The sequence below is a fragment of the Staurois parvus genome, unplaced genomic scaffold (genome assembly GCF_062004578.1).
Source record: "Staurois parvus isolate SC_StPar_1 unplaced genomic scaffold, SC_StPar_1.0 ptg000282l, whole genome shotgun sequence".
NCBI lineage: Eukaryota > Metazoa > Chordata > Amphibia > Anura > Ranidae > Staurois > Staurois parvus.
Genome location: NW_028318078.1, coordinates 8,719,568 through 8,823,849, shown reverse-complemented (window position 1 = coordinate 8,823,849; position 104,282 = coordinate 8,719,568). Strand labels below are relative to the sequence as shown.

The following is a 104,282-nucleotide window of genomic DNA, read 5'->3' as shown; positions in this document are numbered from 1 at the left end:
TCAAAATTCGACCGCTTTTGCATCTGAAAATCGGACCTAAGAATAATTGGCCGATTTATTCTCTGTTATTGGGTCAATGGCACTGGCTGATTTTCATGGTTCCTCCCCTTTTCAGTGATAGGGCATGTGGAAAATTTGTGAAAAACGACAGATTTTTGACTCGATGGTCAAATTATATGATCCTTTTTCCAAAAAGAATATGCGCATGAGCCATGAGCTGGAAGGAAAAGACATTTCGCCTGTTATATGGGGTGAACATTATGACTTGGATTTTCAAAATCATTGATGGTACCATCGGATTACCAAGCGAACGTTTTCGATTTTTGGACGAGAAATCGAGCCATGTATGGGCTGCATTAGTGGCTGTCAACATGTAGTTCTCAATGAACTACCACAGTGCTGTGGAGTCCATTGATTCTTCCTCTCAGTATATGTTTGTTCGTACATGCAAGCGGATATACCGACAGGTCAGCAGGAGACTTGCATGGCACCAGTGATCTGCTAACCACTGCTGCAATGCTTTACAGACTCCTGCAACAAAATATAATAGATGCACATTTTTTTACCTGCAAAATGTGCATTATTCGTTACCAAAAGGTAAACGTATCCTTTAAAAGGATGAGGTGGCAACCCTAAAACCCATGACAAGTGGGTCCCCTACATAATCTGGCAAAAGCAGGAAGTACTTGGCAAAGAAGTGTGGTATTTATCTAGAGTAGTATTGATATCACTTGCTCTATGTACTCTTTAGAATGTTGTGTTTCTCTACCCACTTCCTCCCAATCACTGACATCACTTCCCTCCCCCATCCTCTACCATCTTCTTTTGTCTGTCCATGGGATCAGAGCGCATGTCAAGGATGCTGGCTCCGCCCTCAGGAACGCGCGGACGGTGGCGGATGTGACGGTGAATCGGGAGCGAGCACGGCCTGTTCACACGTGGTGTTGCTGCTGAGATCACACCGGAGAAATGAGGCGGCCAAGTGAGTGCGGAGTTGTAGAGAATGTCAGGGATTCACAAGTCATAGCGGGGCAGGACTGATAGGGGCACTTATGGGTCGCGGGTGACTGAAGAGAACATTTAAAATCGGCTGTAGATAATCTGGTTTCTGACCTGTCAGGTTGTCTGTATTGTAACATGGAGGTTTCCTGACAGGAATAAGTACAAACAATGGAAGTGTATGAGGGCGGCCATGAAGGAGCTCTCTCCTGAGCCATGAGGTGGGCCGCACTGTCTCCTCTGTGTACTCCTGACCTGGAACAGGCATAGAGATGGGGACTCTGGCAGTCCTCTGACTGCTGGTTCATGTGTATGACATAGCCAGGCGACCAGCATTTTCAGAAGACTGCAGATATGTAGGCCCCCCCCTTGTTTTCTCTTATAACATGGAGAATGATTTGCTCCCCTCCGCTGAGCGATCACATCACATCCACACATTCCCGCGGTCTCCTGAGTTTCCTGACATCCAGCACTGCAGGTTCTCTCCCTGGCCGCGCCTGCGCAGTATAGCACCGTAGAAGTCCATGGAGCTCCACTGTGTAGCATGGAAAGATGTCTCCTTGAAGCCAGAGCTCCACCCAATAGGGAAAGCTCTGCTTTAAGGACTGGTCCCTCACTCCCTGTTAAGCACTGGCACCTTTGGGGAGCTGGGGGAGAATGGGTACACGAAATTGACAGGTACCCGCTCCCACTTGCAATTGCCTAGGCGATTGGAAGCGGAAGTTGTCCTGCTTCCGCTCCCCATAGTCTTGTGGGTCACATGACAGGTCCCAGGAGACTGTGGGACCATTCAGAAAGCACAGCACTTCTCGCACATGCTCCGTGGGCACCTGGCTGTGAAGCTGCAAGCTGTCACAGCAGGATGCCCACACTGAAGATGCCGGCACCGGGAACACAGGACAGCCGATGAAACGGGCTGTGGGGAGGACATAGCTGGATCGAGGGACAGGTGAGTGGCTGTTTTAGTCAGCAACTAGTTCTTGTAGCTGCTGCGCCCGCCCCCCCCCCCTTTTTGTTTTTTTCTCTTTTCTTTCTTATAGTTTGACTGGAACTCCACTTTTAAGTGGATGTAAACCCTTACATATAAAAAGTGAAGTGACTGGCCTCAGGTGATGCACAGAGATGAAACAAATGCTACAAAAGTTGTACCTGTTTATCTGCAGTCATTCCAAGTGCATCTTGTTTGAGAGTTAAAAAAAAGAGGTGGAGAGCTGAGGGTACACTCCACAGCTCAGTGAGGCAAGTTCTGAGAGCTGATGGAAGGGTAGAGACCACCCCCGCCCCCCCCTCACAGCTTACAGGAACATAGCTGAGGCGGTCAGTCTGCTTTAGGTTCCTCCCTATCACCGTTTTTCTCTTGGTGTCAGCAAAACTTGTCAGAAGTGATTCTGATAGCAGAGGGATGAGGCGGCAGACGGAAATGGCACTTACTGCTCTGGATTGAGACAAGTGAACACTATAGAAGGATATGCTTTGCTCATATTTCATGTCTGAGGTTTACAACCACTATAAAGGAGAAGTATGGGCTATATTGAAAAAAAATGCCTATATTTCCCCTCCATGCAACAGCATGGATCTGATGCTGCACAGTCCCACGAGAGCTCTAAGCCCAAAAACTGAGCAAGCACATGACCGCAGATTGCTCAGTTCTTGGTCAGCTCAATGCGGAGAGAAGACCGACAGGTGACACACACTGAGAAGGCGGAGCCAGCTGTAAATTGGGCAGTCACCTGTGACATTAGCTGATAGTGGGCAATAGCCTGCTGTAAACTGATTCTGGGTCACGAGGGCAAAATAGTGCACTTGTGTGACCCAGAAGAGAAGTACAGCCTATACAGTTTTTTTCCATACTTCTCTTTTAAAGCTGATCTCCAGGTTTTAGTGAACTTTAAATAGTTTGTTTGAACCAGGCTGGTCCTGGTCACTACCACATGCAGTGGCTGTCAGCACTATATGTAGCATCTGCCACATGCACTATATAGCTTTGTGTTTTGGCAGTGAGACGGGGCTTCCCACTCCCAGAACAAAAGCAAGTCAGGCTGAGCTCCTTGTATTTTCTTGTATTCTTCTAAAAGGCTGAGTCAGACAAATGACATCACAATCTACACCTTAGCCAAGCTGAGGAAGCTCATGTAATTGTTCATAGAATACAAAGCTCCCTGTGAATGGCTGAGCAGTGCTCAACTTGACTTTGCTCCAGGAGCAGGATGGAAGGTTCCTATTCTGCTGCCAGAACATAGCTCTGTATTCTGCATGTGGATGAGCCTACATATAGTTCATACAGGACTCACAGCTGCTTCATGTGTTTGTGAAGGCGATAGTTTGTTTGGTCCAAAGTGTTAGGCTTTAACCGCCTCCTGCCCACCATATAGTAATATGACGGACGAAAGGTGGTTCTTTCGTTCTGGGAGGACATCATATGACGTCCTCCCATTCTAACTGCGCATGCGCGGCTCCCAGAGCGCGCAGCGCAACGATCGGCGGTGCGCTGTGTCCCTAGGACACAGCGGATCACCGATCCACGGAAAGAGCCGAACATGTCGGCTCGGTCATGCGATCAGCTGTGTCCAATCACAGCTGATCACATATAAACGGGAATGCCAGTTATCGGCATTTCTCTCCCCATGAGCTGTCACGCTGACAGCTCGTGAGGAGAGCCGGTAATCGGCATTCCTCGGAGGGGACGTACACTGATGATCAGTGTGCCCTGATGATCTGTGTAGCGCCAGCAGCGCCACCTGTCAGTGTCCATCAGTGCTTATCCATGCCACCTGCCAGTGCCCATCAGTGCCACATATCAGGGCCCATCTGAGCTGCCTTTCAGTGCTGCCTATCAGTGCCTTATGAGTGCTGCCTTTCAGTGCCCATCAGTGATGCTTGTCAATGCCCATCAGTGCCACCTACCAGTGCCCATCAGTGCAGCCTATCTGTGCCCATCACTGCAGCCTCATTAGCGCACATCAGTGAAGGAGAAAAATCACTTTACAAAATTTTATAACAAACTAAGAAAAAAAGTTTTATTTTTTAAATTTTCAGTGGTTTTTGGTTTGTTTAAGAAAAAATAAAAAACCCAGAGGTGATTAATTACCACCAAAATAAAGCTCTATCTGTCACAAAAAAAGATAAACATTTCATATGGGTGCAGTGTTACATGACCGTGCAAGTGTAATTCAAAGTGCAACAGCGCTGGAAATTGGCCTGTGCAGGAAGTGCCCTGTAGGCTAGTGGTTAAAGATGCACTGCAGCTGTGTTCCTTTAGGACATACGATGTCTGCAGATAGCTTGCCTTTCTGGAAGCTCAATTTGCCAGACCACACTCCACAAACTGCCTTCCCCACCACTAGAGCCCCTGCTGTTTTAATGGGGCTTCTGGGTAACTGGGTGCCAATGATCTCTCACATGAAGATACTTTGGCTTGAACAGCATTACTAGCTTTAAACTTTGTCATGTGGTGTCGTGCTGGAGGAGGTAGAGGCTGCAGGGGTGACACATCTTAGTATCAAATCTTTTTTAATACCACATCAAACTTAACTGGACTTGGTATTTTGGCAGGGCCACTCCTTTTGTGTTTGTAATTGTCTTTCCTATGTATGTTACATTTGGGTAGGTAGTGCTAATGAGCCTGATTTTGTATTTGCTTTTTTTTTTCATATTTATTTTAATCCTTTTGTCTTTTACAGAGTTGAAGAAAGCTAGTAAGCGTATGACATGTCACAAACGTTATAAGATCCAGAAAAAGGTATGTATAGCCTTTGGAAGGTTTAAGTTCAACTGTTTTCTGTAAACCGATTTTTGAGAACAAACAAGTCACTGAACTCAACAGGCATGTAGGACAGGACTTTTCAGACTTGACTAGTTGCCTGTTCCAGTTCATTACGTTGTGAATGCAGGCTCAGAATGACAGCTTTAGAGGCTCCTGTGTTAAAGTGGAACTACAGTGAAGTGATCATGTTTTCTCTACCTTTATCCATTCACAAAAAGGCATGTGTTCATTTTACAGAATGCAGGAAGTTCTGTGCGCGAGATACAGCTCTTCACCCTGCCCTCCTCTTCGTCCATTCACAGTAAACCTTGTATTTAGTGACAAGAATTCAAGGCTTTTTGTGAATGGATGAGGAAGGTGAGACTGACACAATCCCTTCATTATACCAGAAGGCTCAGTCACCGCACTAAAAGGAGTGATGTGAGAAAGTTCCATCATGAATGAAACTTGTGTAAAGCTACTAAGCAGCTCTGTGGTCGTAGGATACAAATCTTTAGAAGTCACTTATTTACATTGTGCTTATTTCCTGGGGTTCCACTTTAACAAGCTGGCAAGCTCTCAACTTTTATTTTTGTTTCTTTACAAGTACTTTTTAAAAGATAAGTGCTCAAATGTTTCTAGATGGCTGCAGCATCGATTCTGTCCCCCACTGGCTCTACATTGAGAAATGAGGGATTAAAGACTCCTGATCACTCAGTTCTGTGGTCCGCTGTGTTCTCTTCACCTCCAGCACTCACTGGAGCGCCGGGCTCTTCAGGGGATGGAAGCGTCTGGCTTAGCCTTATTCTCACAGAATAATTTAGGATTATTCTTCCTTTCAAATCTGGTTAATAAGGCCATAGACCTGTTTTGAAAGGAAGTGTTTTATTTCTGGTATCATGGGCTTTCTTCTGAGTACCAGTCATGTTGAATGGTCACCTCCATATTTAGCAATTCTCCACAGAGTAGCCACAGCACATCATTTTTTTTATTTTCAATAGATATAATTGTAGCATTATCTGTCATTAGTGAAGCCTGCTTTTTCATTCCTTCTTTTTTTTTTTTTTTTTTTTTTTTAAACTTCATAATTCATACTAAAAATAAATATTTATTGAAAGGTCAGAGAACACAAACGGAAAGTAAGGAAAGAATCCAAGAAAGCTGGCCGCAAAAAGCTGAAGAGAGACATCAGCATTCCCAATGATGCCCCCTTCAAGGAAGACATTTTGCGTGAAGCAGAGCTCAGAAAGCAGATGGTAATGTCTGATATCAATTTTACTGGGATTTCTAATCGTGCTGTCTTTTCTATGGATTAGGATTACTTGATAAGTGCTGTTACTAACCTGTGTTCTTTATCTGTAAAGAGAGAGGATTTGAAGAAGGCCCGGAAACTTGAAAGACAGAAGGAAGTGGCAAAGAAAAGGAAATTGGAAGACAAAAAAGAAAAAAATGAAGCAAAACCAAAGGTATCCTTTTTTATGACAGTCCCAAAATCATAGTTCTACATTTGACAAGTGTAGGGCTTGGAAAATACTTCATGCGAGGTAGCTTGTGTCATGAAACAAGCAGTTTGGCCACAATGTTTATGATTTTTGGACATTATGCATTCTCGGTGATTGTACGGATTGAAGGGGGTGGGGGGGGGCAGGGGTTTACTAGGTGTTGCCTTCTAAAAAAAAAAAAAAAAAAAAAAAAATGTAGTGTCCTCTATTCCCCCTCCAACAGTGTCTCCTCTGTCCCCTTCACATAATCCTCCGACCACTTCCCCCCCCCCCCCCCCACAAACACACAGTGCGGTTTAGGTTGCACCGTCTATATGGCATAACAACTAGCTGGTGATCAACAACCAATTACTGAGGCATCTCCCACCCCCACGCTCCATCCAGCACTGATGCCTCCTGCTCTTCAGAGAACATGAGAGCTGTGGAGGCTTGGGGGAGGCAGAGCCGTGGTCACGGTCCCCCTGTAGGCTCCCGGTAGTTTATCTGATCGCAATCGATGGCTTGTTCCTCACTCCCTCACTTTGATTCAGCAAAGGGCATTGCCAGAAGATATGCAATAAATTGCCCTCTTCCTTTTGACAGCGCCAACACAACCTGGACCCTATACCCCCTGGACAGTAGTTTGTATCCTTGCTCTTGGAAGCGATTAGCTATTGAGGGTTTGTGAGCTAATTGAATGATCTGGTTCACTTGTTCTCTCATAAAGGACATCTGCAGATCTGCTTCCCAGTTGCGCACGTAAGAGGGGACGAACGTGTTGCGTGTTTACTATTTTATATAATACTGATAGAAGGTGAGGTGTATACTCCTTTGTGGCACAAAGGGAGGGGAGTGATCTGGTATATTTGTCAGAGTTTGCAATTGATTGTAAAAAGTGACGCTACTGGTAGGCCAAGCAGGCACTTAAAGGGGGTTGTACAAGAGTGCTAAACGTCTGAAGGGACATCCAGTTACACCGAGTCGCAAAATGCCTACACTGTGTAAAGCTCGCCTCCCCCAGGTGACGTATCTGCCTACTGTCAATTCCTGGAGGAAAGGTGGGGTAGGACCGTCAGTTTTGACACCCCGGTCTAGGTGATGGGGGGGTCACTAGAACTAATTGTGCAGGTGAGATACATTTATTTATTTTATTTTTTTTTTCTATCCCCTGAAAAATGCTTTGATTGGAGTTGCTCTTTAGGTGGACAACTTAGATGTAAACGCTGCTTTCTGAAGTTCTACTTGACGCCTGTCATTAGAGAAATATGAAAGGCTGCCATATCTGACCACTTTCCAATAACGCTAGTTGCCGAACTACTATGATGGTACTTTGACTTCAATGCATTATGAATCGCAGCCCCAAAAAAAGTATAGAAGTAAGGCATCTTCTTTTATTTTTCTTAAATTTTATTGAAAGAATATGCCACTAACAAATTCAACGTTGTGGTCATCAAAACAAGATCACGTATATCAGCAGAGGAATTCATATGGCAAAGGCAGTGTGGAAGGCAGGTTCTAATAAGATAGTGAGATATTAACATTGCAACTGCAGGCTTTACCATTTACAAGGCTTATGGGAAAAGTCGTCTGCGCAAGGTAATATCAGAGGGACCCTAGTATGCCAGAGTGAAAATCAGCAGCGCTATCTCCACACTGTGGTAAAGCTCTCAGTAGAAGGCTACCAAAGGAGGAAAGAGAAGTTAATGAAACTGGTAAGTGTGGAAAGAGAAGAGAGAGGAAGAAAAAAGCAGTGGGAACCAGTGAATGGGGGGCCTAGAAAGAGCCAGTAAAGAGAAGGGACAGGGGGGAGACTTATGGATACATGAAAAGGGTTGTTTAGGGGTAGGGGGGAGGAATTTTTGCTTTTCTGACAATCATGCTGTATGATCTAGTTCATGGACTCAAATATTAACTCTAAAGGTAGCCAGGCAACTAGAATTTTCAGAACAAGCCTGCAGTGGCATTCTAAGTATTTCTTCCCTAACAGATGTACTTTTAACCTCTTATTAAATTTTGGCACCTTTATATAAGTTCTAAGGTTCCATAGGTTGTAGGCTATTTTGAAGTGTTCTAGATGTTAATTTTCTGTTTGTAGTACATAATTCAGTCTTTTTGCATATAGTTTAACAACTGATTTCTAAAAGCTGCTATATTTCCTTTTTTCAAGGACATTCAAAAGGCTGCAAAACCAAAAAAGCCAGTGGCTAGAAATTCTGTTAAATCTTTTTGCATAGAGGTGAAGAAGGTAAGGTCTGACATGGCGAGTTTCTCACAATGTGTGACAGTTTGAATTTGTCAAAAAGTAAAACGGCGCTGGAATTGTATAGTGATTTAAAGTGGTTGTAAACCCTTGCATATACCAGTGAAGTGACTAGCCTCAGATGATACACAGAGATGAAACCAATCCTCCTACATAAGTTGTACCTGTCTATCTGCAGTCTTCTCTTTTCTACAGCCATTCAAAGTGCTAAAGCTTGCCTAATAGTTCAGAAAAAAGGGGGTGAAATTACATTCTGCAGAGCTCAGTGAAGAGAGCTAATTGGAGGGAAGAGACACCCCCTTCATGATGAAACAAATCCTCCTGTATATTATCCTCCTACATAACTTGTACCTGTTTGCAGTATTCTCTTCTCTGCATTTGTTCAAAGTGCTGACTTTGTAAAGCTTGTCAGAAAAGAGGGAGCTGAGAGATGAAATTGCACTCTACAGAGCTCAGGAACAAAGCTGAGGCTATCCATCAGCTAGAGCTCCCTCACCTGTGACCTTTTTTTTTTCTTGGTGTGAGGAAAGCTTGTCAGAAGTGATTCATGCTGTTATCAGAGGAATGAAGCTGCAGACAAAAATGACACTTGGTGCTCTTAATTAAGACAAGTACAAACTATAGAGGGATATGCTTTGTTCATATTTCATGTCTGAGGTTTACAACCACTCTAATGTAGTAAATTTATAACTTTTTTTTTTTTTTTTTTTGTTTCTTTTAATGATTTTCTTTTGGGTATCTTGGATTTTTGTGCATTTTAGGTTTGTTTTAACCGACCTTTGGAAACCTGTTACACCCCTATTTAGGGTGTAACTTGTTGCTAATACCACAATGCCTCTGCTTTGCAGGGATGAGAAACAGATTGCTCCCTCTGTACAGAGCTCTGTGTTTTGTCAACAAAGGGCTCTGGTCTGTGATTGCACACAGCTGATCAGCAGGTCCTGGCCGTGTCTTGCTGACAGGCTCCTGCTGTGTACAGTTACAGTGGGTGCAGGCCGGGAAGTTAGCGTGTGTGCCCAAAACCCAGAACTAGGCAACAACATGGTATGTCGCTTTGCCTACAGTACATTGCTGCTTGTGGTCACTAAGTTGTCAAAGTGCACAATTTATTTTATAGGAACTCTGCAGTTTGTTTAGAAGTTCAACTATACCTGTTAGCTGGAATTCTTGTTAGGAATCCAAGAAAAGGGCACCTAAGCGCATGAAAATCCGCAAGCTTTACACTCTGTCTTGCACTGACTTCAACTATCTATAGACTTCCACTCATTTTCAAGATAAATGGAGGGTATTGCAGTGGACACAGAATGTTGGCATATAGCTGTAGATCAGCTGTGTGAATATACTCAAAACTGCCATGTATCCTGCAGTAAGCCACATTTTCTATGTAGTCTAGTAGGGTGAGCCTGATATCGCTGCTAATTTCAAAGCCTTTTGGGGCTGCAGAAGAACTCTCTTGCAAGGTGGCGAGAGATGTGAAATCTAATGTATATGTCCTTTCAAAACAAATGTTTAACTGCCTTTTGAAAATAAATAGGCAAACCTACATGGTTGAAGGGAATTTAAAGCAGAATTAAAGTACATATTTTTATCTACCTAAATAGGTGTTAAAGGGTAGCAGATCTAGATCTAGACTGATCTAGCTTATATGTAAGCATGATTTAATTTATGTCCTAATTCCAATGCAGGTGATTGAGGCATCTGATGTTGTCCTGGAAGTGTTGGATGCTAGAGATCCTCTGGGTAGCCGGTGTCTGCAAGCAGAGCAATTGGTTCTTCAGTCTCCAAACAAGAAATTGCTGCTTGTCCTCAATAAAATTGGTAACTTTAATTTTGAAACCTTTCCTTGGAAAATATCAGTTGTTGGGGCTGATGCATTAAAACTGGAGGAAAGAAGTGATCAAGTATGTTGAGTTGCCTGTAGCAACCATTTAGGTTTTATGAAAAAACAGATTAGCAAAAAAACTCCAGTTTGTTCATGTTTTCTACTTTTCTGTTTTAATGAATTGGCCCTATAATGTTCTTACTGTCAGAAACAAGAAATGAGGAGAATGTTATGCAGTCTGAGCAAACAGTGAAGACTGTCAGATCCAACGCTGATCTTGTATTCTGAAGACTAAGGATTATGACACAGAAATGTTTTTATTTTACAAATTGAGTATCGCAGAATACTGTTAACAACACTGTTTTTTTTTTTCTAAAGCTAAATGCAAAGCTTGTATAAACTTTACAGTAGTTTCAGTTCAAGCTGTGTTTCTCTAGATCTCGTTCCCAAAGACAATATTGAGAAGTGGCTAAATTTTCTGACCAAGGAAATTCCAACAGTCGCCTTCAAATGTTCTACACAAGTGCGAGAAAAAAACTTGGTAAGTCATTTATGATCAAGGTAGTGTTTACTGTATGTAAAACACATTTGCTTCAGGCAAAATTTAATTATTTTTAAAAGGTGCTCAGTGTTTCTGTGCTGTGCATGATGAGTAGTCTGATCTGATTATCTTTTGATGAACACAAGATCCAACTCTGAGATCAGCATATGCCATCTGACCTGTCCATCCATGGATTGATCTCTGATCAACCCAAAGGGTCTTATCCAATACAATCATTATTAGTAAAGTTTTGATGTTACCCACTTTTGAGAGTGCCTTTTCCTATGATGTTTTTATAAAAACCTAGTTTGAGCCAGAATTCTCCTTTTTGAATTGGGAAGTGAAAATAGTAGATTGTAAGCTCGAAAGAGCAGGGCCCTCGAACCCCTCGTGTATTGTCTCATGTTCTGTCCCCCTCGCTAATGTACAGCGCTGAGCACACCCTTTGGCGCTATATAAATACTGTATAATAATAGTAATAATGAAGGCCACTATTTATGACCCCTGCTTTTTAGTTTTTGGGTTCTCCATACTGATAATTTGGCTTGTGTTGTCTGGAGTCACTTACTCAGAACAGGTATCGAGATTTACGGCATGCATGTTGTGGACCTGTGACTCAAAATCGTACATACAAGTCATACATAGCTAGGTATCTAGCATTATTGAAAGACCAGCAATTGACCGAGTCACTTTAAAGTAAAACATTAAGAAAATATCTTTTGCAGAGCAGAGATCATAATGCCATCCACACACTTCTCTGCCTCAACCACAGAATACAAATATTCCAGTAAATGGTTGAGCGGCACTCAGCCCAACTCTGTTTTGTCCTGGGAGTGAGATGGGAAGTTTCCATCTCACTGCTGCAATACATTTTATACTGTAAGTAGCTGAGGCGACAAAGTGAATACAGCGCACTTGTTAGTGCAGTAAATAGTTCATTTAGGCCAGTGTTTCTCAACTCCAGTCCTCATGGACCCCCAACAGGTCATGTTTTCAGGATTTCCCTCAGATGAAACAGCTGTGGTAATTACTAAGGCAGTGAAACTGATCAAATCACCTGTGCAAAATAATGGAAATCCTGAAAACATGACCTGTTGGGGGTCCATGAGGACTGGAGTTGAGAAACACTGATTTAGGCCAACTTGGCCCAAATTAACTATGTAAAGGGACATTAACCTCCCTGGCGGTAACCCCGAGCCACACTCAGGATTACAATGTAGTGTGTAGTGTAACTTACCTTGTCCCTGCAATCCCCTGATGTTCTCCGGCCGATGCTGACATCTGTCTTCTGGGTTCCTTTCCCTGCGAGCGCCATGACACGGGGGGGGCTAAACCAACGGGAGATTAAAAAAAGTAAAGACATGCACAAAATACATTGTAATCTGTTAGGATTACATTACTGTATTAAACAATTTCACCTCAATTTTGTCCAGTGCCCTGCCTGCACTTTTTAACTGTTCTTTTTGCCTGGAAAATTGAACTTCCATGGCATCCAAAAAGCGTCCCTTTTTAGGTCAAAAGCGGTTTTAGACCAGCTAGAAATCAGCGATGGTGAATTAGAATCACTTGCAGAATTGAGCGATAGTGATTCGTGGAGAAATTTGTCATCACACTGAAATTTCCATGCAAAACAATATACCACTTTGATATTCAAAAATATTGCCATAATCAAACCGCCAGGGAGGTTAAACATGGAGATAATCTTTAATGATTGCAATAGTGCCTTTTGTGGTCACCTTTTTAACATGAGTGTGAATTCGGTAGCCAACGAGTTTTTTTTTTTTTTTTTTCTTAAAGCCAAGTAATGGTCCAAAGGCAGCGTCCGGCATTGATGTTTCCAAAGGGACTGTATGCCATGGAGGAGATTCGTTACTGCAAATCCTACATCGCTTCCGTCGATCACCTAATGAAGGCATTAAAGTTGGTTTAATAGGTATGAAAGTGTGTGGTGGTAAAGTTATACAGAAAATGAGCAGATAAGAGAAATGAGGAGAACAGCAAAAAGTCTGATGTCTTTGATGACTGTCAGATCCAACTCTGATCTCATTTATTTGTTATGCTTGTGTAATCTAGTTTTTTTCCAATTTAGGAGACCTGTATATATGTAATTCATATTGGCAAAATGTTGAGGTAGTCAAGCAAATCAACATCAGCAAGAAACATTTACAACTCCAAAAATTACATTAAAAATGTTATTTTTTTTACAAAAGCATTCAAAAGTTAAGGATGAAAATCTATTCCATTGATTACAAGAATATATATAAAGCACAAATAATTACCCCTATTTCTGTCAGGCAGAGTGTTTGGCAGAAACCTATGTGGGTCTTTCATCTGGAGGCCTTTTACCTCAGTGAGCCAGGCGCCTATATTAGATGTGTATTTTTGGAGGTGATGAATTCAGCTGATAATGGTCTGGTATGACTCCCCAATTGTTGTGGTTATATATGCTTTCAGACATGTATGCATAAGATTAAATGTATGAGATACATTTAATCTTCTGCATATCATTTACAGAGAAGCGTCCTCTGTACAATGTGTCCTTTTCACCTGCAGATAAGCCTATAGTCTTACATTCTGGTGCATGCTAGGAATCAAGTATTTCTCCAGCAGGATTTTTCTACAGCATATGAAGACTTGTTTGGTGTTCTTCATGAAATAGTGAAACATTTTTCAATGCAAGAGAAAACGCCAACACTCTGTGCTGCACTTGCTAGATCTTACAGTCTTGATTGAATAGTGTATGGGGGACGTAAAATAATTTGAAATCATCAGCATGTGGATCTACAAAACTGCATATAGGTAAAAAAAAACATGAACAATTTGTGTAAAAGGTATATACCTAAAAAAAAAAAAAAAAAAAAGTGTGTATGCTTTGCTTTTTTTTTTTTTTTTTCCCTATCGCACACTATATAATCCCGGAGGTAAGGTTGTAATTGGTTTGTTGCTAACACAGTTGGCTGGGGGAAGGCTGCTTTCTGAGCAGGCTGGGAACCCAAGTGCTACAAAAGAGAAAAGGGATGGGGAGAGAGGCATCAGGCTGCCAATAGTTTAGCGATTTTTATTAAAATGCATTTTTGTATAAAATGCAATAATTATGCACTCGCTGGTAACGAGCTTTGAATAAAGCTCCAAATAGAGACATCAGTCCAAGGCCCAGTGCCCACTGTAAGCAGCTCTGTGAAGCCGAAGCAGGAATTTAAGCAAGCCGCCGGGGAGACCCTGCTGGAGACCAGAGCTGTCAAATGTCCAGGGTCCTGTGACCAATTGGAACGTGTTTTGGAGGCCAAATTGCACCACCTTCATCAGCCTGACATTTACCCTAACCACCAGGGATTATATACTTACTGCCATAAGCCCTATAGTGCCCAAAACAATTATTGGCATAAGGACATTGAGGGAGCAGAGCAGTAAAACAGTATTATTAGAACATAAAGTATTATACACTATAATTTAAAGTTAAATAGATATGTATATAAAGTTAAATATACATCTTGTTGGTATCACATATGTGGATAAACATAAAATTACTGAATTCTATATGGATGCATGTGTACACACACACATACATACATACACACACACACACATACATACATACACACACACATACATACATATGTATGTGCACAGATGCATGCCTACAATACACATACATATTTTTTCCCCTTTATGAGAATAAACCTCATTAACCATATCGGAAAACAATGCAGCAATCAAGAGCGTATTGAGATCTAAAGATATGAAAATTGAGTATTTTTGTTCATATTAGATCAACTTAATAGATCATATCAAATGATATAAACCAAAATAGATATTAAATCATATGTGAGTTAGCGTCGTGTATGTACACAATGCAACAACAAAGGGAAATTCTAAAAACAGCGGGTAAAATAATTATCGAACACATCCCCATTTTTTTCAGTAAATATATATTTCTAAGGGTACTATTGACATGAAATTTTCACCACTTGTCGGTAACAACCCATGCAGTCCAAACATACAAAGAAACCAAAACAAATAAGTTCAGAAATTTTAAGTTATGTGTAATAAAATGGAATGACACAGGGAAAAAGTATTGAACACATGAAGAAAGGGAGGTGCAAAAAGGCATGGAAAGCCGAGACACCAGCTGAAATCTATCAGTAATTAGAAAGCAATCCTGCCCCTTGTCAGTGCAAATTAATATCCGCTGGTTCAGTCTCAACTGATGGCTTATAAAAAAAAAAAAAAAGTGTCTTGTTACCAAGGTGTCACACAGGAAACATCTCATGATGTGTAAAACCAAAGAGCTCTCTTGAGAGCTTTTGAAACCTTATTGGTCCAAAACATACTGATCGCATTGGTTACAGAAGGATTTCTAAATTTCTGACTGTTCCAGTGAGTACTGTTGCACCCATAACCCTGAGCCATACAATTGCACAATAATTTGAAGTTAAATATATTATTTGATATAAATAATTTTAAATCTACATATTGTTTGTATCTCATCCACATATGTGATGAGATACCAACATTATGTATATTTAACATTATTTATATTGAATAATATTTATATTTAACGTTGATTGAGTATATTCCTTTGTTATAATGCTGTTTTTCTGCTATGCTCCCTCAATGTGCCTATGCTGATAATTACTTTGAGCACTATAGGGTTAATGACAGTGAGTATTCAATCTCTGGAGGTTAGGGTAAATGTCAGGCTGATAGAGGTGTGATTTGGCCTCCAACGCTTTCTGATTTGGTCACTGCACCCTGGACATTTGACCGCTCTGACAGATCTGGTCTCCAGCAGGTTCTCCCCACTAGCTTGCTTGGATCCCTGCTTCGGCTTTACAGCACTCCTGACAGTGGCACTGATGTGGACTGGACTGATGTCTCCATTTGGAGCTTGATTCCAGCTCATTACCAGTGATGTCTGTGAGTGCATAATTATTGCATTTGATGCCCTTTTTTTTTTATTTAATAAAATTTGCTACACTATTGACTGCTTGGTGCCTCCCTCACCATCCCTTTTTTTTTTCTCTTTTTGAAACATTTTTCAGTTTGATATTAGCATCTTTATTTAGTCCAATGAATATAGGACACACCCATAGCACATAATTTGTGTAACCTTTTCCTTCCTCTTCACTGAAGACAGAGTACACCTCTCAAGGGTTAACCCTGCCCTCAAGAGGATTTGAGCTATGGGGAAAAAACTTTCACTTTAAAAGGTTAATTTACAGGCACTTTATCTTATGGAAAATGAAGCACCCTTTTCAATATTTTTGTTCCAGGATTTTCAAATGTTGGAAAGAGCAGCATAATTAACAGCCTGAAGCAGTTCAGAGTGTGTAATGTTGGTGCGTTGAAAGGCACTACAAGGTAAGAGCCTTAGTCTAAGACTGATTTCATGACTGTCCTTGTTTTTTAATGAGGTGTTTGATGACCGATTGGGTCCATTCAATCCAACTCTGAACCTTTTGAGTTATTTTCATTTATTCTGTATCGGAGGTCTCCAAACTTTCCTAGCAAAGGGCCAGGTTACTGTCCTTCAGACGTTCGTGGGGCTGGACTGTGACCAGTGCGATTAGATAATGCCTCAGGCTTGATGGTCAGCAGGATTAAAATAAATGCTTAGTGCCCCCATCGTTGGTGTCAGTGGGAGGAATAGTGCCCCCACCGTTCGTGTCAGTGGGAGGAAGAATGTCCCAATGGTTGGATAAAGGCAAACTTCTTCTCCGCATATCCTCCATAGCAAGCCGACTGCTGCGAGAGCACTTTAGCAGACATGCACCCAAGCCAGGCTGTGTGCGTCCACAGATGCACAAAGCATGACTCTGCTACGCGCCCTGCTTTTTCCTTACAGGATTTTACTGATAGTAGCTGGAGCTAATGGCTCCCACTGCTATCAGTCTCCTATGAATACAGGGAAAAAGGGAGTAGAGCTGGTATTGAAGGTGTGGTGTTTTTTTTTTGTTTTGTTTTGTTTTGTTTTTTTCCTTTGCGGAGAATGCATTAAGGAAAAAAAAAACCTTTTTTCTTTATTTAGAACCACTTTTAAATGTGATTCTATAGGCTTTCAATTTTTTTTTTTTTTTATCTTCAGGATCATTCAAGATGTAAATGTTGACCAAGTACTTAAAGTGACTGACAGTCCCAGTTTTGTGGTGTCTTCTGATAATCCACCTGCCACTCTAGCAATGAGAAATGTGTTTCCAAAGGAAGATGATGACCTTTTGGAGAATGTTAGGGTGATTATAAAACATTGTGACAAACAGCAGGTGCGTGAAGTTTTTATACAGATTTTAACTCCTCCCTAAAAAAAAAACTGATTTTGTTTTAATTGTTGCTCAGCTTAAGGTCTCATGCACACTGGGCCTCTGGCATTTTTTTTCTACAGCCAGTAAATTCCCCAGTATGTTATCCTTTGTGTCCATGCACACACAGGCTTTAATAAGCTTTTTTTGGCTGGGATGTTTTTGTTGCTGGGAAAAAAAACACAACTTGTGGATTTCAAGAGGGATTTTTTAATTTTAGTTTTAGAAACACTCTAACACTGGTCAACGCCTTAGGCCTCATGCACACTAAACGTTCTGAAAACACCAGTAGCATTGGCTGTAAAATGCCACGTTTTGCTGTGTTTTTGCATTAGCATTTTTAGCAAAACTACTCCCACACAAGCTTGAGGTTCTCAAATGCTGGATAGCCACGGTTTGCAGCGTTGGTGGTTTTACAGCTAAAAACCTCCTCTTCAAACTCAGTAGTTCTGGGGTTTTTCCCAGCCTGAAAATGCCACTGCCCAAAACTGCTGATATAAGCCTATGTGTGCATGGACACACAGGATAACATGCTGGGGAGTTTACTGGCTGTAGAAGGTAAAAGAGCCCTAAACAGCAGCTGTAAAAATGCTCTGTGTGCATGAGGCATAAAGCACACCTGTAATGAGAGAAATCTGTGTTGTCTTCAGAAAATGTTAGTAGCCAGACTGTCTGGCTTAAATACTTTTGAACCACTAAATGAAAATAAATATGGTACAAATGAAAATATTAAAATATTAGCTCCTTTTTTGCTCTACGTTTTTCATGTTGGATAATTAAATCATTGAAGCTGTATCCAGACTGCCATGGAACTAGCATTTTCAGAAGTCTGTATTGGCATACTCTTTTTCTCATGACTGGTGTATACGATTGTTAGATTTGTTACCCAACGGAACTTCATCGTTAGAGTACTTCCACACTGTCTCCAGACAGGAAATAAGAAATTTGACCAAATAGTGAAAAGAATGCTTCCTCTTGAAAAGTATGTCAATTTATGATTAAAAATGTCATTGCAGAGGTTTTCAGCATCAAGATTTTAAAGGCCACCTTGACTCAATACTTTGTTAAACTGAGATAGGCCCATACTGTGGCAGCTCCCTGGACCTCTTCAGTGAGCTTCATGTGCATTGCAGTTGAACTGGCACTCCATTGGTGCCTTGCCAACCTGCTCAGGAGGCCTTTTTAAACCATTCCCCATTCTGCCTGCTGCTTCAAGACAAGCTTTTGATTTAATATCTGCATTTCTGCTTGCAATATGTATAGGAATTGTTGGAGACTCTTGTGCACTTTTTAGTGAATTGACCTCCTCTGTAATTCTTTTGCCCCCAGCCACCTCCAAATCTCCAAATTAATTTTTTAGCTGCTGTGGTCTTCCTATTCGAGGTTGCTGCATTAAGTTCTTCATGGTCCCACTGTAGGTAGGAACGTAGATACCCTCTCCTGAGATGAACTAGAAACTCTGAACTGTGGAATTTGTGGAGAGTGTTCCAAGCAAATGGAAGTGTGCGTGAAAAGGAGAGGTTTGGAGCTCAGGACATCATAAGGAGGCAGAAAACAGTGTGTACAAAAAAAAAAACTAGGGGATATGTAGTCAATATTTTTGGGGAGGAAAGTATTATGTTTAGTGTCATGTATAATCATTTTAATATTGTGAACATATACATTTATCGAAAAGACTCAGCATTTTTAAAATGTGGGAAAGAAAATAAGAAAACCATATATAAATAAATATATATATATATATATATATAAAATCTTTCATCAAATAATTGGTCCTGATTCAAACATGCTGACTTGTGCATAGACACAGGGCATTTCATTTTTGGTATAATGCACATTTGCAAAGCAGAATTAAAACCATTCATCTACAGGGAAGATGACAAATAAGGCTTATCTTGATTGTCTGCTTGCTGGTTTTGTAGGCTACTTTTGAATGTGTTGAATACATCCCCTTCTCTTTTTTTTTTCTCTAGACCATGTTGCAATATAATGTTTCAGACTTCAGGAATTCCCTGGAGTTTTTAGACCTACTTGCCCGCAGGAGAGGCCTACTGATGAAGGGTGGAGTAACTAATGTGCAAGGAGCAGCCAGATTGTTCCTGGATGACTGGATGGGGTGAGAATATTTTACCGTTTGTTTAACCACTGGGCCCTCCTGAGGATTTACCCCCCCCCCCCCCCACCGATCCGGCCATTTTTTTGCGTGACGGCGCTGCATTACTTTGACAATTGCGCAGTAATGCAATGCTGCACCAAAATAGAATTTACGGTTTTTTTTTTTCCATGAACTGACCTTTCTTCTGGTATTTGATTGCCTTTGCTTTTTTTTTTTTTTTTGCACTATATAAAAAACAATACTTTTTGCTATTTAAACATGTCCAGTAAAAAAAAATTTAAATCACATTTCATCATAGATTTACGCCAAAATGTATTCTGCTACATGTCTTTGATAGGAAAAAAAATCCCTTTACGTGAAAGTTATAGCGTTAACAAATGGTGGTATAGATACTGGAATATATATATATATATATATATATATATATATATATATATATATTTTTTTTTAACCACTTCCCTTCCGGCCGCTGTTTATAAACGGCAGGACGGGACACCTACAGGAGCGGGTTGCCGCCTCTAAACGGCACCTTCTATCTGAGGCTCATGCGCGGCTCCTAGAGCGCGCACCCGCGAGCCCGATGATCGCCGAGTCCGACGGACACGGTGGATTACGTGGCATGGTATGGGACCAATGAAATCGGTCTCATACCATGTGATCAGCTGTGTCCAATAAGGACACAGCTTAAGTGTAAACAAAAGCCGCATGGTGCGGCTTCCGCCTCCTTCTCCTCACACGGAGTTGTCTGTGAAAGGAGAAACATCGAAGAATAGGTTGTAGCTAACTGCCCTCCACCTCAGTGACACCTGATTGCCCCAACAAGTGGCCCCGATCGCCCCAACAAGTGGCCCCGATCGCCAGTGGCCCCGATCGCCAGTGGCCCCGATCGCCAGTGGCCCCGATCGCCGCACAAGTGGCCCGGCAGTGTCCCCGATCGCCACAGTGTCCCCGATCACCATACAGTGTAGTGTGCCTGTTCATAAAGTGTCCCTGATCTCTGCCACACCAGTGGATCCTGTTCACTGCCATCGTCTGTAAGGAGAGAGATCCAGTACAGCTAACTGTGAGTAATTTTCAGCCTTTGCACAGAGTTTACACACACTCACAAAACATTGCCAGCCACCTCACTGTATCTCTGATTTTTGCCCAACAGTGACTAGTGTGAACCAACTGCAGCCAGATATCTGTCCCTCACTGCAACACCATCCTGATCACTGCCATACCAGTGGGTCCTGATCAGTGTCAAAAATATGGCCAAAAGATCATATACAAGCGAGGAGGCATTTCAAATTCTGAGTATGACAGATGAGAGTGACGGAGAACTTAAAACATACCTTGGGGTGTTTGCTTTCCAAAATGGGGTCTTTTTGTGGATAATTCAATTGTCCTGATGCTCCAGGGCCTCCAAAACAGCAATAGGTAGTTAAGAAATTAGATGTGCGATCTTTGCCCTTAGAACGCTAACAGGTGCTTATTGGATGTGGAACCCCTCTATGTGGCCAGACTGTGAAAAAGTCTCACACATTTGGTATCGCCATATTCAGCAGGAGTTAAAGAATGCGTTTTGAGGTATCATTTTAAGTATGCCTATGCTGTGTAATAGAAATATCTCATAGATTAACAACTTTGCGTAAAAAAAAATACATTTTAATTTTCTTTTCACATTTTCCAAAAACATGTGGCAAAAAATGAAGTCTTCAGAGGACTCCCCATGCCTCTTAAAACATACCTTGAGGTGTTTTCTTTCGAAAATGGGGTCATTTTGTGGGTAATTCAATTGTCCTGGTGCTCCAGGACCTCCAAAACTGTGATACAGTCAAGAAATTAGATGTGTAATTTTTGCCCCTAGAACGCCTAAGGGTGCTTATTGGATGTGGGGCCCTTCTATGTGGTTAGGCTGTGAAAAAGTTTTACACATGTGGTATCGCCATACTCAGGATGAGTAGCAGAATGTGTTTTGGGGTGTAATTGCAAGTATGCCTATGCCGTGTGAGAGAAAGAACTTGTTAAATGACAACTTTGTGGGAAAAAAAAAAAAGAATTTTTTTTACTTTCATCATTTCCTTAAAAAATTGGCAAAAAATGAAAACTTCAAAAAACTCCCCATGCCTCATTAAATACCTCAGACTGTCTACTTTCCAAAAAGGGGTCGTTTGGGGGGTATTTGTACTGTCCTGGCATTTTAGGGCCCCAAGAAATTATATAGGTAGTCTGTGCATCAGGATTGATACATTTTCAAATATATCAAATATATATACCGTGGTCTGTGGACTCTATAACTTTCACAAAGACTAAATAATACACACTGATTTGGGTTATGTCTACCAACAAAATGTAGCACAATGGATTTTGGCCTAAATTTATGAAGAAAGTATATTTATTTGCAAAATTTAGTATCAAATACTAAGAAAAACATGTTTTTTTTTCAAAATTTTCAGTCTTTTTTCATTTTTCTAGCAAAAAATAAAAACCCCAGTGATGATTAAATACCACCAAATTAAAGCTCTATTTGTTTGAAAAAAAATGATAATAATTTCATTTAGATACAGTGTTGTATGCCTGAGTAATTGTCATTCACAATGTGAGTGCGCCGAAAGCTGAAAATTGGCCTGGACAGGAAGGGGGTAAAAGTGTCCGGACAGGAAGTGGTTAATAGCGGGACTGCGGCATGCATTCTGATATTTGAGGTTAAAACTGACTTGGTGTCACGGACATCCCTAGTGACACCAATACAGTGATCAGTGCTAAAAAAAGACACTGGGCAGGAAGGGGCTAACATGAGGGGCGATCAAAGGGTTAACTGTGTGCTGGGATTGTTTTACTGGAGGACGGTGTGTTGGTTCTTTACTGTAAGCACACTGCACAGCCATCCAGACCAGTGTGCCCGAGCCGACAGGGAGGACGACTGTTAGTAAACAAAGCAGCCCTCCTCCCAGTCGGAGATCCTCGGTAATCATCGGTCAGGACCCGGTGATTGATGGCCGCGAATGGCGGCGCGGGTAGGGCTTGCGCGTCCCCTACCCGTAAGAACGAAATCACGTGTGTATATATACATGATTTTGCGCACCCCTGCCGCCTTGTGGCAGTATATCTGCTATAGGGCAGTCGGGAAGAGGTTAACCACTTGCCTACCAGGCACTTATACCCCCTTATTTACCAGGCCAATTTTCAGCTTTCAGCGCTGCCGCACTTTAATTGACAATTGCGCGGTCATGCAACATTGTACCCATATGAAATTTTGATCATTTTTTTCTCACAAATAGAGCTTTCTTTTGGTGGTATTTAATCGCCGCTGGGCGCTTTACTTTTTGCGCTATAAATAAAAAGTGCAAAAAATTTGAAAAAAAAAAGTTTCTTTGTTTCTATTATAAAATTTTTCAAACAGGTATTTTTTCTCCTTCACTGATGTGCGTTGATGAGGCAGCACTGATTGGCACTGATAGGTGGCACTGATGGGCACTGATAGGCAGCACTAAAGGGCACTGATAGGCAGTACTAATGAGGTGGCACGGATAGGCGGCACTGAAAGACAGCACTAATGAGGTGTCACGGATAGGCGGCACTAATATGCAGCACTGATAGGCGGCACTGATAGGTGACACTGATGATGGGTACTGATAGACGGCACTGACTGGCAGCACTGACTGGCACAACCCCTGGGCACTGACTGGTGGCACTGACTGGTGGCACTGACTGGTGGCGCTGACTGGTGGCGCTGACTGGTGGCGCTGGTGGGCGGGCACTGGTGGGCGGGCACTGCTGGGCACAGGTAGGTGGCACTTCTGGGCACAGGTGTGTGACACTGCAGAGTGGCACAAGTGGGTGATCTGCTGGGCACAGGTGGGCGGAGCTAGTGGGCGCACTGCTGGGCACAGGTGGGCGGAACTTGCGGGTGGCACTGCTGGGCACCGATCATCACGGCACTGATTATCAGTGCCCTGATGATCGGTGCCGATCCCCGCTCTGACAACTGCCGGTTCTCGGCAGTACTTTCCTCACGATCTGACAGCATGAGGAAAGTGCAGCCGAGAACCGGCACTTGCATTTCCCTCTGATCACCGTGTCATTGGACACCGCTGATCACGTGGTAAAAGGCCGCTGTGATTGGCCTTTTACCACATCACGTGATCAGCTGTGTCCGTAGGACACAGCGATCACGGAGATCGCCGGGTGCGCGCCCCCTGGGGCGTGCAGGAGAGCGCGTTCTGGGAGGACGTCATATGACGTCCACTCAGAACTGGCCGGCCGCAGTGAAGCCGTCATTCGGCTATCTGCGGTCGGCTACTAGTTAAACACCGTTAGATGTCTGTGAGGTCCTAAAAAGAAATACGTTTGTTTTTCTACAGAGCCAGGCTTAGTTATCATACTCAGCCACCTTCTTCGTCTAGCTGCCACATCAGCAATGAGCAGATGGCTACAGTGAGAAAAGGGGTTAGCCTAAAAGCTCTGGATGAACACAATAAGAGCATTATTAAAGGTAAGCTTCATTACATGGCACACCCTGCTTTGGCTGCTGGCATCCATTTATTGATAAAGGTTTGTTGTGGGCAAGCACGATTTCGAAACCCATTAGGTTGCAGTGTTCTCCCTAGAGGATTTAAGCTGGACTTTCCACCAAGCTATTTTCAGTTATTGAATTGCTGCTCAATGCCTCAGGGAATCTATAGAGGCATGTGTACTGCTGCCATACTCATTCTGTCATACAGAGGAGTCTGTGTGTACAGGGAGTTCACAACTATGGACTCTGTGAGCCATTCTGCAAGTGCCTGTGTCCTAATTGCATAATGTGCTCGCACATATTATTGAGATGCAACACAACTAGGACTATCACACTGGCCGTTCTGCCACTGGTTAAATCTAAGAGGTGGTTGGCCTGTTTTCCAATGATGGCGGTGTTAGAGAGGGAGCAATGCTGCAGGAGCAGGTAAATACTAATACGGCAATTAAAGTGATACTAAACGCACACTGTTTAATTTTACATTGTCCCTTCTATTTCTGTATGTGGATGATGGCACTGTAATTATTTTATTAAAACAAATTTAGGTACCGGTTTCCTAGTTTTATATTCAGCTGTCACATGACCCAGAACTTTCCCAGCTTGTCTGCAGGGAAACATAAACAGGAGGAAAATCTTGTCGTCTGCTGCTGGTCACACGTTCTAAATAAAGCCTTTGAGATACAGAACAAAAATATCAAACAGTTTTAAATTGGCATACAAATATATATTTGAAATCAAATCTTTGTTTTGTGGTAATAACATGGTGTGGGTGGATTTTGGCAGTCACAGGCTGTCACGCTCCTCCAGCCTATATCTTAGAATAAGAGGGAGGTGAAGCCACCATTAATCTACATATATTGTTCTGCCCCCATCGTGTTTAGCTGGTTAGTGGGCATGGAGGAGAAAAAATGGAAAAAATTTTTTTTTATTGTGTTCATTATTGTAGTCTTGTAACATTTCCATTTCTCTATGATTCTACACTATACCCAGTTGTTTAAGGTAGATTTTCATTAAAGACGCTTCATTCAGTGCTTGACATGCCTGCTAGAATTTAATTCAAGACTGAGTCAAACTTCTTTGTGTGTGTTTAGTGCTAATGTAAGCTGCATATGATGGGTGTTTTGCTGTCCTGCAGCCTTGAGGTGCCCAAGTCCTGCCAGCAGTATTGCGTTTCACTTCTCCCATATGACCAACGGTATACTAGATGATACTGAAATAGAGGAACAAAACCCAGAGCCTGAAGAACAGGAAAGTGATGATGAGGAGGAAGAGGAAGACGACAAAGATGCTGATGAGGAGGAGGAGGAACAGATGGAGGACGAGAGTGGTGAAGAGGTAAAATACTTGAATGTCGGTACAGAACCTACAAAGTTTGGTTAATAATTCTAGAGTAAATGGTTAACTTCATATGTGTAAATATAACAATTTGATTACCTTGTGCAGTCAGGATACTTTAAAAAAAAAAAAAATATTAAACTAGTGCATATAATTTCTGTTGTGTACATTTGTCTTGCAGAAAAAGCCAGAAAAGGTTTCTTTGACATCTTCAACTAAACAAACAGGTATGTGCTGATAAATTGGAACGTCAAGCTGTGACCACAAGCATGCCTGAATAGGAATGTTGAATTCGTATTGCCCGACGCCCAGGACATGTAGTTTTTAATTATAACTTTAGCCCTGCTGCTGGCAAGCAGCAGGGTTCATTTGGCAGTTGCAAGCATTCGGGCAGCAGCGTTGCCGCCGATTGCTTCCACACAGTGCCAGCCTCTCTCCCCTGTGTGAGGTCTCCCGGGCTTCACTTCCCCATCTGCGGGCCCAAGACTGGCTCACCGCCGTCTGCTACAGGGCAGGAAGGAGATCGGACACGTCTGTTCCCCTCCCCTTCTTGTCCTGACTCGGAAGTGACGTTATGATGTCACTTGTGGGTCCCCATTGAAAGATTTCCCAGCCATTGAGGCCGAGAAAGAATGTAATGCAGTGCGATCTGTATTACATTCAAGGGAGGCATCCAGCATGAAAAATATGAAAATTAAGTAAAAAAAACTCTAATAGTAAATCTATTGCACATAACATATATGCACGTACAAATGTAAAAGCACACGGTGGGGCGCCTACGCATGGAAACGTTGATTGCGACACGTTGCATATCACCGCGCACGCCAGGATGAGAGCAATAATTCTAGTATGAGACCGCCTCCATACACTATACTGATGACCTATAAGGGGCTTTAAAAGGGTCGCCTATAGAAAATATAGGGTACTAAAGTACATCACCATTTCATGAGCACACATAAATTTAAGGTTTGACGTGTTTGGTATCTATTTACTCGATGCAGCCTCATCTTTTATATTTAACAAAAAATAGGATGGTTTTATTTTATTTTATATTTTTTTGGTGCCCTAAAATTAACTTGTATTCTTTACTGAAATTTTGCAGTAATATCATGCGACATAAAACATTGGAACTACCACTATTTTATTCTCTAGGGTCTTTGCTTTCATGTTATATTTGGGGATTTATGTAATCTTCAGGCCTAAAATTATTTCTTATACTTGTGCCAAAAACGGCTTTGGCAGCGAAAGGGATAAAGAATAAGCCTGACACTCCCCTTTCCTGAGGAACATCCAATTGGTGCTCATTACACTGCAAGGTCTCTCCCCTCCTTGCTAGTTTCCCGGGGGTGGGGCTGGAGACACAGGGAGAGGAGAAGATAAACAGCTCAATGTTAAAATTATTACAAGTTTAAGTCACCATAAAGCACCTTTTTGTTTTTAAAAGCCCCAGACCTTCTTAAAATCACCTCCGATTTAAATACAGTTTTTGTTAAAAAAAAAATTTTTTATCGCGACATGTAGATTGTCATGAGGAGCAAGTAATTTGAGATACCGATTTTAGTCCCTGGACAAGTAGTTTTTTCAAAAATTTCCACACCCCTGCTGGATCTTGCAGATATACGAAGTTTTATTTTTTTTTAACTTTTTTTCTTTTAACACAAGCAGTGCAAGTACCTGACTTTGACTTTTTGTAATTTCCTATACAGCAGGTCTCAGACTTAGGGTTAGACAATCACCACAGAGACAGTCAGTTGTCCTGCAGTGCTTATGTGCTGACAGTAGGAGACAGCAGAGCGGCAGAAAGATAATCTCACCAATGCACTGCTTCTTTCAGTGGCCTTTCACTTGCTGAGGAAGAGCAATAACTATGAGTGAGAGAGAACTATATTTTGTTTGCTTGGCGTTCACTGTTAAGTGATAGGACAAGCAATGGGGTGTTTCTCTCACTACTGTTATGTGGTTGCTATAACCCACATTCTGTATCCAAATGTAGTTTTTTGGTTACTATGCACAGCTACACCAGATTCTGTGTGCACAAGTTTAAAGTGTTACTAAACCCGCAACAGTAAAATCGGTCCGTATAGGCAGTAAAGCATGCTTGGTATACTCACTGTGGAACCTAAAGGGTTAATCCTCCACATTGTGTAAAAAGGCTGTTTGATCCTGACTTCTCTGCCCCTCTTGTTCAAATGTCTTGCTGATAAAACAGACTGAACCTGTAGCCCTTCTGCACATGCTCAGTTTAGTGTGTATTGCTAGAGAGCTTTTTTATTTTTTTCTTTGGAGAGTGCATCTGATCAGCACTGTTCAGACAGAGGTCAGGGGTTTTGCATCCTCCTATAGCAGAAAGAAAACTCCTACAAGCTTTAACCAGAGCAGGCTTGTGACTTCAGCTGAGCCCTAACTGCAGATGAAAAAAGGTATTTAGCAGTTTATATTTACTAATATAATTGCACTACTATGTTCTGTGTACTGTGGGAGACCAGATAGTGTTAAACCCAGGACCCTGCATTCACTCTAAGTAAAACTCCCCCTTTGCCTTTCTCTCCATGACGAGAGGTTGGAGTTCTAGTTGAATGTCCTGGATTCTGACTGGTGACATGCATTTGATTGCAATTTACTTGCTGTACCCACCGCCACCTCTCCTCTGGCTTCTACATGGTAGTAAAATTACATTGTAAATGATTCATTGATGGTAATATCTGTATGCTACTGTCAGATTGTTATATTTTTATTTTACAGCTGAGACAATTTTTTTTTTTTTGTTTAAGCCTTTAGCTACCAAAGAGTTTTTTTTTTTTTTTTTCTTTTTTTTTTTTTGACCTGTGGAAAAAAAAAAAAGAATTTAAAGCCGGAAGTTTAATTAAGAACCTCAAAACATATATTTCCTGAAAGCAGACATCCTGGAGAATGAAATGGTGTTACTGCCAGTTTGTCACATATTAGTGCACTGGTTTATCAGGTGCAACATATCAAAAAATACACTAAAGTTAATTTTGGGGCATACAAATACAATGTATTAACCAGTTTTGCTAAAATATGCAAAAGATGAGGTTGCACTGAGTAAATACCCAACATGTCAAGCTTTAAAGGAGCAGTTCAACTTTTGTTACATGTTGTTCATTTTGAGCTGTCACAATTAAAAATAAATGTGGCTTTGCGGTGCTCCACCCGCCTGATCGTGTCATTCTTTCACAGTATTCTGTGAATGGGAAAACTACAAGTCCAGACAGCCTTCGTGGCTGACAGCTTGTAGTTCTCAATGAACCAGCACAGTGATGATGAGCGCTGTGGTAGTTCAATGATTATTCCTGTCAGTGTGTATCTGCTTGCCTGTAGGAGGTACAAGCCCACAGACACACTGGGTCTGCCATTGGGAGCGCTTTCTGGGAGTGCCTGGAAGGACCACTGCTGTCAACTTATGACATATTTTGGTGGCAGCGAAAGGGTTAAAGGGGACTTGAGGAAAGTGGATATCAATTTTTTTTTTTTTTCTCTATTGGCCTTTTCTCTGTAAGGATATTAAAGCATCCCTACTTCTGGCAAAATCCTTATTAATGTTCAAAGTGAAGTACAAAAATACAATTCCCCATGGAATCGAGCTTCGTGGGCCCACAGGGAATAATGCTTTTATTGTCCAACTGCAATGCAACATATTAAAAACTACAGTTTTCTGTCTTGAAAATTGCATGGAAAAGGCTAATGTGGAAAAGAACATCTGTTTCTATTTGGTGTTCCCATGGCAGTGCATCTCAAGGTTTCTTAGAAATACCTTATAATATCAGAAATCGGTTACCATTCATTCACATCAAACATTGTAATAATACTTAAAAACAGTTTTTTGTTTTAATATTGAGGCAAAAAAAGTTATTTTTGGAACATTTTATTTCGGTACAATTTTGGTTTTAATTGTCCATAGTGGGAAGATAGTTAAGAATGTTAAAGCTAAGGAAAATAAAATTGATCCTTGCTGTGGGGCTCCCCCTACACTGAAAAAGTTAAATGCTCATTTCATCTAGGTACAGATATAACCACTATACATGCAATATTCCTCACGCCCCAGACAGCTGGTGCTCTACTCCTGACTGCGATTTTTCGAGTTGTGGATGAGTCCTCTGTGACCTTGCTTACAATGGAGGACTGCTGGTCCTGTGTATGTGGTAATGTCTTCAGTTTCTGCAACCAAAAGAGCATTGACTGTGCAGCTGGGAGGAAGTGAGAAATAAGGGGTGTGTGTACACAATATATATTTAACCCCTTACAGTAGGGCTCCCCAAGGGCCATTTTTTTTTTTCTTTTTCTGCAGTTCAGATTCAAGTTATACCCTAAAAAGAAATATATTCATCCTTATTTGGCACCCAGACTGCGTTAAGTTTGATTCTTGTGTTGTGAAATAATTTTTTTTTTCTAAAAACAGATTCTGTAAAGGAAAGTGCTGTTAAGTCGGTCCGTTTTGATAAACTGGAAGAAGATCCTGATGATACGTATGACTTCAATACTGATTTCAACTGAGAAACCATCAGTACTTGGCGTGTTGGACACGTGGTTATCTCTTATTGTGTGCAAGTAAAGACATTTCTTATTCAAGTCTAGAGAAGGACTTGATGGTGATGTAAAATGACTGGCTATTATATATGGTGGATTCTATGAATCTCTGAATGACTGATGTATACAAGGCTCTAGTTTTGGATGGTGTATTACCATATAAAACACATTTGTTCCAATTGCGTGTTTATTTCATGTCTCTTGCAGTTAAAAATATATTTTTTTTTTTTTGCTGTTCGGCACTGCGCTATTTCAGCTGGTAATTGCGCAGTCGCAATTTGCTGTACCCAAATATATTGCAATTTACATAGCTTTTACTTTCTGACTGCCTTTCACATTTCTTGAGGTGCTAAAATGCCAGGGCAGTAACTGCCCCCCCATGACCCCTTTTTGGAAAGTAGACACCCCAAGGATTTTGCGGAGGCATGTTTAGTCCATAGAATATTTTATTTTTTGCCACACATATTCAAAAAAATTATTATTTTTTTTTTTTAACACAAACTTGTCACTTTAATGATCTACCCATGGCATGCATGAGCAAATATATGTGGAATAACACCCCAAAACACACTTTTCTACTTCTCCCAAGTATGGGGATACCACATGTGAGAGACTTTTTGGCAGCCTAATTACATACAGGCCCCCAAAATCCAATGTCCAGCTCCAGGCTTTCAAAGGGCATATTTCCTCATATCACTTCCCCCACTACCTATCTCAGTGCGGAGGCTCTAAAATGCCAGGATAGTACACACCCCAAGGACTTTGATAAGAGGCATGGTGAGTATTTTACAGATATAATTTTTGTCACAGGGTTTTGAAAAAGAAAAGAAAAAATATTTTTTTTGTTTTCTTCATTTTACAAAAACGTGGCAACAAATTAGATATGTAAAACACCATGCCTCTTAGCAAATACCTTGGAGTGTCTACTTTCCAAAAAGGGGTCATTTGCTTCTACTATCCTGGCATTTCAGGGCCAACATTAGAAGATTATGCCACACATCACCCACTTTTGAAGACCAAGCCTTTTCTGACACTTTTTTGTTTACATGAAAACTTTTTTTGCTAGAAAATTACTTTGAACCCCAAAACATGTTGTGTTTTTTTTTCTAAAAAGCAGAGGCCCTAGAGCATAAAACGATGGGTGTTGAAATTTTTATATCACACAGTATTTGCGAATTTTAATGCACAAAAACACAATATATTTCCCAATTGTTTGGTTAAAAAAATAAAAGATATTGCGCTGAGTAAATGGATGCCAAACATGACATGCTTTAAAATTGTGCATGCCTGTGTAATGGAAACAAAGTACATACATTTTTATTATCGATAGGCAACTTTTTGAAAGCCTTTACAGATCACCAATTTATATTTACACAGAAGGTCTAGTGCTAGAATTACTGCCCTCGATCTGGCGTTTATGGCAATACCTCACATGCATGGTGCAACTACTGTTTTCAGACGGGCAGGGCGTCAATGCTTGTGCATGCAGGGGGGAAGGGTGCTTTATTATTTTTACACTGTCCCTCTTCATTATTATTATTATTTTTTTTATATATTACTTTTAATTCTATCACAGGAAAGGCAAATATCCCTTTTATAACCTCAATGGGCATCGGCATATATTCTTTTTTAAGAAATCTGGGGTCTATCAGACTCTAGATATCTCCTCTGCCCTTACATTATCTAATCTCACCAAGATTGGTGTGGTCAGATGCTTTCCCAATTTACAAATGGTGCTTTTTATATCCTGTGAAGCTGTGATGAAATGCTCGTAGCTTCTGATTTCTTAGGCTATAGAGATGATTGGAGCCAGTCTGGTCTCTGACCAGCCTTATGGTCAGCTAGTGGAACTGATGCATTCTCTGATTCTGCTGTGGGAGCCCAAGAAACCTGTAGAAGGCAGGAGGGGGGGGGGGGGGTGGAGGAGGGAGATGTTTCCTCCCTCTGCTAGTAAAAACAATTCAGCTAATTGGCCACTAGGATTGTTTGTACATGAAAACCAATCACCAGCTGAAATAAAACTATAGCAGAATGATTCCTGTAGCTGCAGGTGTCATCCCAGTATACCCACTCAATGTCCAGTGACTTACCAGTACATGGCTGGTCCATGTTGGGCATATACAGTGAAGGAAATAAGTATTTGATCCCCTGCTGATTTTGAATGTTTGCCCACTCACAAAGAAATGATCAGTCTAAAAATTGAATGGTAGGTGAATTGTAACACTGAGAGACAGAATAGCAACAAAAAATTAATAAATGCATGTCTAACAAATTATGCACTGATTTGCATGTTTAGGAGGGAAATAAGTATTTGATCCCCTTCACAAAACATGACTTCGTACTTGGTGGCAAATCCCTTGTTGGCAATCAGAGGTCAGATGTTTCCTGTAGTTGGCTACCAGGTTTGCACACATCTCAGGAGGGACTTTGGCCCACTCCTCTTGGTAGAGTCTCTCCAAGTCATTAAGATTTGGTGGCTGACATTTGACAATTTGAAATTTCTGCGCCCTCCACATATTTTCAGTCGGATTAAGGGCTGGAGACTGGCTAGGCCACTCCAGGACCTTAATGTGCTTCTTCTTGAGCCACTCCTTTGTTGCCTTGGGTCATGGATGGATGTTCCAGCAGGACAATGACCCAAAACACATTTTCAATGCCATGGCTGAGGGAAGAAGATTATCACCCAAGATTTGACAGTACATTGCCCTGTCCATCGTCCCTTTGATGCGGTGCAGTTGTCCTGTCCCCTGAGCAGAAAAACACCCCAAAAGCAGAATGTTTCCACCACTGTGTTTGACAGTTGGGATGGTGTTCTTTGGGTCATAGGCAGCATTCCTCTTCCAAACATGGCGAGTTGAAGCTCTCAATTTTGGTCTCATCTGACCACATAACTTTCAACCAGTCCTCCTCTGCATCATTCAGATGTTCAGTGGCAAACTTCAGACAGGCCTGGACATGTGCTTTCTTGAGCAGAGGGACCTTGCCGGCACTGCAGGATTTCAATCCTTGTCGGTGTAGTGTATTACCAATTGTTTTCTTGGTGACTGTGGTTCCAGCTGCCTGGAGATCATTGACAAGATCCTCGCCGTTTAAGAGACTGCTTCTAATCTCAGCTTGTTACCTGTATGAAAGATACCTGGTAGCCAGAAATCCTGCTGAATGATAGGGGATTAAATACTTATTTCCCTCATGAACATGCAAATTAGTGCATAAGTTGTTAGACATGCATTTCTTTTGAATGTTTTGTTGCTATTCTGTGTCTCAGTGTTACATTACACCTACCATTGATTTTTAGACTGATCATTTCTTAGTGAGTGGGCAAACATTCAAATCAGCAGGGGATCAAATACTTCCTTCACTGTATGTAACAGCAGAGAACACGGGCCTGCGATGAATTGGCTCTGTGGATCAACATGACCGCAATTCGTTCTTTTTTTGTAATGCCCATGTTGAGGGTTAGGCCCAAAAGAGTTTTTTAAATTCAGAAACGGTAATAGGTTTCTATGCGAATTGTCTGGCATGAGCTGAATTTGGGTGGGTGGCAATGTATTGTGCGTATAAATTGCCTTATCCCACAATCAATTGATACAAACCTTCTGTGAAAAACAGCGGAGGGGGGCTGATCCTGCTAACACTTTGGTTTTGTGGACACTATATAAAGGAGGCACTAGTATAGTTCTGTTCATGATTAATATATTGATCCGTACAAACACTAAACTAGTAATGGCGGTGATTAGTGACCAATAGCGTGAGTGTGATAGTGTGTGGGCAATCTAATGCTAGTTGACCCTGACATTATCTGATGTCGCTAGTGGCAGGAATGCAGTGATCAGTGAAAAATTCTATATATTGACACTGTACTAATGTCACTGGCTGAGTGATCAAAGGGTTAAATGTGCTAATTAATGCATTCCTGTAAAATGTAGTGGTGCTTTTACTCTGTGCCATGTTTTTTCTTCTCTCCCTGGACTGATGAGAGGGGGTGCAGGTGCGATCACACCCCAAAATAGGAAGCAACGCATGATTGTCACTTTGCCAAGAGCTGCTGCTTTGCCACAAAATGTGGGTAAGCTGTTAGCAAGCAGTTAAAAAAACAAACCAGTTTTTACTATTGTGGGTTTACTAACGCTTTAACAAACAAAAAAGAAAAAACCTAGAAGCTGTTTCTATGCAGAGCTGCACCACCTTTTACACACTCCAGTTTCCTACTGTGTTGTTGAAACTGAAATTTGGCTGGTGGAATCTCATTAATGTATTGTCGACAGCCATTTATCAGCATCCTCTGGCTTGTCAAAGAATTTGATAGAATTGGCATGCTGAACCCAAAGGTTGCTATTGTACGACATGCTAAACATCAGAACTGTTTCTTGGAGTGGTCTCTGTATAGCCAGGAAGGTTCTGCAATCCTTCTGTACTTCAGCAGAGAAGTCCTGGAAAAATAATATGTAGGAATTCTTAAACATATGTCTCTGTACTGAAGGTTCACGAAAATAGGCCAAGAAATCCCAGCAGTGCCTAGGCAAGAGGTGGGAGCTGTATGCTCTCTCAAACACAGCTGTAAGAGAGATGTTGGTAAAGTCCAGGAGCTCCATTTAAAAAAAAAAAAAATTCCTCAAACTCGGCAGAGTGCCTTTTTCTTCTTCCAAGAGGCTCAGCTCTTGGACACTGTATGGCAGAGACAATTCTTAGCATCATCTCATCTAGGTGCAAGCATCCTAACTATTCTTTGTTGGCACACCAAGGTGACAGTGTGCTACATTGAGGTGTCTTCTACTACCTAGGTGTGAGATCCTACTTCTGGGATTCTTGTCTTGTTTCTAATAAGATTACACTTGATAGCGCACTGATTACTGTGGACCTTGAGTGATGTTTTAAACCTTTTAACAGCTATAAGGATGGGATCTGTGCTAGCAGAGTATGTAAGTCAGAAGTTATGCCCTGCATGGTGTCCTTAGATTGCTCAGCAGTCTCCATCTATGCAGGCAGTGACTAGTATTCCTGCCAACATGTGGCAGTAGACTTTAGGAATCTCTTCCTGAGTTGCAGTGTAACTGAATAGTTTTTGGATTGCATGATTAAAAACTCAAGAGATGTTGGGTGGCACACAAGGGGGAATTCAGCCCAATCAGGAATTATTTTGACAATATAATAGCAGATTTTAAGAATGAATACAGGAGCTCCACACAGATGCATCCTGTCCTCTTCATACCCTGCTCACACCTCCCAGATAGTGTGGTATGTTTCTTAGGCTTTTTTTGCTGAACAAGAGAGGTACTCTTACTGCTATTAGCATACTTGTATGGTATTTCTAAGTGGTATGCAGAGCAGATCCTAAGATGCTGTTTTGCAAAGGCCATGCAGACCAGATGCTTCTTAAGTTGGCCATAGATTATTTTTTTTTTCCAGTCAGCCAGTACTCAAATGAGGTGCAAAAGAGGAAGAGATGAGCGCAATTTTCATAGTGTACCATCTAAATAAAACATGTTTGTTGGTAAAAAGTGATAACTGCACTCAAAGTTAAAAACGTGGCTAAGCATGACTATCAGGCAACCTTTAGTGCAAACAAACAGGAGGGCAGCCAGGAACCTTGCCTTGGCAACCAACAAGGAAGAGAGATGAGTGGATGACCTGGGAGCTGCTGCCGCTGTAGAGCCAAGGATTAAGACCAAAGCCTGGATATGAAAGCCACCTGGCATCACTGTTGACCACCACAATTGGGTATTCTTTGATATGAAGACTTCATTTTTTTGCCACAGGTTTTTGGAAAATGAAAATGCATTTTTTTTAAACACAGTTGTGAATTAAAATGTTTGCACACAGCAGAGGTATACTTAGAATTACACCCTAAAACACATTCTGCTACTCCTTCTGCGTATGGGATATTATGTGTGAGATTTTATCAATGTTCGGACTGATTATGTGCTGGACATTGTATCTTGTGTATCGCCCAAAATAACCAATTGTTTCAAAAAATGTACTGTAATGGCCACCTCTTTACAAGTGGACAAGGAGCATAGCTTAGTGTAGATTCACCTATAGCAGTCCCCATTCCTATAAGCCAAGCAGGACTTGCCTACTGGTATGTTACTGAAAAGAAATGAACAAGCGTTTCTGTGGGTTCAGTAATGAAGTTGGTTGCAGGGGATGGCTGGGACTGGTGTCTCGCAGGAATGTAGTCAGTCGGACATGCAGATGGGTCAGTTCAAGTGGCAGGCAGAGACAAGGTCAACAAATGGGCAAAGGATAGGTCAAGGCAGGCAGAAAAGTGATCAATAGACAGCTATTGACAGTACAGGTGTCAGGCAGAGGCAACACTACTGGGGTGGTGGTAATTGGGAACACTGTTATTGGCTGCACTAGTCTGGGAGCACTGAGACTTGGGTAGCAGCAATCGGTAACACTGCTGCCGACTTACACCGGTCTGGTGGTGATCAGCAGTGAAAACTAGCTTCACTTGGAACTCGTGCATACACTGCTCTGGCTGCACAATTAGGGCTTGTGAGGTGAGGGCAGTAAAACTTTGCAGTTGTGTCAGTGTTGCCACCCCCCCCCCCCCCCTTAATTGCAGAGGCAGCATCCACAGGTGTACACGTCACAGCTACAATGCTGTTTCGTAGCTGCGACAGTAGTTATACTCCTGTATGCCTCCCGATAGCTACCCATCTAAGTGAATGGGGACACTCGTAGAGTCCAAGGGGTTAAGGTGGTGATGAGGCAATACTATGCTTTCTCAGGTCTCTCAAAAGCTCTCTGAAGGGTAATTCAAACATGGATCATTCTTCAAAGAACATTGTACTTGTGAATGAGTCCTTATGGTGACACTGTGACTGGGGTGGCAGTTATCAGGGACACATTGGCAGCACTATTCTGGCAACATTGTACTGCTGTCGCTGGTAGCAGAGACAATGGCTGGCAGAACTGACAGAATTAGGTCCATATATATTTGAACACAGGTACAATTTTCATACTTTTGGCTCTGTATGCCACCAGAAAATTTTAAACCAAACAATACAAATGAATTTGAAGTGCAGACTTTCAGCTTTAATTCAAGGTGTTGAAAATAAAGCTAAAGTTAAAATTTTAGGACCTACAACAATTTTTATACATAGTCCCTCCATTTTCAGGGGCTCAAATGTAATTGGACAAATGAATATAATCATAAATAAAATGTAAATTTTTTATATTTTGTTGAGAATCCTTTACTGGCGATGACTAACTGAAGTCTGGAACCCATGGACATTACCAAAGACTGGGTTTCCTCCATTCTGATGCATTGACGGGCTCTAACTGCAGCTGTTTTCAGTTGTTTTGTTTGTGGGTCTTTCTACCTTTTAGGTTTGCCTTCAGCAAGTGAAATGCATGCTCAATTGGGTTGAGATCAGGTGACTGACTCGGCCATTGCAGAATATTCCATTTTTTTCTTCTTCAAAAGATCCTGGGTTGCTTTTGTAGTGTGTTTTGGATCACTGTCCATCTGTACTGTGAAGCGCCGTCCAATCATCTGGCTGAATCTGGGCTGACAGTATATCTCTAAACACTGCAGAATTCATCCAGCTGCTTCTGTCACATCATCAATAAACACCAATGATCCAGTGCCACTGGAAACCATGCATGCCGATGCCATCACACTGCCTCCACCATGTTTTACAGATGACGTTCTGTGCTTTGGATCATGATCTGTTCCAAGCCTTCTCCACATTTTGTTCGTCCCATCATTCTGGTGCATATTAATCTTAGTTTCATCCGTCCAAAGAATGCTTTTCCAGAACTGGTCTGACTTTTTTAGATGTTTTTTTGGCAAAGTCTAATCTGGCTTTTCTATTCTTCAGGCTTATGAATGGTTTGCACCTTGTGAACACTCTCTCTTTGCTCCCGTGAAGTCTTCTCTTGATTGTAGGCTTTGGCAATGATACGCCCATCTCCTGGAGAGTGTCCTTCACTTGTCTGGATGTTGTGAATGGGTTTTTCTTTACCATAGAAAGGATCCTGCAATCATCCACCACTGTTGTCTTTTGTGGACGTCCATGCCTTTTTATGTTGCTGAGCTCACCAATGCATTCTTCTTTCCTCAGAATGTACCAAACTGTTGATTTGGCCGCTCTTAATGTTGCTGCTATCTCTCTGATGGATTTGTTTAATTTTTGAAGCCTTACAATGGCTTGTTTCACTTGCCTGGAGAGCTCCTTTGAATGCATGATGTAGGTTCACAGCAATAGATTCCAAATGCAAATACCACACTTACAGTTGTGGCCAAAATTATTCAACCCCCACTGAAATTGAGTGTTTTGGCCAGTTTGACATTGCTTTTGATCATTCAGTCATCTTGCTTACATTTACATTAAAGAGGCACTTGTAGGTCAGACAAATATAACATAACAGTTATAATGAAATAACCACAAATGTCTTTTCTGTGCTCACAGCATTATCAGTTTTATTCAACCCCCAAGTGACATTCAATCTTAGTACTTAGTACAGCATCCTTTTACAGTTATAACAGCTTTTAAACGTGAAGCATAGCTTGACACAAGTGTCTTGCAGCGATCTACGGGTATCTTCGCCCATTCTTCATGGGCAAAGGCCTCCAGTTCAGTCACATTCTTAGGCTTGCGCACTGCAACTGCTTTCTTTAAGTCCCACCAGAGGTTCTCAATCGGATTTAAGTCTGGTGACTGCGATGGCCACTCCAAAATGTTCCAGCCTTTCCTCTGCAACCATGCTCTAGTGGACTTGGAGGTATGCTTGGGATCATTGTCCTGTTGAAAGGTCCAACGTCTCCCAAGCCTCAGGTGTGTGACGGACTGCATCACGTTTCCATCCAATATCTCCTGGTACTGAAGAGAATTCATGGTACCTTGCACACGCTGAAGCTTCCCTGTACCTGCAGAAGCAAAACAGCCCCAAAGCATGATTGACCCTCCACCATGCTTCACAGTAGGCAAGGTGTTCTTTTCATCATAGGCCTTGTTCTTCCTCCTCCAAACATAGCGTTGATCCATGGGCCCAAACAGTTCTAATTTTGTTTCATCAGTCCACAGAACACTATCCCACAACTTTTGTGGTTTGTCCACATGGCTTTTGGCATACTGCAGTCGACTCTTCTTATTCTTTGGAGACAGCAAGGGGGTACGCCTGGGAGTTCTGGCACGGAGGCCTTCATTACGCAGTGTGCGTCTTATTGTCTGGGCTGAAACTTCTGTACCCACATCTGACAAATCTTTTCTCAGTTCCTCAGCAGTCACACGGGGACTTCTCTCCACTCTACGCTTCAGGTAGCGCACAGCAGTCGAAGTCAGCATCTTCTTTCTGCCACGACCAGGTAGCGTTTCAACAGTGCCCTTTGCCTTGAATTTGCGAATGATGCTTCCTAAGGTGTCTCTTGGTATGTTTAACATCTTTGCAATCTTCTTATAGCCATTGCCCTTCCTGTGAAGAGAAATCACCTCTTCTCTTGTCTTCCTGGACCATTCTCTTGCCTTCACCATGTTTGTAACCACACCAGTAAATGTCTAGAAGGAGCTGAGTATCACAGTCATTTTAAAGCTGCCTAATTGGTGCTTATTATGCTTGATTGCTGCTCGGTGACATCCACAGGTGTTTTCAATACCTGATGGAAAGCACCTGTATGAACCTCTGTTCTTCAGAGTGGTAGTCTTTAAGGGGTTGAATAATTGTGGCAATGAAGAAACCACATAAGAACCATTTACTACTGTATTACATAAACAATTGATGTCATTTTAGTTGCATTTGGGTAGTTACAACGTCCTTGTAGGATTTGATTCTGAATACAATTCCAAATGTACACTATAGTCCCTAAACCCCTTTACAGCATTGGGGGTTGAATAATTTTGGCCACAACTGTAGAATCAACTCCAGCCCTTTTACCTACTTAATTGATGAAGAAATAACAGGAGTAGCCCACACCTGGCCATGAAACAGCTTATGATTCAATTATCCAATTACTTTTGGTCCTTTGAAAAAGGGAGGATGGTTACTCTTAAGAGCTGTAATTCCTAAACCTTTCCTCCAGTTTGATGTGCACTTTCAGCCCATGTCCATTCTATATCTATAGCTTTAATATGTTTTGGTAAGTACATGAAAACAAATTAAATTGTGCCTGTGACCAAATATAGATGGACCTCACTGTACAGTGATATCAGAGTAGCCAGTAACCACAGCAGTACAATGTCACAATAGTGACACTGCATTGACTCTGATGACAGTATAAAATTATTTTCTCTGAGTTAATTGAAGGACACAGCCCTACTTCATGAGATGGATTTGCTGTTACTACCTACAGGAGCTTGGGACTAGGTGCAACTAAACTAAAAGCACACCCAGGGGGTGCCCAAACTCCCCTATCTGCAGCAAGGAGTTCAGTATGTAGTCAGCAGTATAAGGCATACCATTGAGCCAAAAGAAGACTTAGCAGGTGCTGTGTCCTTCAATTAACTCACAGAAAAGGATTTTATGTCGAGTACAAAAATCACGTTTTCTCTTACATTCATTAAAGAACACAGTCATACTTCATACCAGATGGGATGTCCCAAAGCGAAGAAGTGTGGGGCCATAACAGCAACAACAGAACGGAACCACACTCCAGCAGAACTCAAACGGAGGGAGATTTAGAAGAAAATGCACATATCAGGGAGTACATGTGCTAAAGAGCATCAGATACTTTCGCCCAGGGATACTTTGACCTGGCCCCGAACTTGGGAGCCTTCCAATTGAGTCTGAACACAGAGAGATCAACATCCAGACTTCCCCAGCATTGACATAGCGTCAGGATACAGGGACCGTTCCCCCTGATCTGGCACTCAAGATAGTCCGTCAGCTTACCAGTTGTCCACCCCCCGGGTGAGAACTGCAAAAAGGTCTGGTAAATGAAGTTACATCTAACAAATGAGAGGCCTCCAGGGCCACAGCCAAGCTTTTGGTGCCCCTTTGGTGATTGATGTAGGCCACTGCATTATCAAATTTTGTCCTAATAGGGCAATCCTGGAGGAAAGACATCCAATGGGAGAGAGATTGCTTAAAGTTCTAGGATAAAGATGTGGAAACTGGTCTGACACCAACGGCTATGTAGATAAATGTTCCATCACACCTCCTGATCCAAAGAGACTGGTGTCTCTGGCGGTGATCAGCCAATTGAAGAGGATAAAGGTCTTCTCGGCTGACAGAAGAGGAGACCGAAACCACCAAGTATTGCCGGATGAGCTGATCCAGTGAACCCAGAAATCGGTTCCATTTTCTCAGAATCTTTCTGTAGAGGTCTGGAATAGTGTTGTGTGAAGCAACTGCTTTAAAGGAAGCCACCATGAGACCCAACATTCTCCTGCAGAAACTCCGCAAAGAAAGTAGATGACGGACATGGAGAAGCTTTTGAAATTTGTTTGGCAGAAGAAAAATTCTGCCTACTCTGGTGTCCGGAATGAGTTCCAGGTACTCTTACATAGTTAGTCTGACTGAAAAAAGACAAAAGTCCATCCAGTTCAACCATTAAAAAAAAAAAGTTATAATTCTACACCCACAGTTGATCCAGAGGAAGGCAAAAAAAACCCCAGTAAAGCATGACCCAATTTGCTCCTGCAGGGAAAAAAATTCCTTCCTGATCCCCCAATAGGCAATCAGATATTCCCTGGATCAACTTTACCTATATATGTTAGTATCCAGTTATATTCTGTGGATCTAGGAAATAATCCAGACCTTTTTTAAAGCAATCCACGAACTGGCCAGAACCAACCCTTGAGGGAGTCTATTGCACTCACTGTGAAGAAACCTTTCTGTGTTTGGAGATTAAATTTATTTTTCTCCAGCCGTAAAGAGCGAGGTGATAGTAAGTGACATAAGTGAGGAGATAGAATTCCTCCAAAGTCTTGATTGTGATGGACAGATCTCATTTGAGCTCTGATGCTGACTGTGCTTGCAGGAGCAGGTTGTCCAGGTAGCCCACCATTGCTATCCCGTGTAGGCATAAAACAGCTAAGATTGGATTTAGCGTCTTAGTGAAGACAAGCGGCGCTGACACCAGACAAAAGGGCAAGACAACAAATTGGTAATGCATCTCTTCTACCACAAACCAAAGGAAACCATGGCTATTGCAGCAAATGGGGATGTGAAGGTAAGTGTCTTGAGAATGACTGAGGCAAGGAAATCTCCTTGATGTAATGAGGCTATCATGGAGCAAACTGACTGCATATGAAACCTGCACACCTTTAAGAAGGTGGTCAGGGTTTTTAGGTCCAGAAGTGGTTATTGTCCTTTGTTGGAACAGTGAACATGAGAAACGACAGCGATTTGCAAACAGATGACTCCCCCCCCCCCCCCCACCTTAAGAAGGTGAGGTGGAGGTGCACCTACCCATTGAGGCGGGAGTCTTAGCGGGACTGTATGCTTGAATCCAGAGGAAGTGGACGTGTATCCTTAGTCTTCCGAGTCTGAGTTAAGAAGGTGCTCACGAGGCGGCTACTCGAAAAATAGCATGCCAGTAAAGACTTTTTGGAAATCTGATCCAGACCAGCACTTAAAGCGGAACTTCCCCTTTTGGGTAGAGCTCCGCTTTAAGGACTGCTAACCCGTTCCCCATTAAGGATTAACACCTTTGGGGGGTGAGGGGAGTGGGTACCTGAATTTGACAGGTACCCGCTCCCACTTCCGGTCTGATCGCCTAGGCAATCGGAAGGTGTCCTCCCTCCCTGTAGTCTTTTGGGACACGTGACAGGTCCCAGAAGACTATAAGACCATTCATGCAGCGCTACTTGCGCATGCGCAGTGGGTACCTGACTGTGAAGCCGCAAGCTATCACAGCCGGGTATCCACACTGAAGATGCCGGCTGGGTGGAACCAAAATCACAATCGACTGGCACTAAAAACAAAAAACATTTTTTGACATATAGCGCAATGTCACCTGTCTAAATACTTGTTCTACAATATCTGGTTGATCCTACCTGTTCCTGTGTTCCCCTATGTGTAGTAACCACACTAATCATGGCTGCTGATCCATGATAGCGTGGTCAGTTTATGTCTCTTCGTCATCCCGCTGTGTGTTCAGAGTCTCTGCATCTCCCCTTCTTCCTCTCTCTGTCATTTCTGTAGTCCATGCTCTGAGCCAATCTACTCTCCGCCCCTCCTGCCTCTATTCCCATATGACTGTACTTCTATTCCCTTTGTTTTAGGAACATATTAAGTATTTATGAGGTATTTATTTAAAATTATAATACTAAATACCTTCTTTGTACAGTACAGCTGTGTGGTCACATGTCCTCCATCTACTAGCTTGCATTGTTAGAAGGAAATCTCCTCAGCCCCTCCAAGTGTACTCCCTTAGATCAGGAAGGAGAGCAGCACTGTGCAAAGAAGGTATTTAGGATTCTAATTAAAAAAAAAAAAAAAAACTGTACTTGATATGTTCCTAAAACAGAGGGGATAATAGTAAATTATATATGTGACTTTACAACCACTTTAATTTTAGAGAGCAAGAGCCAGAGTAAATCTTCCATTTAGGTCAATTTCTGCTGACATCTATCTAAGAAAAAAATTCCCTTTACTTCTGTTTTGTTTGGTCTTCAAGGCAGTAAGTGGATGGAATTCTCTCCAGCAGGACATAAAAAGACAAAAAAAAAAACTGATAGGGATTTGAACAATTTTGTACTCTATCCAAAACTGCCAGGTTCTGCTTCTTAAAGTAGTAAACAGCGTGCAACAGATGTCAGAAAACAGAAAATTCTTTCAGACAGTAATTTCCAAGGCAACAAATCCAGCTAAAAAGTGGTTTAAAACACTGTAAACAAATAGCAGTCTTACAAAACAAGAAAACTACTCACCGCTTGACTCATTGTTGCATAACTCATACTAGCAGCAAATCCAGATATAAATGACAAAAAGCTTGTAACACTGCTTCACAAACCTATACCATGCATATACATGATCCAACTATCTGTGCACTATTAAAGGGGAACCATTGCCCGCCCACAGTAAAAGGAGATGTTTTGTGGCCATAAATGTAGCTAGTCAGCATAGTATGAACTTTCAGCAAGGATAGTGCTCTATTGTAAGAACAATTCTAACAATAGAGAAATCAAAATCCGATTGGGTATGAGGGCTCACTGCTCTTTGCATTGCCTTACTGAATAAGACATGTGAATAGGTGTAATTTCAGTTATTAGTGTAGCTCATAAAATGTCATATTTTGCTGTGCAGGTGATGGGCCTGGTTCATGTACTCCCAAACAATTTCTTGCAAAGGTTGTGTGTGTGGCATGGACACAGCAGCATGTCAAAATGTGAAGTGTGCAGGAGCGGTTATGTGGCCCAGAACACACACTGTCTGCGTCCATGCAGCACACCTGGTTTTACATGCCTGTCAAGGCCTCGGAGTCTGCATTCACACCCACATGGAAGAAAAATATATTTAAAAAATATTGTTCCCAATATATTGCCATACATTTGAAATGCTACAATATCGGCCATATTCAAAATATAAATGATATGCGCGCGCACACACACACCATATTGAAATGCAGTTTTATTACAAAATATATGAAAAATATATTTAAATACATTTCAAATGTACTGTATGTCTTTAAAAATACAAATCTACATTTTTGGAATGCATTTACAAATATATGTTAAAATGATTTTTTTATATGTTAAAAAAATCTGAAGAATATATTTTAAAAAATATATTTTTAAAAATATATATTTTTTAAATATATTCTTCAGATTTTTTTTAACATATAAAAAAAAAAAAAAAAAAAAAAAAAGTAATTTTAACATATATTTTTATATATATTTGTAAATGCATTCCAAAAATGTAGATTTGTATTTTTAAAGACAAACAGTATATTTGAAATTATTTTTAAAAATATTTTTCATATATTGTGTAATAAAAATACATTTCAACATGCAGTATAAATATGGCCAAAATTGTAGCATTTCAAATATATGTCAATATATTTGGGAAGACTTTTCAAATATATTTTTCTTCCATATGGGGAGCCATAGGCTGCCTGCACGTAGCTTGGGGTAGATGCAGTCGCAAAATCAATTGCCTCATGTACGGAGTTTGGGTGCCAAAGCCTGTGTGAATTAGGCCATAGCATCAGCATCCAGGCACAAATCCTATTAATTCTCTCACAACTGGCAGTTATGCAAAAGTATGTAGGGAGTCTTGGATTTATTAATATCAGAAATTAGCCACAGTGTATGAATCAGAATGCTACCACGGTAGAGCAGTCAAAGTGGTAGGGTGCCTACCGCATGCCTGGCCTCTGCTAGGGAAGAAAGTGGGTTCCACACTACTATGTGGAGCAGTGAAACCCCTGTAAACACTGGGATGCTATCAACACAGTAGTATAGAGACATAAAACAGTACAGTTCACAGAGAGTGACATTTTATCTAAGCAGGACACCCAGTACAGAGCACCTGACCAACAATTTGAAGAATGCTTTGCTCGCACTTATGAAGTGAAATGACAATATGATCATTTTAAATTTGACTCAGACATACACTGACTCTACAAAATATAGCTTTGACCATCTTAAAGTACTGCAAGCATAATCTTACAGTATATTACAAGAAAGTATGTCCTGCCCTAATACCATATTCCATGTTTTAAATCCTGGCAATGCTGAGCTGATAGGGATACTGGCAGTGTTTTTTTTCTGTTTCCCCCCTTTTAGTGGCTAAAATATGAATTCCCCCTCTTAAAGCATCATAAGGTCACAGCCTTGGAACACACAAATGAGTTCACTGGAATAGCTGTAATACAAATTATAACACCTGTGTCCTTTAGGCAAACCATGAGACTGGTACTGGACGGAATTATTCTGGAGTGTTTGATCACCAATATGACTAGATGCTGAAACTGAAATCATTCAGATAAATAGATTCATAGCATATTTAGAACAAATACTAATATACATAACATGGAATATAGTCTGTAGTGTATCTCAAAAAGACAAAAGAGAAAATGGCTTTTGTTTTTGATTTCCTGAGAAAATACTGCTTTTTCAATGCTCAATAATAAGTCCAGTAACAAGAGTTCATGTGATTTCTGGATGGGCCATCTCCCCTCACTTCCTTTCATCAGTATCTGTGTGTCTCCTGATGAGCTGAAACTTCCCAGTAGGGTCTGGAACGTACCAATTATCCCAGATCTCAGAGTATGAGGATGCTCTTCCCCATGGTTTAAAATGTCCATTCCAATGAAGAAGCCTGGCAGCATTCACAAACTGAAGAGAATAACGCTTCCCAGTACTTGAACCTGTACAAAGGAGTACAAATATGTGAGTGATTAAATAATTGTTCAGAGTAAAAGAAAAAAGTTGTGCCATAGCATATTTGGATAGGACAATAAATGTTGCCCCTTTTTAAATTGATTTTACCAGAGCTGCAGGCTGAAAGAAAGTTAGGAGTCACTACAATGCCCCAAAACTTTAATTAGAACAGAGAATATGTGTATTTGTAATATATGCTGTGATAAAAATGCAAAATAAATCAATCCTATCTAGTGCATCAAATCATATACTGTATATTCAAGTACCTATTATATATCATCAAATGCAATAATTAATAAAAATACGTACTACATAAAATAAATCCTCAAATTGTGTATCACATGAATATAAAACTCAAAACACAATAATAAATCACCAAGCATGAAAACAGGGAATCAAAACTTTGAAGGCAATATACAGTATTGTAAACAAATGACAGGGTCCATACATTACAACCTCTAATATTCTTGTTAACCTCCCTAGCGGTATGATTATTTCAGATTTTTGGTGCTGAAAGCGGTACCATTATTTTGCATGGAAATATATAGTTTTTTTATTGTAGGCCTGTCATTTTTAGAAATAACTCACTGAAATCTGTCCAAACAAGAGTAGTAAACATTCAGGATATGATAAAACTTGAAACACGAAATCATAAATTATAATTTAATAATCATAAAAAATAATATAATAATAAAAAATTTAATTCAATAATATAATCAAACCAAAAACACTGAAATTTGAAATATAGCGCCAAGTTCGCACATCACTGAGCAAAGTCGCAGAATTATTTTCAGTGTCTGATGATGAATTTCCCCACGAATCATTATCACTCAATTCTGTAAGTGGTTCTAATTTACTATCGCTGTTCTCTAGCTGGTCTAAAACTGATTTTGACCTAAAGGGACGCTTTTTGAACGCCATGGACTTTTCCCAGTTTCCAGGCAGAAAGAACAGTCAAAATGCAGGCAGGGCACAGGACAAAGCAGTAGGGACAAAATGTATGTGAAATGCTTTGAAACAGCAATGTTTTGCTATGTAATATTCGTTTTAAAAAAAAAAAATGACATTTTTTTAAAACGTTCAAATTTGCCGCCGGTTCCGGCGCCCGTACGTCCTGTCATCACAGGGACAGGAACACGGAAGCTGGATGCTGGCATCGGCCGGAGGAGATGGCTGGGGACACTGTAGGGGACACATCGCGGGAGCGAAGGACAAGGTAAGCGCTGCAGGGAATCCCTGAGCAACGCCGCATGGTAAGCCCGAGTGTAGCTCAGGGTTACCGCTTTTGGTACTGAAATTTTACCCGGAGCTACACTTGGGAATACCTCCAGGGAGGTTAAGTTAGATATACAGTGGTGCCAAAGAGATTGTGACCTCCACCTTCCCCTGTAGGGCATGCTCTCATCGTCTTAAACAGATCTTTATATCAAAAGGTCAGGCAAAGCATGAAGGGCTATACAAATAGACAGGTTCAGCTCACTCGATACACAGATCTCCCAGCATTATATAGAAAGGAAGCTATAGTACTCTCCATAATATCCAACAGCTTTATTATAAAGATAAAAGTTACATTCACATGTATTAAAAAACCCATCAGGCTCATCTAATAACTGCAGGAAAACATCACATAAAGTGATTTAAACCTGTTTTTTTTTTTTTTTTTTTAAAGATGCCAAACTTAAATGCTCTGTGCAGTGGTATTGTAAGGATATTGTAAGATGTAATTTATGGACACTTCTTTATTTACAATATATGGCCTTCAAGGTTTTGATTCTCTATGTTAATACTTGTTGATTTGTTACTATGTATCTGATTTATAAACAAATTGTGGATTTATTTTATTTATGTTTTACACTTTGTTATGTATGATAGGTACTTGAACATACAGTACATGATTTTATGCACTAGACCAGATTAGTTTATTGCATTTAGCATGGCATATTTTCCAAATACAGAATTTTTTTGGATGAGGTTTTTTTTTTCACCTTAATGTGGTTCTAAAGGCTCAAGGTTGTTTACCTTCATGTATTCTATATATGAACGTAAAAAAAACATTCCTTGTGCAGCATCCCCCCCCCCCCCAAATACTCACCTAGGACCCCTCTCAATCCAGTGATGTGCACTGGGGTCTTGGTTATCTCGGGACTCCTTCTCCTCATTGGCTGAGACATAAGCAGGAGCCTGGCTCCCACTGCTGTCAATCACAGCCAGTGAGACAATGAGAGAGAGGGGGCAGGACCAAGCCACAACTCCATGTGTGAATTGATACAAGGAGCAGAGGGTGCCCTCATAGCAAGCTTCTTGCTGTGGGTGCACCCAACAGGAGGGAGGGGGCAGGGGATCCGAGAAGAGGAGGATACGGGCTGCTCTGTGCAAAACCACTGCACACAGCAGGTAAGTATAGACATGCTTGTTGTTTGTTTTTTGTTAAAAAAAAATTGTAAGACATTTTGTAGAACAGAGAATAAACTAAAAATGAAAACGATAGGTAGTAACCGATGCTAACAAGTGTCAAACCTCTAAAAAATTACTGCCTTCAGATTTCCCTCTGCAATTCTATAACTCCTGCATCTGTAGAAACCAATTCCCATAGAATATGGGAGCATTATGGCAGGGCTGAAATTTAAGTGCTTCTGTTGTGAAAGATTCACTTCTTCAAAATGCCTATAGCTACAGAGAAGAATTAAGTTGTTTTAAATTGCTTTTGCTGCTTGTTTACAATACATAAATACTTTAAATGTGCATTAGTCTGGGCACAGGTTCAGTTTAAATGAAACCGGAACTGACAGAATATGGATTTGCCATCTCCTTCTACAAAATTATAATTATCTGGTTGTCATGCTGATCTAATGGCTTTACCACTTTCTGCAACACAGACCTAAAACAGGTATGCCAATCAAGGAGTTCTGATTTAGTTTGAGTAACTGACCTAGAACAAGAATGCAGTTTACAAAGTACTGAAGTCAGAGACCACCAAGCAACTATCATTTTTAAAGGGAAATTAGTTTTAAATATAGAAAAAAAAAAACATATGGGGGACCAAGAGAGTCCACACTTGAAGAGGCTTTAAAGGAGGACCAACTGCAGTTTAACCAAACCATTAAGCTTTATTGAGATCATAATTATATTAAAAAATTGGTCAAGATGACCTGCAATCCAATCCTCCAATCACCATTAATTGCTTCAGCTCCGCCCCATAGCAGAAATACTGTGACAGGGCGACAGCTGTGTGGAAAATCACATATATATTAGTGATTTCGCATTTCCAGGTAGGTGATTACTCACTGGCGCCCGGTGATGCCGACGATCTCCAAGGGGGAGGTTTGGCACCCCCAGCGCCGCCGGTCATCGCTGTGTCCTACGGCTGATCACATGATATGGTAAACGGCCAATCACAGTGGCCTTTTACCAAGTGATCAGCTGTCACAGCATGAGCAAAGTACTGCCGATAACCGGCAATTGTCAGAGAAATGATCGGCACTGATCATCAGTGCTACCCACCTGTGCCCAGCAGTGCCAGCCATCAGTGCTCATCAGTGCAGCCTCATTAACGCACATCAGTGAAGGAGAAAAATTACCTGTTTGCAAAATTTTATAATAGAAACAAAGAGACTTTTTTTTCAAAATTTTTGCTCTTTTCTTATTTATAGCGCAAAAAATAAAACACCCAGTGGTGATTAAATACCACCAAAAGAAGTGCCCAGTAGTCAACCGGTTAAATATAATTCCAAAAAATATAGTAAAGGTGAATTATATATCTACAGGTATGTGCATAATGAAAAAAGTTATATGTGTTCGCTAACATTTATAGTATAGGCTATTCCTAGTATTATGCAGTTTCTTACCAGGACCCAAATTTATACCTACATAATATGCACAGGTAAGAATTTACATCATTTTAAATATTAGGTCCTAAAGCATAAGCTTTCCAAGACACTAAGCTGCTAGTCACATTCCTATGAAATTTATGTGCAATTTGATAAATGCATCTCCACTACCTCTTCTAAGAAGTCAGTTTGTAGAGAAAGCTTTTGTATTAGCTTCAGCCTTGTCCCATTTAATCCTAAAACTAGAAACATCATATTCACAATCTGACTTTGTAATCTATATTAAGATGTGCTAACAAGTTGTTGGTAAATCTAAAGAAGATTTTGCAGTAATATTGTAATGTGTGTAGCCAGGAATACTGCAGTCCCTCATGAATGATCAGTCTACCTAAAGTAATTTCTGTTTATTTATAGTTACTGGTGTGTTAAATCACCAAATGCTTCTTATAGCTTAAGCTGCCCATAGATAGATCGAAATTCCTGCTGAACCTGCCAAATTTCGATCTATTGCCAAGCTTGTTGTACTATCGGTTAATTTCAGTACAACCAGCGTGTCGGGTTTTTTCGTATGAACACTGTCCGTGGCTATAACCGCCGGCAGTGATCATTGTACTGACGACTGGGAAGCCTGCTGTTGTCAGTATACAATAGTGCAGCAAGAGGGATTCCCCCATGAACACCGAATATGTTGATGGGAGAAGCGAGCAATTTTCTTCCCTTCCACCCGTGGATGAAGGAAAGAAACCTGCATAATCTATGGCCAGTCTTAGAACTTTGCAGCAGTTATTGTGAGGAGACTTTTTTTTCAATTCACTTTTTATTATGGAACAAGCAAGAGGAGCACCAACAAAAGTTGCAAGAACCCACCCAAGTATTTAATAGGGCACAGGAATAGAGCCAGAAACTACTACATGGAAAACGCACAACTTAAATCAAACCTATATTTTGCCCATTTAAGGCAAATTAACAGGTTCATTTGTCGCCCCACCAGCTGCTACTTACCTGTTCAGGGCTCCCTTGCCGCCCAGTATGCCAACACTACCTCCTCTGCCCCAGCTGCCCTGTATGAGTATTGGAGTACCTACTCCAGCCACAACTGTTAGAAGTGTGGCAGCCAATATAAGGGGATCTCCCGCTTCCTGGGAAATACAGGAAGAATGAGACTCCAAGGCAGGTGGAGCACAGCAAGGAATAACAAAGTTTACATTTTTAATTATCTCCAAAGATGATTTACAAATGCACAGAGTTCATCAAACATCTCATCTTCCCGCGGATATTCGCCTTACCCAAGTGCCTGACGTGCCACATAGGATCAATGCTAGAGTGCATCTTGTAGAAGACAATAAGGAGTGGGGGTGCAGTAATGCTGCCAGCCAGGGTCTTGCTATATAGTTCTTCACTAGAAGCCAGGAAAAACTCACATGAGTGTCTTACTTAGCAACACATTTCTGATACATAATGACAGTTTAACAAAACACAACCTTCCTGCAGGATTAAAACAAAATCTGGACATAAGTGTAATATGGAAGCAATGAAGGGTTGGAAGTTACTACAGTATAATCAACCCATCTCATCCTGATGTAAAGTGGTGTACTTTATAGTTTCTAGTACTTTAAATCACAAAGAAAATAAGAACTGTAGGTAGGCTGTGCCCCATGTATATTTAAAGGATAACTACACTTTTATGCACCTGCAGCTTAAAATGCTTTCTAACTCCCTCATAACCTTTCCTATGTATCAAGACTGCAGATCATATTGATCATTGTTATGCTGCAGCCCACACAAGGCAAAGTCCTAATTTTCACCTCTGGAAGGCACCCTATTGTGAATGCATGGCTCTTTACCACCAACTTCAACAGTAAAATTGTCTCTTAGTGGGGCTAAAGGAAGACAGGACCTTCAATTACATTTTCCTTAAAGATCCACATGTGCACAGTATGGCTGATCCCATGTCAGAAGTAGTCCAGAGCCCAGCGGAGCCAGCACATCAGAAGTCAATGATTGTTGGATCTGAATGTTATGGTATACTGAGGGGATGTGGGATGTTGGTGCACAAAAGGGCACTTAACCTTCATCATGTATTCTTTCGATACATATGCTTATTCTTTCTTGTTCTATTCTGTGGCATTCATAAGAAACACGGTTGACTTCTAACCCCCCCACCTTTTTTTTTTTTAAACTTCAGCCACTTCATTTTCCTGTTGTTAATTATCCTACATTCATGTTATTCACCCTCTCAATTCCCTGCTACGCTCCCATGATCAATAATCTCCCAACAACTGACAAATATTCTTCTAGTCACTGACTAGGCACACACTACACCACATCATACTCACCTGTATAAAATGACCATCTGGGCATCCTTTATTGGTAGGCAAGTCAAGAAACAAGATATCTTGAATGTTTTCCTGTAAATGCAGAACCTAACAAACCCCTATCACTCAGAGGGTTGTCACAATGTACAGTATGTTGTGCTTGAGTATTGTATATCTAAGTGTTCATGCAAGTGTGTCTGCAATTCGGAGTTCTGCCTTTTGCTGAAAGTTCTTTACTAAAACTTCATAAAAGTAAAGAATAGCAGAAAAAAAAAAAAAAAAAAAAAAGATTGCAAGATGTACCCGTTTTGCTAATAAACTGGTGTTTCAGACATCGGGGGGGACCTGTAGGCATTGGGGGTGCAGCTCTGCATAGAAACCAATCAACTTCCAGGTTTTTTTTCAAAGCTTAACTGAACAAGCTGAAGTAAGAAGTTGATTGTATACCATGCACAGCTGAACACGATTCTGAGTGTACTAGTTTTAGTCAATCTACCCCATTGTGTACATCTTTTTTTTTTGTGTCATCCTGCAAAAGCCGTTCCTGGCTACCACTAGAGGGAGTGAAATGGAATACAAAAGATGAACTGCTCATTTATCCCATTACAATCTGTATAGTCTTTCCTTTATCTTCCTCAAATTGTGACCAAGAGCAACTGGTGCAAGTAAAGAAGATGCAAACAAACCGCTTCCAGGTTGGAAGTTCCATATCCAAAACTACTGTATGTCAGCATGTTCGACCAGAGTGTACCTGAAGTAAAGCTAATAGCTTTCCATGTTTCTGCTGAAAATGATCCCTTCTGCGCTTCGGGACCTAGACAACCACAGCTGGTTGTTACATATGAAGAACTATATTATAAACCAGTAAGCAAACATTTTTCTAACATCATGTGGACAACTACAGCTCTCTGTGTATAGGAAGTTGTATATGCCTTCCTTACTGTGGTTGTACTACTCAGTTTGGGTAATAGGATGTATAGGTAGTGTATAGATACTCACGTCATATCCAATAGCATCCATTTTTCAAGTTGCTTGGTAATGTTCTGTCTCTTCCACTCAGTCAGATTGGCTACAAAGACACCTGGATTAAATGAGCAAGTATTGGCTTTCATTCCCAGTTTACGAATTGTCTCTTTTTTGTAATCAAAATATCCAATGTAATTGTACTGGAAATAAAAAAAAGAACATGATTGGCTATAAATCATACAGAACAAGTATCTGTGTCTGATACGCTAATTTTGGTGCATGCATTATTATTATTATTATTATTATACACTTAAAGCAAAAATACAAGTCATTTGAAAGAGCAGTTCATATGCACAGTCATGGCAAAAAAATATTGGCACCCCTGCATTTTTGTCAGATAATGCTCCATTTTCCCCAGAAAATTACAAATTGCAATTACAAATGTTTAGGCATTCTCATGTTTATTTCTTTTGTTTGTTTTGGTATGGCACAAAATAGTGAACAAATAAAAAGCCATATCTGACACAAAACCCCAAAAATGGACTGGACAAAATTATTGCCAATTTAATATTTGTTAGCACACCCCTTGGAAAAAATAACTAATCAATCGCTTCCTGTAACCAATGAGTTTCTTACACCTCTCAATTGGAATTTCGGAGCACTCTTCTTTCACCAACTGATCCAGGTCTCTCAGATTGGAAGGGTTCCTTTTCCCAACTTCTATTTTGAGATCTCTCCACAGGTGCTCTATGGGACTGAGATCTGGAGTCATTGCAGGCCAGTTCAGTACTCTCCAGCTCTTTATCGGAAACAATTTCTGGGGTTTTTTTGACATGTGCTTTGGGTCATAGTCCTGCTGTAAGACCCATGACCTCTGACGGAGACTCAACGGAGACTCAACCTTCTGACACTGGGTCCTACATTGCACCCCAGAATTCTTTGGTAGTCTTCAGATTTCATAATGGCCATGCACACGGTCAAGACATCCAGTGCCTGAAGCAGCAAAGCAACCCCAAAACATCAGTGAACCTCCACCATGTTTGACTGTAGGGACTATATTCTTTTTTTAAAGGCCTCATTGCTTTTTCTGAAAACAGTAGAATGATGGGCTTTACCAAAAAGCTGTAATTTTATTTTGTCTGTCCACAGCACATTCTCCCAAAAGGATTTTGGCTTCCTCAGGTAAGTTTTGGCAAACTCCAGTCTGGCTTTTTTATGTTTCTGTGTCATCAGTGGGGTGCTCCTGGGTCTCCTACCATAGCGTCCCTTTTCATTCAGATGGTGACGTATAATGTGAGCTGACGCAGTTGTACCCTGTGTTTGAAGGTCTGCTTGAATTTGTCTGGAAGTTGATCAATGCTCTTTACCCACCATTCAAACAATTCTTTGTTGCAATCTTTGATCAGTTTTTCTTTTTCTTTAAACTTCTTGACAATGTTGCACACAGTTGACACAGGAACATTAAGATCTCTGGAGATGGACTTGTAAGCTTGAGATTGCCCATGCTTTTGCACATCTTTTGTTCTCAAATCCTCAGACAATTCTCTGCTGCTCTTTTTCTTCTCCATGCTCCATGTGGCACAGAGACATAAAACAGAAAGGTTGAGTAAATTGTTCACCATTTTAACTGATTGCAGGTGCAATTTCTATATTGTCAGCACTAGTTAGTTGATACAGGTGAGTTTATCACAAAATTACAGGAGCATCAGAAACTTGGAATGCAATTATTTCTTACAATTTTAAAAACGTGCCAATAATTTGTCCAGTCCATTTTTTGCGAATTTGCGTGGAATGTGTCAGATTTGGCTTTTTGTGTCATACCAATAGAAAAGAAAAAAAATAACCATGAAAATAAAATCAAAAACCACTCTCTAAATAAAATTATATAAACACAATTCCCCACAGCACCATCAACACCTTTACCCAAAAGATGTACAAAAATTAATAAGCAGAAGATGCTATAAAATAAGTCCTCAATAATAAATAAGTACGTGCAGTCCATGCAAACATGAAAATGCCTAATCATTTGTAACTGCAACAATTTTCTGGGGGAAGTGGTGCATTATCTAACAGAAATGCAGGGGTGCCAATATTTTTGGCCATGACTGTATGTACATCTACATCCCAGCCTTTAATGTGTATCTGAAGTAAACGGCATGAAGGTGATAATAGTTTTAGATTATTTTGGCAGGATATTATTAGAATTATCTTCCATACCAGTTAATGTGTATGTAAACTCTAACAATGAACTTCTGTTATCTGTTTTCTTTCAATCGGAATTACAATTGGAGGCTTTTTGTTATATTTGTTTAATAAGCATAAAAATACCAGTTGATCCTGCCTGAAATCCAGAGGTGTTCCGTGTATTCTGAGGGTCATATCTCAAGGACTAATATCAGTTTGCCTAGCTTATCTATCTAATATCTTCTCACAGTGACCTCATAGCAAGAGGTTTGCTATTAGGGGCACTCGGCAGGTGGGAGGAGCCAGTACTGCTGGCAGAGGACACAAAGTGAAGAGGATCAGGGCTTCTCTGTGCAAAATCATTGCACAGAGCAGGTAAGTATTACAAGTTTGGTATTTTAAAAAAATAAATTTCCTTTAGAATCACTTTGATTGAACAAGCTGAAGTTAGAAGTTGATTGGTTACTATGCACAGCTGCAAGAGATTCTGAATGCTCCAGTTTTAGTAAATCTCCTTCCATTATGTTGTCAGTCCACAACAGGAAATTAGAAGCTGAAGGTTTAAAGTGGACCTTCACACTCCCGCGGCATTTTCCTCCTCTCTATCCAGCACCCCCTCCACAGCACTGATACAGGTTTTTTTTGTTTTATTTGTTTACTTACTGTTTTTTTCTTTCTCTAACCGCTTCCCGACTGCCCAGAATGTACTGCGGGCGGGCGGCAGCTGCAGGCAAAGCAACGTACATCGCTCTGTCTGTACTAACACAAGGGGGCGCTGCGCACTCCCCCCCCCCCCCCCCCAACACAGGGGAATGAAGATCCTGGTGAATGGGACCCAGTGATCATGTGATTGCTATGCGATCACATGATCATAATGTAAGCAAAGCCGTTATGCATCAATCTCATTACCAACAGCTCTGCTTCTCTTCCAAGTGAGCTGTGATTGGCCCACAGCTGTCACATGATACATGGGGGCCAATCACAGCACCCTGTATCATTTGACCAGCTCCAGCCAATCACAGATCACTATCTTGAACTATCAAAAACCTAACTCATTGATGACAGTTCATGAATGAGTTAGATTCATGACAGCAAGCTTTGCATTGCAGGAGAAATGATCTCTATCTCTCCTACAAAGCAAAGGGTAAGAAAAGAAAAAAAACCCTGATCACCTTACACCCCAGTAGTACAATGTTACTATGGCAAAAAATAAAATAAAAAATACCATATTGAGAAATTAAAAATAAAATGTTTAAGGGTCTTTTTTTTTTTTTTTTTAAACTACTTACCGACCGCTTACACGCACTTTGTGGGCAAGCAGCAGCGCTTGGCAAAGCAACGTAATCTTGCATCGCTTCCTGTTTTTGGGGTGTAAATGCACTTGCGCCCCCCGCTTGGTCCAGGCAGAGAAGAGAGAACACGGCACCGAGTAAAAGCACTACATGTTACACACGTTAGATTAGAACATTTAACCCTTGATCGCCCCTATTAACCCTTTGATTGCCCCGTCACCCAGCCAGTGCCATTAGTACAGTGTCAGTATATATAAAATTTTTCACTGATCACTGTATTCCTGCCACTAGCAACATAAGATAGGGTCAGTAAGTGCCCCTCCCAGCTAGGGTCAGCTAGCGTTAGATTTCCTGCACACTATCACACTTACGCTATAGGTCACTGATCACCGCCATTACTAGTTTAGTGTTTGTATGAATCAATATATTGATCATGAACAGAACTATACTAGTGCCTCCTTTGTATAGTGTCCACAAAAACAAAGTGTTAGCAGGATCAGCCCCATTCGCTGCAAGCATTAGCGTTTAGCCCCTCCACTGTTTTCACAGAAGATTTGTACTAATTGATTGTGGGCCAAGGCAATTTATAAGCACAACAATACATCGCCACCCACCCAAATTCAGCCCTTGCCAGACAATTCCAATGGAAATCAGTTTCTGAATTTAAAACTTTTTTGGGACTTCATTCTTTTTTGTAATGCCCATGTTGAATGTAATTGCAGTCATATTGGTCCACAGACCCGACTCATTGTATGCCCATGTTCTCTGCTGTTACATATATGCCCAACATGGACCAGCAATGTGCTGGTAAGTCCCTGGACTTTGAGTGGTTATACCGGGATGATGCCTGCAGCTACAGGCATCATCCTGGTATCGTTTTTTTCAGCTGGCCTTCATTTAAAAGCAATCCTAGTGGCCAATTAGCTATTGAATTGTTTTTACGAGCAGCGGGAGGGGACAACTTCCCCCCCCCCCCCCTCTGCTGCCTTCCACAGTTTTCTTGGGCTCTCCTGTCCCACAGGGGAATCTGAGAATGCAGCCAGCAGATCCTCTGGCTGACTATAGAACTGATCAGAGACCAGATTTCTCAAAAAAGAATACCTGTCAATGCCTATTGCAGTCAAAGGGGATATTTAAGCGATTTAAAAAAAGAAAAGCATCCTGGCCCCACTGCGTGTGCACACCTGCGTGCGCAAGCGTTTGACCCCGTGATGGTATGTAAACAGCAGTTGCACCATGCATGTGAGGTATCCCCGTGAACGTCAGATCGAGGGCAGTAATGCTAGCACTAGACATCCTGTGTAAATATAAATTGGTGACCTGTAAAGGCTTTTGAAGCGTCGCCTATCGAAAAATAAAAATGTATGTACTTTGTTGCCATTGCACGGGCATGCGCAATTTTAAAGCATGTCACGTTTAGTATCTATTTACTCGTGTGTAACATCATCTTTATACTTTATCAAACAATTGGGCAATATATTGTGTTTTTGTGCATTAAAATTCTAAAAAGTATAGTTTTCCCAAAGGATTTGCATTTGAAAAATCGCTGCGCAAATACTGTGTGATGTAAGAAATTTCAACACCGACCGTTTTATTCTCTAGAGTCTCTGCTTTAAAAAAATATATAATGTTTGGGGGTTCAAAGTAATTTTCTAGCAAAAAAACAGTTTTTTCATGTGAACAAAAAGTGTCAGAAAAGGCTTGGTCTTCAAGAGTGTGGCATGAGCTTCTAATGCTGGCCCTGAAATGCGAGGATAGTAGAAGAAACCCTGCCACATGACCCCTTTTTGGAACAAAAATGTGTTTTTCTTTTTATTCTTTTTCAAAACCCTGTGACAAAAGTGAGATCTGTAAAATACTCACCATGCCTCTTATAAAATCCCTTGGGGTGTCTACTTCCTAAAAAGGCGTCATTGGGGGGGTGTTTGTACTATCCTGGCATTTTAGAGCCTTCAAAACTGTGTTTGGTACTGGGGAAGTGATATAAGGAAATATCTTTGAAAGCCTGGAGGTGGTCATTGGAATTTGGGGGCCTGTATGTAGCTAAGCTGCCAAACAGGTCTCTCACATGTGGTATCCCCATACTCGGGAGAAGTAGAAGAATGTGTTTTGGGGTGTTTTTCCCCATATAGCCATAGCATGCATGAGCAATATATCATTAAAATGACAACTTTGTGTAAAAAATAAAATTTAAAAAATGGTCATATTAAAAAAATTTGTGGCAAAAAATAAAATGTTCCATGGACTCATCATGCCTCTCTGCAAAATCCTTGGGGTGTCTACTTTACAAAAAGGGGTCATTTGAGGGGAAGGGGGGGTTGTACTGCCCTGGCATTTTAGCACCTCAAGAAATGTGATAGGCAGTCAGAAAGTAAAAGCTTTGTAAATTCCAATATATACCATAGTTTGTAGATGCTATAACTTTTACACAAACCAATTAATATACATGTGCTGAGATTTTTTTTTTAACCAAAGACATGTAACAGAATACATTTTGGCCGAAATTTATGACTAACTTTGAGTTTATGGGATTTTTTTTTATAACCAAAAGTGAAAAATATGTTTGTTTTTTTCCCCAAAATTTTCAGTCTTTGTGTATAGCGCAAAAAGTAAAAACCACAGAGGTGATCAAATACTACCAAAAGAAAGCTCTATTTGTGTGAAAAAAAGGACATAAATTTCGTTTGGGTATAGCATAGCATGACCGCACAATTACCAGTTGAAATAGCGCAGTGCCGAACTGCAAAAAATGGCCTGGTCATAAAGGGGGATAAATCTTCTGGAGGGCAAGTGGTTAAAAAGCTTGGCCCACCTACCAACATCTGGCATTCCAACACGATGCCCTCCTGGGATGCATGGCATGCAGTCCCATTCACTACATTTGCCACCTTTATCAACCTCTGACATCAGTTCTTTAATGCAGATATCTCTATGGAAGATTAGATGTTAAGAACCTACCCTCACATAAATCCTCAGGACCAGATGGTTTTCCCTACTCATATTATAAATCCTTTGTCGGTATTTTATCCCCCACTTACTTGATTTGTTTCATTCTCTCCTGGGAGGGGTCTGCCCACATAATGACTTTATGCACTTGAATATTACTGTAATGCCAAAGCCAGGCAAGGACCACTCTCTCCCGGATAATTATCTTCCTATAGCCTTGCTGAACTCCAATTACAAAATATTCACGAAAATATTGGCCAATAGGGTAACCAAATTCATCCCCAAACTTATACATAGGAACCAAGTGGGTTTTGTCCCGGCCAGACAAGCAGGAGATAACACTAGGAAAACCATAGATTTGATTGACCTTATAAACAAGTCTCCAACTCCCACTCTCCTGTTAAGCCTGTATGCCCAAAAGGCGTTTGATAGATTAGGTTGGCCTTATATGTTTCACACCTTGGAGAAGTTTGAATTCTGTGTCCCATTTGTAAAAGCTTTGCAATCCCTTTACTCTACCCTTTTTCCCTGATCAAATTGGCTTCTTATTTATCTTCCACATTTCAGATGACCAATGGTAGACGCGAGGGATGCCCTCTCTCCTCTTTATTAATCATCGGCTTAGAAGCCCTGGCAATGGCCATCAGATCCAACCAGGATATTCATGGAGTATATACCCACAACCGTGAATTCAAACTTTCCTTATTTGCGGACAATATATTTCAAACCCTGACAGACCCTCATAACACTCTTCCAGTTCTCCATAGTACTCTTCAACTCTTTGGTGCCTTATCCAGTTATAAGATTAACATTTCCAAAACAGAAGAGTTACCACTTCATATCCCCCCCACCATTCTGTCCTCTCTTAAGTCAAATTATCCCTACTACAGGTGTTCCCATTCCCTGAGATACCTAGGTATTAACCTTACCTCCTCGTACCACTCCCTCAATAAAGCTAATATCCCACCCGTTTCAAACCATCACCCAATCTGTGCAAACTTGGGATCTATTCAATATTTCCTTTCTGGGAAGGATCAATGTACTTAAAATGGCCATATTACCCAAACTACTGTGCTTATTTGAGACACTCCCAGTACCTATCCCCATGTCCATGCTTCGCTCTCTCCAGAAATCTTTCCTCCAATTTATCTGGCATAACAAATGTCACCGAATTGCATATTTAGTCTTATTTTCTTTACGATCTAAAGGGGGCCTCAGACCTTGTGAAGTACTATTTGGCTACACATCTCTGCTCTGTTGTCTCTTGGTCTTCCCAACAACCCCCCCAATAAATGGTCTGAGATTCAATGGTTACAGGTACACCCAACACATCCCTGGTTCCCTACTTAGGCCCATGACTCCCACTGAAATTTCCCTTCATAAACATCAACTGCTTGCACCAATGCAATTTACGTTGTTAATATGGAGGCGTTGTGGAAGTAAATTCTCTCTGTCCTCACCTTGCTCACCTTTGACTAACATTACATTTAACCCAAATCTTCCGGATAGTTTAACCCCAGGTCATATCAGCCCTGGGCTAAAGTGAACCTATTTCAGTTAAGACATTTGATAAATCCAGTGTCTCAGAAGCTTAAATCCTTTGCCGAGTTGCAAACTGCTATCCCCTCAACAACACTATGTTTACTTACAGATACGACAATTTTTTTCCTCCAGGATCCCTTCCTTAACTCTAGAGAAGCTTACTCATTTTGAATGCATCTGCACTCAAGGTCCCTATCAACGGGGCCTAATCTCCTCCATTTATAAATTACCACAAGACACTTCCCCCCTGACTGTAGACCTACATCTTTATATGAGGAAATGGTCCCAAGCCCTCCAGTGTACTGTCCCTCTGGATTTGAAGATTTGGGAGGGCACCTCCACATCTTCTATATGTGTGGTGTATCGGGAAAATACCTATAAAGTTTTAATGTTTTGATATAAAACCCCAGAGGTCCTTCATGCTTGCAACCCACATGTTTCTCCTGTCTGCTGGCGATGTGGTAAAGGAACTGGATCTCTCTTTCACATTTTCTGGCTATCCAAACACATTACACCTTTTTGGAGGGAAGTTCTAAATCTTTTATGACTTCTTTTGAAGGTATCCATTCCATTTGACCCTCTCCATTTTTTACTAGGCCTACCCTTTACAGGCCTTTCCAAGCAAGCCCAGAAATTGTCCTCTCATGTCTTAACAGCGGCCAGGAGAACCATACCCATGCATTGGTTATCCACTACACCTCCCTCCCAGTTGGAACTGATAAAAATCATTGGTGAGGTTAGAAGAATGGAATATTTGACTGCTCTACATGATAACCTTATCCCTCTATTTGAAGCTGTTTGGGAACCATGGGATCTTTCTACCTTTCATTTGCCCACTCTGACATCCTGATTTCAGCAGCTAACTGTTGCTTTCCTACGACATTATACAGTGGGGCAAAAAAGTATTTAGTCAGCCACCAATTATGCAAGTTCTCCCACTTAAAAAGATGAGAGAGGCCTGTAATTGGCATCATAGGTAGACCTCAACTATGAGAGACAAAATGAGAAAAAAAATCCAGACAATCACATTGGCTGATTTGGAAAGAATTTATTTGCAAATTATGGTGGAAAATAAGTATTTGGTCAATATCAAAAGTTCATCTCAATACTTTGTTATATATCCTTTGCTGGCAATGATAGAAGTCAAACGTTTCCTGTAAGTCTTCACAAGATTGGCACACACTGTTGCTGGCATGTTGGCCCATTCCTCCATGCAGATCTCCTCTAGAGCAGTGATGTTTTGGGGCTGTCGCTGGGCAGCACAGACTTTCAACTCCCTCCAAAGGTTTTCTATGGGGTTGAGATCTGGAGACTGGCTAGGCCACTCCAGGACCTTGAAATGTTTCTCACAAAGCCACTCCTTCGTTGCCCGGGCGGTATGTTTGGGATCATTGTCATGTTGGAAGACCCAGCCACGTTTCATCTTCAATGCCCTTGCTGATGGAAGGAGGTTTGCACTCAAAATCTTGCGATACATGTCCCAATTCATTCTGTCCTGTACATGGATCAATCGTCCTGGTCCCTTTGCGGAGAAACAGCGCCAAAGCATGATGTTGCCACCCCCATGCTTCACAGTAGGTATGGTGTTCTTTGGATGCAACTCAGCATTCTCTCTCCTCCAAACACAACAAGTTGTGTTTCTACCAAACAGTTCTATTTTGGTTTCATCTGACCTTATGACATTCTCCCAATCCTCTTCTGGATCATCCAAATGCTCTCTAGCAAACTTCAGACGGGCCCGGACATCTACTGGCTTAAGTAGGGGGACACATCTGGCACTGCAGGATCTGAGTCCCTGGCCGCATAGTGCGTTACTGATGGTAGCCTTTGTTACGTTGGTCCCAGCTCTCTGCAGGTCATTCACTAGGACCCCCGTGTGGTCCTGGGACTTTGCTCACCGTTCCTGTGATCATTTTGACCTCACGGGGTGAGATCTTGCGTGGAGCCCCAGATCGAGGGAAATTAACAGTGGTCTTGTATGGCTTCCATTTTCTAATTATTGCTCCTACAGTTGATTTGTTCACACCAAGCTGCTTGCCTATTGCAGATTCAGTCTTCCCAGCCTGGTGCAGGTCTACAATTTTGTATATATGTGAAATATATATATTCACACTATATAGGTCTTATATATTCACACTATTTGGGCTATGATAAACATGGGCTATATAATAGGATTCTGGATCTATTAATTAAAGATCCATTCTGGTTTTTGCCCATAGCCATATCACTTGGGTTTTACCCTGCACAGGTGACCCATAATTTATGGATTGATTTATCCCTGGTGCTCATAGCATTACATCGAACCAGCCTTGGTGTTCATAGCATTCGTTTTGCTGGTTGTCCCAGTGCACCTGACAATTGGCGTTTGCGCATGCGCCATCGGGTCGGGCTACAACAAAATGGCGCCCATAGCGCGGACATCCAGCGTAGGGAAAATGGCGCATGACGTACTGCGCATGCGCCAATGTCCGTATTTAACTACTGTCATTTGCGTCCACCACTGTAAGCTGCACCCCTATGACTACGAGCCTTCGCTCGAAACGCGTCAGGAATAGCTACAGCAGGTTGGACGCTTCACCGCCGGCGCCACGAGGGGCCCCGGCGGCCATCTTTGATTCATACCTGGGTCAGTATTTTTTTGTATGTTGGATTTTCTGCTATCCTGTGCCTCCAATAAAGATACCTGAGGATATTACACTATGTGGCCCTTTCTATTTATTTGAGTTCTGGTGGGAACCGGCCAAATCTACAGAACAGCTGCATCCATCCAGGTACCAGGCCATGAGGGATATGCTGACCAGATCTGACCAGACCAGGATGATGACACAGGAGGTCTAGTGATATTTTCATACAAATGCGCATAAAGATTGCGTATCTGGTGAGTGCGCAGTCTTTATATTTTATCACCTGATGGTCCTGTACATTGGACGTCTGAAGATCACCCCGGATCTTAAGAGCACCCCTTCATTGGACTGTTTTCACTCTCTTCACCTTATAGCCACCATCTAGTGGCATTATTAACTTACAGTCACTGTTTACTATTGTGTGATCATTCATTATTTGTTTAGTTATACAGCGCTGCACCTCCCTTTTCACATATATGCTATTGAAGGTTTGATACGGTGCCTTTTCTGGTGTACAGCCGCTGCTTATTATACAGTATCACATAAGCGCTCACTTATCTTTTGTTTTTCAGGTCTACAATTTTGTTTCTGGTGTCCTTCGACAGCTCTTTGGTCTTCACCATAGTGGAGTTTGGAATGTGACTGTTTGAGGTTGTGGACAGGTGTCTTTTATATGGATAACAAGTTCAAACAGGTGCCATTGATACAGGTAATGAGTGCAGGACAGAGGAGCCTCTTAAAGAAGAAGATACAGGTCTGTGAGAGCCAGAAATCTTGCTTGTTTGTAGGTGACCAAATACTTATTTTCCACCATAATTTGCAAATAAATTCTTTCCAAATCAGCCAATGTGATTGTCTGGATTTTTTTTCTCATTTTGTCTCTCATAGTTGAGGTCTACCTATGATGCCAATTACAGGCCTCTCTCATCTTTTTAAGTGGGAGAACTTGCACAATTGGTGGCTGACTAAATACTTTTTTGCCCCACTGTATCTGTAACCAACGTTTTCATCGAAAAGTCCACTCATCTCTTTCTTTGTCTTTTTCCCTGCCCTTAGTTCCAATAAGGTTCTTAGACTCGTCTGATTCATGTCGTCTGGTAGACTGTTCTTTATTGCTCTTTTCTGGATATTTCTTATTGTTTCACAATGTTACAATCACCTCCTATATGTCTTAACTAACTGCCTGTGCTGTTAGTTTTCCTTGTTCAAAAATCTCAATAAAAACATAAATAATAAAACACACACACGGAGCCACATTGTAATTTAAATATTAAAATTACCTTTTCTTTTTAATCAGCAGTGCTGCAGTATGGCAACCTGTAGGCATTCAGTACACCATTGGCGTATGGAATGCCCCCAGATATGTCATTTCCTGCTTATGTGATTGTCTCGCTGATTTTCCCAGAAGTCTGCACTAAGATACAAGTCATCTGCAACAACAAAAAATTTTTTAGGTGACATACTCTTAAGAGTACTTCTAAAAGGGATGCAGGCACTGCAACTTTCCTCATTAGAATGCTGCAAGTGCATCAGCTGATTAGAATCTCCACAGACAATTCCACTCAGGAATCAGTATTCCAAGCTGAACATACAGCAGGTAGGAATTTGCTACAAAGTTTGTTAAAATTCTTGCAATGTACAATAATCACCCAGAGGGGAATGCGTTTTTCTCAACAAATACGAGTTACTCCGTGCACACCCTATGTGCTGTGTGACTTCAGATTCTTGCTTGCAGCCCAGTGCAGGCTTTTGATCCACCCCTAAGGGATTGTCAAACTGTGGATTGTGTGACTTGGATGATTCCTGCTTTTGAGGCTCAATGTACACTGGCTTAAAAAGCACTGCTCCCAGAGGAGTTTAGCTTTTTACCTGTAGAAGCAACTTAGTTTATCCTATGTGTATATGCACATTAGGTAGTTTAGAGCAGCCTTTTTCAACCAGGGTGCCCTTCAGGTTTCTCCAGGGGTGCCTTGGTAAAATGCCTAAATATTGTATACAAGCCAGTGGGTGGACCAAGCTTGCCTATTATTTACACAAAGCCACAGGTTTTCATTGTGCACCATTACAACCTTCTAGCCACCTAGAACCAATGATGTCATCAATTGATAAGGAGGACTTCAGGCACCTGCACAGCATCCTTGTTTGTCCCTGCCCTTCTTCATCAGAACTGGGGTCACATTAACTGAATGAGGGAGAGAAACTAAAGGAGAGTAGAAACATTGAAATAAGTCAGTAACAGTGTGCAAAGGTGTATTTGCTTTGAAAGAATAAATCACCTTTGTATGTTGCCGTGATATGTAGAGCTATTAGTTTAGTTTTTACGTTTTAGAATGGGGTGCCTCAAAATTGTGCAGAATTTTAAACGGTGCCTTGACTGAAAAGAGGTTGAGAAACACTGGTCTAGAGGAAATTTTGTTTTTAAGTTCAGCATTTAGAGACAGAAAACACCCTTCTGTTTTGCATTTTTGAGAGCATTTTTTTGCAGAGAAAAAAAATGCTAAAAACACTCCTAAATGTGATTTATTTCTGCCAAGAGCACCAGCATTTTTTAAGCCAGTGTGCATGGAGACTAGTTACATGCATCACACTTCAAAATTAACATCTAAATGGAAAGCTTTTTTGTTGTTTTAATAAAGATACGTTTTATTGACACATCTCTGTTCCTTGCTTTCTTCTATCTCTTGTGTCAGTTGGATCTTCCCTGATCCTGTGTGAGGACCTGCAAGATTCTGTTAACGAACTCTTTGTCCTTCTCCATGGAACAGCATACTGTTTATTGGAACTGTAGCTAATTTTCCACACGTATGGATTTCTTTTACTTGGACTCTTTTTTCAGTATCATCATTACCAATTAAGGCTTTTTACACTGTTTATTCTGCAATAAGTTTTTTTCTGTGAATAATTAGGAGCACCATTATCGTACATATTTGCTAAATGGGCTCTTAGAATGATAAAATAATGTTGCACATTATTATTATTTGTACTATATCACTTTCAACTATTGCAGTGCACAAAAAACACGAATTCAAAAGCTGCATGCAGCAGGAACCCACACCAGGAAATAGAATTACCTGATTACCAGCGCCTCTGACAAGATATTTTGATGTAACTGAATCACAATCCTCTGAAAACGCAGCTGCATGTCCAAATTTTATTGGAGTCTTGTAAAGTTCCAGAATATCACCTGTGAGTATAAAATGTTTATAATTAGTTAATTATACCTAGTGATAACAGATTTACCAAAACTAAATAAAAGCACAACTGACACAGGGGAAATATGAGATAAACAAACCCATTCATACAGAGACACTTTCCACCTCCATCATGACAATACGTCACATGTGGAGACTCAAACCAATGGTTGCATCAAAACAACATGGACATTTTTGTTCCTTGGGCCATGGGCAGGCTCCTCCATGCCACCCTGCATACCCTCTCATTTTTCCCTCTGCCTAGGAAGAATACCATATTAGATAACTGTTTCATACAAGAATAATGCTGGCCGCATTCTGTATGCTAAAATTCCGATCGTATAGTCTCCTTCAGATTTACCAACAGCTATGTAGTGCGGGCGCCTACCTGACCACTTCAAACTGACTGTTTAGGTAGGATTTCATATTAAATATTTGTGGGGAAAATCTACAGCATTTATTCATATTACAATCTGACTGTACAATTTCCTTTGAATTTACCAAAAACTATGCCATTTCGTGATTTATCTAAACAATCTATTCAATTTGTATCCAATCAGCCAAGCCTCTGCACTACATACTAGTTAGTAGATCCAAAGAGAATTATGCAATTAGATTGTAAGGTGTATGGTCTGCTTTGCAGTATCATTATAATGTGTATGGTCAGCAGAATGAATAATTAAGTTGTACAATCTTCTTTAGATCTACCAAAAAATAATGTACTGCAAGGTTCTTCCGGATTGGAAACAAAATGTAATGGATCTTTTAGGAAGATAGTTCTGGTAAATCTAAAAAAGCATCTAGGTGTATGGCCAGCTTTAGGAGTCTTTGTGACTTCCATCATGTTCTGCTGCCATTGCAAAAATCCTTGTGCCAGATGATGCCTGCACTATTGAAAAGTGCGACCATGCCATTTAACACCTCACTCTAAACATTACAACAGGTAGTAGTATAGAACATAGCAGCAGGTGGAAGCAACATAGGCAGGAGAGGCCATTAGCACTATGGTAACTGCAAGTGCCAAAATGTATAAACCTATGTACCAAAAAAATGTAGTAAAAAAGTTAGAATACCTTGCACAATGATATCATCATCTAGATATATGATCTTCTCTACTCCAGGGACCAAATCAGGGAGGTAGTATCTAGCAAATGTTAGCTGAAGAAAGATAAGCAAGATAACTAAAATGTAAAACCAACTTTACAAAGCATTTTAAACCTATTAGTTTTGAAGTAATGACATCATTTACTTACAGGTTTCGCACTAGCCTCAGCTCGAACTTTCCCATCAAGCACCTGGGGATTGAATTCCAAAATGTTATATTTAACATTTTTTAGTTTAGTTTCACCAAGCCATGTCCTGTGAGAAAAAATAAAAACAAGCTTTAGTGATTGGAAAAGGATCAGTTCAGCAAAAGCTGGCTTTTCAGTTTTAGGTTTATGCAGGCAAAATGACCCCCTGGTGTCTTTCATTTATACAAATTGTGAGATTACTGAACTTGCATATAACCTGCCATGACCTTAGCACACAAACCATGACTGATACACCAACAAATAATTATTCTGGTTGTCTGATTTGTTGTGGGAGCTGATTTGTATAAGGAGGACGTCAAACTAAAGTTTAGTGATTTATTTTAAATCGGTACTGGAAATGGTACCTGCATGAATAGCGAGTGTCCTATGTTCTGGTGGATACTCTGTTCCTTTGAAATTTTAATTCCTTTGCCCCCGCTATCCCCCTGCAGCAGTGATCTTCCAGTGCTGTGGGGGTTAATATAAGGTGCTCCAACTGTCACAGGCACTCATCAGAAGTGCCAACTATGCCTGCTCTTTTCACCCCCCCCTCCCCTTTCTGCTCCATTCATAGAAGCTGTAAAATCAGTTCCTGCAATGATAAGCACTCTATGAATGGAAGACATGTGGAAGAATGAAAGGTTCACCTCCTCCATTCATATAGTGCTTTTTGTTGTTCCATTTTTAGAGGCTGGCACAGGGAAGGATTTACTGAAGGACTGCGACAATCTAATTTTCTACTTTTCAGCATACTCATGGAATTTGCAATAACACATTCACAATTACACATTTAATTGCCTGGTTTCATGTCACTTGAAAAAGAATACTACCTTAAATGCTCCTTGGTATCATTCATTGCAACAATGTAGAATGTGACACTGGACTTTGTATTACTGAATATACTATTTATTGTAGTGACGACTCCTCCAAGTCTACTTTCTACAGCAGTGATGACCACAGTAATATCCATGGCACTCTTATCTTCAGATAGACTTTCAGGAGCTTCTGGTAAGAAATCAATACGCTGAAATCCCACAGGACTAGAATCTATGAAACAGGAATAAATTTAGTATTATTAAATCATGTTAGACCAAAGGCAGTAACAAAGAATTTGTTAACATTAAATGTCGATGAGAATTCCAAAATCAGCCACAGACTTTGCAAGCTTATACTGTATGTTGGATGTACATGCACAACATGCCAAAGCAGACCCCACCTGTAGTCATCAGTGGAAGAGTCTATTGACAGGAAAAAAACAGTCTTTATTTAGAGAGTTCACGGTTTAAGACTGTTTGTTGACGTCTAAATGTATAATGAGCCTTCGACCTGTCACCTTAATTTTTATGGGTTTTTACAGCATTAATTAAGCTCAATTACAGTTTATTATTGTCCCCTCTCATTCAGCAATAAAAAAAGAAAAAAAAAAAAAAAGGCAAAGCAGTATTCACCCTATGTTCCAGTGCCCTCCGAGTCCTCCTCGATGCTCCAGCATCATTTCCAGGTTGAATGACACCCAGAGCAAATAAGCATAACACACTAGGGCACATTTATCAATCCTATCACAAGACAAAGCAATGCATTCCGAGACAAATTTATTACAAGGTTACAGCCCGAGTCATAATTTCCTGCTCTGAAGTAGGACTAGTGGCCTGACTGACACCTGACCCTGACCACTTTCTAATCATCTGTTCAGAGTGGAAATCTGTCTTATTTTCAGTAATAAATCTGTCTTAGAACTTTGCACGCTATTGCACTTGGCTGCCCAAGATTACAGATGCACAGGTCTGTTAACCTGTCACAGAGACTTTGCTGGAGGAGATGCAGGCTTATTTGTGACTAATTGTTTCACTAATTTCATTGATAAAAGTGCTACACTTTATTGTTCCATATTTGTGTTTGAATGAAAATATTGATCAAAAATATTGATCTGTATTATGGACTGTTTTTTTAACATAAAAGTGTTTGTTTGAGTGATCAGATGAAAATAAAATTCCTCATTCAAGAGCACAGTAAAGTGTTTGACCAGATGGTTTCTGATTTGTAATTTTGTATTTGATTATATCAGATTTGTCATACTGAAGGACTGTTGAAAGAGGGAATATGCTATAATATACAAATGCTTGCCACCACCATTTAATCTGCATGGTCTCCTCTTTCTCCAAAGTATAGATGCCCTGTTGCACTCTCTGGCATTATTAGACCTCTTTTACACTTGTGGTTAGAGGGCAGTAAAAACGCACAGTTAAGCTACCTTTTTACTCAACCATCCACTCTTAAGCTGCAAAAGCAGTGAATGGGGGTGTACACATGGCTTGGCAAAAATGACCCCTTTCATGTTCAGTTGGCACTACAGCCTGCCGGACACATCCCAGTGTACTGAGTGGGCCCTTCCTGCAACTGCGTGCAATGTACAGTTGCAGTGAGATGGTGAAGGTTTTTAGCGGTTAAAACAACCAAACTCCCTCTGAACAGCGATCCACCATGGATTAGTCTTCAGTAAGCACTGCAAGCGTAAACAAGCCCTTAAAAAGTTAATATGTGTTAACTCATCTAAATATCAGGATTTAGAATGCCTGCAGTTCTGTGATTGCTAACGGCAAAAGACAAATAAGATACCTTATGACACAAACACTATTCCCTTGTGATGCACCTGTACTCCAAGATGGTAATGTTCCCCTAAATACTGCTACACACATTCCACAGAGGTTTTAGGGACAACAGTCAAATGTATTTCATGGACTCCCTATTCACAAAAGCTGACAACACAGTGCAGAAGAGGTAGAGTTATAAGCCCAATAAAGGAAGATAGGAACTGACTACATTTCTTGAACGATCATCAGATAATATGTTTAATAGGTTTTTTTTCTAGATTTTGCCAACACATACACATTAAAAGGTGATGGATTTACTGTTGGTATTTATGGTATTTTGTCTAGCTCTTAGCCCCAGTTCACACTGAATACGACTTTGAAATCAATTATTTCAAAGTCAGATGTCAGTGCAACTTGTAACACACCTGTGCGAAAACATGCACAGACGTCTATGCAAGTCGCACCCGAAATCGGCAAAAGTAGTGCAAGAACTACTTTTCAAATCGGTGCAACTCTGACAAAGTCGGAGTCGCAGAGATTGGAATGGTTCCATTGCCAATCCTTGGGTGTGACTTATCATGCGTTTTGAACTGTCAAATTTCATGACAAGTTGCACTGGTGTGAACAGGGGCTTATATGGGAAGCATACAAACTGCTGAATTGAATTTATTTACTAATCACCTGAATTTTGCCGCTTCAGTATGTCGCTCAGACCCAGCAGATTATGGTGCAAGATCAGCAGGAAGACCACTGCAGCCAACACAATGATTACTATGTTCACTGTAAAAAAAAAAACAGAGATAAACATTTGTCAAAAGCTCATCTGTATGAACTTCAGATCAGAAAGAAAAAAGCATTTGAAATGTGTCATAGATTGTGCCACTGATTCAGGAAGCTCTACTATTGAGTTGTATCACAAAATGCATGTTCAGGCAGTAAATAAAATTTTTTATTTCCAATGGCTATATTGACAAACCCTGCAGTCCAGACTTCTAGTGGTCACTTTGTCTTTATTCAGGCTTCAACTGGTCAAGGCCTTTGATGCGGTCTTTTTTTTTTTTAGTTCTAGAGAAATAAATGAAAAGCTGCCATAGAACACCATTGGTCTTACCAAATAAAAATTTCTTATGTTAGCCATACTCAGATAGTAGTGTAGAACAGTGGTCTCCAAACTGCGGCACGGGGGCCGGATGCAGCCTTTTGCTTGCCCTTATCTAGCCCTTGTGGCACTATTCCTCCTACTGTCACCAACTATGGGGGCATAATTGTTCCCACTGACACCAACAATGAAGGACTATTCCTCCCACTGATACCAATGATGGGCACCCTTAAACCCACAGACACCAGTCATAGGGCACAATTCCTCCCACTGACACCAACGATGAGGCATTATTCCTTCCACTGACACAAACGATGGGGCACTATTCCTCCCACTAAAGATTTGGCATTGTTTACTTCCACTGACACCAGGACATTTTCTACTCCCACTGGCCACAGTCCAGCCCCCATAAAGTCTTAAGGACAGTAAACAGGCTCCTACCACTGTCAAAATACACCTAGACAGCTTGCAGCAGTCAAGCTGGAAAGGCCACACACTGATCAAAATTCAGCCAGTCTCTGCTGAAAGGGCAAATATCGGTCCTTGTATGGCCAGCTTTATTTTTTATGTAAAACGTCCGTTAAAGCTTTGGCTATTTTTTTTCTTTTTTTTAGTTTTGGATATAGTGGAGAATGGTTACAACCATGGTCAGGTTTTGTATATCCTATTGACATCCTAGTGGATGTAAATAGAGAAACATACATTAATAAAGACATGAGATACAGTCAGGTCCATAAATATTGGGACATCGACACAATTCTAACATTTTTGGCTCTATACACCACCACAATGGAATTGAAATGAAACGAACAAGATGTGCTTTAACTGCAGACTGTCAGCTTTAATTTGAGGGTATTTACATCCAAATCAAGTGAACAGTGTAGGAATTACAACAGTTTGCAAATGTGCCTCCCACTTGTTAAGGGACCAAAAGTAATGGGACAGAATAAAATTTCAATTTTTAATACTTGGTTGCAAATCCTTTGCAGTCAATTACAGCCTGAAGTCTGGAACGCATAGACATCACCAGACGCTGGGTTTCATCCCTGGTGATGCTGTGCCAGGCCTCTACTGCAACTGTCTTCAGTTCCTGCTTGTTCTTGGGGCATTTTCCCTTCAGTTTTGTCTTCAGCAAGTGAAATGCATGCTCAATCGGATTCAGGTCAGGTGATTGACTTGGCCATTGCATAACATTCCACTTCTTTCCCTTAAAAAACTCTTTGGTTGCTTTTGCAGTATGCTTTGGGTCATTGTCCATCTGCACTGTGAAGTGGCGTCCAATGAGTCCTGAAGCATTTGGCTGAATATGAGCAGATAATATTGCCCGAAACACTTCAGAATTCATCCTGCTGCTTTTGTCAGCAGTCACATCATCAATAAATACAAGAGAACCAGTTCCACTAGCAGCCATACATGCCCACACCATAACACTACCACCACCATGCTTCACTGATGAGGTGGTATGCTTAGGATCATGAGCAGTTCCTTTCCTTCTCCACACTCTTCTCTTCCCATCACTCTGGTACAAGTTGATCTTGGTCTCATCTGTCCATAGGATGTTGTTCCAGAACTGTGAAGGCTTTTTTAGATGTCGTTTGGCAAACTCTAATCTGGCCTTCCTGTTTGAGGCTCACCAACGGTTTACATCTTGTGGTGAACCCTCTGTATTCACTTTGGTGAAGTCTTCTCTTGATTGTTGACTTTGACACACATACCTACCTCCTGGAGAGTGTTCTTGATCTGGCAAACTGTTGTAAAGGGTGTTTTCTTCACCAGGTAAAGAATTCTTCGGACATCCACAACAGTTGTTTTCCATGGTCTTCTAGGTCTTTTGGTGTTGCTGAGTTCACTGGTGCGTTCCTTCTTTTTAAGAATGTTCCAAACAGTTGTTTTGGCCACGCCTAATGTTTTTGCTATCTCTCTGATGGGTTTGTTTTGTTTTTTCAGCCTAATGATGGCTTGCTTCACTGATAGTGACAGCTCTTTGGATCTCATCTTGAGAGTTGACAGCAACAAGATTCCAAATGCAAATAGCACATTTGAAATGAACACTGGACCTTTTATCTGCTCAATGTAATTGGGATAATGAGGGAATAATACACACCTGGCCATGGAACAGCTGAGAAGCCAATTGTCCCATTAGTTTTGGTCCCTTAACAAGTGGGAGACACATATGCAAACTGTTGTAATTCCTACACCGTTCACCTGATTTGGATGTAAATACCCTCAAATTTAATCTGACAGTCTGCAGTTAAAGCACATCTTGTTTGTTTCATTTAAATCCATTGTGGTGGTGTATAGAGCCAAAAATGTTAGAATTGTGTCGATGTCCCAATATTTATGGACCTGACTGTATGTTCTTCACTCTACCAATCTGTGCTTTTGTTGCTGTTTCCAGTGAAACAGATGCTGAGCTAGCTGCTGGTCCAGGCATCTGGGTGGATCCCAACTTTAACCACTTCAATACCAAGCACTTTCACCCCCTCCCTGCCCAGGCCAATTTTCAGCGCTATTACACCTTAAATGACAATTGCACGGTCACGCAACACTGTACCCATATTACATTTTTATCACACAAAATAGACCTTTCTTTGGTGGTATTTAATCACCACTGGGTTTTTTATTTTTGCTAAATAAATGAAAAAAAAAAAAAAAAAAAAAAAAAGAACATTGTAGGAAAAGTTTCTTTGTTTCTGTTATAAAATTTTGTAAATAAATAATCTCTCTTCATAAATTTAGATCACAATGTATTCTGCTATATTTCTTTGGTGAACATTACCCAAATCAGTGTACATTCTTTAGTCTGTAGGAAAGTTATAGCATTTACAAACTATAATATATACAGAGGGTAAAATAAGTATTAAACACATCGCCATTTTTCTCAGTAAATATATTTCTAAAAGGTGCTATGATGTTAAATTTTTACCACATCTCGGTAACAACCCATGCAATCCATACATGCAAAAAAAACAAAACAAATAAAGTTCAGAAATTAACTTATGTGTAATAAAATGGAGTGACACAGGGAAAAAGTATTGAAAGCGCTAACTGAAATGTATTTATTACTTCATACAAAGTCATTTGTTGGTAACTTTAAGACGACTCCTGTGTAGAGAAACTAGTCGCATGCATTGCTCAGGTGTGATTTTGTCCCATTCTTCAAATCTTGAAGGTTCTACGGGTCTCTTCTATGAACTCTGATCTTTAGTTCTTACCTTAGATTTTTTATTGGATTCAAGTCAAGTGATTGGGCCATTCTAGCAGCTTTATTTTATTTCTTTGAAACCAGTTGAGTTTCCTTGGCTTTGTGTTTGGGATCTTTGTCTTGCTGAAATGTTCACCCTTGTTTCATCTTCATTGTCATGGTAGATGGCAGCAGATTTTTATCAAGAATGTCTTAATACATTTTTCTATTTATCCTTCCTTCAATGATATGATTTGCCAGTACTCTATGCTTTAAAACAGCCCCACACCATAATGTTACCACCTCGAAACTTCACTGTTGGTATGGTGTTATTGGGGTGATGTGCAGTGCCATTTTACCTACAAAATATGGTGTGTATTATGGCATCCAAAGAGTTCAATTTTGTTCTCATCTGACCAGACTATATTCTTCCCGTATTTCACAGGCTTGTCTAAATGTTATGCAGAAAACTTTAGATGAGCTTCAACATGCTTTTTCTTCAGTAATGGAGTCCTGTGTGGTGAGCGTGCATACAGCCCATGGTGGTTGAGTGCATTACATCTTCTTTACTTTGAAACAATTGTGCCTGCTAATTCCAGGTCCTTCTGAAGCTCTCCACAAGTGGTCTTTGGCTCTTCTACAACTCTTCTGATAATTTTTTTCACTCTTCTGTCAGAAATCTTGTGAGGAGCACCTGGTCCTGGTTGGTTTATGGTGAAATGTTGTTCTTTACACTTCCAGATTATGGCCCCAACAGTGCTCACTGGAACATCCTTCTGTGACCAATGTCATCAGTATGTTTTGCAACACAGTTACATAGTTATTCTGGCTGAAAAAAAGACAACAATCCATCTAGTTCAACCATAAAAAAAACATAATCCTATGCCCACAGTTGATTCAGAGGAAGGCAAAAATAAAAAACCCCAACAAAGCATGATTAAATTTGCTCCTGCAGGGGAAAAAATCCTTCCTGATCCCCAAGGAGGCAATCGGATATTCCTTGGATCAACTTTACCTATAAATGTTAGTATCCAGTTATATTATGTGTATCTAAGAAATAATCCAGACCTTTTTGAAGCCATCTACTGAGCTGGCCAGAACCAACTCTTGAGGGAGTCTATTCCACATTTTCACAGCTCTTACTGTGAAGAAACCTTTCCGTATTTGGAGATTAAATCTCTTTTCCTCCAGACGTAAAGAGTGCCCCCTTGTCCTTTTTGATGACCTCAGGGTCAATAACTCTACACCGAGTTCACTATATGAACCACGGATGTATTTATACATGTTGATCACATCCCCCCAAAACCACCAATTCTCAAGAGAGAATAAATTCAGTTCCTCTAATCTTTCCTCATAGCTGAGCTCCTCCAAGCCTCTTATCAGTTTGATTGCCCTTCTCTGCACTTTCTCCAGTTCCCAAATATTATTTTTGTGAATTGGTGCCCAAAAGTAAACTGCATATTCCAGATGAGGTGTTACTAATGATTTGTACCGGGGTAATATGATATCTTGCTCTGGAGTCTATACCTCTTTTAATACAAGAGAGGATTTTGCTCGCTTTAGAAACTGCAGCTTGGCATTGCATGCCATTATTAAGCTTGTAATCTACCAGAACTCCCAGATCCTTCTCCACCATTGATTCCCCCAGTTGTACCCCCCCAGTACATATGATGCATGCATATTCTTAGCCCTCAAGTGCATAACTTTACATTTATCAACATTAAACCTCATTTGCCACATGGTTGCCCAATTACACAGTGCATTGAGGTCGGCTTGTAAGTTGGAGACATCCTGTAAGGACGTTATTCCACTGCAAAGCTTGGTGTCATCTGCAAGTACTGAAACTATAAATTTAATCCCAGACCATATATCGTTTATAAATATATTAAAAAGCAACACTGAACCTTGGGGTACACCACTGACAACCCCAGACCATTCAGAGTATGAATCATTAACCACTACTTTCTGAATATGATCTTTTAGCTAGTTTTCCATCCATTTACATACTGATTTTTCCAAGCCTGTAGACCTTACCTTACACATTAGCCGTGTGTGGGGAACTGTGTCAAAAACACTTTTGCAAAATTCAAGTATACCACGTCCAACGCCATCCCTATGTCCAAGGTTTTGCTCACCTCCTCATAAAAAAGAAATCAGATTTGTTTGACAACTTCTGTCTTTCATGAATCCATGCTGTCTGTTGCTTACAATATTTTTTTCAAGCAAGAACTCATCTATATGGTATTTTATTAAACTCTCCAGTATCTTCCCAACTATAGAAGTTAAACTAACAGGTCTATAATTACTTGGTAAAGATTTTGATCCCTTTTTAATTATAGGCACCACATACGCCAATCCCGTGGTGCTATGCCAGTCACTAAAGAATCCCTAAAAATGAGAAACAATGGCTTTGAAGTGACAGAGCTCATTTCTTTAAGGACCCGTGGGTGTATACCATCCGGTCCAGGTGCTTTATTCATCTTTATTCTGTTTAAATATTTCTGGATCATATGAATTGTGAGCCAATGTGGATTAGCTGGGGCTGTATCAATACCATGCCCATTATGGACAAGAGCTCCCCCATGCTCCTTTGTATACACAGAGCTGAAGAAGGTATTTAATAAATTTGCCTTCTCTTTGTCCACAGTCACCCACTCTAGATTATTTTGTAAAGGGCCTACATGCTTGGACCTGACCTTTTTACTATTAATATATTTGAAGAATTTTTGGAGGTTTGTCCTGCTATCTTTTGCAATCTGGTCGCAACAATAAGGTTGCAAAAGTCTTGAGAGAGCTCTTTGATTTTACTCATTGTAAAGGAAATTTGGAAATTCTGTATAATACTGTTTGATTTTGTATGCTTTGCATATGTATTGCACACTGAACTCATTGTGCCCATGGCACTAATAATATTTTCATTACATGTTTTCATCCTTTCAAATCCTGATTAGAAATGAGCCTACCTATGTAACCCCCCTTGTTACCATAATAGTACAACTGTAATATTAACCTCCCTGGCGGTCTGATTATGTCAATATTTTTGAATGTCAAAGCAGTACATTGTTTTGCATGGACATTTGTTTTATATTGTAGGCCTGTAATTCTTAGGAATAACTCACTTACAATATCTCACAGAAGTGAGTACATCCCTCACATTTTTGTAAATATTTTATTATATCTTTTAATGTAACAACACTGAAAAAATGAAACTTTGCTACAATGTAAAGTAGTGAGTGTACAGCTTGTATAACAGTGTAAATTTGCTGTCCCCTCAAAATAACGCAACACACAGCCATTAATGTCTAAACCGCTGGCAACAAAAATGAGCACAACCCTAAGTGTAAATGTCCAAATTGGGCCCAATTAGCCATTTTCCCTCCCTGATGTCATGTGATTTGTTAGTGTTACAAGGTCTCAGGTGTGAATGGGGAGCAGGTGTGTTAAATTTGGTGTTTTAGCTCTCACTCTCTCATACTGGTCACTGGAAGTTCAAGATAGTACCTCATGCAAATAACTCTCTGAGCATCTGAAAAAAAGAATTGTTCCTCCACATAAAGATGGCCTAGGCTGTAAGAAGAATGCCAAGACCCTGAAACTGAGCTGCTGCACGGTGGCCAAGACCATACAGTGGCTTAAAACAATAGGTTCCACTCAGAACAGGCCTCGCCATGGGCGACCAAAGAAATTGAGTACACATGCTCAGCATCATATCCAGAGGGGTGTACACACTTCTGTGAAACACTGTAAATCTGTCCAAGAGTCAAGTAAACATCCAGGGTATGATAAAGTTTGAACCACGAAATCATAAATTTTAATATAATAAAATTATAAATAATTATAAAAAAAATATAATAATAAATTTTATTCAATAATGTAATCAAACCAAAAAACAACTTTTGACCTAAAAGGGACGCTTTTAGGATGCCATGGACGTTATCAAGCTTCCAGGCAAAAAGAACATTAAAAGTGCCTGATCCCTACTGCAGCAGTTATTATTATATCAAAGAAATATACTAGTGAGTGCATACATAAAAGAAGTAAATATAGAACAATTATTCCAGGTAGCTGCTAGCACTGAAGGGCATAGGTAACAGTCCCGATTGACGTTTAAAAATATCTAAAAGTGCAGCGCTGTGATAAATATAGATATGACATTATATTCAAATAATAAAGTAATCAGTGCACAATATATAAAGTGCTATTCGTGCGATATGTGCAATAGGTGAAATAAATCAATAAATGTTCATATTAATCATTCTGATTTCAATAAATAAATAAAAGGATAATTCAACAGACGTCTTTCTTCAATTCAAGTGCGATATAATCTTGTGACCAAGGTGCAGTAGTGTGTGTTTAAAAGTAATCCACCACTTCCACCACTTCTGATGGGTGTGCACTCACCAGAACTTAGATGTATACAGGCATTGGTTACAATCTGTCACATCTGGGTGCAGGGGTAGTAGGACAGTTTACGGGCTAATCCAGCATCCTCACAGTATCGGTTTGCGCACTAGTGCACAAAGCAAGGTTCATAAAGACATGGATGAGCGAGTTTGGGGTGCAGGAACTTAACTGGCCTGCACCCGACAGAACACCTTCGGGATGAGACAAACTTTCTCGTCCGATATCAGTGCCTGACCTCACAAATGCGCTTCTGGAAGAATGGTCAAACATTCCCATAGACACACTCCTAAACCTTGTGGACAGCCTTCCCAGAAGAGTTGAAGCTGTTATAGCTGCAAAGGGTGGGCAAACTCAATATTGAACCCTACCAACTACAGTTGCAAGAAAAAGTACGTGAACCCCTAACCCGTAAAATGTGCTCTGAACGTCATCTAAGTCACAACAATAGAAGAACACAGTCTGCTGAACATAATACTACACAAACATTAGATGTTGCCATGGTTTAATTGCACATAACAAGTAAACATTCACAGTGCAGGGAGGAAAAAGTAGATGAACCTTTGGACTTAACTGGTTGACCCTCCTTTGGCAGCAATAACCTCAACCAAACCGTTTCCTGTAGTTGCAGATCAGACCTGCACAACGATCTGGAGTAATTTTGGACCACTCTTCACAAAACTGTTTCAGTGTAGCAATATTCTTGGGATGTCTGGTGTGAATTGCTCTCTTAAGGTCATGCCACAGCATTTCAATTGGGTTGAGGTCAGGACTCTGACTGGGCCACTCCAGAAGGCATATTCTGTGCTGTTGCAGCCATTGTTTTGTTGAATTACTTGTATGCTTTGGGTCATTGTCCTGTTGCATCACCCATCCTCAGTTGGCGGACAGATGTTCGTACGTTTTCCTGCAAAATGTCTTGATAAACTCTGGAATTCATTTTCCCATCAATGACAACAATCCGTCCAGGCCCTGAGGCAGCAAAGCAGCCCCAAACCATGATGCTCCCTCCGCCATGTTTTACAGTGGGGATGAGGTTTTGATGTTGGTGTGCTGTGCCTTTTTTTCTCCACACATAGTGTTGTGTGTTCTTCCCAAACAACTCAATCTTGGTTTCATCTGTCCACAGTATATTTTGCCAGTAGTGCTGTGGAACATCCAGGTGCTCTTTTGCAAACTTCAAACGTGCTGCAATATTCTCTTTTTGGACAGCAATGGCTTCCTCCGTGGTGTCCTCCCATGTATCCATTCTTGTTTAATGTTTTCCTTATTGTAGATGTGTCAACACAAATGTTAGCATGTGCCAGAGATTTCTGTCTTTAGCTGACACTCTGGGATTCTTCTTTACCTCATGCAGCATTCTGCGCTGTGCTCTTGCAGTCATTTTTACAGGATGACCATGCCTAGGGAGAGTAACAACAGTGCTAAACTTTCTCCATTTGTAGACAGTCTGTCTTACCGTGGACATATGAACATCAAGGCTTTTGGAGATACTTTTGTAACCCTTTCCAGCTTCATGCAAGTCAACAATTCTTGATCGTAGGTCTTCTGAGAGCTCTTTTCTGCGAGGCATGGTTCACATCAGACAATGCTTCTTGAAACCAGTAAACCCAAAACAGTTGTGTGTTTTTTAAGCGCAGGACAGCTGTCAGCAACACATCCAATATCATCACACTGATTGGAGTCAAGGTTGGCTCACTCCTGGCTCCAATTAGCTCTGGGAGAAATCATTAAGCTCGGGCCTCACATACTTTTTCCTCCCTGCACTGTGAATGTTTACATGTTATGTGCAATTAAACCATGGTAACATCTAATGTTTGTGTAGTATTATGTTCAGCAGACTGTGTTCTTCTATTGTTGTGACTTAGATGACGTTCAGAGCATATTTTATGCCCAATTCATGCAAAACTCCACATAATCCCAAGGGGTTCACATATTTTTTCTTGCAACTGTAAGACAGGGATGCCATTAAAGTTCATATGTGTGTAAAGGCAGGCATCCCAATACTTTTGGCAATATAGCGTATATTTAACTGAGAAAAATAGTGACGTGTTCAATACTTATTTTACCCGCTTTATATCTGAAAATTAATCTATCCTGATGTAATGATGACCTATCTTATTTCTTGAGGCCCAAACACCAGGACTGTACAAAAATCCCCCAAAACGGCCTGAGGTGTGTTCTGGGGGGGACGTCATATGACGTCCACCCAGAACGGTGCGTGTCTCATCCGGCCATCATTTAACTAAAATCTGGATGGGAACCTGTTAGAGTTGGGATCTTCCAGTGCCTGAAGTGGTCTGTGACGCCAGCCAACAGCAGACTTTGGCCACAGGAGAAGTATAAACAAAACAGGTTTGGTTATGATTCTCCTTTAAGTTGATGCTTGCATTGTTATTACTGTAGATGTTGGTGAGAAAAGGGGTTTGTTGCTTTAGAATAAGCTTTTTTTGTAGTCTCAAACTCATTTTAAAGAAATACAAACACTTGAAAACAACTCAGAAGTTTAGTGCAGCAAATTTAAAATGGATGTCTACCTTTACGGCAGCTCATTTTCAAAATTATTCTTTTCCGCAGTATTTCAGTCTGCAACAAAGAAAATAAGATCAATTGTATCAATATATCAATTTGAAATAACATTTGTATTCAAGGAGTATGTGCTGTGTACAGAACAAGTAGTTTTATTTAAATACGGTGCATGGAGAGCAGGAACAGTTGAGTTCAGTATAGTTACCTATAGCAGTTAATCAAACCTCAGCATTCAACATTTTAACAAAAAGTCAGTTCAAATGAATATACCTTTTGAATAGCTGCAAAGGGTGACTGCATTAGTAACCATATACAATATATGTATGTGGACAATATATACATACAGTATACAGTGGGGCAAAAAAGTATTTAGTCAGCCACCAATTATGCAAATTCTCCCACATAAAAAGATGAGAGAGGCCTGTAATTGGCATCATAGGTAGACCTCAACTATGAGAGACAAAATGAGAAAAAAAATCCAGACAATCACATTGGCTGATTTGGAAAGAATTTATTTGCAAATTATGGTGGAAAATAAGTATTTGGTCACCTACAAACAAGCAAGATTTCTGGCTCTCACAGACCTGTACCTTCTTCTTTAAGAGGCTCCTCTGTCCTGCACTCATTACCTGTATTAATGGCACCTGTTTGAACTTGTTATCCATATAAAAGACACCTGTCCACAACCTCAAACAGTCACACTCCAAACTTCACTATGGTGAAGACCAAAGAGCTGTCAAAGGACACCAGAAACAAAAATTGTAGACCTGCACCAGGCTGGGAAGACTGAATCTGCAATAGGCAGCAGCTTGGTGTGAACAAAGCAATAATTAGAAAATGGAAGACATACAAGACCACTGATAATCTCCCTCGATCTGGGGCTCCATGCAAGATCTCACCCCGTGGGATCAAAATGATCACAAGAACGGTGAGCAAAAATCCCAGTACCACACGGGGGGAACCTAGTGAATGACCTGCAGAGAGCTGGGACAAACATAACAAAGGCTACCATCAGTAACACACTACGCCGCCAGGGACTCAGATCCTGCAGTGCCAGACGTGTCCCCCTGCTTAAGCCAGTACATGTCCGGGCCCGTCTGAAGTTTGCTAGAGAGCATTTGGATGATCCAGAAGAGGATTTGGAGAATGTCATATGGTCAGATGAAACCAAAATAGAACTGTTTGGTAGAAACACAACTCGTCGTGTTTGGAGGAGAGAGAATGCCGAGTTGCATCCAAAGAACACCATACCTACTGTGAAGCATGGGGGTGGCAACATCATGCTTTGGGGCTGTTTCTCCGCAAAGGGACCAGGACGACTGATCCATCTACAGGACAGAATGAATGGGGCCATGTATCGTGAGATTGTGAGTACAAACCTCCTTCCATCAGCAAGGCATTGAAGATGAAATGTGGCTGGGTCTTCCAACATGACAATGATCCCAAACATACCACCCGGGCAATGAAGGAGTGGCTTCGTAAGAAGCATTTCAAGGTCCTGGAGTGGCCTAGCCAGTCTCCAGATCTCAGCCCCATAGAAAACCTTTGGAGGGAGTTGAAAGTTCGTGTTGCCCAGCAACAGCCCCAAAACATCACTGCTCTAGAGGAGATCTACATGGAGGAATGGGCCAACATACCAGCAACAGTGTGTGCCAACCTTGTGAAGACTTACAGGAAACGTTTGACCTCTGTCATTGCCAACAAAGGATATATAACAAAGTATTGAGATGAACTTTTGATATTGACCAAATACTTATTTTCCACCATAATTTGCAAATAAATTCTTTCCAAATCAGCCAACGTGATTGTCTGGATTTTCTTTCTCATTTTGTCTCTCATAGTTGAGGTCTACCTATGATGCCAATTACAGGCCTTTCTCATCTTTTTAAGTGGGAGAACTTGCACAATTGGTGGCTGACTAAATACTTTTTGCCCCACTGTATGTGTGTGTTTTCTGAGCATTTTTGCACATTTTGGTATGAAAGTCCTCTAGGAACTTTTGAACACCTGTTGTTTAAATGTACCTGGAATGTAGTTAACTGATTTAACCTGAATGTTCAGTTGGACATTAACATAAAATACATAAGGCACTGTTTATAGAACACACCAGGGTAACAATTCTTATTTTTAAAAAAGTGACAGTTATTATCAGTTATGTCCAGTGAGATTTTAAATGTACAGACACATGGCTGAAAAAAGATCCCTGTCCATGTGTAAAACTTTAAAGTAGCTGTAAACTTCAGATATGAAATCTAAACAAAGCACATATTTCTATAGCATTTACCTGCCTCTTCCCAGATCTCTAAGTTTCATTTCTCTCTGTTATCAGCATGAGACACTCTGACAAGTTTTCCTGACACCAAAAGCTAAAAAGGCAATAGGGAAGGGTCAGCCTCAGTTCTGTTCCTGTGTGCTCAGTGAAGGAGGGGTGTCCCTTCCCTCCAATCGTGTACCGTGTGAAACGATAGCTCTCCTCTTCCCCCTTTATGAGTTTGAATATTTGAGTATTTCTTTTTATTTTATTCGTTTACAACAATGTACAGGACAAATGGATGTAAATAAACAGGTACAACCTATGTAGGAGGATTTGTTTCATCTCTGTGTATCATGTGAGGCTACAGTAGTCACTACACTGGGAATAGGTAAGGGTTTACAACCACTTTAAATCCAAACTAAACTCTGCCTATGCTTACCTCCCCCCTTGTCCATTAGCTCCATCATCAACATCTTCTCCCCCATGTCTTCTGGGTTCAGGATCTCACCCATCGTGACTGGCAGAATGTGGAATGACACAATTCCTATGTATGCATTCCTAACTAATGCAGCCACCATATTTAAATATTGGTAAACAATATATTATTTTGTTTTCATTTTTCAGTTCAATACCACTTTAATTTTTTTCAGAAAAAATTAAAAGTTGAACTAACACCCTCCACCCTCCCCCTTAGTTCACTGATGTACTTACCTCCATGGCTGATGGTGCCCATGCAGCTGGTACCACCTGCCATACAAAGGAATGGCTGTCTGCGCTCATACTCTTGAAAATGTTGTTGTTCCAGTGCATTGGCATTTACCCAGGCATGTGCACTTGGCATATTTCCTGAATATGCCTATCTTGCCACTGTACATCTATGTCTAAATGAATGCCAATGCACTGGAGTATCAGTGTTTACGAAAGCATGGGCACAAACAGCCATCCGCTTGTATGGCAAGCTGTACCCATCACCTGTGGCTTTCCTGTACCCGTAATTTGGACTTAATAAACATCTGTGTGTATGAAGCCTTTATTGCAGAGAAGACATTGTTGGTCTCTTAAGTTATATAAAACTTCCTTACTCATCCTTTTTTTTTTTTTTGCAGACCACAATTCTGCTTTAAAGCAGTTAACATCTGCTTTGAAACTATTACCTGCAAGTAAGCTTACCTGTAGGTAAAATGAATATCTCCTAAATGTGCAACATTAAGGAGATATTCCAGTGAGCAGCAGCCAATGATATCACCCGCGCATGCGCTCTGAAGGAATGGTATACTCATGCCATCCCTTCAAGCTCTGTGCCACGATTGTGACTCCCATGCCTATGCGCAGGAGTGACATCATCCCGGCTTGGCTATTTATATGGCTGGAGCCTGTGAACCCGGAAGGAAGACAGGGTCAAGATGGATGCCTCTGCAGCGGTGACAGTGTGCCGATGGAGGAATTGGTTCTATAGGCAAGTCTTCTATAATGTACTAGTATGCCTTGCATACTAGCACACTATGGCTTAAATCTGCAGGGGTAACCTTTTTTTGTCTATATGTTTAATGGAGCCTAGAATCTTATACAAATCTCATTAAGCAGCTAACCATATACCTATCAGTGTGCCAGACACAAACATAGGTAAATGTGTGGTGAACTGACTTAAGGGTTAGTTCACCTTTACCAAAAAACTGCCTATGCAGGTAAGGGTTGCCTGTAGGTAAAAACAAACTGTGCAGCTTTGGCCAAAGTTAAATAATGTACTTTCCATAGGTGTAGGCCATTTATATATTTCCCGAAGCCTGTCCAAAAAAACTCCTAAAAATAGCATCATCCTGTCCTGCTTTGTTGCTAGGACCCTACTAAAATCCCATTAATTTCAATGGCCACTGTTCACATCTGAGCTTTCTCTCATAGCAAAACACTTGTCACTCCAAAAAGCACACAGGCTACTTTTCAGGCAGAATTGAGCATTTATGTCCCCATAGATTTCAATGGGAATCCCTATAAAGCTTGGTATGAGTGCTTTTTTTAGTCTATGTTAACTGATCACCTCCCCCTAGTGATTTCCATTGGCTAAAGGCTCTCTCCCCCCTGTAATTCTGAGCTTAGCGATGCTGTTATGGGAGAGATTATTGACTGCACATTTGCAGGGGATTGACAGGTTACTCCTTTGATGGTGGCGGTGAGCACCAGTGGGCACAAGTGGCTGGGAGCGTTTTAGCAAATCCTAGCAACAAAGCAGGATGATGCCAGCTTTGGGAGTTTTTTTAGCCAGGCTTCAGGAAGTACATAAATGACCTACACCTATAGCAAGAACTCTATCCAAATTTAGTAAAAGGTACACAATTGTTTTTTACTGGCATCCCTTACCTGCATAGGTAGTTTCTTGGTAAAGGCAAACTAACCTTTTAATATTAGAACGCAGTACAAATAAAGCAGCAGTAAGCCACAGGAAAAAAAAAAAGTCCCCTGCAAGGTAATGTGGCAGCACCCAAATATTGTAGAGTTCCCCTTAAGTTTTAACATTTCTAAAAGCATCTGTTTGCAAGGCAAGGTCTTCAGCTGACTTCCCTCCTCCCTTATTTCCCTGCGGAATAATGTGTTCCAGTCTGTAGCTGGCACCCTTATTTTCAGCTGAAGATAATTTATCTAGCAATGCCATATCCTGCACTGCTTAGAAAGTCTTTTAAATGTACAGAAAGTGAAAGAGGAAATATATGCATTGTGACGGAATTGCTGATATGTATACGCTGTGACATGCTTTTCAAGGCACTTAGCTTTACAGACGTTAGTCTGGCTAGGTCACCAGCTGGTTAATAAAGCTTGTTTTCCTCAAGTTTGTGTCCGGAGTTTTACCTGGAATTCCCAAAGTTGCCATTACAATGTCATACCGTGCAATTACATACTAGTACATTATGTAAAACGTACCTTACAACAAAGCCCTCCAGTGGCACGTTGTCACCGCTGACAGCGCTTCAATCTTCACCCGGTCTGTCTTCCGGGTTCGCAAGCTCCGACCGTCTGACAGGCCGGGCCACGATGATGTCATGTATGGGAGTCCCAAGCCACGGTACTCTGTAGGAACAATGCAGGTACGCCGTTCCTTCAGAGCACATGTGCCTGCTTTAAAAAGAGAGAGAATATCTCCTAAACTGTGCACGTTTCGGAGATCTCATTTTAGCTACAGGTAAGTATTATCATAAGCTTACTTGTAGGTAAAGGTAAAAAAAATGCGTTTTCGACCACTTCCATGCGCATTTCCTGGATATCGCAAAAACAGTGTGTCTGATATGGTGCGATTTGCAAAAGAAGTGCTTTCACTACTGTTTTCGCGTTCCCGTGTGTTTGGCAGTCCATTCACATGTGTGAGCTGTCTAATCCTAGACTCATCCACCTCACCAACCGCTCCACCTCTGCCACCCCCCTCTGCCTATCCCTCCACTGGCTCCCTATTGCCCAATGCATCAAATTCAAACTACTCACTTTGACCTACAAAGCCATTCACAACACTGCCCCTAACTACCTCACCAACCTGATTCCCAGGTACCACCCTACCCGTACTCTTCGCTCTTCACAGGACCTCCTTCTATCTTGATCCCTGGTCTCCTCCTCCCACGCACGACTGCAAGACTTCTCCAGGTCCTCCCCCATCCTCTGGAACTCACTGCCCCAATCCATCAGACTGTCACCTTCCCTCCTCACCTTCAGGCGCTCCCTGAAAACCCATCTCTTCAGGGAAGCCTACCCCACCCTCACCTAACAGCCGTTCTCCTTCATTCCTCCTACCACTCCATCCCCCACAGCCATTTCCTCCTGTACCACTACCCCCTCCCTTCTAGAATGTAAGCTCTAAAGAGCAGGACCCTCTAACCCCTCGTGTACTGTTGTTGTTGCTGTTCTGTTTCATGTATTGTCCCCCCCTCTATTGTACAGCGCTGAGCAAACCCTTTGGCGCTATATAAACTCGATATAATAATCCTGAATGCAGGGGACTTCGTACGCTCCAGCGTGAACCGGCCCAATGGAACAGGCAGTGTTTGGTAGGTAGAGATCTGTGATGAGGAATACTGAGGTAGGCCAGGAGGGAAGTGGCTCAGCAGCTGCTCTGGACCCCGATACCCAGCATGTCCCATGAGAAGAGTGCACACTGGGACACTTCCACTACAAGTGGGAGGTTGTGTTTCTCCTGCAGACACGCAGTGCATGCTCCCTCCATAGAGATGTATAATAACAGAAGGCGCCTATAGCTGCACTGCAGGCACACATATGTACACATATAGATACATACAGCGAACTCACCGCCGCCTCGAAGCCCCGCCTCCCGCACACAACTACATGCAGCCAAACTGCCAACTCAACATCTGTGCAGAGCTACAGCAAGGACACACCCCCTGGACCAATCACATGACTCCGCTACACTCCACATGACCTATTCAATTAGACTTCCTGATGATTTGGCGGACATCTTAGATGTGGGCAGTGTCTTACAATAATGCCTTAAATTACATTGTATTCTTTGCATATGTTTATTTTGTCTTGATGTAGAACAACCTAGCATGACTGTATGTATTTTAGGTGCTCACAAGCATTTGAGCCATGTGCTAAGTTCTAATGTTTGCCCTGAGGAAAGATGGCGATCGAAGACCCCTATCAAACTCTCCGTTATTCCACAGCTAATACTGAGATCGAGGGTGGAATTTCACAAGTTGTTGAGTGTTTCTGACAAGTAAAGCTATACTTGGTGTTTGTTACGGTTTACGAGACAGCTTTGTTCAGTTCACTTTCCATCAGGCACCACCTGGGCACCTATACGGGTCCTTCGTAGGGCTGACGCTGCTTGGTGGTCTAAGAACTTCCGGATTGGGACCCGATTGTGTGACAGAGGCCGGAGCATCTGCAACAATGTTGGACATATTCGCCTCCATTCCCACCCAGATGGTAAGCTGAGCCCTGGTGGGGGAGGGGGTGACTCACCCCAGAATGGGGGATGGATGGATGAAGTACACATACACCTCTGAGTACATGGAGCACTAGAATGCTGTATACTAAAGAGTACACTCAATGACAGACAAGTTGCAAACATAACATATATTTTTTCTAAATTTAGTTTTGGATGAAGTAAGGCAGAGATAAGAAGTTAGTATTTTTGATGGTATCTGTGACCCCATTGGGAAGATCTTCCAACACTTCCTGTCCCTGTGACCCCTTTGGGAAGATCATTCAACCCTTCCTATCCCTATGACCCCCTTGCAAGAAATCGGGGAAGCAGATGTCATGGGGATGCTAAGACGCAGACAGCAATACAGACATCATCAGCCGTCTCTAGATGTTTTACAAGCAGTGAACACGTAGCCTGCAATGTCATGTTATTCATTCTGAAATTTTATTATTACAGGTATTATATAATGCCAACATATTGTCCATCCCTCAAGTAGGGACCCACCTGAACTATTCTGCTAGGAAGCTGTCAAAGCCAACCCTTGCATACAGTGACTGTGTGGTGGGGGATGTCACCACTGCCTCTGATTGGCTGTGATCCCTGGCTCAGGCACATTCGGACTGTCCAAACTCACCTGACCTCATCCCTACTCTCAAGGATCCCACAGTTTAAGGTCCTAGCTCGCAGACTTACATAGACATAACGAGGCCCATATAAACAGGAGACAATCTACCAGCATGTTTTTGGAGCATGGGAAATAAAGCACACAGAGAACATGCAAACTCCATGCAGTAGGTGCCGTGACCAGGATCCAAACTGAAGATCCCAGTGCTGCAAGGCAGACATGCTGACCACTAAGGCAGGCCATAGACGGGCCATTTATCGGCTGAATTGTCGGCCAATAAATGAAAAATTGGTCGTCGCGGTTGCTGCCACCGTCGTGGATTTTCCAGCATGACAGATAAAAGCAAACGAGACGATCCACGAAAAACAGCTGACGGGCGGGCCCCACTAACGGCGTGAATATCGGCCAATTTTTCGTGCGGACGAAAAATCGGCCAAAAAAATGACCTTTCTATGGCCTGCATAAGCCTCTGGTGCACCCCAGCGCACTAATTAGCAGGCAATGAGTACACGGCATTGTGCACATGCAGTATATTGTGGTACAAATATAGGGTCATGCTAGTTTTTCTGTTCGCTAAAGCAGAACTAAAGTCAGATTTAGAAGAATTACGAGCAGGCAGTTTACTGCTGAAAATACTTTCTTTGTTTTGCGATCAACCTACCTGCTTGCTTACAGTCCTACAATGTACTCATGCACAGCTCAGTTTACATTTGGCACACTGCCATTGTGCTAGGATGACTGCCTCCTGCACGTGCATGGACTTCAACGTTGCCCAGAACCGGCCAATGAAGATAACCAAAGGCCAATATCTGGAAGAAGTCAGGGAGAAGATACGGGGGGACCTTGCAGACAACCAGAGTATCTGCAGCTTTAGTTCTGCCTATAGCAGTGTTAAATCCAAAAGCAAAAAATTATTTTATTGCAGCTTACCAATTCTTAGATGTGATAACTGCATTGGTTTTATTTATTTAGGTTTTCTTTCCTTTATTTTCACCTGGTGACCCTGCCAGTAAGTCTGTTGTTTTTCAACAGGACAAGCTCTCCTACAAATGTAGCAGCTTAGGGAGTCGAGACAAACCATTTACCACTGACAGGGGTGCTTACAATGGTCAGCTTTTATTCATGTAAAGCCTTTATACCTAAAGGAAAAAATGCTTGTGTGATCTGGAGTTCGGGTTCAGTTTTAGTGTATCTAAATCTGCTAGTACATTTGACACTCTCTCCTCCCAAACTGACAATGCTGCTGTCGGAACGTGCCCCCTGTGCTCCTTCATCCAGAGTGGAGGCACTTTAATACAGGAGGTGTGTTACTGGCCAGATCACTGGGTGAAAACAGAGAGAAAAAATCCTAAAAAATAAAACTAATGCAACCACTACATCTCAAACTGTAGTATATTTCATTTTTGGGTTTAATACTGCTTTAAGGCTAGGTTCAAATCTGTTCATGTTCGATTGATGTGTTTTTGCAGCACATTTTTCACACATTTCAAATCACGTTTTATACTTTTCTTTTTAAGCTTCATTAATATTTTTTTGTAGGAAGAGGAGACTGGTTATTAAACACAAAACCCTACCAGAAACGCAACAAAACAGGCTTTTTTAATGCATTTTGATTCATTTCCGTTGAAGTCTATGGAACCTGAAATGCACCGTCCTGCTTGTGAAAAAAAGTCCCTGCACCTTTCCAAAAAATGCATTGCTGGAAACTGCATAGATATGAAAGGGACATATAGGAAATCATGTTACATGGATTGTAATGTGTTTCTGTGCTTCAGCAAACGCACACAAAAAACACATAGATGTGAACCTAGCCCTAAAGTGGACATTCAGAGCAAAAACACTTTGCACTGTTATAACCACCTTTCCCATTCTGGCATGCCCCCCTCCCCCACCTCCATTCTCGCCAAGGTGAAATGATGTGGACCTGATCCTGGGATATGCACAACACATCGCAGGAGGCGTTGGATTCCATAAAGCATCTGATAGATGGCAGACACAATGCTGGAGGAGGGAGGTCATCAAGGACCGGATGCCTGAACCTGGAAGATACAGTCCGCTTCCAATGACTTCAGAGAGGATGATGGCAGCACAAAACCTAGCGCGTGGCCTAGGATTGGCAGATCACAGCAGATCAACACTGGATTCACTAGTCATGTGAGTATGCATCTAGCCCAGCAAAGAAGATAAGAGGGGGGGATTAACCACTTGCCAGCCATTCTACAGCCGAAAGACGGCTACAGCGTTGTCCAGTTCTGGAAGGGCGTCATATGAAGTCCTCCCAGAACGCGTCCTTTCCTCCAGCGGCATGCACCCAGTGCTTTCCGTGATCGCTGTGTCCTATGGACACAGCTGATCACATGATGAGGTAAAAGGCCAATCACAGCAGGTCACAATGTAAATACAGTTGCTGGTTATCGGCTGCACTGTCCTCACGCTGTCACAGCAGGAGGAAAGCACTGCCGATAACCGGCAAATGACACAGAGGACATCTGCACTGATCATCAGGGCACTGATGATCAGTGCCCAGTTGTGCTGCCCATCAGTGCCATCAGTCAGCTCCTCCAATCAGCGCGCGTCATTGCTGCATATCAGTGCAGCCTATCCGTGCATATCAGTGCTGCCTATCTGTGCCTATCACTGTCAATCAGTGCTGCCTATCAGTGGAGTCTCATCAACGCACATCAGTGATGAAGAAAAATTACCTGTTTTGCTAAATTTTATAATGGAAACAAACAAAAACTTTGTTTTATAGTGCAAAAAATAAAAAACACCCAGTGGCGATTAAATACCACCAAAAGAAAGCTCTATTTTTGTGAAAACAAATTGATAAAAATTTCATATGGGTACAATGTTGCATGACCACGCAATTGCCATTCAAAGTGTGACAGCATTTAAAGCTGAAAATTGGCCTGGGCACAAAGGGGGTAAAAGTCCCCGGTAGGCAAGGGGTTAAAAACAATATACATTCCTCTTTAATATTGTACTGTTACTATTCACTGAGAAGCAGGATCTGGGGTTACATACAGCTGAATGACTCAGAGGAGAGAAATACGCCTAGCAAAAGCAATGCAGGCAACAAGTGCAGTAATAGGCACCGTTCATATCTAACGATGCGGGTGCATCATGTTTTTGGTGTGTTTTTTTGTTGTTTCTTTACAGGACATATAGGGCATCGGGAAGCCCATTCAGTTGCATGGGCTTGCCTTCGCTTCAAAAATGCGCCAAAGAAGCTCTTGTACCTTTTTATTTTTTTTTTTGGGAGTAACTTTGACACTTTTTTTATTGGGTGTTTTGGATTATTTTTCGGTTATTTTGTCATGTGACAAAACATCCGTTACTTTTACCTGTTTTCATGTGATTTTAGTGAGATCCGGAATCATGAGCAGAGTCCACGATTCTGCATCACTCAGATGTGAACAAGGACATAGTGCTGGGCTTTCTGATTAGGCAGCCCAGCACGTATTGGACATAGAAGCATGAAGAGGGATTTTACTTAAAGTGTTACTAAACCCACAACAGGAAAATCAGTCTCTATATGCAGTAAATCATGATTGTTATTACTCACTGTGAAACCTAAGGAGTTAATCCTCCACATTGTGTGTAAGAGTTGTTTGGTCCTGTCTTCTCTGATCCTCCCCTTCCACAGTCCCCAAGCCCTAGGAAGCAATGTGCATATGCTCAGTTTGGTGTATATTGCTAGAGAGGTTTTTTTTCTTGGAGGGTGCATGTGATCAGCATAGGGCCAATCAGCACTGTCCAGACAGAGGGTCAGGGGTTATGCAGCCTCATAGGACAGACAGAGGAGAATGAAAACTCCTCCTACAAGCTTTAACCAGTGATCGGCTGAACACTGATAGAAGTCACAAGACTACTCTAACTGCTGATCAGAAAAGGTATTTAGCAGTTTACATTTACTACAATGATTGTATTTCCATGTTCTGTGGGAGACCAGATATAGTGAATGCAGGGTCCTGGGTTTAGTAACACTTTAACTGAACAAGCTGAAGATAGAAGCTGATTGGTTGCCATGCTCGGCTACTCCAGATTCAGTCGGCTCCAGTTTTGATAAATATTGGTAAAATACAGAATTTATACAAATGACAAAAATAAATAAATTTTAGCGTTTTTTTTTTTAACCAAAAAAAATATTTTTTGGCTTATAAAAACGTCCAAAAACGCCGGTTTGATGCGTTAGAGCGTTTTTACAGTTAAAAAAACTCCTCTAGAAACCCACTAGTTCTGGGGTTTTTTTCCAGCTAAAAAACGCCCCTGCCAAAAACATTGATTACAGTCTGTGCATGGACACATAGGATAACATGCTGGGGAGTTTACTGGCTGTAGAAAAAATGCTAAAGGCCAAAAACATCTGCTGTAAAAACGTCCAGTGTGCATGAGGACTTACAAACTATGTACCTAAAATTGACCAAAAAATAATCTAGGTTCCTTTTAAGCGGGACCTTTTTAGGATGGATTTGTTACATTATTACTTTTTATGTGTTTGTTGACACAATTTTGCAACCTTTTATCTGTGTCAGGAGATCTGCACTGGCCTTCCAAGCTTAGGGGTACTTAGGTTGAAAATCATTTTGTAATCATTTTAGATAATCAATCGGATATAATGGAGATATCTCCATAGTGATATCCATAAGTGCTTTCTAGGCTGTAATGGGGCATTACCCAACTTCCAGCATCAGGCAGGAGGAGGTGTATTTCAAGTGTATCATCCTTCTTTCTTAAAACTATCAGATTTCTCCTTCTGTCCAACATACAGTAATATGTTATATCTGTACAGAATGTAATCCTAACAGCCAGTTACTTCTTTACACTTACAATCTTGATTATTTTAATTAGGGAATCTTTTTATTTTTGAAAAGGTTACTTTTTTGCCATTTTGTTTTTCACAATCTATATGGCAGACTCAGTGGCTACATTATAGGTACACCAACTAGTACTGGTTAGGCCCCATTACCCTTAGAACAGGGTGTGTTCTTTGTAGTCATTAAAGTGGACTTAAATTTAAAAAGTGAATATCTGATATGATATAGGGAACATCTAGAAATGTAAATTGTGCCTAGACAGTACTCTGGAATTCCTCCTTAAAAATGGCAGTGCACTTTCTGGTATATGAGGGTGCCTAGGCACTCCTGTGCCTACAGCCTCATAGATGTATATTGACAGTTTGAGAAGTCAGGGACTGCTGCCTCTGCCTGCTGGTCTTAGGGGATTTATTGAGGTCACTACTGTGCTGCTCACCATTCTCCTTGCTGGAGGCTCTGACCCAAGGAAGCAAAGCTCTGCCTCTACCACACACACTGGTTCATTAACTGTTTACCCTCCGCTGTATAGCAGATATACAGCTATACGGCGGCACGGGTGCGCAAAATCACGTATATAAACATGATTTTGAATTTCCAGGTAGGGGACACGGGCGCCCTACCCACGCTGCCATTCGCAGCCACGGATGTCAATCACCAGCCAGTGGTTAACCGCAGGCGTCCGGTGATTACCGACAATCACCAACGGGGAGGAAGACTGTTTTGTTTACAAAAATTCTTCCTCCGTCAGCTCGGGCACACTGCTCGGGATGGCTGTGCACAGCACAGCCATCCTGATCAGTGTACTTATAGTGAAGCACACCCCCCCACCCCTTAGTAAAACACTCCCTACACACAGTTAACCCATTGATCGCCCTTCACATTAACCCATACCTGCCCAGTGTCATTAGTACAGTGTCAGTGCTGTTTTTTAGCACTGATCACTGTATTGGTGTCACTGGGGATGTCAGTGACACCAAGTTAGTTCCCCCCCCAGTGTCAGAATGCCCGCCACAGTTCCGCGAAAAGTCACTGATCGCCGCCATTACTAGTAGGGGAAAAAAATCCCAGTATCTATAACGCCATTTGTACACACTATAAGGCTACGTTCACACTAGCCTTGTGTGCAGGCGGCAGAGAGGCGTTTGGGAAGCGTTTTTACCGCTTCCCAAACGCCTCTGCCAATTCTGCACATTACAGCACATGGTGCTGTTCTAACGGGAGCGTTTGCGTCCGCAAACGCCGGACCAACGCTTGCCAAACGCTATAGGGGCGTTTGGCAAGCGTTGGTAAAACAGCCTAGTGTGAACGAGCCCTTACTTTCACGTAAACCAATTAACTTACACATATTTGGAATTTTTTTTTTTATAGCAAGGACATTTTGCAGAATACATTTTTGGCCTAAATTTGCAAACATTAGATTTTTTTAAATCATCTTCAATGTCCCCAAAAATCCAGATAAGTTGTGTATTACCTCCAATATAAATAGGTATATACTTTACCAAACAATAAGTATATACTTTACAAATAAAATTATGTGCAAAAAGAGATTCAAACCGTGAGCAACACGTAAATCGTGAAATCACTCCGTGTAATATATATATATATATATATATATATATATGAGCATTCTGTATACACTCACAAAATAAAATTGTGAACACTTGTAAATAGCTGAAATGAATACAATTACCCTCAATAGAGTAATCGCAAGCCTTTTTAGAGTACACCCTGGACTCTCCCTCCAGTATATCACAGATAGGGTTCCAATCCTTAGGCAAACATCTCCTTACATTTCCATCATCCTTGTAATGACAGGCTTGCATGTTATGGCTGCAGTTTGTAGTGTCATGGCTGATCAGTTCCCCTATGCCTATGTATTCATTCACCTGGCCTTATGTTGGGGTAATTGCTCTGCAGAGCAGTTACCCCAACAATAAGCCAGGTGAATGATAGCCCATGATTACAAGGAAAATACATGTTAAGTTCCTGAAGATATTTTTTTATCCTCCAGACCATTTCACCATTTCTGTTACCCATCTCTGGACTTGTTCTATCTCATCAATATCATTTTGTAAGTGAGGTCTCCGGAACTGGACACCGTATTCTAAATGAGGTCTAATTAAAGATATACAGTGAAGGAAATAAGTATTTCATCCCCTGCTGATTTTGAAGGTTTGCCCACTCGCAAATAAATGATCAGTCTAAAAATCAATGGCAGGTGTATTGTAACACTGAGAGACAGAATAGCAACAAAAAATTCAAAAGAAATGCATGTCTAACAAATTATGCACTGATTTGCATGTTCATGAGGTCAATAAGTATTTGATCCCCTATCATTCAGCAGGATTTCTGGCTACCAGGTGTCTTTCATACAGGTAACAAGCTGAGATTAGAAGCAGTCTCTTAACGGGAGTGCTGCTAATCTCATTTTGTTACCTGTATAAAAGACACCTGTCCACAGGAGCAATCAAACAATCAGATTCCAAACTCTCCACTATGGCAAAGACCTAAGAGCTGTCCAAGGGTGTCGGGGACAAGATTGTAGAACTACACAAGGCTGGACTGGGCTACCAAACTATCGCCAAGCAGCTTGGTGAGAAGGTGACAACAGCTGGTGCAATCATTTGCAAATGGAAGAAACACAAAACAACTGCCAGTCTCCCTAGGTCTGGTGCACCATGCAAGATTCTTTTTCCCTAGGTGCATTATTTTACATTTAGAAACACTGAACTGCAATTTCCACTTCTTTGACCAATCTTCCAGCAATGCCAAATCATGTTCCATGTTACAGACACCTCCCGGGATATCACCCCTCTTGCACACCTTTCAGAACTAATATCAAGGTGTTTTGCTTGTGGACAGGTTGAATGAAGGTTTTGACACATATATCTATGTTTGACATTTATACATTTTATTTTTTGTAGGACTACAAAGGCCAAAAACTTGCGGAGCAGATCTTCCAAGGAGTAATTCTCTTTTCAGCAGTAAGTAAATATCTTCCTACTATAAAATGTGTGTGCATTTGAAGCACAACATCACTCTTTCAGACAACATTTGACTATTTTTAATTGTTATACTGCTAGCATTAGTACATACTATAGACAGAAAAGTATATCATATTTTCTTGTTTTAATTTTTTTTTTTATTTCTTAAGTTACGTCCTGGTTTCCATGCCTAGGTAAATGATGTCATACATCCCAGGAGTCTTCAGGATGGGAGGAGGGGTTTTCTCAGCTAAGCACACCCTCCTGTTTGCATGCCTGAGTTATAGGTAGATGAATTCCAGGAAGTAAATGCTATATTAATCATCTGCCCATGACCAGTAATGCTAGGGGGCTGTTTTTCAAAGTGATTTCTCAGCAAAATAAAGTATGGATGGATGGAGGAGTTTGCTTTGAACATTAAAAATGAATTAAATAGTGTTTTTAGTTTGTGGAGCTGAGATACTGTGTAGTTCCACTTTAATTTGTCTGCAGACACTTTCAGAAACTAAATATACTGGTTGATCTGTTTACATCAAACGTCTGGCTCTTATAGTCTTAGTGGGGTATAGACTTTAATTTGTTACTTTTTAAATGGACACATCAAAATCTGGAAAAATGTTATTTAAATATAATGCATACATTGTATGAAGGTTGCTTTATTATAATGTTTTATAAAAAAAAAAAGAACAACTGTTATCCTCAGGAAACACTAGGATACGATATGAGACAACTGAAGTGTGACCAGAAAAAAGAGGAATATTTTCCTTTGCAAGCTAAACTACCATTGAGCCACTGACATTATGTGAGAATTCAGCTCTATATTTTGCAATAGAGAACCACTTATGTATTTAAACCAAAAACAAAAAACTATACAATTCTGCAATTGTTAGTATAGGTTTAGCAATCCCAAATAGTTCAGACAATGGGAACATGTGGTGTAGGATAAATCCTGCAGCTCACTTAAAGTGTTACTAAACCCAGAACAGTAAAATCTGTCTGTATATGCAGTAAAGCATGCCTGTTATATTCACGGTGGAACTTAAGGGGTTAATCCTCTGCATTGTGTAAAAAGGATGTTTGATCATGTCTTCTCTGATCCTCCCCTTCTTCCACGTTCCTCATTTCATCTCCTGATAGAACACACCCTCGGGGACACTCTGCACATGCTCAGTTTGGTGTCTACTGCTAGAGTTTTTTTCTTTTTTTTGGGAGAGTGCATGTGATCAGCACTGTCCAGACAGAGGATCAGGGGTTATGCAATCTCATAGGGCAGTTAGAGGAGAATGAAAACTCCTCCTACAAGCTTTAACCGGTGCTCAGCTGGATACTGATAGAAGTCACAAGACTGCTCTAACTGCTGATGAGAAAAGGTATTTAGCACTTTATATTTGCTTAAATAATTGCTTTTTCATGTTCTGTGTACTGTGGGAGACTAGATATAGTGAATGCAGGGTCCTGGGTTTAGTAACACTTTAAATATCACCATTGGATCCCAAACTTTTGTATGCCCCACACCCTTAGGAAATATTTGAATAATGTTCGCTTCCTCTACAAAAGTAAAATCAGATTTGAGTATGTATATCTATTTTCTAATTTGTGAACCATAAACAATTGAGCATTTACATTCTAATTTAATCAGGAAAAAAAATTGTAAAAGGCAAAATCAATCCTACTTGTGAACATAAAATGCAACGGGGTTGATTTACTAAAGGCAATTAGACTGTGCACTATGCAAGGGCATTTGCTCCAGAGGTTAGTAAATGAAGGGAAGCTCTGCTGACTTCCATCATCCAAGTATATGCAAGCAGTTATTTCTTTCCTTGCATGTGACTAGGTATTCTGGGTATTCAAAGTGAGGCTTCTTATTTTCTAAGCTCTGGAGCAAATGCCCTTGAAGAGTATAACTGCACAGTCTATTTGCCTTTAACCTCCTCGGCGGTATGATTCTTTCCGATTTTTTTGTGCTGAAAGCGGTACCATTTTTTTGCATGGAAATATGTCGTTTTTTATTGTAGGCTGTAATTTTTAGGAATAACTCACTGAAATCTGTACGAACAAGAGTCTAGTAAACATTCCGGTGATGATAAAACTTGAAACACGAAATCATAAATTATAATTTTATAAATAATCATAAAAAATAATAATAAATTCAATAATATCAAACCAAAAACACTGAAATTTGAAATACAGAGGCAAATTCGCACATCGCTGAGCAAAGTCGCAAAATCATTTTCAGTGTCTGATGACGAATTTCCCCACGAATCATCACTCAATTCTGCAAGTGGTTCTGATTTACTATCCCTGTTCTAAAACCGCTTTTGATGTAAAGGGATGCTTTTTGGATGCCATAGACTTTTCTAAAGAACAGTCAAAATGCAGGCAGGGCACAGGACAAAGCAGTAGGGACCAAATATATGTGAAATGCATTGAAACAGCAATGACAGCAAAAATGAAATTTTTTTTAAAATTTCTAATTTCCCGCTGGTTCCGGCGCCCGTACGTTCCGACGTCAAGGGACCGGAACACGGAAGCCGGAGGAGATGGCCGGGGACGCTGCAGGGAACACATCGTGGGAGCGAAGGACAAGGTAAGTGCTGCAGGGACCCCCTGAGCAACGCCGCATGGTAAGCCCGAGTGTAGCTTGGGGTTACCGCTCTTGGTATTGAAATTTTACCCCGAGCTACACTCGGGAAAACCGCTAAGGAGGTTACTAAAATAACCCCGTGGATGTGTTTGCTCCTGTTTCTCACTTATAATTTAGTCAAAATATGGAATTTTGCTTGCTAACTGCGATCTGCAGGTCTACCTCCTGGATTAAGACCATTCCTAGATGCAATATAGAACTGAATTCAGATTCACACAAGTATGTTGTTGCAAATGAAATGAAAGGACATGGGTTGATTTACTAAAACTGGAAAGTGCAGAATCTGGTGCAGCTCTGCGTGGTAGCCAATCAGTGTCTAACTCCAGCTTGTTCGGTTAAGCTTTGACAAAATAACCTGGAATCTGATTGGTTTCTATGCAGAGCTGCACCCAAATTTTGCACTCTCCAGTTTTAGCAAATCAACCCCACAGTGTTTTGCCCACCAAGTCTTGGGAACATACCCAGGGCTGTGTAACGAAGGTCCTCCAAACCTGGCTTTCAAATTGCATTTCAAAAGCTTGATTTGTCCACAAATTAATAGGATCTTCTTCAGCTCTTCCTCTTCTGACATTTTCTCCAAATTGTATGAATATGAATTCATGATCCATTTTTCTGAAATCTTCACGTCTTCAGCAGCAACAAAACCATAAAATTTTACGAGTGAAACAACATACAATGATTGTGTTTGTGCTTCAAAATATAAGTAACTAATTGTTAGAGTATTGCTTTTGAAAGCATAGGTATAGCTAAAATAGGACAGAACAATCAGCACAAGGCACATAACTTGCAGTTGGATGGGTAGGATGGGTCCCTTGTGCTAATTCCTTTTCTGTTTGTAGAAATCTTCTTCCATCCCCCCCCCCCTCACACTTCCATTATCCTCTGGTGCAGCAGGGATTAATACAACTCATTACTCTTCACTAAGGGACACAAGTCACTCTTTGTTGCACCCACTGGCAGTATAATCCACAAAAAGAGCTCAGGTAAAATCGCAGCCTGAGCCCAGGATGCATGCCCACCATTGCCCTGTGAAAACGGGTTCATTAGGCAGCCAGTATTCACAAGAAGTGGGCTCAGGCCTATTGCTTGCATTTAAAAAAAACACATTTGATGGTGTGTTCATTAATATACTGTAGAGCTGCATTTGCCTGGGTCTTTTTCTTTTTTTTTTATATATATATTTGCCTGGTGTACAGCTTAGCAGTACTTCTGTGCTTTGCCCATGTAAGGCAAAGTTGTACTACAGACCTTCGCAGACAGTGGTGATGTTCAGGAGGGATTGGGGAAGAGGCTAGAGCTTGGAAATTAGGAAGATTATCTTTATCTATTAATTATATTAACTTTCTACAGATTAGAGATGGGTTTAAAGTACTGTCATTTTTTTTTTTTTTTAATTCTCTTTATTGACTTTCATGAGTGGAGAATACAAAACAATGCCTATTGGGCATACCCAGGCTTGATCAAGTCACAAAACAGTACAAAGAAGAAGAAAAAAAAAAAACAATGAACAAAGTAAGGTTAACAACAATAAACGACAACCGCACCTGATGATATCACAGGACTTAATTATGGCAGAAAATAATTCCCACGGAAAGAAGACTGTTGGGGATCCCACACCGAGCAAAGTAACCTATGACAAGAGATACAAATCCATACCGCAATCCTGATCAGAGCTGGAAGGGACCAATTCTCAAGAATCAGTCCAAATATGCCACACCTTAGTAAATTTAGCAGGGCACTCCCTAGATTCATAAGTGTATTTATATAGTGGGAGGACCGTATTAACCAAATGTTTCCAGAAGCTGGATGTGCGGGTATGAGGGGACTTACACTTTAAGAGTATCGCTTTACGAGCATAAAAAAAGCAAGAAACCAATCAAGGTTCTCATGGCGCGAGAGATAGCCAAGGCCCGAACCAAATCCAACAGACAGACCTCAATAGACAGTGGTATGAAAATAGTAGTTATAGAGGATATAGTGTCAACTACATCTGCCCAGAACCTCTGGATAACAGGGCAGCTCCAGAAGATGTGCAAAAATGGTGCTGGATCCTCAGAACAACGCCAACATCTAGAAGGGTGAGCTGGAAACATCCGGTGTAGCCTCTAGGGAGTATAATATATTCTGGGAAGAATTTTGAACTGAATTAATCGGTCCCGAGTAGAAACCAATTGCTGCACAGGATGCTCCCATATATCCTCCCAATCCTCGGAGTCCAAAATAGGCACCTCTGTGTGCCAAAGTACTGTCATTTTTAATTGTTGCCTGTGTCCCCTTGGGGAGATTTTCCCATATTTCCTGTCAAGTGACTGAAACAGGAAGTGTACTTTTCTGCAGTTTAGTAGTTGGTAAAGAAAAGGGGCCTTAAAGGATAAGTTCACCTTTAGGAACATGTTACATGTTCCATCTGTTTTTAGGGTGGAATATGTGACATGTTCCCATAGCTGCAGCCGTGCCCGCTGCCCCCTCCCTCTGACAGCTAATACGGGGAGAATTCTTCCCGTACTATCTGTCAGATTTGAAAACAGTGCGGCCATGTGAGGCTCCACCCACACGGCCGCGTCATTCATTCTGTGAATCAATGAACTGCAAGTCCTGTCAGCCTTAGCGGCTGTGGGTTTGTAGTTTTCAATGATCTACCACGGCACTATGGAGCATCGTAGTTCTTTGAAGCTTCCTGTCAGAATATCTGCTTGCTTGTACATCCCGTAACGCAAGCAGATATTCTGACAGGTCTGCAGGAGACCTGCATGGCATCAGCGATCTACTGATCGCTGGTGCAATGCTTTACAGGCTCCTTTGGACAAAAATAATAAATGCACATTTTTTTACGTGCAAAAAAAATGTGCATTTATTATTTTTGTCCAAGAGGTGAACTTATCCTTTAGGAAAAAATACGTGAGGGTGTCACTACAGACCCAATTCTAAGAAGACCGTTTTTCTCCTGATTTGCTTGTTGAAGGTCAGCAACTACTAGTTTTCAAGCTATTAGGTCAGCTTGGCACAGAGCTGTAGCAATTTCAGTTGCAAGCAGTGGCAGAATGTGTTTCTTTTATCCGCTTTCCTTTAAATGATAGCTATGAAGGTAATGATTGACAGGACTGACTTAATTAGCAATGATGTTTCTTTCAGGTTGTCGGCTTCATCTATGGCTTTGTGATTGAACAGTTTGGCTGGACAGTATACATAGTGATTGCTGGCTTTGCTGTGTCTTGCTTGGTATGTTTATTTTTATCTTTTACTCTTTATTTTACTATCCAAAGCTGTCTTTTTTTTTTTTTTTTTTTTTGAAGGGTAGTAAGATTTTTAAATGAAGTGACAGATGATCTTAATATTCACTTTAAATTGCAGTTAACACTTCCTCCTTGGCCAATGTATCGTCGCCATCCACTAAAATGGCTTCCCGTCCAGGACAGTGCTACAGATGACAAGAAACAGCAAGACAAAAAATCCAAAAAGCACAAGTAACTTCTATGCTTAAGGGCCCAACCACCAAGTCACATGACCATCAGTGAAAAATGGACTTGAACTGATATTCTTTCTGCTAAGCAGAAAATTGTACTGATAGAGATTGTTATGGTATTGTATAAACGTCCAATAAAATGGCCACGCTATTGTTTATGATTTGTCTCACTTCTTTTTTGCTATGTTATGCTTTTTTTAATGTTTTTCTTGGGTGAATTAAAACCGTACAACAGACAGAAAAAATAAATTGAATGCACTTATTTATTCTTTAAATGTATTTTCATGTGATTGGTTTACCTGTTAAATATCCTGACAAAAATATGATGTTTTGGATTACATAGATAGCTTTAGTAATTAACTGTATGCAGTCACCAGGTGGATACTTGTATTGTGATGCAAGTAGTAGTTTCCTTTAGCTGCATCAAATGCACTTCTAAACCACTGGGCCATGGCCACACTCCCCAGGGGCTTCCAGCCACGTACAGATCCCCTTACCACTCATAGCGTCACCCAGCTCCCATAGTGATCCACTATGCCCCTCAACCTCCCCCAGGTCCCATGAGACCCACTAGGAGATCTTTCAACAGGGACACTAGTTCTGTTGACAACCAGTATTTTCTCTCACTTCCTGTTGTGGCTATGGGGTAGGAAGTGAAGAGAAATCTCCCCAACAGGAC

At 41.0% G+C, this 104,282-nt stretch overlaps 3 protein-coding genes and 2 non-coding genes across 9 annotated transcripts; 4 read left to right on the top strand and 1 right to left on the bottom strand.

Annotated features, from left to right (window-relative positions):
* Positions 1 to 844: 844 nt before the first annotated feature.
* GNL3 (G protein nucleolar 3) lies at positions 845 to 29,814 on the top strand. The gene is made up of 15 exons (XM_089681914.1): positions 845 to 982; positions 4,680 to 4,738; positions 5,860 to 5,997; positions 6,106 to 6,207; positions 8,390 to 8,467; positions 10,168 to 10,300; positions 10,742 to 10,845; positions 12,643 to 12,778; positions 16,119 to 16,206; positions 16,931 to 17,105; positions 19,115 to 19,257; positions 23,604 to 23,734; positions 24,891 to 25,090; positions 25,272 to 25,317; positions 29,508 to 29,814. Exons 1-15 carry the CDS (start codon positions 970 to 972, stop codon positions 29,600 to 29,602), a joined length of 1,641 nt encoding a protein of 546 aa, XP_089538040.1. The 5' UTR covers positions 845 to 969; the 3' UTR covers positions 29,603 to 29,814.
* On the top strand, positions 10,517 to 10,589 carry LOC149458645 (small nucleolar RNA SNORD19). Its single transcript, XR_016313402.1, has one exon. It is a non-coding gene; the product is annotated as a small nucleolar RNA SNORD19 (small nucleolar RNA).
* On the top strand, positions 12,826 to 12,899 carry LOC149458644 (small nucleolar RNA SNORD19). The gene has a single exon (XR_016313403.1). It is a non-coding gene; the product is annotated as a small nucleolar RNA SNORD19 (small nucleolar RNA).
* Positions 29,815 to 44,791: 14,977 nt separating the features above from the next.
* Positions 44,792 to 88,534, bottom strand: GLT8D1 (glycosyltransferase 8 domain containing 1). Of its 5 annotated transcripts, none has more exons than XM_089681909.1 (11): positions 88,431 to 88,528; positions 87,060 to 87,254; positions 81,901 to 81,949; positions 71,361 to 71,459; positions 68,919 to 69,135; positions 68,050 to 68,155; positions 67,870 to 67,954; positions 66,677 to 66,789; positions 53,051 to 53,217; positions 51,023 to 51,135; positions 44,792 to 45,896 (listed from the first exon to the last, which is right to left on the bottom strand). In XM_089681909.1, the coding sequence occupies exons 3-11, from the start codon at positions 81,914 to 81,916 to the stop codon at positions 45,706 to 45,708; spliced, it is 1,107 nt and encodes a 368-aa protein (XP_089538035.1). In that variant the 5' UTR covers positions 81,917 to 81,949; positions 87,060 to 87,254; positions 88,431 to 88,528; the 3' UTR covers positions 44,792 to 45,705. The 5 variants fall into 5 exon arrangements, with proteins under 5 accessions (XP_089538035.1, XP_089538036.1, XP_089538037.1 ...); XM_089681910.1 differs by having other exon boundaries at positions 87,060 to 87,251; XM_089681911.1 differs by lacking the exon at positions 87,060 to 87,254 and having other exon boundaries at positions 88,431 to 88,534.
* Positions 88,535 to 88,873: 339 nt separating this feature from the next.
* Positions 88,874 to 103,761, top strand: SPCS1 (signal peptidase complex subunit 1). The gene is made up of 4 exons (XM_089681907.1): positions 88,874 to 89,069; positions 97,437 to 97,496; positions 103,273 to 103,359; positions 103,492 to 103,761. The coding sequence occupies exons 1-4, from the start codon at positions 89,034 to 89,036 to the stop codon at positions 103,606 to 103,608; spliced, it is 300 nt and encodes a 99-aa protein (XP_089538033.1). The 5' UTR covers positions 88,874 to 89,033; the 3' UTR covers positions 103,609 to 103,761.
* Positions 103,762 to 104,282: the final 521 nt, after the last annotated feature.

Excerpts from the sequence above, each read along its gene's own strand:
- GNL3 (XM_089681914.1), top strand. Across the intron at positions 16,207-16,930 it reads GCGTTGAAAGGCACTACAAG|GATCATTCAAGATGTAAATG; the intron begins GTAAGAGCCTTA and ends TTTTATCTTCAG. Across the intron at positions 25,091-25,271 it reads AGGACGAGAGTGGTGAAGAG|AAAAAGCCAGAAAAGGTTTC; the intron begins GTAAAATACTTG and ends TTTGTCTTGCAG.
- GLT8D1 (XM_089681911.1), bottom strand. Across the intron at positions 67,955-68,049 it reads CTGAGGCTAGTGCGAAACCT|CTAACATTTGCTAGATACTA; the intron begins GTAAGTAAATGA and ends ATCTTTCTTCAG. Across the intron at positions 53,218-66,676 it reads TCAGAGGCGCTGGTAATCAG|TACAATTACATTGGATATTT; the intron begins GTAATTCTATTT and ends TTTTATTTCCAG.
- SPCS1 (XM_089681907.1), top strand. The coding sequence starts at position 89,034 with ATGTTGGACATATTCGCCTCCATTCCCACCCAGATG. Across the intron at positions 97,497-103,272 it reads GAGTAATTCTCTTTTCAGCA|GTTGTCGGCTTCATCTATGG; the intron begins GTAAGTAAATAT and ends TGTTTCTTTCAG. Across the intron at positions 103,360-103,491 it reads GCTTTGCTGTGTCTTGCTTG|TTAACACTTCCTCCTTGGCC; the intron begins GTATGTTTATTT and ends TTTAAATTGCAG.